The 123,969-nt window shown below is 36.1% G+C and overlaps 3 protein-coding genes across 5 annotated transcripts; 1 reads left to right on the top strand and 2 right to left on the bottom strand.

Moving 5' to 3' along the window:
* Positions 1 to 14,042: 14,042 nt before the first annotated feature.
* Positions 14,043 to 19,179, top strand: LOC137402545 (cysteinyl leukotriene receptor 1-like). Its single transcript, XM_068089046.1, has 3 exons — positions 14,043 to 14,255; positions 18,442 to 18,648; positions 19,039 to 19,179. The coding sequence occupies exons 1-3, from the start codon at positions 14,043 to 14,045 to the stop codon at positions 19,177 to 19,179; spliced, it is 561 nt and encodes a 186-aa protein (XP_067945147.1).
* A 10,285-nt stretch (positions 19,180 to 29,464) lies between these two features.
* Positions 29,465 to 40,545, bottom strand: LOC137402122 (RUN and FYVE domain-containing protein 2-like). 3 transcript variants are annotated; one of them, XM_068088588.1, is made up of 5 exons: positions 40,387 to 40,545; positions 39,874 to 40,200; positions 35,013 to 35,096; positions 34,809 to 34,871; positions 29,465 to 29,860 (listed from the first exon to the last, which is right to left on the bottom strand). In XM_068088588.1, the coding sequence occupies exons 1-5, from the start codon at positions 40,502 to 40,504 to the stop codon at positions 29,598 to 29,600; spliced, it is 855 nt and encodes a 284-aa protein (XP_067944689.1). In that variant the 5' UTR covers positions 40,505 to 40,545; the 3' UTR covers positions 29,465 to 29,597. The 3 variants fall into 3 exon arrangements, with proteins under 3 accessions (XP_067944689.1, XP_067944688.1, XP_067944690.1); XM_068088587.1 differs by having other exon boundaries at positions 39,874 to 40,545; XM_068088589.1 differs by lacking the exon at positions 29,465 to 29,860 and having other exon boundaries at positions 34,838 to 34,871; positions 34,953 to 35,096; positions 39,874 to 40,545.
* Positions 40,546 to 44,995: 4,450 nt separating this feature from the next.
* Positions 44,996 to 105,886, bottom strand: LOC137402121 (uncharacterized). Its single transcript, XM_068088586.1, has 31 exons — positions 105,807 to 105,886; positions 104,634 to 104,747; positions 102,277 to 102,415; positions 98,554 to 98,734; positions 97,777 to 97,942; positions 91,532 to 91,746; positions 90,139 to 90,292; positions 89,307 to 89,406; positions 88,955 to 89,102; positions 86,741 to 86,835; positions 85,939 to 86,083; positions 84,084 to 84,207; positions 82,644 to 82,765; positions 82,290 to 82,401; positions 80,299 to 80,463; positions 78,799 to 78,920; positions 78,520 to 78,631; positions 72,386 to 72,495; positions 71,336 to 71,431; positions 70,417 to 70,567; positions 69,079 to 69,163; positions 67,964 to 68,148; positions 67,242 to 67,442; positions 66,054 to 66,177; positions 65,421 to 65,686; positions 63,097 to 63,299; positions 61,207 to 61,354; positions 54,715 to 54,840; positions 49,187 to 49,335; positions 46,292 to 46,489; positions 44,996 to 45,510 (listed from the first exon to the last, which is right to left on the bottom strand). Exons 2-31 carry the CDS (start codon positions 104,695 to 104,697, stop codon positions 45,391 to 45,393), a joined length of 4,326 nt encoding a protein of 1,441 aa, XP_067944687.1. The 5' UTR covers positions 104,698 to 104,747; positions 105,807 to 105,886; the 3' UTR covers positions 44,996 to 45,390.
* Between the last annotated feature and the right edge of the window lie 18,083 nt (positions 105,887 to 123,969).

Here is a 123,969-nt window from a genome sequence, read left to right on the forward strand (position 1 = left end):
CAGAAGCCCACCACTTACGTACCAGCAGATAATTTGACTCCTCCTGGCTGCAACTTTGACCACAGTCTCTGCGGCTGGATGCAAGTTCATCAGGGAGACATTTTTGACTGGACATTTAGTCAATATTCCACTCCGACAACTAATACTGGTAAGTCTGCTCTTGTTTACGATGAGCAGACAACTCTTAACTCACGAGCTACACGCATTTGCTTATTGCTACTATTATTTATTACAGAACATTAATAAAAAGTATTATCCCACGACCAAACAAGTGGAGCGTATATTTGAGAGTTTTAGGATAAATGCATGTGCACACAACTCATGAAAATTATTCATCAACAACGTCGCAAACCCTTGTACCGAAATCTCATCAACAAATTTAACCATTTTTGTGTAGAGTGGTTTAAGTATAATAACGATACAAAACACATAAAAACGTATTTAAGTATGTTAACAAGTCTTTGAAAATTGTCGACATATTCCTAAACCTTACCCATCTGATCAGATTATACACAAATAGACAGATTAATTTGGCCGAAAATCGTTATTAAAACTTGCCAAACCTTGCTTTTATCAAAATTAAGACCGGCAAACGAACCGGCGAGCGACAGAGAATAGAACCATTAAGTCGTGCGCATTTCACAAAAGAATAACGTGCGCATTACACCAGTCTATAGCATTGGCGAATTGCCGAAGGTTTCTGTAATTAACGTGGAAGTACAGAAATCGTTTCTTTTTTGCCGATTTCAACGTAATTGACATTTTGGAAACTTTTGAGTACTTTGGTATTCTAACTGATGTCCAAAGCAGTGTAAGTAAAAGAAATGACGATGATATTTTTTTCTAACAATTCTTATGAGATTATTACAATATTTAATTATAAGTTTGGATGACTATTGAAGTGTTATAGTCACACTAACAACATCGATGAGGGCAATATGTTACTATTATTATTTTTTCTAAATAGTTTTGTTAAATAGATTTTCTAAAATTCTATATAAATATCACAACTTCTTGATATTGTTAGCTATGACGTTTTGAAATGTAAACAAAATTGTGCATTGGTTTTCTATTATTACTGTATTACTATATTAATAATATTGGTTATTCTAATAATATCAGTGCATTTTACTTCTAATATTGCATTTCTCCTATTGCAGGGGGAGAAATATAAACATATAATATTTTCCTTTCATTATTGCTGTTTGTCATGACCAAACACTTTTTAAATAGATTTTCTAAAAATCTATATAAGTATCACTTCTTGATATTGTTAGCTATGATGTCTTGAAATGTAAACAAAATAGTGCATTGGTTTTATATTATTACTGTATTAATAATATTGGTTATTCTAATAATATCAGTGCATTTTACTTCTAATATTGGCCAATATTGCATTTCTCCTATTGCAGGGGGAGAGATATAAACATATAATAATCTTTTCCTTTCATTATAGCAGATTGTTGTATAAAATAACACCCACACCCAGTACATTACAGCTATCATTGCAGTTATCCTATTGCACTGCAGTGCCGTTTGACTGCTAATATTGCATTTCTCAGCCATTAGTACCCTTTATTTTTTCCAATATCACTTTGGTCGTGGGCTGTATGACAGGGGAATTTTTAGTTTAATAAAAAAAGTTAATCTAAATATACCAAGTTTTTATTTGCATATTGTTTTATTTCATAAAATTTGAAAATGTGTAATCATTATTATTTTTACAGGTTATACGATCGGAAATAATGCATATAATCTATTTTTGTTTTATTTAAAGCATTGCGTAAACTGTAGAAATGCTGAGAGATTGTGGACATATTTGAGGTGATTATATTGGATTCAACTTTTGCTTTATCAGCCAGACTTCCAAACAAATTGTATCATGTTCATTTAGGTCCTCAGCAAGACCATACGTCTGGATACGGTCAGTACCTGTTCATAGAAGCCAGTACACCAAGAAAACCTAACGACTTGGCCACGTTAAGATACCAATTTCCCAGACCTATAATTCAAGGATGCCTGTCTTTATTTTATCATATGATGGGTCAGGACATCGGCGCTCTGGCGGTAATCGGTAAAGATCTATACCAGATTCCTACCAAGCTATGGTCTGTCAATGGAGCGCAAGGAGGTGGTTGGAAAAATGTCTCCATTAACATCAGCCAGATGATTAGTGTGGTGAGTCGGGTTGATACATTTCTGGTCTCACTGTTAAGCTAGGGCATATCACATCATATTATGTCATACCATATTGTACCATAACATGCCATATCATAATTTAATTTAATGTAATGTAATGCCATTTGAGAACATAGCATATCAAGTCATATCATAACATATCATACCATATCTTAATATCATACTATATCGTATCACATCACAACATTCCCTGCTGCCAGCACAAGTCCAACCACACTAATCACACTTTATCTTCCACTAAACTCAAACAGGAAAAATTTAAAGATAAAACTTTTAGAAACTACATTAGAAATTCCAAATATATTTTACTCGGTTTTCTTGATTACTCAGCTTTTGTAAAGTTTTTGAACTTGGGTTTTGAAAGATATTATTCTGTCACAATTACATCAAGACCCAGAATGTTGTATGTATTATATATTTATAGTTGGAAATAACTGGAGTGAGAGGAAACGGTATCGAAGGTGACATCGCGATAGATGACATACATTTTGATTTACAGCCATGTTCAGGAGCATCAGCTAAACAAGGTAATTTCTAAATGACATACTAAAAGAAACTTGTGATTAGCTACGTAGCTCAGCAGTAGATATCTGATTTCAAGTTCTACCATCTTTGGTAGCGCATAAACATCAAATTGTATTTCAATGAAAGCGAGAAATTAAGATGGACTTGTGTAATGTTTTAGAAAGTATCGAAAGTATCAGTATATATCAGGATAAATATCGAATGTACCAGTATATATCAGGATAAATATTAGAAAGTAGGGGTACTTCTCTATCAGTTGCGACCGGTTTTTATGTTTGAGATCATTTGACTGCCAGGATGTTTCAAGATTAAAATTAACAAAACCTGCTCGCAGTTAAAATGCTCAGATCCAAGCGAATGTGTGATTATTACGTCTATAGTTGCGCTTTGAGAAAGAGACTGACAGAAAGAAGATGAGCGATGTGGCAATCTTAGTGCACTAAACGGTATCAACAACGAGAGAGACGGGCAGCCACACAACTAGTGACATCATTTCGGCAGGTATTCTCTTCTGAGCTTACAACAAATAATTGTTAAATAAAGCTGCTATCAGCTAATCAGCTGAAGGATGGCAGCTGTGAGGGAGCAACTCCTCGAGGACTGCGTGTGATGTCTGCTTATCTTACTACTAGCAGAGACTGCGCGTGTTACACAAACAATGGCTCTGTTATCTCGGCTGCACATGACTGAGTCTAGTAAAACCTTTTCATTTAGAAACATGTCCAGTTGAGGAGAGCGATGGAAGGTTGGATGTCATTCCTGTCACCACTAGTATAGCCTTCTCTAAAGTGAATCCCGACCTGTTGTTGGCGGTCAGTCATTCTAGATCACCAGCCCACGACTGCCACTCAGCCATAACGTAGTAACTAAGGCTAGGTGCTAAGGCTAAGTGCTAATGCTAGGTAGTAGCTCAGTGTAGCTCAGATCCACCACTGGGCCACTACTGGCTTCACTGCGTTGACTAACTCACTGCTGGCCCCTAGCAAAGTATTAAATGATAAAACAATGTATGTATCATTGCTAGAGTTTAAAAAGTTGGGCTGCTCAAATGTTCTAACTACCAAGTCTGAGTATCACAGTATTTTAAATACTTATGTTTAAAAATTGTACTCATTTTAAACGGTTTGACTTTTAAAAAGGAGACATAATCAGAAGTCTGGTGCCGAAAAAAAGATGGTTATAAGACAAAATGCTGTGATAGATTGTTTTTGGTTATACATATGCTGTGATAGATTGTTTTTGGTTATACATGCAGTAAGATTGTTAGAACAGTAAACGATGGTAGAAGTGGCTTCATCCTGCACCTACTTACCAACTCATTTTGTTAGCAATTTTAATCTGTTTGAAAAATGTTTCAATATTTTTGTCATAGCTATGTTTATCTCATTTCAGACACGTTTTTAGCATAAGTGCATAAAAATTGGCTTCTTAAAAATAATTATTTTTGGGTTATTTTAAATTTTAACTCAAAAAGGTCTTCTGGTAGTTGGTTATGTAACTCTGCTTTGTTTATGTGACAAAGCCTTATTTTCATGCAAGACCTCCCTCATCGTTATTTTTAACATGTGTCTTTAGAAAATCAATGCTTTGGCAATAAATGATTGTTCATGACAAAATTTTATTCTGTAGCTCCTTCAATTTTCCATTTTTCAATTTAACACCTTTCCATTTTGTATTTCATGTGTTCACTTCATTCATTGCATTCACTACTACGGTGAACTCCTATACTATTTGTAACAATAAATAATAGTAAGTGCGCCCTTGGGTTACGATGTCCCTGTAGTACAATTTTTTGCTTTATGAAGTGAAACACAATGGTTGTTGGTCCTCGCTAAACAAAACCAATTTTGTCATGCGAATTCAACAAAAAACTCACTCAAAATTGAAATTTGGCAGTCGGTTTGTCGACTTACATCGAATAATTACATTAGAATAACAAAAGAGGCAATGTGCTGTTTGTTTAATAATTTCTCAAGCCTGAAAGAGACACAATGACTGTTTTCTCTCAGTTCAGCATTCTCCGTGTGAAAAGTGGTAGTATTTTTCCTTTTAAACCAGATGCAAAGTTGGAGTTGCGATCCCTTTGAGCAGAGAGTCACGAATCAGACAGCTTTCTTCAGTCTACTAATAAAAATCCTCTTTATTACATATTAAATTTATTTTCAAGTGTACAGTAACATAATTAGAATTCATACGTTTTTTCGTTTTCTCTGTTTTACCAACTGCATGCACCAGCTTAAGTCTCATCTCTCCAAAGGTACAGTGAATAAAATTTTAATTTTCTTTTGATGGCCATTAAGTGGTCAATTATGCAATAAGCCGCTTTCAAGAACATCATCACTTGGGCTGTCTTGTTAAATTAGGTTTAAAGGGTTTAAATGAGGTCGGCTAAAAGTTATCGTAAAGACGATGCCGAAAACCGATAAGTAATATAATTTTAGTGATGAAAAAGTTGAAGGTCAGCAAAATAGTTGAAAATACGTACAGACATGTACTAAAACTTAGCTTCAAGTGGGTGTTTAGTAAGCTATATTCTCTTAAGTTAAATTCAAAGTTTGTATTATACGTCTACTTCGAAGATAAGAACTCCCCACTGTACGTATTGCTCACAATACATTGTAATGTTACATTTTCTTGCAGATCATAACCACTAAATACACTAAAGCTACTGTAGGTAACTATAGTTACTAAAGTTAACATACTATTTTGTCACTAATTTTAAATATTTACAGTGCTTATATAAATTTTCATTATTTTTAAGAGGAGATGTTTGCATTATATAATAGCTAGGGGTTTCTATATCCCTCTATACGAAACTTTCACTATACGATGTCAACCCTGGAAGAGATTAAAAATGCATGGCTAGGGTACACTGTAACATTGAGCGTAGACAGTGGTATTGAGTGTAGACTGTGGTATTGAGTGTAGACTGTGGTATTGAGTGTAGACTGTGGTATTGAGTGTAGACTGTGGTATTGAGTGTAGACTGTGGTATTGAGTGTAGACTGTGGTATTGAGTGTAGACAGTGGTATTGAGTGTAGACTGTGGTATTGAGTGTAGACTGTGGTATTGAGTGTAGACTGTGGAATTGAGTGTAGACTGTGGTTTTCATTCACTATATTTCTTCTCTAGATCTGAAGCTGGTGAAGAGGCTAAAATTTGAGGCGGTTTATCACACAGACTGCAGCGTTCTTAATGCTGGTCTGCCCAGAGATATGCTTCTCACTTCAGCTAGAAGTCACACTGAAACCATCAGAGAGATATGTGCTGGAGGTAGGTTTTACTAATAGTAGTAGTAAGGCAGCGCCTCTATCTCTCCAATATATAAATTTATCAAAACAACTTTTTGAAAACCGATATATATTTTAATGCCTGTCAATTGGCTTGCTAGTTGCTATAGTAACATTACCTACATATTGTGCAACATCGGTAACCCTGGCAATCCCTGCGACATAAGATAGCTCTGTCTAACCAATACAATTTCTCTGAAATGCAGCAAGGTGGTTGAGGTTGTGCCTCTGGCTGCAGGTGGATCTGAGTTGGAAACCCGTGGGATCTAATCTTTTTTAATCATTAAACTGCTTCGAGTGAAAGGACAGAAACACATGGTTTTTTTGTAGCAAAGAAGACCCTTATAACATAATACAAATGTATTTTACTGTTTCTAAGTTACGCAACACTAATATTTTATACTCTTTCTATGTTACATACATAGACTTATTAATTATACTAACTATATAAGTATAGTTAATAAATCTATGGCTACATATGACAATCATAAATTTCATCAACGCTTCAGGTTTCCGCTAAACCACGAATGCTTCAGCTACTGTCAACCGGGTGATCACAAAAGCATCGGTTTAAAACTACGTGCGGGTTAAACTTCTTTATGTTTTTGAGGCAATTGTTATAATAAAATAGTAACCCAGACAGTCCAGTGTGTTGAGAAAGGTCATCAAGTGTGCCGAAAAAGCACAGTGAATGCAATATATAAGTATTACATTTCATAATAAGCGCAAGTATTCTGAAAAGCTGAAAGGTGGTCAATTGGTACAGATGTTACAGTATCGGCCTAGCATCTTGAATTTTAAGAGTTCAAATAATATATGGTGCAATTGTAACCTTGACCTCTAGCCATGGTACCGGACAAACCTACGGACAGACCAACAGGCATACACAACTATTCTTGTAGTAAATATTGTCGTATTGTATTGCCTTATAGCGTTCTATATTGTGTTGGATTATGTTGTATAATATTATATAATACTAGTACACTGGCAATCCCTATAAGAGATCATCATGTGTAATAACTATGCACACAATTATTCTATTATACTGCAAGGTGGTCTACTAGTGGCGCATTACGCTTGGAATGCAAGTACCCGAGTTCGATTTCTTTTTGGTTACAATCTAGTGGTTATTCTGGACAGACAGACAAATGGATGGACGGTCGGACAGACAATGCTCTTATTGTAGTGAAAATTATATTATGTCATATAATGTTATATAATGTAGTATGTTGTATTATATTGTATTATTTCTAGTCCTGTGCAATACAATCTTTCTTTGTAACCTTGAACTGGTGGCTTCAGACAGACAGATAAATATGGCTATTATTATTATTATTATTTGTAGTAAAGATTATCATCAAGATGGTTAAATATTGTTTTATTGTGTTTTAATGCATCGTGTTGCATGATATTATAAACTGTATTTTATGATATTAAAAGCCTTATAAATTACATATTGCAAAAATAGCTTATTTTAACAAGGCCGTTTTTATGCGCTGCCTCTAACTTTATATTATCGTGTAATGATATTAGTATAGGGTGTCATTATTGAAATATAATTTGTACAAAATCTTTCACAAATTTAAATGGTTATGTTGTTTTGCGTTATTCACAGCTCGGAGAAATCCAAAAATATTGAATTAATAAAAAAGCACGGCTTGCATTAAATATGTCAAAGGTAAGGCTTATCTAATTGTTTATAGACTGGGTTTTTTAGATTGTTCCTTGCCTACTCCACTCTCTCCTGAGCTCTCTTGTGAAAAAGGAACTGTAGTTGTGAGATGGCCAACCAGTAACATTTATGAAGCATCAACATTTCTGCTCCCCAACCAGCTAAAACAAAATGTCTACGGAAGAATTCTCAGTCGCAAAAAAAATGAGTTCAGCATCATCATTTCCACAAGGATGCCTCCGTGAGTCAAATTTAACATCTGGCAGCTTTTCTCAAAGTGGGTATTTTTTTAAAGAAATCGATTTGAAGATTAATACAATTGTGTTGATTTGTGTAAAAACCTTTTAAAAACCTTTTAGCATTGTCTACAAGACAACTGAAAAAAAAATTATTTTTGCTAGTTTATACATTTTAACAGCACTTGTTTAGTCTGTTTAGAAAGAAATAGCTTGAACCTTGAATGGATATAAGAATGGGTTTGTAAAAAAATAAAGAGATTTTCAGGTGTTTGTTTTACTATAATAAGGAAACTTACATGTAAGGGCTAGTGAAACCAGATATTCAACTAACCAGTTGTTAACTACATGTACATATATACAGATACTTAAAGTTTCAGCTGATGAGAAGTTAGTTTCTTGCATGTTTTACTTCCTGTATTTTATCTTAGAAATGTTTGCTAAAGGTTGAGCTGTTACCCTTCACTTTAGTTGACTCTGTTATTACTATTTCTCAAGTGTTCACTTTTCTATTTATCTAGTTCAAACGATTTTAGATATTTTAAAAACCTTTAAAAAATTGTAACTACGCATCGATAAGTACTCACTTACACCCTGATGTGTAATGCATCAAAGTTTTGTCGGGATATCTACGTACGTACATTTAGTTGCATTAGCAGTGGAACAGTGGTACTACTACGCGTGTTACAGCCATGCCTTGTGCATTATAATTACATTGCGTGCTTTTGCTACCGTGCAGTAAACAGTATTGGTGCAGTGGCAGTATTACCAACTGTACAGTAAGTAGTACGTAGCATCTGACAATGTTGTACAATGTAGTACAGGCATGTGAAAGGTCAGCAGCGTTAGATTGATTTGCATGTGGTATCAACTTCACACAATTTAAGTACACATGCCGGTCCTAGTTTTGAAGTAGGGACACAGTACGCAGTACGCAGTACGCAGTACGCAGTACACATAAATTGCTAAGTTTCATGTAATGCACTCTAAAAGTGAATGTGCAGTAGCTTCCCGGAAGCAATTTGTTGTAAGAACACAGTTGCAGTAGCAGTAATTGTCTACTGCACATTAGAAAGTCGTGTTTCACTGCAAAAATGCTGCGCACTTCGCTGCAATGACGCAAGATACTAATTGCGCTGTGATGAGTATCCGCGCTAAAATTGCAGTCTCGTGCGCCGCGAGAGATTGTCAGATGTAGTAAGTATGTGCACAGTTATTCTTAGATGTAAAAAGGTGGTCGAGTGGCTATTTAGTAGTGTGCTTGGCTAGGAAACCAAATATCAGGGTTTGATCCTAGTGCGGTGTAATTTGCTTCCTCTTCGTGTGGCTTCGAATAAATAAGCAGATAAACATGGCCATTTGTATAGTAAAGATCGACAAATTTCTGTGCTATTTTGTTTACAATCGATAATTTGAATGAACGATCAGCTATAAATTAAATACTATAATCGGTAACACATAAACACTAGTATGGAACTTATTTGATAGCCTACCGTATGAACTGACTTAACATTCATTTTTAGATTTGTCTACCCAACCATGAGCCAGTACGGAGAGCCTATCATAGCTGTTCTACAGACTGAGTGTATCGATGGAAGCAGCTACAATGAAGCTATGCATAGATGTGGCAACTAGAGCGTGTCTACTCTTACGAAATAATTCCAGTTATATGACTCATAACTCTAAACTCAGACGGAAAGCTATAATCACAATCACCGAGTCTTATTGGAGCGTTATTAGGTGTAAGAATAGGTCAAGAGATGATAACTCATCCTATTCATAAAATTTGCAAACACAAATTGCGATTGACCCAAGGCTGATACCAAGTAACAATGTGGCTGTTGATAGTGTGAGCTGTAAAAGGGTTTGCTGACACTAAAGTTGTATTGGCATGGTTGGTATAGTGTCAGGCCTATTCTCTGAATAAAAATCTTTAATTATATTATTTTTATTCTTCAACTGAGACTTGCTTTTATTCCTCTCATTAGTAAGAGTTTATCAAATATGTTGGGCGATAGAAACACATCGCAGGGTGCATCATACCCAGTTTTATGAGAGGCATCAATATATGACAGGATGATTCCCTGCCATTGATGTTCACATTGCAACATGTTAAATATTACAATTGGTTCTTGAACACTTGGTGCTTGCCTTTTGCACACAGCAGCCAAAGAGTTCGATATTTTTTTCTGTACAGAGTTGATATACAACTAATTAGTAAAGTTGGTGTAAAATTAGTTGTAAAAAAGCAAGGTCAATAACGACACAGATATGACCTATATACAAGTTATTAGAGCACATTTGAACTTAAGATAAGATAAGAGTAATTAATAACAATAATAGTCTTGAGGATAAGAATAAGGATAAACACTCTATTCTAGAAATTCTCAATGAATCAACACTGTAGACAATGCAGTGTACTGTCTCAACACTAAATTATCTGCCTGGCAGATGGAAAAAAATAGCTGAAAAAATGGCTTTGTGTATCATCTACCAGTAATATATGACCTTGTACATGGCCTTGTATGTGACTTTGTATATGACCTTGTACATGACCTAGTATATGATGGAGTATATGAGCTTGTACATGCCTAGTATATGATCTAGTATATGACCTCGTACATGACCTAGTATATGATCTAGTATATGACCTCGTACATGACCTAGTATATGATGTAGTATATGACCTTTTACATGCTTAGTATATGATCTAGTATATGACCTTGTACATTACCTAGTATATAATCTAGTATATGACATTGTATAACACATTGTATGTGACCTTGTATATGACCTTGTATAACACATTGTATGTGACCTTGTATATGACCTTGTATAACACATTGTATGTGACCTTGTATATGACCTTATATAACCCATTGTATGTGACCTTGTATATGTCCTTGTAAAACACATTGTATGTGACCTTGTATATGACTTTGTAAAACACATTGTATGTAACCTTGTATATGACCTTGTAAAACACATTGTATGTGACCTTGTATATGACCTTGTATAACCCATTGTATGTGACCTTGTATATGACCTTGTAAAACACATTGTATGTGACCTTGTATATGACCTTGTAAAACACATTGTATGTAACCTTGTATATGATCTTGTATAACACATTGTATGTGACCTTGTATATGACCTTGTAAAACACATTGTATGTGACCTTGTATATGACCTTGTATAACACATTGTATGTGACCTTGTATATGACCTTGTATAACACATTGTATGTAACCTTGTATATGACCTTGTATAACACATTGTATGTGACCTTGTATATGACCTTGTTAATGAACTTGTTTATTACTTGTGCAAACCTCAAAACTAACAAGGAAAAAATCAATGTTGCCGAAAGTCTGCTTTAATGTTTTTCAGTCAATACTTTGTGACCAAGTAATTTGTTTCATGGGAGCACTTTGGTGATCAATTCAAAATTTTCAAAGAACGTTATGTAGGTGTAAGCCCAAAGATCTAATACAACGCTTAAACAGTGTTTTAGGTAATTTCACATAACTATTTTCAAACACGCAAAGGCAAATTTGATGAAGTTACTAATTACCAATAAAAAGTGATTTTAGTTTTACCTGCGAGAAGTTTTAACACAGAAAGGTCTCAGCTTAATATTCACAATGAGATAAATGATGTAACTTATTTTAACCAAAGTTAATTGCTCTAACTTCTCTTATTTATTGTTTACGCTTTTGTTTTATTTTGGTAGCCTCTTCCTTTTCATTTTATTTATTGCCACATTTGCTTGTCATGTCAATCACGAGTTGGCGTTTGACTGTAACGACATGGAGCTAGTTACTTAACATCTATTATATAGTAGTAGTGGCAGCCAGTCAGGCACTAGCACTGAGTGTTTCCATCAAAGAGTCACTAAATAGTGACATGCACTATAATAAGCCTGAGCAATTGCGTAATAGCCGGCTCAGGCGAGCAGGCTCCAGTAGCATGGCTGTGAGGTGATGTTATGATGGTGATGTCATGTTAGAGATGTCATGTTAGTGATGTCATGTTAGTGATGTCATGTTAGTGATGTCATGTTAGTGATGTCATGTTAGTGATGTCATGTTGACGATGTCATGATGATGATTTTATGATTATGATGTAACGATGGTGATGTCATGATGATTATGTCAATATGGTGATGTCATGATAGTGATGTCATGATGGTGATGTCATGATGGTGATGTCATGATGGTGATGTCATGATGGTGATGTCATGTTGGTGATGTCACGATGGTAATGTCACGATGGTAATGTCAGGCTGGTGATGTCATGATAGTGATGTCATGATAGTGATGTCATGTTGATGATGTCATGATGATGATTTCATGATTATGATGACACGATGGTGATGTCATGAAGATGAAGTCGTGATGGTGTTGTCGTGATGATGTCATGATGATGATTTCATGATTATGATGTCATGATGGTGATTTCATGATGATGTCATGATGATGATTTCATGATTATGATGTCGCGATGGTGATGTCATGATGATGAAGTCATGATGGTGTTGTCATGATGATGTCATGATGATGATGCCATGATTATTATGTCATGATGGTGATGTCATGATGGTGATGTCACGATGGTAGTGTCATGTTGGTGATGTCATGCTGGTGATATCATGATGGAGATGTCATGATGGTGATGTCATGTTGGTGATGTCACGGTGGTAGTGTCATGTTGGTGATGTCATGCTGGTGATGTCATGCTTGTGACGTCATGATGGTGGTATCATGTTAGTGATGTCATGTTGATGATGTCATGATCATGATTTCATGATTATGATGTCACGATGGTGATGCCATGATGATGTCAAAAAGGTAATGTTACGGTCGTAAAGGTTATAAATATACTCTGTTGTATTCTCTACATACAGCAACAGATTAAGTTTAGTTGTCGGCTACTACAACTTCTAAAGACCTATATATGGACTACTACTACTGTTGGATACCATATATGGACTACTACTGTTAAAGACCATATATGGACTACTACTGTTAAAGACCATATATAGACTACTAATACTGTTAAAGACCATATATAGACTACTACTACTGTTAGACACCATATATAGACTGCTACCGTTAAAGACCCTATATGGACTACTACTGTTAAAAAACATATCTAGACAACTTTTACTGTTAAAGACCATATATAGACTACTACTACTGTTAAAACTTTATATAAACTGTTGCTGTTTCAAAAATCAGAGGTCCTTAACAAAATCTGTTGAATTTTCATCTTATCATCAGATGTCAGTTAATTTTTTTATCTCTTCATGAATCAAACTTTCTTGTCCAATATAAATGGCTTTCAGCTTTTACGATGATTTAGTTTGGAGTTTACTTAAAGAGATGTACCTAAAAGATGCCTACCTACTAAAGTCATTCACTTATTCATTCAGTTTATGAAATTTTAGCCTATTATTAGCTAGTTATTGTGAAAGCAAATGAAGCTTTCTGTATCAACACTGGCACTGAGAGTTATTATTGGCTGAAACTACTTTGTCTGTTTTGTAACATATGCACAGGCAAAGGTATTATTTTGTTGTGAGGTATTGAGCAAGACTAGAGATGGAAATTAAAGCTGAAAATGAATCGATGTTTTTATCTGACTCTGAATACACTGGAAATACTTCAACAGACAACGGAACAACATTAAAGTCTGACTTTGAATTTTCTGATAACAATCAACGTCTTATCGTGGGATTTTTAGGTGGCGCATCTGTCTTAGGGCTAACTTTTAACATTCTCACAATCCTCGCTGTCTCTTTCGGTCAACAGACTGGTCAGAAGATAAAGATTCAGTTAGTTAATCTGTCTGTTGCTGACTGTTTCTTGTCTGTTTTCATCTTACCTAATTATTTATACAATACCGAGTACTTCCTGTCTACAAACTATGAATGTAAGATATATTTTTTCTTATCTCTTATCTCTTTACATGCCAGTCCACTCTGCAGTGCGGCTATAAGCGTTGAAAGGGCTATGATAGTAATTTATCCTTTCCAAGCAGGACGGTATCGAAACCGCCACAAACTATTAGTAGTTGTTATAATTTGGCTATGCGCTTGCATACCTGAGATACCAATGATGGTGAGAGACCAGATTAAGGAACAAGACGGAATATTATACTGCGATGTAGTGGTGGATCCCCTAGTCTACTACTGGATACAACTTGTCAAGTTTCTTATACCTACTGTTACCATTATACTCTCCTACTCAGCTATCTTCATCACACTCTGCTTAAGGATTGGCAATACAGCTCGACAAAACGCATCACAGCAAAGTAGAACCACTGACAAGGTTAGTTACTAGCAGCTGTTTGTTGGTGAAAATGACTCGTGTCTACTCGTCAGGTGTGTTGATGCACTGCTCAACTCTCTACTGAATCTTTGTACTTTTCTGAACAGTCTCCAAATTGTAAAAATTTAGTGATCTTCAGATAAAGTACTGTGATTTTTGTGAAAAAGGCTTCAAAAGATTTCTGGCTATTTACCTAACTAATGAACCAAGCTAAAAACACTTAAAAAACTTCCAGACTACAGACAATAAAAGATAATTTATATGTAATAGTGAGACGAGGTCATAATTATTTTGCGATTAATTAAGCTTGTAACCATTTAGCAATCTATAGACAGAGTATTACCAAGTTTATAAAAACATAATTTAACGAGATTTGGGTTACTACCACTTCAAATAATGAACCAAGTGAAGCTATTTATAAATCTCCTAATAGTCTGCTATTATTTTTCAGCCAATATTTTGTGACCAACAAGTTGGTTTCATGAATGCGCTTTGATTAATTTATACTACTTTATACTTAATACATTCATACTTTTGATTAATTTACAGGCCTACTACTTTATACTTAATACATTCATACTTTTGATTGATTTATACTGCCAATGAACATTCCAGATGCAAGGGCATTTATTATTTTATTGGTGATTACTAATAGATAAATACAAGAAAAGGTTGCTACCGGTTTAAAGCTGTCAAGTACCAATCTATATTCCAAAATTAGCAAAAAACCTATTCATTAATACTCCTAGTTTGCGTAACTCATTTATTATCTAAAACTATCAAATTTAATCTGTAATGATTAAAAACAATAGTAGTGGTTTGTTTTATTTAATTAGTGCAAAGTTTGCCACAAAAGAAAATCATGATGTTGAGTTAAGATATTTGTCGGATTTGAGTGTTTCTCATAGTTTTTTATTACCCTCATATATATGTGAATGATGTTTTATTTTTCCTTCCGCTGTTCATTTAATTAGAGAATTAAGAAAAGGCGGAAAGTCTTACAAATTATGTAAGTTGACAGGGAATTCAATATGGCAGTCAAATAAAGTGAGCCAACCAACATATATTTTAAACTAGCAGCAAACAATGTCATTTTATAGAGCTGTGTTTTATTGTGGCTACACGCAACACACAGACAGAGAAGATTGCATACAATCAATTTCCATCACTTAGTGACAACAGTGACAATAGTCATACGGTCTCAGCAGAAGCGCATTTAGTTCACACAATGAGTAATAATCGGGTCAATATTGTTTAGTTGTAAACTTATGTAGTTGTTTCTCAGTAAAGTATGATAAAGACATCTACACGTTTAGGCTGTTTAGTTTTGATAATTTAGGAGTTATTATTTAAATTATAAGGATGCCAAAGTAAAGTTGGGTAAGGTAACTGCTACTGTATCTGTCTGTAGTCACACTTACAAGGCGAGTGATTGAAGAGCTGACAGGAACTGGTTCTCTCTAAGATTATGATATCAAGCGTTATAGAGCTCAGAGATTGATGCTGCAGTAAAAGATGCTATTAGATGTCAAAATTTTGATATTCTCATTAAATTCGGCTCAAAGGTGCAACCTTCAAAGCATGGAATACCGGCATTGATGAAATTTATAACATAGTATTATATGTAGAAGTGATTATCAGCTCACTTCCTGTTTTCTAACTGATTCTGTCATTTCATTATCATCAACCTGAGAATTCCATAAAGTAAGGTGATTGTTGTATTTTTGTTGCTTTCAAGCAGCTTCAAAGGTTTGCGTATGTTTTCACAGAGAAAGTGATTTAACACATTAGTTCTTATTTATCAAAATAAACAGATTTTCTTTAAGTTGGATAAAATCAGAATTGGCCGAAAGCGAGCAATTCTATTCGACTTGAATGCAAAATGAAAAAGTTAAATGAATTTTTGTTTCTTAAAACTAAGTTCAGTAACTCAAATATTTTAGTTTTAAACCTTGTGAACACAACCTCTATCCATGCGAGTCGTGCTCTTGCCACGACCTCAATTGAAATTGAATTTTTATGATTTCATGAACCAAACCTACTGGCAGCAGAGTTATTACAAGCGGGTTGATCACCTTCTCTATTTTGTTGTGAAATACACTCTATTGATTCAAGTCACTTGAGCTTACTCCGCGTAACCTCCTTACATCATAATCATCATTGAAATTCTAAAGACTAAATCAGATAAGCTCCTAGTGCGGATTAGGAAACTTGCTGCTATGTAAACACTGAGTGGGTTGTCCTCGACACTCGTAGGAATATTCTTTGTGATGGCAATAAGTGATACGCAGCCATCTGTATAGGCTTAATTGCGTGTTATCATTGTTTGACTGGGTGAGAGCTCGCTCTGGTCGAACAGCCAAATAGATCATTGTTGTACTTATATGTATAAACTTTTATTGCCATCGTTAAACATCAACAAAATGATGTTTGTCCTTACATACCAAAGAAAGAGAGAAACAAATGAAAAGATAGAAATCAGCAATTAGTGAGTTGAAGAGAAGCATTTTAAAAGTTGGTAATCTAATCTAACAGTATTGTGGAGTCAGGATGGTCAGTTGTAGGTTGAAGTAACAGGAAGTTCATGAATTGAAAAATGAAAAGGTGAATGTAGTATTTCAGTGTCATGGAATAAAAACAATGTTTGTCATATGTGTGGAAGGATAACTATGAATATTATGAGCATAGTTTAAACAGGATATTGAAACCTGTAATACAAATGCAGAAGCAAACGATATACTGAGATGGGGAAATATATATCAATGCCATTGTTTATTAATTATCGGTTACTATTGATAATCTACAGTATAAGTTAAACCTGAGACAAAAATCTTTGAACAGAAATCTCTAAATTCTGCTTCATTTTCAAATATAAGTTATTTGAACATGGCTTGTTATCTACCGATTAATAATACAATAATAATATTGTATTATTACAATATTAACTAGAATAATAACTTTATCAATAAGTTAGCTGCAGTAACAAGCACATCGCAAAAACTCGACTATTTATTATAAGCCATAAACGTTTTGGAAAGACATTTAGACTCACATATTAAATGTATAATATTATAATATTCTGTTTACCTTAGGTATGAACCTGCCAAGTTTATGCTGTCTGCTAGACAATAAAATTCCAGCAAAACCAAACATTACTTTCATTGTTCCACTTATAAAAAAGGTTTTATTGCTATTTTTATACGAAATAATCAGGTTCCTGCCAGTGAGTACACTATTTAAGAAGTAATTTTTTCTGCAACACCCTTTGCGAGCGTCTGTAGCCCACCAGACCACAACACCTTTTGCGAGCGTCTGTAGACCACCCGACCACAACAACCTTTGCGGAACGTCTGTAGCCCACCAGACCACAACACCCTTTGCGAGCGTCTGTAGACCACCCAATCACAACAACCTTTGCGGAGCGTCTGTAGCCCACCAGACCACAACACCCTTTGCAAGCGTCTGTAGACCACCCGACCACAACAACCTTTGCGGAACATCTGTAGCCCACCAGACCACAACACCCGTTGTGGAGCGTCTGTAGCCCACCAGACCACTAGAAATCCAGTCACTGTAATAAAAAAGTGATAACTACCATTGCTTTGTAAGCTATAAAGGAGCTTTTTGATGACAATGAGCTATTTTATAATCCTTAACATCTAGGCAGTCCAGGGTGACGTGAGAGATTGTGAGGTGGAATAGCTACATGCACAAGCATTCTAAAATGCAGGAAGGTGGTCGAGGGGTACAGATAATACTGTGCCTGCTAAGACTAATCCAATTGCTGCTTCAGACCATAGATATATAAACCTTATATATTTATGCTTCAGCCGGACAGACAAACAAAACTCTATTGTAACAAAGATTGTCGTGACTGAAAAAATAGGTTACGAATCCAAATTAAGTTTTATAAAACCAGTTCTATGTTAGAATGAAAGACAAACTTGAGGGTGGGGACTCGCATCACCGACTTTTCAGATAGACTCTCAGTCACACGGTTTGAAGTTAACTCTTCACTGCGTAAAATTGTTAGCAATTAGTGGTTCAACTAGTAATCTGATAGGTTGTTGGCACATCTCTTCAGTGCCCCCAAGTCTTTCTTGCAATAACTGCAAGTGATAGGCTATAGAAGCTATTTATTATAACTTATGAAACTCTGCTGACATACACCCTGACATATTTTCAGGTGCTGGTCATGCTAGCAGTTGATGCAGCCCTTACAGTTTCCACTTGGCTACCTCTCAATATATTCTACACTCTGACAGCAACCAAAAGTGAGATTGATCTCTACTCAGAGCAAGGGAGTATCACGGATGCAGTCCTCGTGTCACTCATGAGCACCAACGCCTTTTCTACACCAGTCATTTATTTCATCTTCAGCAAAAATTTTCGAGTATGTATACCATAGACCTATTAACTATACTATAATAAATATATATACTATATATAGATATCAACTATATTAAGTATAGTTGATAGGTCTACGGTATATACTGATAACATGGCAATAGGGTTTGTTAGTGAATAATGTCAGATTAGCTATAGGTAAATAAATTTAGTCCGTCTGACCAGACATCTTCTACTTGTTTAGTAATTATTTAAGATAGCATTGCCTCCAATTGTTATAGGAGATATCGGGCCAATATACCGACATTACACATACGTACTTTATTGCCTTTACAGATAAACATTTTTAATTTGTTGATTGAACAATGGTAATATATTAAACATAACAATACAAATATTCAAGTGATACCTAAATATTATTTTTTTATAATTGCAGAAAGATGTGAAGTTCCTATTTGCTAGAATTTCAGCAAAGCATTTTTCGTGCCCAAGTAGGAAGATGGACAAGCCAAAAAAACCAAAGGATCATAAAATGGGAAGCAGCCAGTCGACAGAACAAACCTCTGAAGCAGCTTGACAGAATGTTTAAGTTCCGCCTCGACTCCTCGTAGATATATCTACACAGGAAATGACTATTATATTCATAGACTTGAGCAAACAGTTTAATTCCCTTGACAGAGTTTTAGAATATACAGCTGAACTGTAATGCTTATATAATTTTTTTGTTTACTTTCTACATTATTATAGTAAATGCTATCATTATAAGAGATGTGTGATTTACTCTCATGTCAATTTCATCCTTATTTAAACCTAAAACAGAGTTGCCTTCCCTTAGTACATCTTTTCTAAAATGTTACAACACAATTGAAAGGGAATTACCTTATATCTAAGCATATCAAATAAGAACGGGTAACAAATGTCAAGCATGGCTTCATTTTCCCTGATACGTTAAACAATAGTTCCTCATTGTGTGTAGCTCATTTAATCTTTAGGAATAAACTAGAAGAATGCCTGGAGTTGCTCATATTGATACACAGCAGGTAATAGACTTCTTTATTAACAACATACATGAAGAATTCAGTAGAATGACATAATACTAGAAATTCCACTGTCATACAGCCCACGACCAAAGTAATAATGGAAAAAGAAAGGGTACTGTTGGTTGTTGAAAAAGTAGTTCTCAGCAGGAATTGACAGAGTATAATGTAAATGAGACTTGTTTGAGATGATATAAAATAAATTTGAGGGAGCACGACTCTAAAAAGGCGCAACAGTAATAACAGAAATGTAACAGAAATAAATATTAATAAAATAAATAATTAACTATCTCAAACTTATGTTTTACAATAATACAATAAATATTAATTCAAGCTGTAGACCTAAACTACTGTACGTAACTTAAATAACAAAAGCAATAATGAAATATGTTTATTATATCTCTTATTATATTGAAATGCAATATTAAAAGTAAATGGCAAGCTGCCGTGTAATATAAAATTTGAAATTTGGTTGTTGGTTAAAATAAATATTAATTCAAGCTGTAGACCTAAACTATTGTACGTAATTTAAATAACAACAGCAATAATGAAATATGTTTATTATATCTCTGAAATGCAATATTCAAAGTAAAATATATTGTAATATACAGTTTGAAAGTTGGTTGTGTTGATATTTAACGGTTTTGACAGCGATATGTAACAGAAATAAATACTAATAAAATAAATATTTAACTATCTCAAACATATGTTTTACAATAATAAAATAAATATTAATTCAAGCTGTAGACCTAACCTACTGTACGTAATTTAACTAACAACTGCAATAATGAAATATGTTTATTAAATCTCTTATTATATTGAAATGCAATATTAAAATTAAAATGGCAAGCTGCCGTGTAATACACAATTTGAAAGTTGGTTGTTGGTTAAAATAAATATTAATTCAAGCTGTAGACCTAAACTACTGTACGTAATTGAACTAACAACAGCAATAATGAAATATGTTTATTATAGCTCTGAAATGCAATATTACAAGTAAAATATATTGTAATATACAGTTTGAAAGTTGGTTGTGTTGTGTGAATTGGAATACCTATCATATGCGTAGTAGGACTAGGTCTGTCATTTATAATTGTTTTAGCGCTGACTCACACTCCATCATCTATTAAAGTAATCACGTTATGTTTTCGTCATTAGTCAGTCTTGCCTAAGGTATGTTATGGTATGTTATTATAAAGCAATTATGCTGTGGTTGTCATAGCTGTTTTTGCTGTTGATGAGTTATGCTAGGAGCATTGTGTTGCTGGAGTTAGTAAGCTACATATGCTTGGTGAATAAAGAAGAGTATCACAACAGAGCGGATGTTGAGAGGCATTTAGTAAGATTAGTAGACCAAGATTCAGAACTTACAAGCTATTTCGGCTCAACAATGGCATCAGTAAAGCTGTCTGATATAATCACTAAGTATGAGGACAGCTCCAGTAGAGAATTCAGTGAGTGGTTAGATAAGCTAGAACTGGTTGGAAAATTACAAAAGATTGCAGATCTTCAAACATTTCTGCCCTTGTTTCTTGCTGGACCAGCCTTCGCAGTGTATAAACAACTGCCGGACAGTGAAAAAGAGGATTATGATAAGCTAAAATCTGCATTGCTGATGGCTTTTGGAGTTAATTGTTATCCAGCTTATGAGCAACTGCAAAAAAGAGTGCTGCAAGAGGGTGAGCCAGTTGATGTTTATCTGGCTGACATCAGAAGGTTAGTAGCATTAGTGGGACAAAATGATGCGGAACCAATCATGAAATGTGCTTTTATGGCAGGGCTGCCAATAGATATTTCTATTCAGCTAAAATCCATGGCATCAGTAGAAAAATTTGGCTTGAGTGAACTTGTAGCTCGAGCAAGAATGATGCTGAGCACCAAAGCATCTGAGATGGCATGTGCAGCAGGTGCGACGATGAAGCACAAACGAGGTTGTTTTACTTGGGGAGGCTCAAATCATTTTGCTCGTGATTGTCCTGGTAATACTACTCCTAGGCAACAGATAAGAAAGCCCCGGGTATGTTACACATGTGGTGAGCCAGGACATCTGGCAAAGCACTGTGCAGTTGGCAAGGAGACTGCACAACAGGGAAATGGTCAGGGGGAAGCGTCAGCACCGGATGTTCCTCCACAACGTCAGTAATCAGTCAGGTGCTGCCATTTATCACCATCAAAATACAAAATTGCATGATAAAAACTCTAGTGGACACTGGATGTCAACAGTCCGTGCTTATAAGTCAGCTTTGTCAAGAGTTGGGCTTGTCAAAACGTGGACCACAAAAGGTAGTAAAAATGCTAAATAGACAAAGTACAAGATGTTGTGGTGAAGTATTAGTTCATTTGTTGGTGAATAATACGAATGTAACAGCTAGATGCCTGGTTGCCCCACAGATTGTGTGTGATGCCCAGATGATTATTGGAAGGGACATTATAACCATGCTGGGAGGAGTGTATGTTGGAAGTAATAATGATGTGCGGTTTGGAGGACAGTACTGTGCAACAGGTGCAGTGACAGAAAATGATCCAGAGTAATTGAAGATTGATGAAAGTGACTTTACAGCTGTGTTTGATGGTGTAAAGTGGACGATGGAGTGGAAATGGGAAAATGGTGAACCTACAATGGCAAACCAGTGCAGTGAATATGCAGTGCCCAACAATTGTAGAGAGATCTTTGATGATGAAGTAAGTCAATGGATAAGCAATGGATGGCTTGAAAAGTTTAACCTCCATGTTCATGGCAAAACAGATGGTGTTATACCGTTAATGGCTGCGCGGCAGCCAAACAAGTCAAAAAAGGTCAGACCGGTCATGGATTATCGACAGCTCAACACTTTTATAAAGAGTAACCCTGGAATTGATGTGGCAGTGTGCCAAGAAAAATTACGGGGATGGCGTAAAAGAGACAATCAGGCTTCAATTTTGGACTTGAGGAAAGCATACCTACAAATACACGTGTCAGTACAATTGCAAAGATTTCAACTTGTGAAGTTCAAAGAACAACTATATGTGATGAAAAGAATGGGTTTTGGCTTGAGTGTTGCCCCTAAAGTAATGTCAAAGATAATTGCGAAGGTTCTTGCCCAAGACAGTCGCATATCAGAGGGAACTGATCACTATATAGATGACATTTGGATAGATGAAAGTATCGTTACAGCTGAAGAAGTCAGGCGGCTCTTGTCAAAGTATGGCTTGGAGACAAAAGAGCCTGTGCCATTGACCAACTGCTAGGTGCTAGTGCTAGTGCTAGTGCTAGTGCTAGTGCTAGTGCTAGTGCTAATGCTAGTGCTAGTGCTAGTGCTAGTGCTAGTGCTAGTGCTAGTGCTAGTGCTAGTGCTAGTGCTAGTGCTAGTGCTAGTGCTAGTGCTAGTGCTAGTGCTAGTGCTAGTGCTAGTGCTAGTGCTAGTGCTAGTGCTTGTGCTAGTGCTAGTGCTAGTGCTTGTGCTAGTGCTAGTGCTAGTGCTAGTGTGCTAGGTCTGAGAGTAATCAAAGACCCAGATAACCAGTACAAATGGTACAGAGATGGTGTAGTGCCCATTTTAGAGGAGATTCCAACAAAACGTGAGTTATTCTCTGTGTTTGGGAAGTTGATTGCTCATTACCCAGTGGCAGGATGGCTGAGACTTGCCTGCAGTTACCTGAAACGACAAACTAATGAGATAGGATGGGATGAAGAGATTCCAGTTCTTGTCAGAGCGTTTGCCAAGGAAGACATGAACAGAATCTCGCAGCATGATCCAGTCACTGGGCGTTGAGTGTGAGCAATGTTTTAGAAGGTGTTGTGTGGTGTGATGCAAGCAGTTTGGCAGCTGGTTGTTGTTTGGAGATAGATGGAAGTATTGTAGAAGACGCTACATGGCTCAGGAAAGTTGATGGGTCCCATATCAATGTCGCTGAGTTGGAAGCAGTGATAAAAGGGCTGAATATTGCCCTGCGCTGGGGGATTGCTAAACTGAAAATTGTAACTGATTCTGCTAGTGTATACGGCTGGGTGCGGTCAATATTAGTGGATAGTAAAAGACCTAAGGTCGGTGGCCTGAGTGAGATGGTGATCAAGAGAAGACTTGGGATCATTTCCCAATTGGTAATAGAGTATCACATCAAGATGACTATTCAGTTGGTGCCTTCAACATCTAACAAGGCAGATGTGCTAACCAGAGTACCACAGAAGTGGCTGAACATCCCATGCCTAGCTGTAGTGACATTAGATGATAAAACCAAGGAAATAACAAAGCTTCATGGTAAGCATCATTTGGGAGTCAAGAAGACCCGGTATTTAGCCAAGAGGATGTGTGGACAAGATGTGGATGAGAAGGTCATAAAGCAGGTGGTAGATTCTTGCAATCAGTGTCGGCGAGTGGATCCCGTCTCAATTAAATGGAATCATGGACGGCTGTCGGTTGACAAAGTATGGCAGAGGGTGGCAATGGGCATTGCGTATGTTAATAAAAGAGCTTTCCTGACTCTGATTGACTGCGGACCAAGTCGCTTTACTATGTGGAGAAGACTGCCAAATGAAACTGCTTCCACAGTAGCCAAGGAGTTGCATAGAATATTCTTAGAACGAGGAGCTCCAGACGAGGTGCTATGTGACAATGGGCCATGCTTCAGAAGCTCTGAAATGACTCAATTTTTCAAAGAGTGGGGGATAATGCAGGTGTTCTGTTGTGCATATAAACATTCAGGAAATGGCATAATAGAGCGCAACCACCGTACAATTAAAAGAATGGTTGCCCGAACTGGTGGTCGGGTGGAAGACATGGTCTACTGGTACAACAACTCACCCAACTTTGACAATATAGTTCCTGCAGCTAATGTGTATCAGTATGAGGCCAGGCTATTAGGAGCACCCAAGGCTATTGGGTTACCAGGAGAATTGTGGGATACAAAAGCCAATCCCTATCAGGCGGGCGATGTGGTTTATGTGAAGCCGAGGAACATTCGAACTGATATGACATGGAAGCAAGCTAAAATGAAAGCTTGTTGAAACATGTTGAAAGCAGAACAGTTTTGACAACTATATGTAACAGAAATAAATATTAATAAAATAAATATTTAACTATCTCAAACTTATGTTTTACAATAATAAATAAATATTAATTCAAGCTGTAGACCTAACCTACTGTACGTAATTTAACTAACAACAACAATGCCAACAATGAAGAAATAAGTTTATTATATCTCTGAAATGCAATATTAAAAGTTAAACAGCAAACTGATGTGTAATATACAGTTTAAAAGTTGGTTGTGTTGTGATGAATGTAGAATGGTTTTGACAGCGATATGTAACAGAGAGTAAGCGTTGGCATTTACGCGTCTAGAAGTTTTATGCAAACTGGAGTGAAATAAAGAAATATTCTTGTCAGAAAAGGGCGTTGTAGTAACGCCCTACCTTGTAGATAAGATGTAAAGAAATCTGGCTGATGTTCTAGATAATTTGAAAACACTTAGGTAATTGGACAAAAACGTAGGCTGATAAACTGTGTACCACATTTTCGTACCTGTAAATCGGTCTACGCCTCAAACAGTACACAAACAGTACACAGTAAACAGTTCTACTATCTGTCGCACGGCTTTATTGGCGATTCATAGGTCGGTCGAAACTATTAATAAACCAAGCTGTTCAAGCGTTTTGTGGCGATTTGTGGCAAGACTTTATCGTTCTATTCTCTGTCGTTCGGCGTTTCAATTTCCGGTTTTAACTTTTATTAAACGAAGCTTTTCAAGCGTTTTATGACGATTTTCGTCCTAATAAATCTGTCTATTTATGTATAACTCGATCAGATGGGTTAGTTTTAGGAATTCGCGGTAACCTTTCAAAGGCTTGGTAACATATTTAAATAGGTTTATATGCGTTTTTTATCATTATTATACTTAAACGACTTTACTGAAAAATAGTTAAATTTGTTGATAGGATTTCGTTGCAACGGTTTGGTGACGGCCGTTAAAGGATAATTTTTCGGGAGTTATGTGCACATGTGCATTTATCATAATACTCACAATCAATCGTTTCACTCTTGTTTGGTCGTGGGACTATAGCAAGTTAATGTTCCAGAGTCTGAATTATATGCTCTTGAAAAGTGCTTTGAATTTTTAATTATTAGATAAGCCAATGAATGGTCTTCAATAAATTGTAAATAGTTCTAGCAGGAGTTTTGGAACATAAGCATAGCATCAAATGCAAAGATAAATAATTAGACAGCTTTTTTGAAAAGCATTTTGTATATTTGAAAAGTATTTTGAAAAGCATATGTCTCCAATATATTTAATATATTGGAGATATTATACTCTTAGCAAATCAACCACAGCCCAATCTGCTGTTTTCTCAAAGTTTTGTCGTAATTCACTTGTTTTATATTTTGTATTTCTTTTATTATACACTTTTTATAGAGTCTTAAAAGACGATTGTTGAAGCCACTGAATCACACTGTCTTTAGTCAAGTCTTTAATCAAGTCAAATCAATATTATTCTCTTTATAATATAATCTATATATAATAATCTATATATAATCTATATAATCTTCATTTTTTATTGAGATACAAAAGTGCTGGCTTATTTGTATTGAATCACAAAATTAGAGCAAACAATATCAACTGCACTTTATGTATCTGTTCAACAGGTATTTGGAAACCAGTAATTTATTTCTATAACTTATTTCCCAAAGTTGGTCGTTCGTGTATTTTTTAGCTATAGCTATTGAAATCTTGGAATAATTAATCCGTATCGCAAAAGATTGGATCTCGGAGGCTCCCGTTCACCAGTCCGACACCTTTCTAACTAAGCCACAGAGCTTGCTCGATTAGTCCGTTGAAATATGTCAGTACAGTGGAACAACAGTTCTCGACCACAATCCATTCCAGAAAGTTGTTCGAAAACTGAGTTGTTCGAGATCAGAAACAATTATTTCGATTAGAATTAATGTATGTAAATTTTAATCCGTTCCGAGCTGAGATAACAACTTTGGTAAAGTATTTTTAAACATTTTACACCAAACACTGTACTATATACTACATACAATAAATAAAAACGGGTAGATATAGATCACGTTTATTTTTAATAAACCATTTTTCATATATGATGATGAAACAGAAAACAAAAGTAAAAATTTCAAATGTTCTGCTCTTGAAACATCGCAAACATTCTAAGTTAAGATACAATACCAAAAATTGCAGAAATTGATAATGAAACAGCAAAAAATACAACATACCAGTTACATAAAAACTTGTGTGAAAAAGAAAATATAAACGGCAATGGTACATTTACTTCACATCTTTGAAGGAGAATTCTACACCAAAACAATTTAGGGTAACTGGACTGGAAGAGTTGTTTCCCTAGCACATATTTTTGGTAGAGGGATGTTGTCCCAGATGGTTTTTTCCTTTTTTTAAGAAATTTATTAAGCGTAACATGCTTCTCCTTTTGTTAACGAATGTTTCATTTTAATGCGCATGCTCCGGTTTGGTCAAAAACCGAATTTATGTTCGAGATCTGAAGTGAACTAATTTCAATTTTTTTGGTCAAAAACCGAATTGGTCGGGAACCGAAGCATTCAAGAACCGAAGTTTCACTGTACCTATATCAAAGCGAATAGGAAATCATGACGTAGTTCCATAGAAGCTGGTAGATCTAATTAGCACACTTACTCAAATTTTCCATTGGCAATGTGCCAGGCTAATAGCAGAGTGGCAGGCAACTCTCATTACCTCTCATTGTTTATAAGCTGATTTGTAATACCCGTGTTATGCCGGGTAGTACAGCTAGTATTCCATAAATCTGAGACAGATGGAAGAAGCGTGTTGACTGACATTTAAAGTGCAAAGCCTAATATTGCCTAGATGGCCTGTCTTTGCATCTTACCATTTACAGAAGGAATATTTACAGCTGCACATCAGACTGCATTAAACAGCAGTTCTTGTGGCTGCTAAAGTGCAAAGTTGCCTGTCGAGGCAAAGGTGACCTCCAGTAAAAATTTATGTTAGTTCACTGAACAGAATTACTCCTTGTCAGTTCAAAGTAACGTTTATATCATTTATTTCTGTTCTAGCTTTTTGTATTCCTTCAGTGTTGTTACTACAGTCTGTATCATTATATCTATAGCTATTTTAAATATTTATAGGAGCTGTTAGTCCTAACTTGTGTCTGCATCAGCACTAAACCAAATGTAATATCATGATAATAGGATAAAAATCATATAATATTCATCTCAAAAACTAACTGGTTTCTTTTAAACTGATCGACTCTATTTGAGTGAAAGTTATACATGTACTTGTATATGAAAATCCAAAGTTTGCTAAAGATAAAGTTATTATCACAGTAAACAATATTCATGGTTAAAACTGATCTGCATCATAACTGAAGCATTTTGGCAGATCAGAACATGATTTCATCTGTACATATGTGAGTTCTTAGTAACCAGTAACGATACTGCTATGTATTCAGCAACTATAGGGATATGCATTGAGCAACTGTAGTGCTACTCATTGAGTAACTGGTTTGCCACCCATTGAGTTACTGTAGTGCCACCCATTGAGTAACTGTGGAGCCACCCATTGAGTAACTGGAGCACTACCAATTGAGTAACTGTAGTGCTACCTTTGGAGAAACTGGAGCGCTATCCATTCAGTAACTGGAGTGCTATTCATTGAGTAACTAGAGTGTTACCCATTGAGTAACTAGAGTGCTACCCATTGAGTAACTAGAGTGCTACCCATTGAGTAACTAGAGTGCTACCCATTGAGTAAGTGGAATACTTCACAACTTATAATGAGTGTGGTGTTCTTTTTCTTACTATATTATCAATAACTTCATGTCAAACAAATGTCTTGTATAAATTACGAATTATGCCCTGTAAGAATTAAGAGGGTAACAGTTGGTCAATCAAATCAATTCAAGTCAAATTTGCTACACAGCAAATAACTAAAGTGCTGTGCAACTAGGAACTGGAGTGCCAGATACCCGGTAACTAGAATACCGCACATGTTTCTATAAGGGGTTGGAAATAGTTGCTAGAAAGTAAACCGGCTTATATTGTGACTCTAACAAGGACATACAATTAAACTGCTGTTCTAAGTCAAGGTGTCTATTTTACAGTTTTCTAAAGTGACTCGCGGTAGTTTGAAAATCAATTATGACGACGAGATGCAATAACTTGTGATAGGATTACTTCAATCTTATAATTACGAAATTAGAATTTGGCCCATAGTTATAGTTCAATTATACAATTGTGCTGCAGATTTCTGTCAACATTGCAAGGTGAGGTCAAGTATATCTACTTTAGTGCCGAAATCAGCTACACGTAGAGACTAAAAGAATTAATTTCAAAATTTAAAACGTTAGTTAGTAGTTTGCTCCTAGTAACTTGCAGTGCTAACATGTGTAAACTGCTAACCTTCATTCAAACTGGTAATATATTTATATTAGCAGTGTTAATAGCTGTTCGAATTGTTGACAGCATTGTGTTGGCAGCAGTAATAGACATTCATATTGATAACATTTTATATAATGGCCGTATTAACAGGTGTTAACATCTTAGTCAATGTTTAATGAATAGTGTAACGCCACTGGCCCCGGTTACAGCAGAGCACTGTGACCAGGGCCGGCGTGGCCAACCTTACGAATACTGGCATAGCCGAGTCCCCTGTCTTGGCAGGAGAGTCGACTGCCGGTGAGCCGACTCGGTAGGCTGAGAGGACAAAGTAAGAGATTGCGGAGAAAATAGTAAAGGGACGGAACCTATCACAAGAAGATCAGTATTGAAGGACTAACATAGTTTGGACAGAGTAGTATGCGCACACTCTCTGCATGATTGTTCAAGGATTTACTGCATGTAACTTTATGTATTTATATATTTTTATAGCAAAATATATATAATCTGATGATTAGACAATTGGCGTGTTTATTTGCTTGTTTTGTGGAGAGTAGAGGACTGGGATGAGTTCCCTACACAGTGTTAATAAGTGTTCACATTGATAACACCTTTGTATCACCAATGCTGATAGAAGTCTTTGTATCACCAATGCTGATAGAAGTCTTTGTATCACCAATGCTGATAGAAGTCTTTGTATCACCAGTGCTGATAGAACTCTTTGTTATTTCACTCAAGAATTCACTCTCATGCTCTTGGTCTCCCGTGTCATCTGTAGTGAAACATCTCCTGTTAAACTCATCCATCTCTTTTAGCATTTCCAGCACTCTTATACTGGCAGCAGATAGGCTTCGAAGCTCTGCAGTTTCAAATAGAGCACTTGTTAGCTGCACAGGCACATGGAAGAGTGTGGGTACAAATAGCTGCACAGGCACATGGAAGAGTGTGGGTACAAATTGCTGAACAGGCACAAGTGTACAAGTGTACAAGAAGTGGGTACAAATTGAAATCTCATCAAAATTTCGGGAAGACAAACTTTTATGGGCGAAGCAATGCTAATATCGTCTATATTTTGCACTTTTTTTGGGCAAAGCATCATTAACGTCGTCAGGATCAGTATTTTTGCTAAACCATTTTTCATATACATCAAAGCATTAGACTGAGTTAAACAAGGAACTTTTGTGCCTCTGTGCCGATACAGTTGCTAACTATTTCAATGATGTCTTTATCATAGTTTCATGTAAAAACCATAAAGCACTAAAATTAAAAAATGGACAGAATGCTCTTAAGTTTTAAAGACGCTTTTAATGGTCCAAAGTTACAATATGCCATAAAATGGCTGCTATTACGGTATACGGTGTTCCTGAAGAGTGTTCTCATTGTTCATCAAAACACTGTAAGGTCTTCAGGTCAGATTGTAAATGACATTATGAATGAAACTAGAGATAATGAATCAGATTAAGACCTTGGTTACCGTAAAACCTTTAACTGAACGCCATCTCTATTTGAACGTCACCTCTATTTGAACGCCACCTTTATTTGACCGCCACTATGAGAGAAGGGTTGAAAATTAAAGCCCCACCCTGTATTTGAACACCACCTCCAATTGAACGTCACTTTGACAATCTTTGATCTTTATTCTTTATGAGCCCATAACATCAAGTGATCAGTAGAAAAGTGTCCACAAAATCATAATAATAATGAATCGTTTATATCAATAACAATCAATTATCTCATTGTCCAACTCCAAAACTTTCAGTTTGTTTCGTTAAAATTTTGAAAGCAACACCATAGAAATAATTAATAACTGTCTCAGGATAATAGTATAGTTTCTTGCTTAACACCGTCTTGATACTTCAAAGTACATGTCTATAAAACGGTTTACATTTATGATGGTACAAAAATTACGTTTAGCGAGCAAAGCTTTTAAGAGTTGCCTTTGTGCTAAAGGAAAACTTTTTGATAGAGCAAAACTTTTACGTACTGCATTTATACAGCGCGTAAAAGTTTTGCTCTGCCTAAAAATTGTTTGGACGCTAATATGCACTAACTATGCAATGCAGAAAAAAATTTGAGGTCAGAAGATACTGTGAAAGGTATTGGAAAACCAAAATATGTTTGCTCCATCGAAAGCAACAATCAGAACACAGCTATCCCAGCAAACGATGGAAATACTTTTGTTTTAAAAATGTTAATTTTTGTTTCTGTATGTAATATAAGTATGGTTCATTTATGTAACTTGTTCATGAATATATCTCTGTAGCATTTGATAGATTATCATTATATAACTTATAAGCTTGCACATTTATAGCATATTATTTAATACCATTCTTGCTGTTATCTTGACACGGCTTACAATGGATCGACGCTCATAACTCCTCTTCTATTGCACATAAAAAGCTAGTTTTGGCTGCAAACTCTAGCAAACATCTCAATGAGTGCAATGAGCTTTTATCTAAAATTGGTAAGTATAAATATAAAATAAAAATAAGTTTTCAAATTTAGAATGAAATACAAATTAACGCTCAAACAAATTGCAAAGCAAGACACAGGCTATAATATCATCGCAGGTTAATTGCAAGCAATAGATATCAACTGGTAGAGATATTTCTCTGTATCTCAATGCATACTTATTAAGAGATCTTTGACAAGTTGGAAGTAAGTTAATAGATTTATTGCCTCTTAAAGGTTTAATATTGCTCCACCGAAAAAAAGAGAGCAAAATATAGGAGACATTTGCCATGCCCGTAAAAAAGCTAAATTTAACTTCCCAAAATTCTGACGAGCTGTTTGAAAAATACAACACCAACCCCTATTTGAACGTCACCCTCAATTGGCCGCCATTATAAAGGAAGGGCTGGAAAAAAGAGCGTCATGGCATTCAATAAGAGGTTTTACGGTACTTTGAAGCATAATGTAGTTCTGGTGATTGTGACAATTAATCTTCTCAGGTACACTGTCACTAAAACTGTGGAAACATCGAAAAAATTAATTGTGATTCATGTAACCGAATCATTATTAGTACCTTTTTAGGGACATTTTCCTACTGATCGTTTTCTATTATGAGTTTGTAAAGATCAAACAAAATGAATGTAAAATTGGCGGTCAATTAAAGGGTGGCGGTCAATTAAAGGGTCGCACTGTATTGTTCAACCCTGCTCATATAGTGGCATTCTACTAGTTATGGGTGTTCAAATAAAGGCCTTATGGTATGGTAAACTATCAGACATAACTTTTAATTAGTTTTTGTCTATCAGCAAGTCGTGTTGAGTTATAGTCGAGGTAACAGCTTGTTGACCTTTAAGACTCTATTTTTAATAGAACTATGAATAGTAAAATCGTACAAGTGTAATTATACAAGTTTTGATATTTATTTCCACCTCAGTAAGTTGATTGTTGATTAATTAGGCCTACATGTAATTGTGCTAAAAAAGGAAGCTGAAACATTTTCATTATATACTTGCCATTCCTCATCAGTAAGCTGTGATGAGATCGTATCAACACTATTATCTATTGATTCAGTTTTTGTTTATCATTACTGATTATTATTACTATCATTACTGATTATTATTATTACTATCATTACTAACAATAAGCAAAAGGTTTAGGATGTTATTTAGATTTACTCCTAACTTTCAACATCACAAAAATTGTGATTATTAGCAGAAAAAGTGTAGAAGTTTAGCAAATATACATGTACAATAACAAATTATTAATCTAAAATACAGTTACAATTGCCAAAGTTATAAAAAAGTTTAATAATTCATTAACTAGAAAGTAAAACAATTTTCACAAGATATCATTTAAAGACTTTCTGTACAATTATATCTCTACGTCTCATCAAGAGTAAATGACAAATTTTTAATTAAATTCCTATTATGTAGTGCTAATATATGTTGTATTAATATGTAGGGTTTTATAAAAATTTTCTACACTAAAAATACTTTCTACAAGATCCAAAACCTTTTCCCGCAATAATAATAGTAATAATAATAATCCAACGACCAAACACGAGCAAATTGATTGTTTGGGAGCTTTATGATAAATGCATATGCGCACACAACTCTCGAAAAATTATCCGTCAACCGCCGTAACCAAACCCTTGTACTAAAATCCCATCAAAAAATTTAACCACTTTTGTGTAGAGTCATTTAAAAATAATAATTATACAAAACATATAAACATGTTTAAATATGTTACCAAGTCTTTGACAAGTTGAAACAATATCCTAAAACCTACCCATCTGATCAGATAATACATAACTAGACAGATTATTTTGGCCTAAATTCGCCATTAAAACCTGACAAGCTTTTTTTAATCAAAATTAAGACCGGCAAACAAAACACCAATAAAGCAGTGCAACAGATAGTAGAACTATTAAGCCGTGCATATTTTACAAGAAAATTGTGCACATTTCACCAGTCTATGGCATTGTCCAATTGCCGAAAGTTTCTGTAATAAATGTACAAGTACTGAAAAGTAATCGTTTCTTTTTTGCTGATTATCAGACTGACATTTTGGATACTTATTATGAATACTTTGGTATTCCAACTGATGTCCAAAGCAGTGAAAGTAAAGAAAATGATGATGATATTTTTTTAACGATTTTTATAAGATTAGGCTATTACAATATTAAATTGTAAGAATAATTATTCGATTTTATAAGATTATTATAAGATTTAGTCATAAGAATAATCACTCAAATTTACAAGATCAAAGTATATAGTGACCGATGGTGTGCAATATATTACTGTTATTATTTTTTTAAAGATTTTGTTGATGATACTACGGCTGTGCCCAACATCGCGGTGCTGCCAGGCCATTTTTAATATCTGCAAAAATTAAGTAATAGGCCTACATTTTCTTATAGACATACAGCTATTTCTATGACAACCAGCTAACATCTGGTTAGATTTCTACATTCAGCATAATTCTTTATATATAAATACAGAAATCTAGATAAATATCACAATTTCTTGATATTGGTTGCTATGACCAATGATATACAGCCCCCTCCCCCCCCCCCGCCTGTGTATATTACACAGCAGCTTGCCATTTTACTTCTAATATTGCATTTCTCCTATTGCAGGGGAGAGATATAAACATATAATCTTGTTCTTTCATTATTGTTGTTTGTTGTATATAATAACACCCACACCTAGTACATTACAGCTGCCATTGCAGCTACCATTGCAGTTCTCCTATTGCACTGCAGTGCCATTTGACTGCTAATATTGCATTTCTCAACCAACAGTGCCCTTTATTTTTTCATTATCACTTGGGTCGTGAGCTGTATGACAAGGGAATTTCTAGAAATAATAGTAATAATAATGCTGCCTTTTGTACAGTGTTACTAATTCCTATAACAAATAATTAAATGTTCTCATCAAACCTCAGTTAGGCAATTTCCTGTCAGAGAGCAAGCTATCTACATTGTTGATTCGGTAGGGAGACAAAGTTAAGGTGGAATCTCTTTCCCATCACGACTAGGGGCTCTTATGGAAAGTGAAGAGTACTTTGTTGTTCACCCTTGAGCCCTCTAGTTCACTAGACAAATGCTACCTTAGGACAGGATTAATACTTTATTTTCTATGAAGTTTTAAAATTTATAGCAATGTTTTTTGGAAAATTCAAATGTTTTTAACTATATAGGAGTAAAATGTTTGAGATAGAGTAATAGCTGGATAACTTTTTACAATCGTTGCAAGAAGACAAACATACTTGAAGGGTTAAAGTAACTCAGATCATCGAATCATGGCGATTAAAGGGTAATGTTGAAGATTAGAGATTGGAGATTGACAGCTCACCTTTCTCTTGCTGTTCCACTTGTTTTTGTAAGTTGTCTGATTTCTGTTGGCAACTTTCAAGTTCTACATGAAAATACGGTATGACGGTAAGCCAAAATAATCATCCATCTATGAACAAAATAAAAAATAGTAAGATTGACTTACAAGGTTACAAGGTCAGCCGTTTTCTTTTTTATTGAGCTAGCACTATAACTCTCTTTATACCTGCCACCCGCTTGCTGTCATTTATCTCTAGCTGTTTTACACGACCTTCGAGTTCCATTATTCTTTGTTTGGCATCTTTGAGTTCTGTAAAATAGAGCCCCTGTAATATGCGTGTATTGTTTTATTAAACTAGAATTCCTTTGACACGTAAAGACAAGATGCTTACCCTACTTTTGCTGCTAGCTAGCAAGCCCAGCACACTTGCAAGCATTTGTCGTGGCTAGTCTCATTGGCATTACGATGTTTACATTTCCTTGTTTCACATGAAATAACTAATTTATGTGAAACTGACAGACCGTCAATGAATGGTTTATATAAATGGCTGTTTATAAAGGCTTATAAGGTTTTCCTGGAAACAAAGTACATGTAAGTTATTTTACCTATTACACAGATGTATATTGTGTACTAGCCATAGACATGTATATAATACTAGTATATTGTGTAACTAATCCAAGAATAGTGGTAGTAAGACCAAAGTATGGCCAACCTTTCATTACAAGTCAGCCTCATTCTATGGGCAGTAATGGTGGAAGTTACAAACAAGAATGTGTTCTGTCTGCAGTTCAAATACAGTTCAACTGTCAATTTCAACCCATTCAAGAAAACTGTACATAGAAGTTGTTCAAATGTTGAAGCAATTTTTCCATTACAAAGAAATTTAATAATTTCAATCCATTTCTAGATCAGAGAAATACCCTCTTAAGCGTGGTGACACTATTTTCCACCATCACAAGAGTTGCTGTATCTGTAGCAGCTGCATTGCAGCCTTGCTAGCTCAGGCTTGTTCTTTTTGTGACAAATAAAATGGTGCATTATTCAAACTCCGATGTACAGCCAGTATTTTGTAAACTTCAAGGAGCACATCTCCGTATACAATAATTGAATATGACAGAAGAACTAAATGAGAGAGAGAAAGGGAGATAAGAGGAGTGATAAGAGAGAGAGAGAGAGAGGGAGAGAGAGAGAGAGAGAGAGAGAGAGAGAGAGAGAGAGAGAGAGAGAGAGAGAGAGAGAGAGAGAGAGAGTGATGGAGAGTGGAGAGGTAGAAAGAGTGGGATTGGATGAGTGATAAGAGAGAGTGATGGAAAGTGGAGAGGTAGAAAGATTGGGATTGGAGGAGTGATAAGAGAGAGAGAGATGGAGAGTGGAGAGGTAGAAAGATTGGGATTGGAGGAGTGATAAGAGAAAGTGATGGAGAGTGGAGAGGTAGAAAGAATGGGATTGGAGGAGTGATAAGAGAGAGTGATGGAGGGTGGAGAAGTAGAAAGATTGAGATTGGAGGAGTGATAAGAGAGAGAGATGGAGAGTGGAAAGGTAGAAAGAGTGGGATTGGAGGAGTGATAAGAGAGAGAGATGGAGAGTGGAGAGGTAGAAAGATTGGGATTGGAGGAGTGATGAAAGAGAGAGAGTGATGGAGAGTGGAGAGGTAGAAAGAGAGGGATTGGATGAGTGATGAGAGAGAGAGAGATGGAGAGTGGAGAGGTAGAAAGAGAGGGATTGGAGGAGTGATAAGAGAGAGTGATGGAGAGTGGAGAGGTAGAAAGAGTGGGATTGGAGGAGTGATAGGAGAGAATGATGGAGAGTGGAGAGGTAGAAAAAGTGGGATTGGAGAAGTGATAAGAGAGAGAGATGGAGAGTGGAGAGGTAGAAAGATTGGGATTGGAGGAGTGATAAGAGAGAGTGATGGAGAGTGGAGAGGTAGAAAGAATGGGATTGGATGAGTGATAAGAGAGAGTGATGGAGAGTGGAGAGGTAGAAAGAGTGGGATTGGAGGAGTGATAAGAGAGAGTGATGGAGAGTAAAGAGGTAGAAAGAATGGGATTGGAGGAGTGATAAGAGAGAGTGATGAAGAGTGGAGAGGTAGAAAGAGTGGGATTGGAAGAGTGATGAGAGAGAGTGATGGAGAGTAGGGTGGTAGAAAGACAAAATAAGAGTCAGTAGGCAACCGAAGCACGTTTTCCAGTTTTCTCAGCTCAGAAAGCTTAAGTTCCGAATTTTTGTTTAGGATCCGAAACAAAAATAAAACCAATTGTTTATTCAAACATTGACTCTTAAGCAAAATAACTACTAGACCTGTTTTGTCAGATATGTATAGATTACTACCTGATATATAAAGCCTCATCTAATGAGCTAGAGATCTTTACTGAATTACTAGTAAACAGTAGAAGAAGATTTGGCGATATTTACATCACAAAAAGGAACACATTGTATCGTAAAAGGCCTTATCCAATTAGCTGACACCATCTGTATCAGCAACCTCTTTAAGGGTTACTATCATAAACCTTTGTATAACAGTGCGACACGAGACTTACTGTAGGGGCTTACTCATCTATCACCCATACTAGACTTACTGTAGGGGCCTACTCATCTATCGCCCATACTAGACTTACTGTAGGGGCCTGCTCATCTATCACCCATACTAGACTTACTGTAGGGGCCTGCTCATCTATCACCCATACTAGACTTACTGTAGGGGCCTACTCATCTATCACCCATACTAGACTTACTGTAGGGGCCTACTCATCTATCACCCATACTAGACTTACTGTAGGGGCCTGCTCATCTATCACCCATACTAGACTTACTGTAGAGGCCTACTCATCTATTACCCATACTAGACTTACTGTAAGGGCCTACTCATCTATCACCCATACTAGACTTACTGTAAGGGCCTACTCATCTATCACCCATACTAGACTTACTGTAGAGGCCCACGCATCTATCACCCATACTAGACTTACTGTAGGGGCCTGCTCATCTATCACCCATACTAGACTTACTGTAGAGGCCTACTCATCTATTACCCATACTAGACTTACTGTAAGGGCCTACTCATCTATCACCCATACTAGACTTACTGTAGGGGCCTACTCATTTATCACCCATACTAGACTTACTGTAGAGGCCCACGCATCTATCACCCATACTAGACTTACTGTAGGGGCCTACTCATCTATCACCCATACTAGACTTACTGTAAGGGCCTACTCATCTATTACCCATACTAGACTTACTGTAAGGGCCTACTCATCTATCACCTATACTAGACTTACTGTAAGGGCCTACTCATCTATCACCCATACTAGACTTACTGTAGGGGCCTACTCATCTATCACCCATACTAGACTTACTGTAGGGGCCTACTCATCTATCACCCATACTAGACTCACTGTAGGGGCCTACTCATCTATCACCCATACTAGACTTACTGTAGGGGCCTACTCATCTATCACCCATACTAGACTCACTGTAGGGGCTTTTTCATCTATCACCCATACTAGACTTACTGTAGGGGTTTTCTCATCTATCACCTATACTAGACTTACTGTAGGGACTTTCTCATCTATCACCCATACTAGACTCACTGTAGGGGCCTGCTCATCTATCACCCATACTGGACTCACTGTAGGGGCCTGCTCATCTATCACCCATACTAGACTTACTGTAGAGGCCCACGCATCTATCACCCATACTAGACTTACTGTAGGGGCCTGCTCATCTATCACCCATACTGGACTCACTGTAGGGGCCTGCTCATCTATCACCCATACTAGACTTACTGTAGGGGCTTTCTCATCTATCACCCATACTATTTATTATAAATATAAATATTATATTATTTTAACTGATTATCAGTTTTTAAACTTTAAATATTAAAGAGAGTTTAAAAAGTTCCAACTATCACGTCACTTGAAGCTGTTTTAAAACCTTCTATTGGCCAAGTTTAGGAATACAAACTTTTTATTGGTCAAGTTTAGAAATAAAGACCTTCTATTGGTCAAGATTGGAAATACAAACCTTCTATTGGTCAAGTTTAATACTACAAACCTTCTACTGGTCAAGCTTGGAAATACAAACGTTCTATTGCTCAAGCATAGAAATACAAACTTTCAGTTGGTCAAGCTTGGAAATACAAACATTCTATTGGTCAAGCTAAGGAATACAAACCTTCTATCGGTTGAGTTTGGAAATAAGAACTTTCTATTGGTTAAGCTTGAAAATAAAAAAATTCTACTGGTCAAGCTTAGAAGTACAAACTTTCTATTGGTCAAGCTTGTAAATACAAACTTTCTATTGGTCAAGCTTGTAAATACAAACCTTTTATTGGTCAAGCTTGTAAATACAAACCTTTCTATTGGTCAAGCTTGTAAATACAAACTTTCTATTGGTCAAGCTTGTAAATACAAACCTTTTGTTGGTCATGCTTGTAAATACAAACTTTCTATTGGTCAAGCTTGTAAATACAAACTTTCTATTGGTCAAGCTTGTAAATACAAACCTTTTATTGGTCAAGCTTGTAAATACAAACCTTTCTATTGGTCAAGCTTGTAAATACAAACTTTCTATTGGTCAAGCTTGTAAATACAAACCTTTTGTTGGTCATGCTTGTAAATACAAACTTTCTATTGGTCAAGCTTGTAAATACAAACCTTTTATTGGTCAAGCTTGTAAATACAAACCTTTTATTGGTCATGCTTGTAAATACAAACTTTCTAGTGGTCAAGCTCGTAAATACAAACTTTCTATTGGTCAAGCTTGTAAATACAAACTTTCTATTGGTCAAGCTTGTAAATACAAACTTTCTATTGGTCAAGCTTGTAAATACAAACTTTCTAGTGGTCATGCTTGCAAGTACAAACCAATGAGTAAAATTAAATTAAAGTCCACCAGAAGCTTTTTGTTTAATCATAACTATTCGTGTCATGATTAATACTATGTAGCTTTATAGATATGTTCAGAGATGAGAATTATAAGACACTTTGTGGACGGACAAATCGTTATTTCATATTAGAACATTGAGACAATAACAGCACTTATGAAATCTTTGCTAGAGACATCTAGCCTACCCGCTTGCACCTACCTAGAGAGTTCCACCGAGCATATCCAGATGAGAGCTGGGGTAAGTCTTTTATCATCTCTACGGTTTTATCATATTTGTTTTTAATGCTCAGCAACTGAGCCATTTCATCTGGTGAAACAGCAGTTAACAGCAAAGACAAAGCTTTGAGGTGGCTTTTATTAGCGGCATCATGCAGAGCTGTATTGCCAACGTTGTCTTGTAATTTGAGTATTTGACCTCTTTGTTCTTGAGAAAGATCTTTTAACAAGTACACCATTATATCAGTCTGATTATTCCTAGCAGCCCAGTGTATAGCGGTGATGCCTGTTATGCCTGTCAGTGTTCCAGCTAAAAGAGAGTCCATTTTTCTTGTGAGCTGAGTTTGAATTTTGAGAAGTATGTATTGCTGATCGGAATCAAAGCCAGCGATCATGCACTTGATTGTCTCCAAATCGTTCTTAACAACCGCTACTTGAAGGACTGTACTCTTCGTAGTCTGACTTCTCAAGAGCATTATAGTGCTATATCTCATACCTACAGTTGAGTTCCTCAACTCGCTTCGTAGCTCTTCTGAATTTTCCCCTGAGCTCATGTACTTCATGAGTAGCTGGTGGAGCTCACTGCTTCTCGAGGACATCGAAAACTTACTCATATGTGAATGTGAACTTGAAGCGGTGATGTGCGTAGTTGTAAACTGCCTGCAACCAACTACTTATCTGCACAAGTCTGTTTTTGTGAGATATTCTAGTGTTGCCATGGTGAATGATGACATCTGAAGCTAATAGCTTATGCATTCTTTCTGTTAAAGTGTTTATCATTTAACAGAGCACCGGGAAAACTCATTATCTTGCAGTTTTAGAGGTTCTGAATGAGTGATTGTACGCCACTATTATTCACGACACAAAAATCTATTGCTCAGTCTACTGGTTCTCAGTTACAAATCTGTGTCTATTATTCATGTACTTCAGCGTTATATCTAAATGTAGTGAATTTACAAGACACTGTTTATTTCAGTTCCTCCACATAGTATTATCAAAAATACCCGTCACCCAAGAAAGTTGAAATTACATGAAAACTGTTATAACCTTTTTTTGAAACAAGCGCTTAACTGATCCATCAGAAATTCAAAATGAAACCACCTTCCTTGATGGTTTGCTACAACTACCTTATATTCAGCAGCTCGTAATGTAAATGTGGAATAACAACCTCTTGCTATAAAAACAACCCCTTGCTCAATTCTCCATGGTTGTTAAAGTTCACATTCATGAAACATGTTCACCTTCAGGAAGGTATAACGAGTGCGAGAGTGCTACCGAATTGTCTAACAAATATATTTAAATATAAAATGTATTTACTGCAGCATTTATGTATGCGAAATATTAAAGTAAGGTTATTATTCTTGATTGTCTATTGATGGTTGGTGCAAAGACAAGCTGTTCGCAGGTCATTACACTTACCTATTTTTATTAACTCTGATAACAAGAGCAAAGAGTTAGCTCTGATAACAAGGGCAAGGAGTTAACTCTCATAACAAGGGCAAGGAGTTAACTCTCATAACAAGGGCAAGGTGTTAACTCTGATAACAAGGGCAAAGTGCTAACTCTGATAACAAAGGCAAGGAATTAATTCTCATAACAAGGGCAAGGTGTTAACTCTGATTACAAGGGCAAAGTGTTAGCTCTGATAACAAGGGCAAGGAGTTGGACTCTAATAACAAGGGCAAGGAGTTAATTCTCATAACAAGGGCAAGGTGTTAACTCTGATTACAAGGGCAAAGTGGTAACTCTGATAACAATGGCATGGCTTTAACTCTGATAACAAAGGCGAGGAGTTAACTCTTATAACAAGGGCAAGAGGTTAACTCTGATAACAAGGGCTAGGAGTTAACCTTGATAACAAGGGCAAGGAGTTAACTTTGATAACAAGGGCAAAGCAAAGAGTTAGTTCTGATAACATAGGCAAGGAGTTAACTACGATAAGATGGGCAATGAGTTAACTATGATAACATGGGCAAGGAGTTACCTCTGATAACAAATGCAATGAGTTAACATGTTAAAGGCAGACTTAGCGCATGAATCACAAGTCACATCTTACAGAAGTCCTTCTATCTTAATCCTCAGAGCATGTATTTAAGGCAGCATGTTGTTTTTAACACCATCTGTGTATTAGCAGCTAGAACAACTGACATCTGTCATATCTGTGTGTGTGTATTAGCAGCTAGTACAACTGACATCTGTCATATCTGTGTGTGTATTAGCAGCTAGGACAACTAACATCTGTCATTTCTGTGTGTACGAGGTCTGATCCAAAAATTCCCGGAATGGAGTTGCATACACTTGCCTATTTGCACGATGGAAAAACCCATTGCAGCGTTTGCTGGGAAGCACCTCCGGAGTGTTGTCACCAAATTTCAGGTTGCTATGACTACGCGTTCTCATGTGAGATGATGATATGTCAAGGTCTGTCAGGTGCATCCGTCGCTTTTTAAAATTTTTTTAACGTCATGTCTAATAATATCCTTGTTTCCTCTACTTTCACACAAAATTTAATGCAAATATGTCGTTCCGGTTTATTAGACATGACGATAATTTTTTTTTAAAGTGAAGAATGCACCTGACAGACCTTGACATATCGTTGGCTTACATGAGAACGCGCTGTCATAGCAACCTGAAAGTTTGTGACAACACTCCGGAGATGTTTCCCAGCAAACGCTGCAGCGGGTTTTTCCATCGTGCGGATATGCAAGTGTATACAACTCCATTCCGGGAACTTTTGGATCAGATTTCGCATATCAGCAGCTAGAACAACTAACATCTGTTATTTCTGTGTGTATATTAGCAGCTAGAACAACTAGTTTGTAATTATGCCATAATTTGTAATTTTTGCAAATTTAATTTTTTGTCAAACATTTTTGCCATGACACTGCATTAATAACGTAAGGTTGGTATTACCTGCATGAAAACCCATCAGAATATGTAGATTCTAGAATTCAAATGAAAATGGAGTCAGAACAACTGATTTAATGAATGGTCAAAGAAAATGATTTCTTATAGAAACCTTTTGAACACCTGATAGTGCGCTAGTCTACAATAACAAATAAAATTTATAGCAGTTATTTTACCTTTTCATAATTTCACTATATTGTTAAGTTATAAAGTTTGTTTTTTATTGTTATTTAATAAACGCGTCGCAATGTACCCTTGAACTAAAACCAACTGTCTCCTACCTTAATAAATAATAATTTAATATCTTTATTGAACATTTAAAAAATGTAGTGTGCTGTTGATCTCTCCCACCACGAATGTACATTCTTGCGAATGTAAAAAATCAGATTGTACTGTCTGCTGATAGTTTCCTGAAAGTTTTCTGATACGTAGTTTCCTGCCTCCAAAAGTGAGCGACAGTCTTAAAAAACCTTGATCAAAAGTTTGGCTGTAAATGTGAGAGCTAGAAAGAGTTGCAGAAATGTTGAGCAGGAACATTTATGTCAGACCGCATGAGTCAATTTAGTTCATGTTAATGTTTGTCTAATCTTCTTTGCTTGAAAGACATTTAGAAATTTATAGAAAACTAGAAGGTGTGGGTAAGTTGATTGAGAATCAGTTTATTGAAAGATATATTTTCTACCAACTTTCGTCTCCGCTGAAGTGACGTTGACTTTCTCTATTTTTAAATACTTGACAGACTTCTTATAAACAGTATTATAGCAAAATTATTCAAGGTCCGTGAGCCTTTTCACACGACGGCCATTCAGTAAATACGGTGGGTTTTTTAAGTTTCTATAATTGCTATTGATTATTCACTTAACTTCTCTTGGAGATTACATGGCCATGTGATCTTTTTTGATGTTTCCCAAAATGGCTGACCCAAACACAAGCTTCAGAATTGAACAGAAATCAGTTGTCAATCAACTTGTTGGTAGTCGAAGGATGTAAACCCGGTGAGATTTACAGGATAAATGGAGGTTTATGAAAAAAACAGTTTTAGCCAGAAACAAATGCCTACAAATGGCCAAAATTGTTTAGAGAAGGCAAAACAAACTTTGATGACGAAGGGAGATCAGGTGGAACTGTTGGTGTGAGAACCTCCAACACGATTGAATCAGTTAATGAACTTGTTCAGTCTTAGAAAAGGGTAATGGTGGAAGATGTTGGAAGACATATTCCGAGTACATGCAGACTATCAGACAGTAGACATATATTAGGTGCAATGAACTATCAGCTCAGACAGAATCAACTTCAATGCCATATAAGACTTTAAATGACTACATCTACTCCTCTGCATTGAGCCAATGAAAATATATAATCTATTTAAAGAATGCACTACCCTGTTTTGTAACTGACATAATTTGCAAACTGTTTTCTTGATATTCATACATGCTACATGAGCAAGGAACTGTTCGACACAGCCACAAATAGCTTGTAATTCAGACATTTCTAAAATTTATCCTTACTGGCTGAAAAGCTAACTTATGAAGTCCCATTGTGGTTGTTACAAAGAAATGAGCAAATGGTTTGTTAACCGATACCGGTTAACAAACAATACTATGTTCAGTTACTTACCAAGATAGTCCCTCAAAAACTTGATTTATCTATTCTAGCACTTGTAATCATCATTCTATTTGTTTAGTTAACTTAAAACAGGTATCTAGCATCAGTAGCACCTATAATAGTCATTATATTGGTTTAGCTCATCTAAAACACACTCAACTACTCTGGCCTTCAGTTTCCATAAATACTTCCCAGTAAGTATACAACACATCGAGATAGAAGATAAATTGCCTGACATCGCACATTGAAGCAACATTACGAAATAACAACTGATACTTGCGGAGTGGCTCTAATTTGTGAATTATGCGGGTCATGGAAACGCAGTGGAAATTATTAATATCAAAGATTGTCTCTGAGCTGCTGCTATCACTTGACTATTGCTGGTTATCATACCGTTATACTAAATCGTGAGGTGTTTATGTTACATTAAGACCAGTGGTTGTTTGATTTAAACAGTCTGTGTAGGAATGCTAAACTGCATGAAATAGAAAGAAAACGGCAAAACAAATAATATCGTGCATGAGACTGCTCTGCTATCATCTTTCCTTGTTGCTGACTGACCTAATAGTCAAAGAAACACAAGAAATATGCAATTGAGAAGCAGACTTGTATTGCGAAGGATGACAAGTACTGACAGATACTGAGTAGCAGACAGTCCATGTTAAGCTTAGATATAAAGCACAAAAGATAATATTTTTTAATATGCAATAAATACTTCAAGAGTAGAAATTGATAGAAAGCATGTGTGCAAATGAATAAACCAAACAAATACAAACAACCTGTAGATCTACATAACAATTATGGTAAAGGATAATATGGATATACTGATGGCATGAGAATGGCATTTTAGGATATAAAAGAACAAAGCATCAATAGAAGCAGACTTAAGCATTCCCTACAACCCTGTGCATAAGTAAGTACTTCCTTGCATGATTACCAAAACATGTAACTTTCAACTAAATTGAACGAGCTGAGTCAAAGTTCCCACCTACTGCATGCCTAATGGTACAGCTATGCTCTCTCTATCAGCGATTGCCCAAAGCCTAGCGTCAAATAGCTCTCCGTTGTCGCTTGTCAGGGAGTAGCTCACACCCACTTTCTTTGCAATCTGCAACAGTTTGGTTCAACTATAAGTCCAAAACCGAAGTCATACGGTGTCAGAAACTGATTTTCAAAGCCCTATAGTCTGAAGTCTCAAAAACAGGATTACTTTACCATTTTGCAGAAATGATCTTACACAATTTTAGAAATGCGCAAAGTTAGAAAAAATTGCCCAAAGACAAGTTTAGTTACATCTATGTTAAGAGTTTGCTCTAATTAAGAATAACACACGATTGTTGACAGTGAAAAAAACTGTATAATAGTATTACATGATCACTTATATCCATAATTAGTATTACAAGATCACTTACATCCATAATTAGTATTACATGATCACTTATATCCATAATTAGTATTACATGATCATTTACATCCATAAATAGTACTACAAGATCACTTATATCCATAATTAGTATTACATGATCACTTATATCCATAATTAGTATTACATGACAACTTATCTCCATAATTAGTGTTACATGATCACTTATATCCATAATTAATACTACATTATCACTTATATCTATAATTAGTATTACATGATCACTTACATCCATAATTAGTACTACATGATCCCTTATATCCATAATTAGTATTACATGACCACTTATATCCATAAATAGTATTACATGATCACTTATATCCATACTTAGTATAACATGACCACTTATATCCATAAATAGTATTACATGATCACCTCCACCCATAACAGTTTGATAAAAACAAGAGCTTGCAAAGACATAACTCGCTGTAAGAGCTGATAACAAGCCATGGCACTCCCTACTTACCTCTACTCTCGTCACTGAGTATGTACCATCCACAGACTCCCAGCCAGATAATGTCACCCCATCAAGTCTGATTGCGCCAACTTGTGATGACCGAGCAACAATTACAAGACTAGCCTTGTAGTCATCAACCTGCCCATTGCTCAACTTCCTCCACGGTTTAGCGGGCACTGAGAACTTGACACTCGAAATGTATTGCGCCTAAAATATAACAATTTAGATGAAAATTACTAAATTAAATGGGAAATGGTTGAACACATTTGTAGAGATCAGCTCTTGGTGCTAATATAGGCCTATTACCTGGTAGTGTCATAAGGCTTGATCAAAATTAAGTATTTTGTTTATCCTTCTGTCCTACTTGAGTAATCATATAATATTATGCGTGTACCAAAATGTTTAAACAGAGAAACATTTTGATACATGTGGCAACTCTAGCTACTAGTTACTAGCAACTCAAGCTACTAGTTACTAGCAACTCAAGCTACTAGTTACTAGCAACTCTAGCTACTAGTTACTAGCAACTCTAGCTACTAGTTACTAGCAACTCAAGCTACTAGTTACTAGCAACTCTAGCTACTAGTTACTAGCAACTCAAGCTACTAGTTACTAGCAACTCAAGCTACTAGTTACTAGCAACTCTAGCTACTAGTAAAAATAACATTCACCACTACACAAACACGCTTCACATGTTTCAGGTTGAAGCAAGCATCCGATGTGGCCAACAATGTGACCAATGCAAGAGCAGTAACAGGAGGAATGATCAATTCAAGTGCCTTCCATTCGCAACCAATAATGGTCTTTTCAGTAATCTAACACCAGCAGGTGACGCCAGCGGGTCAAATGCCTTAGACCATAAGATCTGACAATCGTGGCGCAACAAAAAACATGCATTGTATGCTTGTATTTGGGTATCACCACGGCTCGACATTTTGTAACTAATAATTATCAAAGGATACTCTTTTTAGCAATTTCAGTACAACTAGTAACAGTACAGCTAGTAACAGTACAGATAGTAACAGTACAGATAGTAGCGGTACAACTAGTAACAATACAACTAGTAACAGTACAACTAGTAACAGTACAACTAGTAACAGTACAGCTAGTAACAGTACAGCTAGTAACAGTACAGCTAGTAACAGTACAGCTAGTAACAGTACAACTAGTAACCGTACAGCTAGTAACAGTACAACTAGTAACAGTACAACTAATAACAGTACAACTAGTAACAGTACAACTAGTAACAGTACAGCTAGTAACAGTACAGCTACTAATAGTACAGCTAGTACCAGTACAGCTTGTAACAGTACAACTAGTAACAGTACAACTAGTAACAGTACAACTAGTAACAGTACAGCTAGTAACAGTACAACTAGTAACAGTACAGCTAGTAACAGTACAACTAGTAACAGTACAACTAGTAACAGTACAGCTAGTAACAGTACGGCTACTAATAGTACAGCTAGTAACAGTACAGCTACAATCAGTAAAACTAGTAACAGTAGAGCTAGTAACAGTACAGATAGTAACAGTACAGATAGAAACAGTACATCTAGTAAGTGCATGGTTTGTATGATGCACGAATAGTCATTGCTTGTGTTACAGGAACACTCTTTCATGGCCGACTTGTAAACCAGTCATATCAAATAAGTAGAAAGCTTGAAGGCTTGCCCTGTCTCTTTCATGCTAATATACAAGTTGTCAATCACTATGTTTCCATGATGCGCAGTACTCCGATGCAGCCCCCTCCGAAGTCGAGGGGATTGTACATTTACATGCTGCGCAGTGGTTTTTAGCAAATTAGCCAGAGAAGAGAAATTGTATAAATCGAATCGCCTGATGGAGAAATAGAATCGATCACGGATACCGAACGTCAGAAACGGTCTTTTTATGATTCTGTCGTCATTATACTTTTATTTACAATACACATTCACAAGGTTTTACAAACCTTAACACAATTTTTACAAACTAATATATTTTTAATAAATATTTATTTAAGTAATATATTAATTAAATGTTATATTAGGACTTGTTACCTATTTTTCAAAAGGTGTTGGTATCGATAACAAAGTCCAGGAAAGTAATCACCTCATCATCCTCGTAGGAGCAGACCATAATTAAATTTAAGTGAAAGAAGATCGGAAGAATAGCAAAAACAAGATAAGCAGGATAACTTTTGTACTAGTTTATGGCGCTCGAAGAATCTGTCTCCACAGCATGAGAGCTATGCGCAGCCACTGCACAATTGCTGTTTCCTTGCTGCGAATTTGCACTGGCTTCGCACTGATCAGTGCGCAGTGATTTCAGTGCGAAGACGCCGTTTCCATGATTCGGAGAGAGCGCAGGGAGTTGGGAGTATTGTCGAAATTTATCTTTTATTCTAGCCTTGACCCTTGGATACAGATAGATGACGAACGGGTAGAGCTGCTTTTTATAGTAAAAATATTTTGCTGTTTTGCCTTATTGTAGACGTACAAAATATTTGTTATTAGTTTCACTTTGCAGAATAGACTTTGGTGTTTAGAACAAATGAGCAAATCGTTGCAAATGAACGCTGAAAATGTGCAGCCCTCATCAACTTGTTGTAAAATCACCGCAATCACGGTCTATAAAACCGGTGAGATTGATAATAAAAAGGTGAAAAGTTGTCGATGCAAACCAATAATGCTGAAGTTGCGGTACAGCCCACAAATTAAATGGGTTATGTCAAGTTTTTCCTTTTTGCATGGCCAAAGGGGTGAATTTGGAAAGATCTTGAAACGGATTAGGCCATTTACATGTATTTTACTGTTCATATAACGTAAAATCTCTATAATGTAAACATTCCTGTTCCTGGAATGGATTATTTATGTTGTAGGAGCCCCTACTGTATAACAGTTTGAACTGGTGGAATGAGCTTACAGTTGGTACGATAAGACTCATGGATGGGTCCCCTTGCAGAGGAGCATTCTTAGATGACTGGCTGATGGTGATGAGGAACAACTGACAGTTTCCATTTGCCGTTACTCTTTGTGAGTAGAATCGAGAAATCTCTACCTGAGCTACCTCACCTGGAGAGCACAAAGGATTCGTAACTCATGGTTTATGGTACATGAACTGTGGCAGAACAAACTAGACAACTAACAAACCATGTGGAGCCTCCTACTTTGGATGATGCGACGCTGATGCTGAGATGATGATACATCTTATATAGAAGTTTGTTTTAAGGCATTAAAACATTGAAGAAAGTGATCACTGACACAGTAATGTGCCAGTGATCTTTGACAGCACCAAACATTTTGATTCAAATCCCGGCAATCCTGAAGACTCTTCATGGTTTCAAAACAAGGGTAAAAATGCTTTCAAGGTAGATGAAGCTTGAAAGGCCTACTGCTTTCAAGCAGCAGGCCTTTACTGCCATACTATAAACTACCAGTAATTATTATTATTAGTATTTTACTTCGTGTTAATATTATTTCATGACCTCCTTATTCACATGGTCACATGTGACATACATTCATCCGATGTGAGTTTAGCTTGTCACAGGAATATTGCTAGCAACTACTCCTAGCTTGTTATCTCTAATGCAAGCGTGACACTCTATCAGAACATAACAACTACTCTGAGAAGCTGGTGCCCGACACCTCAACCATGCAACATGTCTAGATGAGCATCATAACTACAATAAAATATTTGAATAGTTTAGCGTACTTAAATAAAAACCATTTAATGTAAGTGGAATTTTGATGCGAGTTAAAGGAAACACATAGGCACTGTAGTCAATGGCTCTCATGACAGATAGGTGCTTTTGCAAGGCCACCATCTTAGCCAAAAGAAACTGAAAATAAACTATCGTCGAACAACAAAATAACCTTCTGATGAATATAGAAGGCGAACAAAGCCTATCAAGTGGTGAAACCAGTGAAATGAATGATGAAGCAACTCTAAACTCATCAGCACCATGATGAACAGTATTATATGCTTTGGCAATAACTGGTGTCCTATAACATACAGACTACAAGGTAACACCTGGTGTCCTATAACATACAGACTACAAGGCAACACCTGGTGTCCTATAACATACAAACTACAAGGCAACACCTGGTGTCCTATAACATACAGACTACAAGGCAACACCTGGTGTCCTATAACATACAGACTACAAGGTAACACCTGGTGTCCTATAACATACGGACTACAAGGCAACACCTGGTGTCCTATAACATACAGACTACAAGGTAACACCTGGTGTCCTATAACATACAGACTACAAGGCAACACATGGTGTCCTATAACATACAGACTACAAGGTAACACCTGGTGTCCTATAACATACAGACTAAAGGCAACACCTGGCGTCCTATAACATACAGACTACAAGGTAACACCTGGTGTCCTATAACATACGGACTACAAGGTAACACCTGGTGTCCTATAACATACAGACTACAAGGCAACACCTGGTGTCCTATAACATACACACTACAAGGCAACACTTGGTGTCCTAAAACATACAGACTACAGGCAACACCTGGTGTCCTATAACATACAGACTACAAGGTAACACCTGGTGTCCTATAACATACAGACTACAGGCAACACCTGGCGTCCTATAACATACAGACTACAAGGCTAGAGCAGACCTCAGCTGTCGACGTACATCAACAAGCGAACGCATTAACATGTAATTACCGGCAACATAATGATTTCTCTCCCACCAATATAGATGTCGTCTCCAACCTGCATGATGGAAAACCTTGCCTAACCATTTTGTTTTTGAGGAGTTTTGACCAGCATTTAAACGTAGTGTGGATAGGAATAGGCACGAGTAGAATGAATAGGCCTAGGGATGAAGCCAAAATTACTAACAGCCCACTGCACTATTTCGATCACAGTATTTACCTATTGTATAGCATGCTTACCACCTTTCATGTCTGCTTAAACAAGCATGTATGTTCTAAAACCTTTCAAAAAACATTTTATATCAATGTAATATAGATAAGCGCTTTGAACATTCTTAGCTTCATCATTTTTAGCTTCATCATTTTCAGCTTCATCGTTTTAGCTTCATCATAGCAATTTGAAACTCAAGCGCTAGTTTGAAAACTGACATTTGAAAATGCTTTTATATGGTGCCTCATGGTTTATATGCTGTCTTATGGTTTATATGCTGCCTCATGGTTTATATGATGTCTTATGGTTTATATGCTGCCTCATGGTTTATACGCTGTCTCATGGTTTATATGCTGCCTTATGGTTTATATGCTACCTTATGGTTTATATGCTGTCTTATGGTTTATATGCTGTCTTATGGTTTATATGCTGTCTTATGGTTTATATGCTGTATTATGGTTTATATGCTGTCTTATGGTTTATATGCTGCCTTATGGTTTATATGCTGCCTTATGGTTTATATGCTACCTTATGGTTTATATGCTACATTACGGTTTATATGCCACCTTACGGTTTATATGCTACCTTATGGTTTATATGCTGCCTTACGGTTTATATGCTACATTATGGTTTATATGCTGCCTTATGGTTTATATGCTGCCTTACGGTTTATATGCTGTCTTACGGTTTATATTCTGCTTTACGGTTTATATGCTACCTTATGGTTTATATGCTGCCTTATGGTGTATATGCTGCCTTACGGTTTATATGCTACCTTATGGTTTATATGCTGCCTTACGGTTTATATGCTACATTATGGTTTATATGCTGCCTTATGGTTTATATGCTGCCTTACGGTTTATATGCTGTCTTACGGTTTATATTCTGCTTTACGGTTTATATGCTACCTTATGGTTTATATGCTGCCTTATGGTGTATATGCTGCCTTACGGTTTATATGCTACCTTATGGTTTATATGCTGCCTTATGGTTTATATGCTGCCTTATGGTTTATATGCTGTCTTACGGTTTATATTCTGCCTTACGGTTTATATGCTACCTTATGGTTTATATGCTGCCTTATGGTGTATATGCTGCCCTATGGTTTGTATGCTACCTTACGGTTCATACGCTGCCTTATGGTTTATATGCTGCCTTACGGTTTATATGCTGTCTTACGGTTTATATTCTGCTTTACGGTTTATATGCTACCTTATGGTTTATATGCTGCCTTATGGTGTATATGCTGCCTTACGGTTTATATGCTACCTTATGGTTTATATGCTGCCTTATGGTTTATATGCTGCCTTATGGTTTATATGCTGTCTTACGGTTTATATTCTGCCTTACGGTTTATATGCTACCTTATGGTTTATATGCTGCCTTATGATGTATATGCTGCCCTATGGTTTGTATGCTACCTTACGGTTCATACGCTGCCTCATGGTTTATATGCTGCCTTACGGTTTATATGCTGCCTTATTGTTTATATGCTACCTTATGGTTTATATGCTGCCTCATGGTGTATATGCTGCCCTATGGTTTGTATGCTACCTTACGGTTCATACGCTGCCTTATGGTTTATATGCTGCCTTACGGTTTATATGCTACCTTATGGTTTATATGCTGCCTTATGGTGTATATGCTGCCCTATGGTTTGTACGCTACCTTACGGTTCATACGCTGCCTCATGGTTTATATGCTGCCTTACGGTTTATATTCTGCCTTACGGTTTATATGCTGTCTTACGGTTTATATTCTGCTTTACGGTTTATATGCTACCTTATGGTTTATATGCTGCCTTATGGTTTATATGCTGCCTTATGGTTTATATGCTGTCTTACGGTTTATATTCTGCCTTACAGTTTATATGCTACCTTATGGTTTATATGCTGCTATATGGTTAAGCTCATATCTCAGACATATTCATGCTTGAGAAAGGGAATAATTTAAACACTTACATTCTGTTATACCATCTCAGTAGCAGCCAACTAGAAAGAAAACCTTTCAGAAGGAATTGCTGATTTTATTTCACATTACCGATTCAATTTTACTCCAGTTTTGTTCTGAAAAAACTTCAACTAAGAAACTCTTGCTCCTATTTGGGGCCTCCGGCATTTTCATCTGACTAAAATTAATTTACTATTAAATATTGCATCTTGTGAGAAAGCAATAATCATGTGCAGTGCACCCTCACCGTACGATTGCAATTCGTTCCAGGGTTGGCATCATATAGCGAAAAGGTCGTATAGAGAGGTATAAAAACCATAGTATTTAAGTAATGCAAACACCCTCGTAAAAAATAATCAAAATTTTATATACCGCATTAAACGTTATTTATGTACGTATTAAAAATTAATAACAAAATAGTATGTAACCTTAGTTACTATAGCTACCTACGGTAGCTTTAGTGTGTATTTAGTGCTTATGATCTGCAATAAAATGTAACAATATAATGTATGTGTATGTGCAGTAGTAGCAGTACATGCCATAAGAAGTACTTACCTTCAAAACAGACATATAACATAAACTTTGAATTTAACTTAAATAAATTTAACTTACTAAACACACACTTAAAGCTAAGGTTTAGTTTGTATTTTCAACTATTTTACTGAACTTCAACTTTTTCGCCGCTAAAATTATGTTACCTAACGGTTTCCGGTTTCATATTCACTATAAATCTTAGCTGACCTCATTAAAGCCTTTGCAATGTTGTTCTCGATAGCAGCCTCTCGCGTACTTGACCATTTCATGGCCATTAAAAGAAAAAATGAAATTTTATTGCTGTACCTTTGGAGTGACGTGACTCTAGCTGGTATATGTGGTGGGTAAAGCAGAAAGAAGATAAAAACTTTCAATGTTAATTATGTTACTGTACACTTAAAAATAAATTTAATACGTAATGAACTCGATTTTTGTTAGCAGGCTAAAGGAAGTCGTTATCTTTGCCCTTTGATCGAAGGAATCACAACTCCAACTTTGCTACTAATTTTAAAGGGAAAATATTACATACTTTTACACGAGAAATGCTGAACTGATCATACTTCTTTCAGGCGTTGTGATAAATTTTGTGGCAAACAGCATCTTTGTTATTTTCATGTAACATTGGCAGCACATTGGCTGCCAAATTTGAATTTCGAGCGGAGTTTTCAAGTTGAATTCGTATAGCGAAATACGATTCGTATGGTGAGAACGAAAAACCATCGTTTTCTACTTCGCAAGGTGATAAAATCGAATAACAGAGGCCACACTGTATAAAGTTGGTAGAAGGCAGATATAGCTCAAATCTGACATTCAACTTAACATAGGTGTAAAAACACATCAAATTCTTAAATATTTTGGACACCAAGAAACAATATAGGCCAGTTTTAATTTGAAGCTTACTTTGGATAGATATTATATTGAGGATTTAAAATTGGTTCAAAAAAAGATTATGACATGAGAGTTTATGTTTTACAAGGGTGCTTATTCTTTATTATGCCATCATAAACCAACCTTATTCTTTATTATGCTATCATAAACCAACCTTATTCTTTATTATGCTATCATAAACCAACCTGTTGCTGAGAATGTGAAAACTGGATTTGATGTTCCAGGGAAGGATATCGTCACTCCGGGGTCGCATGTAAACTTGACAATTTCTGTGTCGGTCATCCCATTGGCTACCACCACCCAATCATTAGCTGAAACATGAATTAAGTTGATTTTAAATTACCCCAAGGCCACTAGAGCGTTAACATTCTAGAGTTGCTATTTATTGCAGTCTGTTTGTAGTACCCAACTTTGGACTACCGTAAAAACTCTGGTATCCCAATGTCTTTCAAATTAGTGCTGTCTGTAGTATTGAAAAATGGTTGCTGAATATATTTATGGCCCCCTGAAGACCAAGATAGTGATACGTAGTGAATCAGTTCACAATATGCAACTCCTACTACTGAAAATCGGTGAACAGCTAGTTTTTCATTCATACTATTTGTTATATGCATGTTTTAAACAAAACAGTTGTTTCCACAAAGGTTTAAATAAATTATATACAGTCAAACATAGATAACTCGTCCACGGATAGCTCGAACACATGGTTAATTCGAACATTTCCTTTGGTCCGTTCCCACGTAATGATAAATTGCTATAGATAACTCGAACTCAACACTGTTAATTCGAACTGTTTTTTTGCCCAACAGCTACCGAAACGGTTGTTTTCGCTTTAGAAAATCACTTTATTCAAAGCCATAGAGGTAAACTTCATCTTTTCGTAATTCATAAGCGTCGTTATTACCACCATCGGCAAAATATTTTTGTCAACGACTTTTCTAAAAGTTTGGTGAAATTTGATTTATACTGCGATACGATGAATAGCACGGGCTAGCCAGGTCACGCGCGCAAGAATTTTCGCCACGCACATACAAAACAAAAATCGCATGTTGTTTTGTATGTGCGTGGCGAAAATCCTTGAGTGCGTGACTCGGCTAGCCCGTGATGAATAGTTTTCCGACGTTGATTCCGTGTTGAATCAACGTCGGAATGTTGAATGTTTAAAACGTCTTAAAAAATGTTGTAATTAAACGTATACGTTGTCTGAGCTACAAAAAACTATTCATCGTTTGACCTAAACACAGAATACGTGTGTACATTCAATAAGTATCTATTAAAAAAGCGTGAGTGATATAGAATGTACCGTAAAACCTCGTAAAACTTCTAATTGAACTGCCTCGGAGTGTTGCTTTTAACGAATCCCAGGTAAAGTAAGGTAATCTGCATAAACTTCAAGAAAAACGGCAAAATTGATCGTGGGTAAAACCCCAAAAGAAAAAAATGTCTTTTCTTTTGAGCATTTCAACAACGATCAAGTTTTGCCAATGTCAATCTGAAAAACGTCCTGGCAATAACATCACCTCAAACAACAAACCAATCTCAAGTGATAGAAAAATCTCTATACTTTTTCATGAAAACGTTTTAAACTTTACATTAGAAGCATTTAATTTGAAACAAGCCATTTGTGCTTTTGATTTATATTATAGTTTGTATATGTACATGTATCTAATAATAAATAAGTAAATATATGGACTTGTGACAGTGCTCTGATAACTTGAATGCTCTGATAATTCGAACACTTTTGCTCGGTCCCTTGAAGTTCGAGTTATCCATGTTTGACTGTATATATGTATTATTTCAGCTTGTATAACCTGTAAAAACAACAATGACAACACATTTGCAATTTTTATGAAATAAAAAATTATGTAAATAAAACTTGGTATAATTAGTTTGAAATTTTTTATTAAATAATTATACCTTTTAGTAATGCTCTGTTATCGTAAAACCTCTAATTGAACGCCACCTCTATTTGAACGCCACTATAGGAGAAGGGTTGAAAAATAAAAAGCCACCCTTTAAAGATGTGGTTGCGTCAAAAAATTCGATTTTATGAAATTAAGACCCATAAAAGGCTAAAACATCAGCTACAATTTGATGCCATTTTTGTCTTTGTAGACCAACCCTGTCCAGAGATATATGCGTTTGAATGAGGCCCTCTTTTAAAAAGCTCACGTTCCAGCGGATGCTTCTTTTGTGACGTCACAAGCAATACATCTGAAAAGAAACCACGAGCGATAAATATGAGGTCGCTTACTTAGCCAATCATCAGCGCGAAATTTTTATATAGGCCGTAATAAATGTTATCACTCGTAAATCGTGTTGTCTGTGATCTCAACTTTAGGGATTTTACTCTATTATTAAATCGCATGGATATCGATATTTACTAAATTAATTAACATCGTTACTTTAATGAATTACTTGATCGACACGTTTTATTGGCGAACAACATACACTAATTTTAAAAATTGCTGCGAAGGTGACTCCGAGTTTTCTTGGCATCAGGTAGTTAAAGTTCTACGGAGGAAGCTCGGAGAAGGGAGGTAAATTTATCTTTTACTTTGAGTCTCCTATAGAGTTCCCTGTTGAGTTTACATTCAGATTATATTTCCCTGTTTGAGGCTAAAATGTAATTTCCTGCGCGTGCGAGATACATATGTAAAGTGAGTTCTTGACGGCTTCTTTTTAATCTTTAGCATCTAGCAATACAATGGCTTAGATTGATGAATATACTAAAGGTAATATTTTAGTACTCATTAATACATGTACTAATTAATAAAATTATAACTTTTTGCTATCACTAATCATCGTTTTATATTTTTTTATCGGTTCACCTAGCTACATCTGCTTCAAATTTTCTGTGGCAGTTTTATTTAGTTAATTAGATTTATGATTTGGCTTTAGATGTTCACTTTTCACTTGTAGAAAGTGAAGAAAATCGATTGATCAATGCAAATCTTTAACTTCCAGAACCAAAGCTTTGAATCGTTGGCTTGGCGTACTTGTGCTTTTGTTAAACATTTATTCGTTTTTAAAATTACACTCGCAATCTATCAAACTCCCAATTTGAAAGCTTTCAGTAGATACGCTTTAGAATGACATATCTATGAATGACATATATGTATTGCATTTGTTTTACTGATTACAGGATGTTTATGTAGTCCCACCAGCCGAAGCAGCTTTGTCAGTGTGGAAACTGCCATAAAGGGGAAAGAAAGACTTGAATGTGTGCTGCATAAACCATGATGTTTTGTTTGAGTTTGTTGCAGTAGATGAATTTGTTTTATTGTATCAGCTAAAACTATGTGAGTGGCCACGACTTGATGAATATTTTTAATAAAAGCTTTATGCCGAGATGAAAATCTTTTTGCTTGTAAAAATTATGTAATAAAATTATATTGTTGAAGATAATGCAAAACATGATTTGCAGAATATTGTAGTGAATTGGATACGGTATATGGATGTCCGCAGAACTGGAGAATGTGAGTTCAAATCCAGTTTGCAGCAGACTTCTCATCCTTAAAACTCTATGCCCATGTATATTCTTTTCAAAGACGCAACTTGCTTATTTTACTTACGGTAGTAAAAAACTAGTTTTCGATGTGGGCAATGATATACAGCCCCGCCCCAAGGATAGGAGACAGACATAATGTGGGCGGGGCTTTTGGGAGGCTGTATATCGTTAGTGTGGGTAGCAGCGGAACTGTGCTGATACAAAGACCTTATTCTACATAGTTTGCTTGACAGAATTACCGTAGACCGTTAGAATTGGTAGTCGGTACTCAAATGTTTACACAGCATTTGGAGAAAGTGAGTAAGACAAATTTTCAATTTTCGTTATTTGAGGCCTTTGAAACATTCATAAGAATGTATCTGTAGCGGGGTTTAAAATTTTATTCTAACCAACATGAGAAAATACAAAATAAAATATATGCTAATAGAGCCGCGTAGGACTAGACTTTTATCGCAAATAGCCGATGTGAATACAAGATATATTGACAGATAAATGACGCGTGACATCATTTTGGGCAAGTCTGGGCATGTTTTTTTGGCCTGAGCGTTTTTACCGCGATCAGATTTTTTCGATTTTAATCTTCAAATATCTTGGCAATGAGATCGCCTAACACAACAAACAACATATCAACGGATAGAGAAAAAAAATGTTTTCTTTTAAAATCAACTCAAATTTGACGCAACCACATCTTTAATTGAGCGTTCACCTCCATTTAACCGCCACTTTGAAATTCTTTGATTTTTACGAACTCATAATAGCAAATGATCAGTAAAAAAGTGTCCACACAATTGTACTAATAATGAATTGTTTACATCAATAACAATTAATTCGTTCGTTGTTTCTGTTTGTATCAAAGTCCATTTTCTAACCACAAAGATTTTCAGTTTTCCCGTTAAAACTTTCAAAGCAACACCATAGAAATAATTATTAACTGTATCAGGCATATAGTAGGTTCTTGTTTAAAGCAGTCGTGATACATTGACGTATGTGAAAACGGTTTATAATTACGATGGAACCTGCACTACTATTTTCAGACTATATGCGGCTGGAAGTTTATCATTATTTGTAACTTATTTATTAACATTATACCACAATTATTATTAGTTACATTATTTGTGAAATGCTAGGCATAAACGTTTTGCTTTGCGAAAAAAATTGTTTTAACGCTAATATCGAACAGTTCAGCAGTGCGGAGGAAAATTTGAGGTCAGAAGACATTGTGGAAGGTATTGAACAGCCAGAAGATGAAATGGTTCAATATGAAAGCAAAAATCAGAATGTAATTGGTTGAGCAGACGATACAAATATTTTTGTTTCAAAAATGTTAGTCTTTGTTTCTGCATATATTATAAGTATTGTTTGTTTATGTCACTTGTTCTTGAATATACATTTGTAGCATTTGATGGATTATCATTATAAAACTTATAAATATGCAGATTTATAACATATTATTTAATAGCATCTGTGCGGTTATCTAACTCGGCTTACAATAGATGGATGCTCATTAACTCTCCTTCTATTGATCATAGAAAGTCAGTTTAAGCTGCAAGCTGTAGCAAACATATCAACGCGTGCAATGAGCTTTTATGCAAAATAATATAGTTATTATTGTTAAATATAGTTGTAAAGTAGAAAGATGAGTTTAAATTTAGAATGAAATAAAAGATTGAAAGCTCCAACAACTTGCAAATCAGGGCACAAGCTATACTATCATCGCAGGTTAATTGCGAGCAATAGCTAACAACCTTTATTTGGAGATCTACGACAAGATGGAGGTAAGTTAGCAGATTTCTTGTATCTGAAGGGGTTAATGTCACTCAGCCCGAAGGAGAGTGCACAATATAGGCAACATTTGCTTCACCAGTAAAAGGTTCAAACTTATCTTCCCAAAATTCTGACGAGCTATTTAAAAAAAAGGCTGGCAGAATTTGGTCAAATTCTGCCAGCCTCAATTTGACTATAAAGGAAATGTTGAAAAATAGAGTGCCGTGGCATTCAAATAAAGATTTACCACTTTTAATTGCTTGGTCTCTAAAACCCGCTTCAGCCTAACATACAACTTCAAATTTAAAACTGCATTCAAACCAGCCCATTTGCAACCAGTTTACATGGCCGATCTCTGAATGATTTTATGAAAGTTATCATCCCGATTTTTTCCATTCACCCCATGACGAGTTTAGACTGAGTTTGCCATTTTTTATTTGCAGGATCAGATAACTTTAGCTGATATATTTTTAGTGAGTCAATACTGACATTTTGTTGACTGTTTCCGACAAAGTTTCTCATGGATATTCTTAGCAAGATTACCAATTATTGTGCATTACCCAATTCATCACTAATAATCGATAATAATAATCGATAACTATAGAGAGGACGATCTTTGCCCAATTCATCACTAATAATCGATAACTATAGAGAGGACGATCTTTTGCTAACATCATCTGCTTCAATTATCATAGCAAAGGCATATTAATTGAAGCAGATGCTAATTGCTGTTGCTATAATAATTGAACGCAAGCAATAATTCTGTCGATAGAAACCCTTCAGTGGTGCTCTTAACGGAATTATTACTCGCGTTTGAAGCTATGATAAAAACATGCACAAACGTGAAAACAAATCTGATGGTTCACCTTAAATGACTTCAGTGTGACTAGCTGTGAAAGTGATTTTATTAGCTACTCAAATTGAAAATTGGTCTAGAACCGTCCACCAATCCGGCACAGGCCGCTAAAACATTTTTCTGAACAAAGTTGGACTCGGTTGCTCTTTTTACTTGAGGCAATTCTCGACCAGTGATCCAAACCGTCAAGACAACCAGCATGAAATCGGCTGGTGTGAACGCAGCTTTACACTAAAGGCCAACCGAAGCTCACCTTACATAATAATTAGCCTGAGCATCATAAAATTGACATTTTATGTGCACAACGATAGAGCAAGGATCTCAATATTGAAATGACCTTCAAACAACATATTCAGTCAAAAATAACCCCGATGTTGTATAAACATACATGTATATAAAATTATATTCTAATGAATACTGGGATTCAAAAGGTATTCAAAATTTCTTATTTGTATAAATAAAAAATATTTAATTTGTAATGACAACTGTGCCATGGAAAAACATAAAGTTGATTTAGTCTCTAGCACTCTGATCTACTTGACTTACAGGCTTTGCTCCATGGAGGAAGCTGCTCAACAATGTGGTCTCGTGAGCTAGAGTCAATTCCAACTCGAATATTTCCTGAGAAAACTGCTACGTTGTTACCAGAGGACCGGATGACAGTTCCCGAGAGGTCTCCTTCATCAGCCACCAACTTAAATAAAATTTTTGAGATGGATGTATAAACACCACCTGTTATGCATGTGAACAGACAAATCCAATTAATCACTGAATGACTCATCAGAGAAGTTAGAAGAGTTTATTACAGCTAATAGAGTTCAACCATATTAACTTATCTTCACAACAATCTTTAATTATCAAATATCGTAACTTACAAAAACTAACAGTTAGAAATAGCTGAAACGACCTTCTTTAGGTCAGCACTGAAAGAAACCAGTCTATTACTAGTTATTTAAACCTGACACAAAGTACTTCAAATATGCTACTTTAGACACGACCATCTTACATGTATGTACAGTAGTGATGTGTGACTTGTTTTCATTGAGTATTAGCAAATATAATTGGATAGGAAACAACCAATACCCTAGGACACTTATATTTCGCTAGTATTTAGTTTCGTGAGTAGCATACAGAGTTAAATTTCTCTGCAACTTAATTTCGCAGCTCTGATGAGTGCGAAAATATAGTGATGTGAAAATAAATGCAGTGGAACAAACATAATTAGATTCCTCAGGTTCGGTTCACCAGTAAGAAAGAATTGTTTAATTAGGCACTAGTTTGTAATTGTGAACCGCAGGTAGAATTGTGTGGCCAAGATCGATAATGCAATTTGATAGCTTGCTGCCATTTGTTTCTTGGACTATCAATAAACAAAGCTATTTAAATCCGCGATTTCGCTTGTTCGTTATAACAGTTTCGCTCATGAAATTTTCGTGAGAGGATGACTCCGCGAAAACGCGAAAGTTAGATCAGGCGAATACATAAGTGTCCTAGGGTAGTAGTGATCAACACGTACACAAATATCTTCCAAAACAACAAACCATATCTAAGGAGAAATACGGGTATGCAGAAACGACTACAAGATAAAACTAACGGATAAGAACTGTGCCAACATACAACAGTAATGGCAAGCTATAAGGGACCATTGACTGCACTGAAACTGTTCACCTCGACACAGAATGCTGGGGCTGACCTTTCGCATTTACACAGAAAGTTTCAGATCCTATTGCAATCGTTCACAAGTGGAACTTAATTTTGATGGGAAACGAAAAGATCTGATGACAAAGGATATCAAAGGATGACTAAGGAGAAAAACTAGTTCATACGGCGGATTACAGATAATGCTCTAGTAAGGCAAAGAAATGTATGAAAATCATTTCATTTTCCTTTACAATGAAATGACCAGTAATGGTAATGCTTGAAGAGCTAGAGACTGACTGCTGAAATATTAATACGCTGATTATTTGGTAACCGAGCATAAAGCTTTGCGCTTCATCGACTATGTACACTTAGTCTCTTAAAAATCATATAACTAGTTTTTTAAATTGAACAGGCCAACTTTAGATATCAACAATGGTATAAAAAATATTGTTGCACGATTTAAGACAAGCTAAAGCATAGTCCAGTTACTGACTGCTTGTTGCCTAAGAGGTCATACCTGGTCAAAACCAGTAAGCCTGCTATCTCAGTGATTCCTGCAGATGCCAACAATATTCTTGCATGTTACCATTTAATTAGACCATCTTTCAACATTTGTAGAAGTGCTCTTATTTCGCCTAACATTGCAAAAAATCTCAGACATACAGATACACATGTACCTTCATAGTGCAGGGAACAAGACGATGATGAACAGTCACTACCATTTTATTGTCTAAGGGAAATGGGAGACATGTAAAGCATAACTACTCCCATATATTGTTTTGCATTTCAAATCACCTGCATAGCCTGAAATTGGGCAAGAGCAACCGTGAATGACTGCCCTCCTGAGTATGACACATTCGTCATTGGATGCCGTACTCTTGGGCTGTTTCCAATGTGATTAGGTATCGTGACCTGAACTGTAGCACTCTCTGCAGCAACTACCGACAGCATTGAGCCCAGCGTGACAGGGTAAAAAGACATAGTTCTGTACTCATCACCTGCAAGTCAATAATAAAGCAATGTAACTCCCATTGAATCGGATGGTTGCTAGCCAGGAGTCTCTAGAGGTCATAAGGTCATAAAGCAAAGTCAAAGCAAAGTCCGACGTGGCTGACTACAGATTTATTATACTTTGAAATTCGCAAAACCTTAACATCCTGAGTTTAACATTGGAACGAGACTTCTCTCACTGCTGTATAATACTATAGTTCCTTGTGATTTTGTCTTAACAGGGACTTCTTTCACTGCTCTATAACACTATTGTTTCTTGTGATTTTGAACTGATAATAACTGCAAGAATTGCATCAACGGTAAAACAGCAGGTTACGTTATGACTTCCAGGTTAATCAGCACATGAATCACGACAGTTTCAAAACCTTTGTAGAGTTTCTACGCCAACAAAACTTTTTCGATACTAGTATTTTAAGTGAATGTAGTCGTACTATAACAGAACATTGTATCGCTAAAATACATGTGAATACTGTAGGAGTATTCATGAGGGATATACGAGTAGATGATGAACTCAGGAGCAATGTAAGCATTACCTGGTATGTAGCAGTCGATGAGTTGGTATGTAGCAGTCGATGAGTTGGTATGTAGCAGTCGATGAGTTGGTATGTAGCAGTCGATGAGTTGGTATGTAGCAGTCGACGAGTTGGTATGTAGCAGTCGACGAGTTGGTATGTAGCAGTCGACGAGTTGGTATGTAGCAGTCGACGAGTTGGTATGTAGCAGTCGACGAGTTGGTATGTAGCAGTCGACGAGTTGGTATGTAGCAGTCGATGAGTTGGTATGTAGCAGTCGATGAGTTGGTTTGTAGCAGTCGATGAGTTGGTATGTAGCAGTCGATGAGTTGGTATGCAGCAGTCGATGAGTTGGTATGTAGCAGTCGATGAGTTGGTATGTAGCAGTCGATGAGTTGGTATGTAGCAGTCGATGAGTTGGTATGCAGCAGTTGATGAGTTGGTATGTAGCAGTCGATGAGTTGGTATGTAGCAGTCGATGAGTTGGTATGTAGCAGATTCTACAGACCAACTCATTGACAAAGTGGAAATAAATCTATCAAGTTAAAATTTTGCTTCGCTCATTTGAAACTATACTACTGTCATAGTCGAATCAGTATAATCTATATACACATGTATATCAATCTCAGTGTCCATCTGTGTGTAGAGTTATAGCAATTAAAACCTAACAATAAAACATCCACTTCACAGAGGATTTCATCTCACCGCCTTTGGAATTGAGGCCCGCGATCTAAAGCACGACACTAGGATCATTCAACCAACCATAGCAATGAATGATTGCGATTACACTAACTACTTCAGTTAAAATACTCATGCTTGAAGCGCTTGGGGCTATTAACTAGCATATTTGATCGTTACATGTGACGATTATTAAGCTAGCTTCAAACACGGCTATTATTTTAGTAAAGACTAGCTGTGCCTCTCGTCGTTGCCCGAGTATTAAAAATCAGCTTATAAACAATGAGAAGTGATGAGAGTTGCCTACCACTTACTATTACCCTGGCATATTGCCAATGGGAAACGGTATTAAAAATCAACTTATAAACAATGAGAAGTAACGAGAGTTGCCTGCCACTTGATGGCAGGCAACTCTCCAGCAAGTGCTAGGCCATTGCCAAATGGCCTAGCACAATGCCAAAGAAAAATTTCCGTAAGCTAGGCTTCTAATGATGGTACGACATGGCATTACACCAGCGTTGTCCAGCTACAGCTATTCTAATAATAACTATAGCCGGAATGCAGAAACACGGACTTCGAGAAATATATATATAGATTTAGACTACTAGCTTATGAAGTACGCTACTCAAATTCATCGGGTAATTATATTATTACCGGGTGCAACGGTAGGCATTCACCTAGTTTTCAATAAAGCTAAAACCTAGAAAATTTTTCTGATGATCTCTGTTCACCTAAAAATACCCCATGAATTCATTCTGCTTACTTAACATGTCCATTGAACACACTATAGTCACCTAACATGTCCATTGAACACACTCTGTTCATCTAACATGTCCATTGAACACACTATGGTCACCTAACATGTCCCTTGATTGCCCTCTGCTCACCTAACATGTCCCTTGAATACCCTCTGCTCACCTAACATGTCCCTTGGAAGCACCATAAAGGCATCTGCAGAGAACTTGTCCATATTGTATGCAACAACACTGACTGGGCAGGTGCTCTCCACTAAAACGCTCATGTCAGACATGCTTGTACCAATTGGTTTGAACCAGTCCTGCAAGGTGAACCTTTGAAAGCTATCTGGAGTGAGCACGGTGTTGCTGTCACAAGCTATCTCTGCTCGAGCATTGGGTGTTCTCAGTCGGATTCCTGTTGATCCCGAGCATGTTGGGGTGACCATTCTAAAGTAAACAAAGTAATACATGGAAAATTTCTTTGTATAATATTACAAATAAATAATTTCAATAGACATAAATGAATCTAAAATAGGCTTTGCTCACAAAATATTTGGACAACTAAGCACTGATGTAAACCACTTCTTTTATGTATAACATGGAGTTGTTAATATTTACTAAATTAGTGTTAGGAAAAATGCCCGAGTGCCCTAATATAAGACTCAACAAGTTTTTATCACGCCGATTGATGTTTTTCTCTAAACTATTTATTCAGCTTGTACCGACACAAAAGTTTTCAAAACCACCTAAAGCGTAATATCGGGTAACCGTAGCAATATCTATCACCAACCGTCTACTTCTACTCTCAACTTACACAGTAAGTGGGTTGACGATTGGATACTCGACCGTGTTTTCCATGAATATGAACAAGTAGCTTCCCTGACTACCGTCAGGTGGGCTGGCACAGTCTTCATCAACCAAGCCATCATCATCATCGTCTACAAATAGCAATTATAAAAACTTGTAGAGAGACACGAGATTTCTTAAAGAATATTAACATTGTCTCTGAATGGTGACAGGATTTCAATTCCAGTGCAGGTACAGAGATTCACGAATTCAGACACGGTATGTTAACAGCTTTGCCCCGCAGCACATCTTCGACAGGCTGTCTAAAAGTCAGCATTCACTTGGCAAGCATTTGCATCGCCTACTTCTATTAATGCTGGATTAGCTCTGAACTATTATACTGCTCACAGTTCTCAAAGGTTACCGAATAACTTCTTTGCCTGATGAGGATTAAAATGATAACTAAAAATGACTTTTATTACAGAAAACATTAGATATATATTAGGTAGTATTCATAATACAAACATTTCGGAATGCATACCAAAAGGAGGGAGTGTAATCGTGAATCATTGTTATCACTAGCCATTCAAGGTAAGTTTAGTGCTCCAATAAGAGTATATATGTACTACCACAATAAAACATGGCACTGCATAGCAACACACGTACTACCACAATAAAACATGGCACTGCATAGCAACACACATGCTACCACAATAAAACATGGCACTGCATAGCAACACACGTTCTACCATGATAAAACATGGCACTGCATAGCAACACATGTACTACCACAATAAAACATGGCACTGCATAGCAACACACATACTACCACAATAAAACATGGCACTGCATAGCAACACACATACTACCACAATGAAACATGGCACTGCATAGCAACACACATACTACCATGATAAAAAATGGCACTGCATAACAACACACGTACATGTACTACCATAATAAAACATGGCACTGTATAGCAACACACGTACTACCATGATAAAACACGGCACTGCATAGCAACGCACGTACTACCATAATAAAACATGGCACTGCATAGCAACAAACGTACTACCATGATAAAACATGGCACTGCATAGCGAAACACATACTACCACGATAAAAAATGTCACTTTGTAACAACATATGCAGTACCATCAAATCCACTATCAGCATACAAGAGAAACATTGCAAGGTGGGAGTAGAGATGACCTACCGTATCCATTACAGTACTCCTCATCAATCGCGCTATCACAGTCATTATCAATGAGGTCATTCAGGGACTGAGAAGTCAGGCTACACAAAGTCTGAGAAAGCTGAAGAGAAACTGGATTAGCGTAAAACTCGCGGTCAGCGGCTCCATAGACAACGGCGGAGAATCTAATGTCATTGTTAATGCTGGTTACATAATTCATGCCTATAATTGTAAACAATATCAATAGTTGTCAATGAAGAAGCGAAGAGGAACGCAGTGAGTGGATACTATCATGTTGGTTGTGTATTGCTTGCGAGAGCACATAATATAAGATATCAAATCAGACCATGAGGATAGTATGAATCAGTGCTTAATATTAGTATTGAAACAACATAGAAAGCAAAGAGCCGAGTACACATGTACTGATTTATAAAAGTACTTTAGAAACTGTTGACCATACATATTGGAAATTACTGAATATAAATGCGTATATGCTCATGTTTTAGGTAAAAAATCTGTTTGTTAGAGTGACGGCGAGTCAAAGTTTGGTGATGCGTGGAAACAAAAAGCCTGAAAACTGATGGCAGAAATAGTGGAAGATGTTGCAAAATCCTCCAAAAAAAGTGAAACTGTGGCACAATATCATAATCTCAGGTTTTCCTGATATGCCCTTATACAGAATAAAACAAATAGCGCTGACAAGAGAAAAGATCCTTTAAGTAAGAGCCATTGCAGATACTCACCGAACTCAACGCGGACAGTTGTGGCTGAAACTGATGGAGCGCTACCATCTACTTCCACCCACTGAGCTGATGGAAATGCATCGCTAAATGGAATCCCGGAATCCCCGTACCTCAGATTTGATATATAATCCGTTTCAATAGCAATGTTCAGCTTGCTTACGTATGGTACATACTCTCCATTATCCCTGTAAGTACATTCATTATCAAATGAATCTAACATGAACTTTAGGGTACAAGGTTATGCTACAACTATGATATTATCTCATACAAGCGTTTTGCTTCAATCTTTTATGAATAGCTGACAAACATAGTGTATGCAAAGTTACTGTGACAAATACGCCTTTTAAAATATTGTACTTAGTCTTCAAAGTAAGATAAAAGATTGTATGTGTGCAGTAGCTAAGCATTGTCATAAAAATACCAGATTGCTACACCAATACTAGATTTATATGAAACTACAAGGAAAATATGCTAGAAACATGTTAGTAATGTCTCTATCAGAAGGGGTGGTAATATGGCACAAATGATAGACTAGTAATTGAGCTTTGTTTGCATCTGTAAGTATACAACATTTGGTGAGTATATAATGAGTAAGTATACAATGGTGTGTATATAATGGAGTATAAAATGGATTTTAGTAAAGATCGAGCTTTCAAGGTGAGCTACTTAAATTCATCAAGTAATTATTCTATTACCCGTACAATGCGGGCATTCAACAATTATAATTAATATAATAGTAGCCTAAATTTTAAAAACTTTGGATTTAACCAACAGCAAACTTGAAAGCGTAAACTTGGTAACCAGGAGTCATCTTACTACCATTCGATGGTACTTTCTCTTTCTAATATTACTACTCCTACAAAATTTATTCAATTATTTTTTTAAATCTTGGGTTGTTATTTCTTCGTTAAAAAACCTTCACTACTAACAAACCCTCACTACTACCGTATACTACTAACAAACCCTCATTACTATACCACAGTCTATGCGGCTGCTAAAGAGACTAAATGGTGTTAACCAAAGACTGAAGTCTTGACCTCCACATGGACTGATGAATGGTGGACTGAAGAAAATGCTATTTTGTAACAAGTGGATGTACATTATATGAACCATACCCAAGCTGACCACTTCTTGGTGTAACAAATCTATAGTCATTGGCCCAACTTTCCTTCGCTATAACCAAGGTCATAGAGGGGTCACCTGCAATACAACAGGCAGAACATGTATTGCGGGCACATGATCTTATGACACGATAAGTATGCCTAAGTAAATATCAATTTCAGATTAACTGTGGCACTTGTACGTGTAGCAGTTGTAAGACATCTTATGAATGAATGGCTGATGATTGGTACATGTGCAACCACAACAGGGTGTAACCACAACAGTGTGTAACCACAACAGTGTGTAACCACAACAGGGTGTAACCACAACAGTGTGTAACCACAACGGTGTGTAACCACAACGGTGTGTAACCACAAGTGTGTAACCACAACAGTGTGTAACCACAACGGTGTGTAACCACAACGGTGTGTAACCACAACAGTGTAACCACAACAGTGTGTAACCACAACAGTGTGTAACCACAACAGTGTGTAACCACAACAGTGTGTAACCACACCAGTGTGTAACTGGTTATGGTTAGTGAGGAAAGATAAAACAGTTGTTAATAGCTACGCATATCTATTAATGTTGAAAATGTGTTGTATTTCAATAACTTTTAGAAAAGGTAAAATTGAGCAGCCGTGAGGCTCATATGACACAACTAAAAGCTTCAGTCTAACATAAAAGCACTCGCACCTCCATTATCTCATTAAGCGAGAGTCTTTATCTATCATTCGCAATAGTAACTGACACTTGTAGACAAAATAAACATGGCTGCCTCTGAAATTTATGTTATGCTTTAAGTACATACATGTACCTCCTCTTTATTAACATATATTTATCATTTAATTGTTATGCTTGAACACGCCAGTAATTCATGTACAGAACTCACTATTAATCACAAAAATAAAAAATATAGGACATGAAAAATAGGGAGCAAAATTAATGAAATTCTCAGTAGGGTCACAAAAATTTGGTCAAATCAACAAGCAGTAAAAACCAAGAGACTGCAAAAATCTCTCTACAGTCTAACAGTTTACAAGATTTTTTGAATTATGACATATCTAGGGATGTCTGAAAAGTTTGGGTCTATAAAAGATATCACCGTAATAATACACATGTCTAAATTAGCTGAATAACTTAGTGACCAAGCAATATGACCTTGGTGAACGATCTCGGGTCAGAATTTCCACTGTTCACTTCACAAATCTATGTAGAAGCCAAGGTGCAAATGTGTTGAGAAGATTTTTCACCTTCTGAATGAAAATGAGCAACAAAATTCACATTTACTACATACCTTTGTCTATATCTTGATTGCTATTCAGCTGTGTCTTAGAGCATTTACTACATACCTTTGTCTATATCTTGATTGCTATTCAGCTGTGTCTTGGAGTATTGCACAACGAGTACGGGCTTGTCAGCTTCGATGTGAATATACTCAGTGCTGCCAACTTCTAGCTCTCGATACTGTCCTTTCAGAGCTACGACTGGTTCGTCTAAACTCTGCAAGTTTCAGAATTTCTTACTCAAAATTGGTCAATAATAATGGGTTAGTCTTTAGTATAAAGGGGTTAGTCTTTACTATAATGGGTTAGTCTTTACTATAATGGGTTAATCTTTACTATAATGGGTTAGTCTTTAGTATAATGGGTTAGCCTGTACTATAATGGGTTAGTCTATACTACAATGTATTTTTCATTTTCAAAGTCAATTATGCCTGTTTACATTATTTTATGCCTTGAAAGAATAAACTCAAATACCTTAGCATTACACTGCAAAAATTGAATAAACCTAACACTCTAAGAAACCTCGTCTACTGTATATCCTATTCACAATATATCTAACAAACACTCTAAGAAACCTCGTCTACTGTATATCTTATTCACAATATATCTAACAAACACTCTAAGAAACCTCGTCTACTGTATATCTTATTCACAATATATCTAACTAACACTCTAAGAAACCTCATCTACTGTATATCTTATTCACAATATATCCAACTAACACTCTAAGAAACCTCATCTACTGTATATCTTATTCACAATATATCCAACTAACACTCTAAGAAACCTCATCTACTGTATATCTTATTCACAATATATCTAACTAACACTCAAGAAACCTAGTCTACTGTATATCTTATTCACAATATATCTAACTAACACTCTAAGAAACCTCGTCTATTGTATATCTTATTCACAATATATCTAACTAACACTCCATATTATTTACCCATGGGAATTCATGGCTGATGTGTGACAAACTTACTGCAACTCCAGGAGGTGTAAGAGTAAGAGTTGTGTCATCTTGTGATGTAATAATCCTGAATATATCTCCTCTTGTGTTTCCAGAAGATCCATCTCTCTGTAGACAGTAAAATTAGCAGAAATCAAACTGGACAATTAAATTTAATTTCAAGCACTCAGAAAGCTATTAACAAATATTTTAAACGCCAGAAAAAGATCTTTTTGGATTACTCGACAGCTATATGTATTTTGTTGTAGTTATATAATGTTTGTATATACACGTAGTTACAGGGCTAATCATTCTGCTAATAAAGCAACTCATCAAAAAAACCTTAGAGATTCCAATAGACGAAAGACGAAGACAATAGGAGTGATATTAGTTAGTAGGAGTGATATTAGCTAGTAGGAATGACATTATTTATGAGCAAAAGGAAACCTCTTCCATATCAGTTGAATCATAATGTAACAGTAGCTTTGTAGGAGGCAGAAAACTCTAACTTAAAATATTCAAACATATTTGAATAGTTCTCTTAACCTGCTGTAAATAATTATTTTACAGCTTCAAGTTTGATTCAGCGAGGCAACTTAGATTATGATTATTAAATACTTGTCTGGCAAGGAAATTTGAATACTGATTGAATCAAAGGTAGTCTATTTTCAGGTTTGTAAAGGTATGGTCGCATGTTGTTAATGGATTTATATCTAAAGATCCTATAAACACTCATTACAAACAAATGTTTTCAAATAATGAGAAACAGAAAATGTAGAAGATGCAATATATACCTAAACTAGTTATACAAATTCGATCTTCATTTTAACCCTGTGCTATAGAAATGATAATGGACAGAGTAAAAAAAATGCAATTGGCACGTTTAGAAGACATGGCAGATCGAAAAGAAAATAAAGCAAAATTAGCTTTAGTATTGAATACTTCAATTTTGTGGGTTTTCAAAGTTGCCTATCCAGATCACTTTTGAAAGCAATGACCGATCAGGCTGAATTCACTTTTCGTTTGTCATTTTGCCAACTTGATACCTTTCAACAATTTCACTTTTATTTATTGAATGCACACCTGAATTGGTATAGTGTAGAAGTTGCGTCCCCATGATGGAACAGCAATCATCTGTTCAACGATATGATCTCTTGCATTTCCTTCATTTCCAACAACTGGTCGTCTGTTGCCTACAACGCAGAATGAATAAATAATGAGCATGAAGAGTAACGGGCCTTTCTTTGAAGAGCTATTTTAAGTAAACGATTTCATGAAGCATTATTGAGGTCTTCTGGAATACGGTCAGACCTCAATATCTAATCACTGATATATGGCATTCTCGAGAAAAAATGCAAAAGCCAACTAAATACCTGCCTCGGCACCTGAAGCAATTTTAATTGTAAGAGGTCTGACATTCCTCGAAACATTACAGTCTCACAAATGAATTTAAGAAAACCGGTGAAAACTAAAATTAAAATGCAAAATTAGAAAGTAACAAAAATGAACAAGATAAAATAATTTGAACTTGCGTATTTTGCCTAGTCTATGGCCTAGTAGGTTATGCCTCCATATCTAGTACGGGGGGTATGAGGTTACGCCTCCATATCTAGTACAAGGGGCCTAGTAAGTTATGCCTCCATATCTAGTACAGTGGCCTAGTAAGTTATGCCTTCGTATCTAGTACAAGGGGTATGAAGCTATGCCTCCATATCTAGTACAAGGGGTATAGTAGGTTATGCCTCCATATCTAGTACAAGGGGTATGAAGTTATGCCTCCATATCTAGTATGGGGGGTATGAGGTTATGCCTCCATATCTAGTACAAGGGGTATGAAGTAATACATCCATATCTAGTACAAGGGGGATGAAGTTATGCCTCCATATCTAGTACAAGGGGTATGAGGTTATGCCTCCATATCTAGTACAAGGGGGATGAGGTTATGCCTCCATATCTAGTACAAGGGGTATGAGGTTATGCCTCCATATCTAGTACAAGGGGTATGAAGTAATACATCCATATCTAGTACAAGGGGGATGAAGTTATGCCTCCATATCTAGTACAAGGGGTATGAAGTTATGCCTCCATATCTAGTACAAGGGGTATGAAGTTATGCACCCATATCTAGTACAAGGGGGATGAAGTTATGCCTCCATATCTAGTACAAGGGATATAGTAAGTTATGCCTCCATATCTAGTACAGTGGCCTAGTAAGTTATGCCTTCGTATCTAGTACAAGGGGTATGAAGCTATGCCTCCATATCCAGTACAAGGGATATAGTAAGTTATGCCTCCATATCTAGTACAAGAGCCTAGTAAGTTATGCCTCCGTATCTAGTACAAGGAGGATGAAGTTATGCCTCCATATCTAGTACAAGGGGTATGAAGTTATGCCTCCATATCTATTACAAGGGGTATGAAGTTATGCCTCCATATCTAGTATAAGGGGCATAATAAGTTATGCCTCCATATCTAGTACAAGGGGTATGAGGTTATGCCTCCATATTTAGCACAAGGGGGATGAAGTTATGCCTCCATATCTAGTACAAGGGATATAGTAAGTTATGTCTCCATATCTAGTACAAGGGGTATGAAGTTATGCCTCCATATCTAGTACAAGGGGTATGAAGTAATACATCCATATCTAGTAAAAGGGGGATGAAGTTATGCCTCCATATCTAGTACAAGGGGTATGAAGTTATGCCTCCATATCTAGTACAAGGGGTATGAAGTTATGCTTCCATATCTAGTATAAGGGGCATAGTAAGTTATGCCTCCATATCTAGTACAAGGGGTATGAGGTTATGCACCCATATCTAGTACAAGGGGGATCATGTTATGCCTCCATATCTAGTACAAGGGATATAGTAAGTTATGCCTCCATATCTAGTACAGTGGCCTAGTAAGTTATGCCTTCGTATCTAGTACAAGGGGTATGAAGCTATGCCTCCATATCTAGTACAAGGGATATAGTAAGTTATGCCTCCATATCTAGTACAAGAGCCTAGTAAGTTATGCCTCCGTATCTAGTACAAGGAGGATGAAGTTATGCCTCCATATCTAGTACAAGGGGTATGAAGTTATGCCTCCATATCTATTACAAGGGGTATGAAGTTATGCCTCCATATCTGGTACAAGGGATATAGTAAGTTATGCCTCCATATCTAGTACAAGGGATATAGTAAGTTATGCCTCCATATCTAGTACAGGGGCCTGGTAAGTTATGCCTTCGTATCTAGTACAAGGGGTATGAAGTTATGCCTCCATATCTAGTACAAGGGGCATAGTAAGTTATGCCTCCATATCTAGTACAGGGGCCTGGTAAGTTATGCCTTCGTATCTATTACAAGGGGTATGAAGTTATGCCTCCATATCTAGTACAAGGGGCATAGTAAGTTGTGCCTCCATATCTAGTACAGGGGCCTAGTAAGTTGTGCCTTCGTATCTAGTACAAGGGGTATGAAGTTATGCCTCCATATCTAGTACAGGGGCCTAGTAAGTTATGCCTCCATATCTAGTACAAGGGGTATGAAGTTATGCCTCCATATCTAGTACAAGGGGTATGAAGTTATGCCTCCATATCTAGTACAAGGGGCATAGTAAGTTGTGCCTCCATATCTAGTACAGGGGCCTGGTAAGTTATGCCTTCGTATCTAGTACAAGGGGGATGAAGTTATGCCTCCATATCTAGTACAAGGGGTATGAGGTTATGCCTCCATATCTAGTACAAGGGGGATGAGGTTATGCCTCCATATCTAGTACAAGGGGTATGAGGTTATGCCTCCATATCTAGTACAAGGGGTATGAAGTAATACATCCATATCTAGTACAAGGGGGATGAAGTTATGCCTCCATATCTAGTACAAGGGGTATGAAGTTATGCCTCCATATCTAGTACAAGGGGTATGAAGTTATGCTTCCATATCTAGTATAAGGGGCATAGTAAGTTATGCCTCCATATCTAGTACAAGGGGTATGAGGTTATGCACCCATATCTAGTACAAGGGGGATGAAGTTATGCCTCCATATCTAGTACAAGGGATATAGTAAGTTATGCCTCCATATCTAGTACAGTGGCCTAGTAAGTTATGCCTTCGTATCTAGTACAAGGGGTATGAAGCTATGCCTCCATATCCAGTACAAGGGATATAGTAAGTTATGCCTCCATATCTAGTACAAGAGCCTAGTAAGTTATGCCTCCGTATCTAGTACAAGGAGGATGAAGTTATGCCTCCATATCTAGTACAAGGGGTATGAAGTTATGCCTCCATATCTATTACAAGGGGTATGAAGTTATGCCTCCATATCTAGTATAAGGGGCATAATAAGTTATGCCTCCATATCTAGTACAAGGGGTATGAGGTTATGCCTCCATATTTAGCACAAGGGGGATGAAGTTATGCCTCCATATCTAGTACAAGGGATATAGTAAGTTATGTCTCCATATCTAGTACAAGGGGTATGAAGTTATGCCTCCATATCTAGTACAAGGGGTATGAAGTAATACATCCATATCTAGTAAAAGGGGGATGAAGTTATGCCTCCATATCTAGTACAAGGGGTATGAAGTTATGCCTCCATATCTAGTACAAGGGGTATGAAGTTATGCTTCCATATCTAGTATAAGGGGCATAGTAAGTTATGCCTCCATATCTAGTACAAGGGGTATGAGGTTATGCACCCATATCTAGTACAAGGGGGATCATGTTATGCCTCCATATCTAGTACAAGGGATATAGTAAGTTATGCCTCCATATCTAGTACAGTGGCCTAGTAAGTTATGCCTTCGTATCTAGTACAAGGGGTATGAAGCTATGCCTCCATATCTAGTACAAGGGATATAGTAAGTTATGCCTCCATATCTAGTACAAGAGCCTAGTAAGTTATGCCTCCGTATCTAGTACAAGGAGGATGAAGTTATGCCTCCATATCTAGTACAAGGGGTATGAAGTTATGCCTCCATATCTATTACAAGGGGTATGAAGTTATGCCTCCATATCTGGTACAAGGGATATAGTAAGTTATGCCTCCATATCTAGTACAAGGGATATAGTAAGTTATGCCTCCATATCTAGTACAGGGGCCTGGTAAGTTATGCCTTCGTATCTATTACAAGGGGTATGAAGTTATGCCTCCATATCTAGTACAAGGGGCATAGTAAGTTGTGCCTCCATATCTAGTACAGGGGCCTAGTAAGTTGTGCCTTCGTATCTAGTACAAGGGGTATGAAGTTATGCCTCCATATCTAGTACAGGGGCCTAGTAAGTTATGCCTCCATATCTAGTACAAGGGGTATGAAGTTATGCCTCCATATCTAGTACAAGGGGTATGAAGTTATGCCTCCATATCTAGTACAAGGGGCATAGTAAGTTGTGCCTCCATATCTAGTACAGGGGCCTGGTAAGTTATGCCTTCGTATCTAGTACAAGGGGTATGAAGTTATGCCTCCATATCTAGTACAGGGGCCTAGTAAGTTATGCCTTCGTATCTAGTACAAGGGGTATGAGGTTATGCCTCCATATCTAGTACAGGGGCCTAGTAAGTTATGTCTTCGTATCTAGTACAAGGGTATGAAGTTATGCCTCCATATCTAGTACAAGGGGTATGAAGTTATGCCTCCATATCTAGTACAAGGGGCCTAGTAAGTTATGCCTTCGTATCTAGTACAAGGGGCATAGTAAGTTATGCCTCCATATCTAGTACAAGGGGCATAGTAAGTTGTGCCTCCATATCTAGTACAAGGGGCCTAGTAAGTTATGCCTTCGTATCTAGTACAAGGGGTATGAAGTTACGCCTCCATATCTAGTACAAGGGGCATAGTAAGTTGTGCCTCCATATCTAGTACAGGAGCCTAGTAAGTTATGCACCCATATCTAGTACAAGGGGTATGAAGTTATGCCTCCATATCTAGTACGGGGGGTATGAAGTTATGCCTCCATATCTGGTATAAATATAAATAAAATGCATTTGATAGCATACTTTATATATTTTATTATTTTTCTTTCATTACTATTCACATTTATTGTATAAATTCTCAATCATAATAAATAAATTAATAATAATTTATTGATAAAATAAATTATTATTAATTTATTTTATCTATAAACTTTGAGCAACTGATATCTCAAAACCTACCAAATAAACTTGTTTAATTTTTTTAACTTTAGCTCGAAGGAGTGCATATCATCCTCTAATAAACATGATGAGCCTTTTGGTCAGCTGTGATAGTCAAAAAATGTTGCAGAAATTGTTTGCGCTATTTGGCAGGAAGTATGGGTCACATGATCAGATTATGACTAGATGATTAGACCAAGCTGAAACAAAACTGTAAAGTAGCGAGCATCTATATTTGATACCGGCTTTTCGGTAAAACCCAAAGTGTTTGTCATGTTAACACCCTGACAATGGTATACATGCAAATGTTTTTACTCATGCATGTACTAGTACATAGTAGCACATACTAGTAGACAAAACCAGCTGTCTACTGATATAAGGTAAACACTAGTAGACACCGCTAAATGTATATTGATACAAGGTAAACACTAGCAGACATCGCTAAATGTATATTGATACAAGGTAAACACTAGTAGACATCGCTAAATGTATATTGATACAAGGTACACACTAGTAGACAATACTAGCTGTCTATTGATACAAGGTACACACTAGTAGACATCGCTAAATGTATATTGATACAAGGTACACACTAGTAGACAATACTAGCTGTCTATTGATACAAGGTACACACTAGTAGACATCGCTAAATGTATATTGATACAAGGTACACACTAGTAGACAATACTAGCTGTCTATTGATACAAGGTACACACTAGTAGACATCGCTAAATGTATATTGATACAAGGTACACACTAGTAGACAATACTAGCTGTCTATTGATACAAGGTACACACTAGTAGACATCGCTAAATGTATATTGATACAAGGTACACACTAGTAGACAATACTAGCTGTCTATTGATATAAGGTATATAGTATCTAGTAGACAATACTAGCTGTCTATTGATATAAGGTATATAGTATCTAGTAGACAATACTAGCTGTCTATTGATATAAGGTATATAGTATCTAGTAGACAATACAGATGTCTATTGATATAAGGTATACACTAGTAGACAATACAGATGTCTATTGATATAGGGTATATAGTATCTAGTTGGCAACTCTTAAATCATAATCTAAAGCTCTTGATACTTACCAGAAAATACTGCAATCCGCTTGCCATTAGTACTTTGGACACGAGAACCTGTGAGATCGGTTGGGCTCTGCATTTGCAAGCACTGATATTGCAGAAGTGATGGGCGGATGGTCTGCAACCAAAAAGAGTCAAGCAAACACGGTTGTATCAAATATACAATAACAAATATGTAAAAATATAACAAGTATGAAATATAAAAAGAGATTGCTATCAAGTATAAAATGGGTCAGAAAAACAAACCAACAGCAAGATATAATACATTTCAGAAAAGAAACTTACATCTCCATTTCGATAGTTGGTCCCTTCAAATGCAACATTCACTCCAGCGACATCAGCTAGTGTAATCTCGAGAGTAGTTGTACCAGGGTCAGCAGCGCACACAGCAAATGTAGCCACATCATCTACAAACCGTGCATCACTCTAGATAAATATATTAAAGCTGTTGTTGCAACAAAATTCACATTACAGTTATTTGATATTAAAAGATTCACCATGTCTTACTCTGTTGTGTTGTAGGTGCCAGATATGTGGAAATGTGATTACAAGCTCTCAAAAGCTCAAAAACGAACAGTTAATCGCAGCCATCCCGAAAACGCCATAGATTAGAATCCCTTTCCAAAATGGCTCAAATGGGACGTACTTGAACAAGATGGCTTCTGTTTACACTTTCATGCAATCTTATTCGTCGAAATTTTTTCACAAATTTACTTCACGCATTCAATACAACCATGTTTATTGTCTTTTCGCATCTGTTTCATTATCATTGTAATGCTGTCACTTTGAGCAACTGATATCTCAAAACAGAAAAACTCGTTTAATTTTTTAACCTTAGCTCGAAGGAGTGCATATCATCCTTTGATAAACATGACGAGCCTTTTGGTCAGCTGTGATAGTCGAAAAATGTTGCAGAAATTCTTTGCGCTATTTGGCAGGAAGTATGGGTCACATGATCAGATTATGACTAGATGATTAGACCAAGCTGAAACAAAACTGTAAAGTAGCGAGCTTCTACGTATAGGTATTTGATACGGGCTTTTCGGTAAAACCCAAAGTGTTTGTCATAAACTAGTGCTACGAGAACTTTTATATTGAGCCTTTTATTGGCCTTGCAATTCACGTGATAACATCAGGTGTCAAAACAATTACCAAATTTCGTGAGTACGTTAGAGAAATAAATCGATCCCAACCTACGACGTTTTCGTGACGGCTGCGATTAACTGTTCGTTTTTGAGCTTTTAAGAGCTCGTAATCACATTTCCACATATTTTGCACCTACATCACAACAGAGTAAGACATGGTAGATCTTTTGATACCAAATAACTGTAAAGCAAATTTTGTTGCAAGTCAACCTTTAAAGCTATTGTTGACATCAGTACAGCGAAATTCAACTTGACATTGAAATCATTGATCACACCATGATATTTTGGTTTACTATCTTCCAAATATAACATAATCAAATCAAGAGAAAGCTTTTGGCCAGCATAATACTTTTGTTAGAATATTTGGGTCTCTATCAGTATACATGTATGTTATCTAAAAACACTCATTAAATAATGGGAGCATTTAAACCTGATTTGGAAATAACATTTGGTAAGAAGGACATGAAATTTACAATATTGCGAGCTGTCTCACTAAAACTGTGTGACCAGACTCATCATTAGAATGTACACATCCCTTTCGTCATTGTCATGCCATGATATTTGAGTATTCAAAGACAGGCACCATAGTGAGGAAACCGTCCTAAACTTGTCATAACAAACATGGCTTATTGTCACTTACTGGCGTCTTTGACAGTTATGGTAGCAACGTAGTAATCGTATCCGATACCATCTACTGGAAGAGCAAGAAAAGATTCAGACGAGAATTTGATCTTGTTTATGGCGTAGACGACGACATCGTCTGTTGCTTCCAAAAGAATTGAACGGTCAAATACTCCGGATTCTTCTACAAAATGGATAACTTTATGAATAAAGAGAACAAATATATAGCAGGCATAAGTAGTATTTGTACACTCTACAAAATGGATAACTTTATGAATGAAGAGGACAAATATATAGCAGGCATAAGTAGTATTTGTACACTTTTCAATGTTGGTTCGCTTGTTTTAGCAACAAAGATTTATTATAGAGATCTATATATTTTTTTACTAATATAAGACATAATTATGATGTAACGCAACACATTACAACAAACTATAAAAATAATTAGTATGGTGTAATATAATATAGATATAGGGCTAATAGAATGTTATTCTCAATATAACATGACACAATATAGACAAAGTGCTAATATAATTTTATTCTCAATGTAACTTTCACAAAATACTTGTTTTAACCAGTCTACAAAAATATTGATCTTTTTCTGATAATCATTGTTTTTCCCTAAGAAAACAGCTAATAAGGTATGGAACATTTTATAACAAGTCAGATCCGTGACTATTTCCCATAACCGGCGATTAGTTTATGACTATGATTAGGTATTTTGGCTACATTCAGAACTTTGAAAATTTGAAAACAGCAAATATATTTGTTACTAACATCTTCAGCAAGATACTGTATCTTCAGAATTAATAACCTTTTCTCCAGTACGAACAGATATATGACTACCACTATATAGATATATGACTACCACTATATAGATATATGAATACCACTATATAGATATATGACTACCCTATATAGATATATGACGACCACTATATAGATATATGACGACCACTATATAAATATATGACGACCACTATATAGATATATGACTAACACTATATAGATATATGACGACCACTATATAGATATATGACTACCACTATATAGATATATGACTACCACTATATAGATATATGACTACCACTATATAGATATATGATTAGATAGACGATTAAATATACGACTACCACTCATGTGACATAGCACTAAACTAGTCTTCTAATACCTATACTGCGATATTTTACAGAAAGTTTATAACATTAAATCCGACAAAAAAGTGACAACGGAAAATAAATTGTGTTGTTACTATGGAAACTGCATAAACAATTTTACGTAATTTTCACGTAATCCACGAATTGTTTGTAACTTAATGGCGCATTTACAAGCAGGAACAGGTTTACCTGCTGCGCCGCAGGGCTAGAATCTCTAAACACCATTCTTACCAGATTACATAGATCTTCTATTTAGTGAATAAATGAACAGAGCGTGTGTTTAATTGTATCACCATCTACATTGACTTAAGCAACTCGATTTATTGTTCATGAGAAAAAGGGATTTTATGTTTTTCGAGAAGCAGTTCAGAGTTATCCCATCAGTATTTAGTTAGATGGCTGAAAAGATAAAAATGAAATCTAAAAAAGGGACTGTAAAACCCGGGAAGCCAAACATCCAGTTTGATTTCTAGCGCTGCTAGAGAAAAGGTGCTAAGATGCGTCAGAGGAGAGTTCTTATTAATCAGCTGTACCAAACAATATGAGTTAGCCATTGTGTTTGGTACAGCAACACTTCACACAGCACTGCAACTACGTAGTTGCGAATATGAACTACATAAAAACGCAAGGTTAAAGATGTTGAGTATTAGTTAATTCAAAAACTTGCTAGATTTCTATGATAGCGTTAAAATCCTTTTAAATTCAAACACACTCATAGGACCACAGGCTAAATAAAACTTTTATACTGCGCATACATGAAGTTTTGTCACACAGGCTTTTTCCTATTTGTAGAAATCTGTTCATGATAAACTAGCATTAATAATCATCACATAAGTGCTGTTAGTAGACTTACGTGGCAATCTCTGGTCTGTCGGAATTTCAACCACTGTTGTGTTGAAACGCTGCAATGTTGTGGTCATCTCAAAAGAACCCCGAGGGTTAGAAACCTTTACCGTAGCATCGGTCTAGAAAGTTTTTTCAAAGTAGCTATAGAGATTAATATTCTAACTCACATTTGCATTGAAACATCATTTTATTTGAGGAAGGATTCAAGCAGTTTAGTCTTTAGCATTACCTAGTTACTATTAATGACGTGAAACATTAACAAATTCACATTTTATTACAATGCAATACAATCTAGCCCAAATGTGTTTAGCCCACAACAATTCAGGCTACATAAAAATAATCCAGTTTAATCTAGACTCACAATAGTGCTTTGCGGAGAAATATATATCTGAAGCTGGTCTAGGTCAGACGCCGAGCCATCCGATTTGGAGTTGTCAAGAAACGTGATGAGATAAGTCTTGCCTCTGGCTCTTCCGCTGCTACCTGTTTAAAGGAAAACTGTGAGCAGAACACACAAAACAGGTTTAAAAATGCAAGTAAATTCAAATACTATTGTAGTTCGTTGTTTTGAATGATTAGAATAAAGATTTTTCCAGAATGTTCTCCAAATTAACTTGGACTCTACCTCTTCCTATATTTATCCGCTCATCTATCATCTACCCTCTATCATCTACTCTCTATCATCTACTCTCTATCATCTACTCTCTATCATCTACCCTCTATCATCTACTCTCTATCATCTACTCTCTATCATCTACCCTCTATCATCTACTCTCTATCATCTACTCTCTATCATCTACCCTCTATCATCTACTCTCTATCATCTACTCTCTATCATCTACTCTCTATCATCTACTCTCTATCATCTACCCTCTATCATCTACTCTCTATCATCTACTCTCTATCATCTACTCTCTATCATCTACCCTCTATCATCTACCCTCTATCATCTACTCTCTATCATCTATCATCTACCCTCTATCATCTACCCTCTATCATCTACCCTCTATCATCTACTCTCTATCATCTATCATCTACCCTCTATCATCTACCCTCTATCATCTACCCTCTATCATCTACCCTCTATCATCTACTCTCTATCATCTATCATCTACCCTCTATCATCTACTCTCTATCATCTATCATCTACCCTCTATCATCTTCCCTCTATCATCTTCCCTCTATCATCTACCCTCTATCATCTACCCTCTATCATCTACCCTCTATCATCTACCCTCTATCATCTACCCTCTATCATCTATCATCTACCCTCTATCATCTACCCTCTATCATCTTCCCTCTATCATCTACCCTCTATCATCTACCCTCTATCATCTACCCTCTATCATCTACCCTCTATCATCTACCTTCTATCATCTACTCTCTATCATCTACTCTCTATCATTTACCCTCTATCATCTACCTTCTATCATCTACTCTCTATCATCTACTCTCTATCATCTACCCTCTGTCATCTACTCTCCATCATGTACTCTCTATCATCTACCCTCTATCATCTATCTTCCATCATCTACCCTCTAATCTTCAACCCTTATCTACCCTCTATCATCTGCACTCTATCGTCGATCCTCCATCATGCACCCTCTATCGCCTATCCTACATAAATCAATATTTTAGACAACAAAAAACAAAAACTCTGGCTTCTCCAAAGTCTATTTTTTAATTCTTTATCAGTTGATTATTCTTTTCCTTGTTCACAGTAGACAAGCGATAAAATAATTGAACATCTCTCTCTCTCTCACGTAGCTTTCACTCTTGCTGGTGAGGGCAGACAACTCACTTGCACAATCCTCATCAATCGCTCCATCAGAGTCATTGTCTATTCCATCACATGGCTCTTCATCAAAATTCCCGTCACAATCATTATCGACAGCATCTCCACGTATCATCACCGTTTCTTCACACTACAGTAAACAGGAACTTTATTTTACATTACAGGGATTAACCTTCAGGCGCCTTTAAATGTTACCTCATCACTCAATTCTGCAGAAGATACCTTTAAAAATAGCTACTGACAACAAAGATATGCTTTCATCTACAATTAAGAAATATGGCAACACGTGTCTATGCCCTACTGTTATTTGTACCTACTCTTTGCACATGAATGACCATACTGTGTTAACATACCAATACTGTTTTCCATTAAATTTAAACACTATGTTCAAGGTTAATTAGCTGGTTGGCTTTAACAGCGTGAATGAACACAGACAGAATCTATCAGTGGTGCAAAATTAAATCTACATGGGTAAAAAAGCTACTTCAGCAAATTTTATATGAAGTATAACTATACCCAGGTTATACACTACGTGTAGATCATCTTACCTAGTGTATAACCTTCACACAAGGTAGGGTGAAACGAAGTCTATTACATCCATTTGCTGCTTTCTGAGCGGTAGCGCAAAACCCCCATATTTAAAAAATCATACCGACAGAAACTCTATTTTAAAACTGTGTTATATATTCACTAATCATCATTGTTCTAATTTAGGTAGGAGGTACGAGCCTGTAATTATATCTGAGAACTTTGAACAATTTATAATAGCTTTGTCATATTTGTCTATCGACAGAGTGTATGGGTAGCTTTATATCCAGTTCCGCTTGCTTTTCTCCATAAATGAGCATTTACATTTTTTTCCAGTTTAAAAATTATTTTCATGTTGCTTCATCAGTTAAAATAGAGAGCGCAAGATAGGACAACTCAAAGTTTGAAAATAGATCACGGTAAGATAGGACAACTCAAAGTTTGGAATAGATCAGGGTAAGATAGGACAACTCCAAGTTTGGAATAGATCACGGCAAGATAGGACAACTCAAAGTTTGGAACAGATCACGGCAAGATAGGACAACTCCAAGTTTGGAATAGATCACGATAAGTGAATTGAATTCTTTCTTCTTATTATGGAAACAAATCAAAAAAGTTTCTGTCAATGAACAATCTATTATAAATATGAAACTGGCTTTGAATCAAGAATTTCGCGGGTTAAATTTTGTATACTTACTATTTGGCACATCACGCATAACATGATGATTTAGGAGTCGCTTTTCTTTACATAAATTGAAAATGTTTTGGTTGCGAGTATACGCACCATCAACCAAAACTACTTTTGCAATATCTTACATTCTAGTTTTTATACCGTGAGAACAGTTTTAAAAGCACCGATAAAGAAAGATGAGAAATGTTTGCTCAAATTATTTACAGGTTATTACACAAATCATGAAACCGTCACAATGCATTAATTTCCCAGTTTTTAATGTAGTAAATTTTGGGTTCAACATAATTATATACTACACGGACTCGTGTAGACCACATAGTATCTAGACTACACGACTATGTGTAGTCTATCGATGGTGAACAACTACAAACTAACTTCCTAAAAAAATCAAATACAATATAATAATTGCAATATCTCAACTAGATGCAGACCTGAAGGTTTATGTAAGGAAGTACTTGACACACTGAATATGATTTATGCAAATTTTTTTAATTTCAGTGATAATGGTGTTGTTACAGAAATTGCAAGAATTTTTCCAAAACTGGAAAAGAAATCAAAAATGACATGTGCGAATGATCTTTTATAGTATTGAAGCAATGCTCAGTTAAATGTGTTAGCATAGAGTGTAATGGTATGTCGCACCTCGGAGGACCCGGTTAAACCAAGAGTTGTACTGAGAGACTCCCTGTCATCAGATGAAAACATGAATGCGCCGAATGAATCACCACTTGCATGAGTCAAGATATGAGACACTGATCCATCCACATCCAGCTGACAGGCTAGCCCACTAAATTGTCACATATCAACAGGTGTTAACAATTGCTCAATATGCATTTCAGTTTATACAATAATTTTGAAGGAACTCATGTGGTTGTGTTTTATGAAAGACATTGAATTTTTAAATTTTTAGAACTCGGAAGGCCAAATCGCATGTAGCAAATAAGCTGATAGGGCAAGTAGGAAATCATAGCCGAAGGAAAATCTCAGTAGGTCAAGGAGTTGCGTACACATTAAGGTGACACAAATATCTATTGAATTAACAACTACCTAGAGAAAGCTTTACAGCATCAGACAAAATAACATTTGGAGTTGTGTTATCATACAGTATTAATAATTTTAAAGTCTGTAGTAACATAAAACCTTAGGGAAAGATTCTCCACAGACTAATTTGACAAAAGGAAATAGAAGAGGAACTTGCATTGTTGAATTGGCAGTTTCTCAATTGTGTAATTACATGACATTCTCTTCTTGCTACCAATATTGTTAATCAGTGCTAAGACTAAAAACAAATGTGTAAAAGCATATCATGTAAAAGTATCGCTAATATGATGAAGGAACTGTATATTACAGAGGAGATGAGGGAGATGAACTGTTTGTAAAGTTGGCATATGATTTTTCTTGACTGGCTTTTTGAAGATTATGCCATGAATCAGATGACTCGTACCTGTTTGGAACATTGCGGCACGCGTTACGAACACTGCTAGGAAGTGCAGCTCCATCAATTCTCAGTCCATTTACCGAAGAGCTGGCAGTCAGCACCTAAGATTAAAAGCGCAAGACTTATTGATCATTTGGGAAAATGCCCACAAAATATAACAATCAAGTTTATTAGAAGAAAACCTTTTCACTGAATAGGAAATATAATAGTGAACATAGAACACGGTGGTCATACAATAAGGTGGTCATGGAATACAAAGTCATGGTAAAAACCGACCAGGATACAAAAGCAGTATGTTTCCATGGAAATAGAAAAGGTTGTCAACTCCTGAACAGAAATTCGCTCCAATATAATAATTAATTTTTAAAATAGGGCATGAACAATAAAGCAAACTTTGATTTGCTATAATGTCCTGCTGTATATATATATATATGAAGACATCAATGGAAGAACGATCAATGTCACATTTTCTCAAACTACCAAGTTCAATTTCCATTACATGGTTGTGGCCACAAAGTTTAGTCTCTGTGACCAACTTTCAGTAAAAATGATTTAGGTCAAGGGATATCCCTACTCAAAATAAACTAACTCTTTGCAAAACTGATCAAGGTCCAAGTTTTTAAACTTTAAAAGGGCTATATCTCATGTTTGAGCAAATGTGACATTGATCATTCTTCCATTGAGGTCTTCATATATATACAAATAACCAGTTGTCATAAGACCAACTTTTCACCAGTATATGTATAGATAACTAGTTGATATAAGACCCACTTTTCACCAGTATATAGATAACCAGTGGCTATAAGACCCACTTTTCACCAGTATATAAATAACCAGTTGTCCTAAGATCCACTTTTCACCAGTATATATGTAGATAACCAGTTGATATAAGACCCACTTTTCACCAGTATATAGATAGCCAGTTGATATAAGACCCACTTTTCACCAGTATATAGATAACCAGTTGATATAAGACCCAATTTTCACCAGTATATAGATAACCAGTTGATATAAGACCCACTTTTCACCAGTATATATGTAGATAGCCATTTGATATAAGACCCACTTTACACCAGTATATAGATAGCCATTTGATATAAGACCCACTTTACACCAGTATATAGATAGCCATTTGATATAAGACCCACTTTACACCAGTATATAGATAGCCAGTTGATATAAGACCCACTTTACACCAGTATATAGATAGCCAGTTGATATAAGACCCACTTTACACCAGTATATAGATAGCCAGTTGATATAAGACCCACTTTACACCAGTATATAGATAGCCAGTTGATATAAGACCCACTTTACACCAGTATATAGATAGCCAGTTGCTATAAGACCCACTTTACACCAGTATATAGATAGCCAGTTGATATAAGACCCACTTTACAATGTATATATGCATAACCAGCTGTTATAATGCTGACTTTTTAATTGTATCCATATCCTCAACATTATACATTTCCTCAACATATCATCAAGCCATCACGCTAGTTTAATATGGTTACATGTCTGAATGCAAAACCATTTTGTTCCGAAATTTTGTAAGCAAAATTATTGTATGTTAGAGCAAGTATTTGTCACAAACTGCTGTAATTCATTCAACAGACTGCAAACCAGCTGTAAGTCCTTAATACATACTGTAGGTACAAAAAGTATTCAAACAAAACCATATATACAACAATGTAAAAGCTAAAATATATATAAAAATAGCCTTAACATAGTAACGGGCAACAAAAAGAAATATATATAAAACTGTATTAAAAACTAAAAGCTAGAAAGCTAAAATTATATATAATAAAAATTAGATTATAATGTAATAACCAGTGAAAGGGTCGTTATTGTTGAGTTATCATAGCGACGCAGTAAGAGAAGTGTAAAGTCAGCAGAGTGTACGCGTGTGAGGTAGTGATACTCTGACTTGGACTAGGTCATGTTTAAACTAAATTATCTTATAAGCTTTATTAAATTGTACTTTTAAATTTTCTTTATGGTATTCACCAGCCTATTCATTGTCACCTATAGACGCTTTAGGAATCGTTGAGAGTCATCTGTAGGAAATGACTTCAGGCATGGCATGACATGTTTATTAGGCCAATACGTTGTTCGAAGGGAAGAATGTGTTTTTAAGTACAGGTTTAACTGTACAGATGTACAAGACATTCGGTTTATACGATGCACTATATTATCAGTTACATAAGTAGGGATTACCATGAGAAAGTTGTGAGAATATGGGGCTTGTGCGCCTCCGTCTAGAGTGCTCTGAGCGGTATAGAGAGGAGGCAGTGTGTAGCTTCCTACCCACTGATTCAAACCTTGTAGGTTCAGCATCACAGGATCTCTCTCTATTCCGGACTCACTGCAAGAGTAAAGAACAGCATGGCAATTTTATTTTTGAGATCAGTTGTATGAGTCAATACTACTGTTAGGTACTCACCTAGTAACTAAACTTGAGTCAATACTACTGTTAGGTACTCACCTAGTAACTAAACTTGAGTCAATACTACTGTTATATACTCACCGAGTAACTAAACTTGAGTCAATACTACTGTTATATACTCACCCAATAACTGAATTTGAGTACATTACAGCTGAAAACCTTCTTCCTGATGTAGATACAAAATGGGTGATTTTACCAAATGGATTGAAGTCCATAAATTCTCCTAAAAATAAAATAATAAATTGGGTAGGTGAGCAAATGAGTAGAATGATAATACCAGACATAATAGTGACACACTGTGTAAATGTTTAACCACAAATCCCGACATAAAACTCACTTTTAATATGAAAATCAATTTTGCTACATCAATTGTAGAATATATTTAAGATTTAAAATTAATATATAATACAATAATATAATACACAATAAGCATTATAAAAGTCATATCTTGGCTACATTATTAATTCTATCCAATACAAATATATGTGTGGCAAAGACTCTGGTCAGTATCTTCTGACACTATCTATTGTAATTGAAATTCTAGTCTGGTTCAACTAGGAGAGTAAATATATTTGTGGCCTGATAGCGAGTAGTGCATTTGATATAACATTTCTGTTATGACTTTGTGACCAAGTTAACCACTCGTACAGCTGATACTCAATACACTAGCATACGCTAGACAATACACTAAAACTTGTACATGCACATCTACCATAACGAGTGAAACATGACAGATTGGTCAACCCTAACTATACAGATGTTACACATGTTATTAGCTATTTATAGTCACCCAGGTATACAGTCTAACTGTGAAAATCCCAGTTGCAAAGTAATTTTTGAGGTATTGTGTAGTTTCACTGTTCTATTCACGCCCAGTTAGGTAACTCTATGGAACCCTTACAGGCGTCATCATTGCTACAGACTGTCTTTTCATGAAACAAATAATTAAATTGACCTTTGGGGACAGTGAAGCTGCCGGATGAAAAGTCATCAGCAGACCAATTGATTTCAACATCATAGATGGCAGCGGTGAGGCGAATGAAGTCATCGCTTGCTGAGTCAATAGGGACATAGACATATTCATTGTCCCACCTGCCTGCTGAGATTGCCTGAAAAACAGAGAAAAACCTCCTTTGCAGTAATTAGTGCTGTATTATTTTAAGGAGCCAGCTTGATTTGGTTGCAAATTCTTTCTACTTTTAAATATCATTGTTTAGACACAAAATAATGAGGTAACAAAGCCAAACACAACGCCGTGGGATGAACAAGTTCAAAGACACATTTTAGTGAAGTAACTCTATAGAATACTAGGTATGATGTATAGCTGTAGATGCATACCCAGCGCTTGAGTGTACTCGGTAAAGCAAGCAACGCTCCAGCAGGAGTAACATTATATATAAAACTAGCATATTGCAAGCTGATAGTGAACATCATCAAGTAAAAAATAAATGACTAACTTAGTATCAGGCCTACGTAATGAAAGACTATCATTCAAACATTGTGTAGGCCTTGCTTTGTTGTAATCAGAGCCGTATAGTTTCAGAGTCCCGCGACATAAACCGGAAACAAAAACGCTTGATTCCAAAGAAACCCGATTGACATACTGATCTCTAATGGAATATTCTTACCTCGCTCTCAACATCTCACTTTTTTGCATTTAATTTACTTTTTTGAATTGACCTTATTACAAAAAATCATTTGTAGTTTCTTGTCAAGAATTTTGTCCTTTTTCAAATGGTGTATAATGCAACAATCAATTTCAGAGCGGCTGCCAATAGGAGTAATTTTTGTTGGTTAGTGTTACGGCCTCTCCATTATAACTTATATAAAACAATAATGGACATGGCTTGCTAGTTTGGAGCCGTGCGAGCTCCGATATACGCTTCCGTTGGTCGCGAAACTCTGTGAAGTTATACAGCTCTGTACTGTCAAAGTCGTGTAGCTCTACCAAGTCTTACAACCAAAAATGGATACAAAAACCCATGTTTCCAAACAAACCCGATCGACATACTGATCTCTAATGGAATATTCATACCTCGCTCTCAAACCGCTCCTGTTTGCATTTACTTTACGTTTTTACAAAAATGTTATTAGCAGCTTTCTGTAGGACATTTTGTCTTCTTTCAAATGGTGTATGATACAACAATCAATTTTAAAGTGACTGCTAATGGGAGTAGTTTTTGTTGATCAATTTTGCGCTTCTCCGTTATAAATTATATAAAAATAGTAGATGTGGCCTGTTTGTTTAGAATCGAGCGAGCTTGCGTATATGCTTCTGTTGGTCGCCGGACTATGTGAAACTATATGACACTGGTTGTGATAACAAAGGGGGCGGGTGAAGACCTTACCTGTTCACATATATGGTCTCGGCTCTCATCTGAATTTGGAAGATGTGCACGTACATTTCCACTAAATACAGCAGCAGGCTTTGAAGTCACAACCTTAGTGCCTGATATGTCAGCCAAATCCATTATGTAGAATACTTCATTGTTAGCAAGATTAATGGTGAAGGTTGAACCACCCTCATATACCATACATCTGTGTACGAATGACACTTGTGGCCCTGTGAATAGAAGACCAGATAAACACTCCAGAACATATCACAGCGCTCAAGCACGAAATCTTGCATTGTCTATCAGTGCTTTTGGTGTTTCAACAAGCCAGCAAGCTATTGACCCACCCACTGCATCATTTGTTAACAGTGTAAGCATTTGTTTTAGGAGTTCATAGCCAAATGAGTGGACATCAATTATTTTAAGCAAAATCACACCGAATCCGTATCAATTAGTCTTACTGATCTATTTTTAGCTTTTACATTGTAAACAAACTTCAGCCTTAAAAAAAGATTTTATCGATAACAAACAACACAAACTCCTTTTTGCCTTGATAAGAATAGAAGCTCAACTAGATACAAATATGACAATCTTTGATAAAGGAAAGATATAACGAACTCAAATATGTGGCATTTGGGAGCTCGCTATAGACAACCCTAACATTATATAATACAAATATACAAAGCTGAAGTAGTAAATAAAACACAATCTATATTTGAATACAAACGCGATATCTCTTGGAGCAATTAAATTCTTGAAATATTTCTTTTGGGATTCGTGAAAGGATTCTCGCAAAAGACATTATTTGAAAAAATTAATAACAAAGCAAAGACTCCCTTCCTGGTTTCATACATTTTCATGAGAGGAAGTTAAGAATCTTAATTATTAAAACTTGTTAGCTTACCAAACTGTAAATCAATGTTTGATTTACAGTTTGGTTTACAGTGATTTACGTAGCCAACAGTGATTTACGTAACCAACAGTGATTTACGTAACCAACAGTGATTTACGTAACCAACAGTGATTTACGTAGCCAACAGTGATTTACGTAGCCAACAGTGATTTACGTAGCCAACAGTGATTTACGTAACCAACAGTGATTTACGTAGCCAACAGTGATTTACGTAGCCAACAGTGATTTACGTAGCCAACAGTGATTTACGTAGCCAACAGTGATTTACGTAGCCAACAGTGATTTACGTAACCAACAGTGATTTACGTAGCCAACAGTGATTTACGTAGCCAACAGTGATTTACGTAGCCAACAGTGATTTACGTAGCCAACAGTGATTTACGTAACCAACAGTGATTTACGTAGCCAACAGTGATTTCCGTAACCAACAGTGATTTACGTAACCAACAGTGATTTACGTAGCCAACAGTGATTTACGTAACCAACAGTGATTTACGTAACCAACAGTGATTTCCGTAACCAACAGTGATTTACGTAACCAACAGTGATTTACGTAGCCAACGGTGATTTACAGTAAATCACTGTTGATGATCATACAAGTCTAGTTACCAAAGGCTACATACCTTTGTCTAAGATTTTTCATTGTTCTCATTAAAGCCTCATTAGAGCCTCAAAGTGTAATATATATTCCTTTGTGCAAACACACTTTTCAAACATTATACCGAAGCAAATTTATCTAGTAAAGGTATATTATTAGTATAAATTTAGAAATACAACACAAAGCGGACTAAAGCTGTCTCATTCGCAATAGAGTCTTACGCTAGTGAACGAGCAGAGATTTTGTCTAATTGATGCTTTTGCAGGAAATGGAAAGACAAATTGATAGCGGCTAAGTTGTGTTTTGGAATCAAATTCGTAAGTTATTAGAGAAGTTTCAATTATATTGCTCGTCCCAAGAAGCCGATAAAAATGAATACATATATTATCTTCTTACAAGAGATTAATAGCAATTATTAGCCAGTTGTTAAGAACACAAAATATAAAACCAGTGCCTTTTCGTGGATTAATTTGTCGCATAAACTCAATTTAAAAAGTGGAATCAATGAGATTTTTTGTTATTGACTGTAGTCTAAATAATTAAAACCCCAAAATACAAGTCTGACACATGATTGGTTGATAAGCATTTTGTGAAGTCATTCATGGTGACCTACATAGCCCTATATGCCCTCAGCCTAGTCATCCGTCATACACGGGTAACAAATGATCCATTACGCTTCTGAAATTCCTGTGTTATTTTGTTTGTTCTGCATATTTTCTATTGTCTTCAGAGACACATAGAATTTAATGAAAATGCACTTGACTGAAAAGATGGTTGAAAAAGACTTGCAGTTGAGTGAACAACTAAACCGCTCTTGACTGATTTCATAATTTACTTGTTTACAAAAGAAGCCATTCACCAGCCTTCAGTAAAGCATTGTAAGAAGATATCATAGATCAGAATATGTGGAGAGAGTGAATGAAAACTTGTATCGCCTTTGAAACCTGAAGCTCAACACTTTTTGTTCACCGTGAGTCAGTGGGAGTGGCTCGAACACGCCGGGCGGCGAAAAACAATTAGTGCGGTTTGCAAGTACCACATTGCATAAAAAGATAAAGTTACCTACGCAATATGTTAAGATAAAGTTACCTACGCAATATTTTAAGCCCTCCGACATAATAGTGTATATCTAGGAATTCATTTATGATTTATCATTTATGATGGTAACATACTTTCTTATGATTTTTCTAGCCACTCAGATTTGGTAAAACAGCAATGGACGACTTCATCCTTGTAAAGATTTTCAGGTAAAACAAGATTTAAAACTTTTTTTATAGATAAGCTTTATCAGTTAAAAATGCTACATTAAGACAATACCGGATGAAGATGGGTGTTTGTTTAGCTACATAACACAAAGCTGATAACTGTCAAATCAGAATTCCTAATCTTACTGTTTCTTATAGTTCTATATTCTCTCTGATTATCTAGTAATGTTTTTCTACTATATCAGCAATGGCTAAAAACATGACAACACTGCTCATAGTGTAGCTCATAGTGTAGCTCATAGTGTAGCTCACAGTGTAGCTCATAGTGTAGCTCATAGTGTAGCTCATAGTGTAGCTCATAGTGTAGCTAACAATGTAGCTCATAGTGTAGCTCACAGTGTAGCTCAGTGTAACCTGCAGATAATAAAACTATCAGTCTGCCTATTCTTATACAGGAGCCACAGCCCACCAGTTAGTTTTTTAATTGCAGTATATATTGCATTTATTGCAACATTTCTCATTTTCTATCTGAGGAAACTCTCAAAATTCTGCCATCATCACTCAGTTGAAAAAAACATTTTTCTTGTTGTTGTAAATAAACTTATAAAACAACTGCGTTAAATGCGTATTAAAAACAACCGGACAAATTTAAAAACTAATTTTATATAATGGGCAATAGAATACAATAGCATAATAGAAATTTGGTCGAGAAGCTAATGGAGGCAGTCATCTAAGTTCACTGAGCGTGGCAGGTTAGACTTATCCTTAATCGGTCACTAATAAGTGTTAGATATCTTGTTTGAGTGGCTGAGAGCTAGAGACTGAGAACTAAGGAAGGCTGCCAGATCAAGCACGGATCTATTGATTTGCAGTCTATCGGTACTATCCATCGATAACTAATAACAATAGCTCTTATTCTAATGAGCGTTTAGGCTAGGGCGAATGTAAATGATCAAGTATGCATAATTACTGGTAGGTAGGTGATAATAAAGATTGTCGAGTCACTGACGAAGCACTTGAAAATCTTAAGATTGTCCGATGCTGGATAAGTATATGCACTCGAGTTACCAAAAAGAATTCCATATATCGCCTGATAGGAATATTTGACATGGTACGATAATAACTTGTCCTAATAGTTGACCTAGTTAAAAATTGTGTCTAGGCTTCATGTGCTGACGGGTTTAAGTCAAGCGAGCTGGTTTAAGTCTTGTGGGCTGGTTTAAGTCATGCGGGCTGGTTCAAGTCATGCAAGAATACTAATCAAAGTTGAGGCAGAAACTCCATCAGATGTTTTTTTCAAGACTGTTGTTAAGCTCAACCATTTATCCTAGTATTTTGACCCAACAAACCACTCATGTGCGCCATTAAAAAGCACCCAGCTTGTTGTTAAAAACTAAAAAGGTTACACTTGAATGATGAGTGAAGCTTTGTCGACTGACATTAGAGAATCCTCTAGAATTATTTAAAGATTCTACGATAACCTTTGCAACGGTAAAGAAAAATTGGATAAAGATATATTATATCTTTGTCCAATATATATTATATACATGTATATTATATATACATATATATAATATATGTATATTATATATACATATATATAATATATGTATATTATATATACATATATATAATATATGTATATTATATATACATATATATAATATATGTATAAATATAGCATAAATAACATATCTACAAATGTAGCATCTATACATCTATATAAATGTACAAATATTGCATATATTTGGCTTGTGTACAAATATAGCATATCTATATAAATATTTCTCAGTTTGTCTGTCCTTCGGTATGTCCAATTACAGCTATTAAAATTTTGGAATTAAAAACTCGAATTCTGCTGGAACTAACGAAGATGGCAACCGCAGGTTTGCAATCCAATTCTCTAAACACAAGACTATGACAGCTTTCAATGATTCATTGCTCTTACTATATACTCGAAACACCCTTTTTTCAATTGCACGCTCTAATTGATGTATTAATTGAAATTATATAACTCTATGATATGCAATGCTTTTCGTGTTTTCGTGAACTTGTATTTCCGGTTTTTCGCAAGGTTCAATTGCTATATCGCGGTGAAAGCTTTTCAAGCGGACAATTGTATTATCTCGAGTAGGAATAGCCTCCGAATTCTCTCTCCATTCAGTTAGACAAAGACAGTCCAATATCTCATCTTTACAATTGTACCAGTATCGAGAGGTACCAGTATGGTCGCATTCAAAGTTTTCAAGGTTTCTGCTGGAACAGTAACCTTTTTTATATACACAGTTCTATGCACGAAATTAATTCAACATATTCAGGATTTTTATTTTGTTTTCTAAGTTCGTATTAGTTGTATCATTACCGAATATATTTTATTGTAATCATAGCAAAACAGAATTAATTTAGCGATTACTTGCTAATTACTTCACATTTAAACATTTCTATAATTGCTTTATTTTGTTTCTTCATTTATTTGACCACAAAGCATTTTTCTCATGATTTGAAGTTCAAAAGTTACAGTTGTTTGAAAAAGTTTGAAAAACTTTACAGTTGTTTTATTTTTCTCTTAATTTATTTAAACTGCACAAGATCCTTTTCTCATGATATGGGAGAAAAATGTTTTGTTAGAAGAAACAGAAAAGAAACAGTTACCATTCCATTTGAACGTTGGAATGGTAAATGTTGTTATATGTTAAATAAAAAAATAAATTTTCAGTGCGATAATAATAATATATTATTATTATCTATATTTATAAGACCAGGTGATAACCCAGCCAATTAAGCTGAGTGAGATGCAATGAATTCATTAGGTGATATGAGTCATTATTTCAGTTAAAATACGCATAGCACTCTGCCTTACTGTCACTAAAACTTTAGAAGCGTTACATAGCGCTCTGCATTATGCAACGTCTCTAAAGCTTGTTCTCATGGCTCTTATTAGTAAGTTTAGCAATACCGATAGTAACTTACACAAATTAGTCCTTGGAAATGTGCCAGGCTAATGGCAAGTGGCAGGCAACTACACTACCTGCTATTGTTTATAAGCTGTTTTTGATACCTGTGCAACGCAGGACATTCGACAAGTATAAAATGTGTACAAACACAGCCTATATTTTGTATATGTACAAATATAGCATATATATAATATGTTTACAAATGTAGCCTATATTGGGTATATGTACAAATATAGCATATATATGATATATTTACAAATAAGGCATATCTATACATATGTATATATATATATGTGGAAATATAGCATAAATAGTTTATGTACGCTAAAGCACATATACCATACTGTATACACACGTGTGTACTGTCGTACTTTATATACATGTTTAGCACATATATAAATTTACGTTGTATGAAGTATACAAACATATTGAAGCAATTTTGATCATTGATGACCTTTGACCCAAAGACGTTCTAAACTATTCACCCTAATATCTTCTAAAATCATTACACCAGTTAAAAAAAGATTGAAGGAGTTAAAGGAAAGATTATCAGAACAATTTACTCATCAAGCCATCCTGGTCAGACATACCGGTTGCATGGAGAGGAAGAGAGACAGTTACAGACGTCTCATCTTGGGTCGAGACAACTGCTAACATATTGGCTTTATCACTGCTGTCCGATGCCACAGTTGGGTAGTAGGCTGTACCAAGAGAAGATATTGGCAAAATCTGGTAAGAATCTCCAGAGAAGGCTTCCTACAAATGACCCCAAAAGGAGCAGATAACTTCTATCTTTAATTACAAACAACTTTGTTCTATTAAATGAGTGCGACTACTAAAATATATGCTATCTATAAGCATTTGAAAAGATCGATTAGGTTACACACACTGCCTGTCCAGGCATCGACGAGTAAACAGTGATGGCACTCTTTGATACATAGCATCATGAGGGCATGGTGACATGAAGGCATAGGATCATGAAGGCATGGAATCATGAGGCCATGGTATCGTGAGACATGGTGACACGAAGGCTCGGGAACTTGGCCTTTGAAAAAAGTCTTTTTTTATAGTTTCAATGCAAAATGATCACTCAAAGTTTCGCACAGCCGCTAGTGATATCTGATTAGCATACATAATCAGTTGTGCCAGCTACTGGGGACAATTCCCATCGGTTTTATGTAGCAACATTAGCAAACAGAAAAGCTAATTTTTAATGAAGTGAAATAAATGCGTTTCACCAAAGGAGTCATCATTTGATATAAGCAGCAAATTTTAAGCTGCCAAATATACAACAGCATACACGATGCTGATTCACTGCTCTCTCAGGGATAAGAGATTCTTGGAGAGACTAATGACTAAATACAGACCTTGTTTACTGCCATCACGGAGACATCCTGGTCGGAGTCAACTCGGATAACTTTGTTGTTGATGCTGCTGTCAGAAGAGAATATCTTTGCATACCAACACACTCCAAACATATGCTGATCTCCAGGGGAGATTGTCACAGTTTTGTCTCCGGTACATTCCATCCGAAGCAAGTTAGGATTTCTAAAATAGAAGGTAAGACGACGACCTTGAATTACAAACACAGTTGAAAGTATCTGTTTGATAACAAACCTAAAGAGTTATAAGGAGCAGTTACTCTGCACTTGCATCATGGAAAGTGGCTAGGTTCACTTCTGCACACAAACTTCTCAGGGTTTGAAGTACAATATGAATAAATATTTAATCCTGCTACCGAGGTAATTTTCCATTCAGAACATTGTAAGTTTTTCAAAACAGGTGATGTGAAAAAAATAAGGTTATGTGAAGAGATTGGGGAGAATTAAAAATTATGTAAAAACAAACAAGGAAGTCCAACAAACAAGCGAAGGTCAAACTAACTTACATATAAAGTAAGTTTGTTTGACCTTCACCTCAACTAAGAAACAGTATATCTGTATTTCTCTCACTGCCTCAAACTCCACACCGACACAGTGTCAAATATAACCAGCCATTTGCTTGTTGCTAAAGAAAAGCAGCAATTAGAACAACGTTTGTTGATTACTACTGTGTTTATTTAATTTGACTTTTTACGTATAGTTTATTTTTTTAAATTCAGTTTTGTACATAGTTTCATATAGTACATTTTAACTGTGCGCGTAATTACCTGTAGAATTTATTAAAGAGTTATTGTAGACATCTAGGCAGCAGAATGAAACAAACACTGTAAAGCATATTCTTATTGAAATATTTGCTCCAGGACATGACAGCTTTTAATATCTGACACTACTTTTGGAACAAATTAAATTCACATAGGTTATATTAGATCACATAGGTTATATTAGATCACATAGGTTATATTAGATCACATAGGTTACATTAGACACATAGGTTATATTAGATCACATAGGTTACATTAGACACATAGGTTACATTAGATCACATGGGATACATTAGATTATATAGAATACATTAGATCACATAGGTTATATTAGATCACATAGGTTATATTAGATCACATAGGTTACATTAGACACATAGGTTATATTAGATCACATAGGTTACATTAGACACATAGGTTACATTAGATCACATGGGATACATTAGATTATATAGAATACATTAGATCACATAGGTTATATTAGATCACATAGGTTATATTAGATTACGTAGGTTATAATAGATCTCATAGGTTATATTAGATCACATAGGTTATATTAGATCACATAGGTTACATTAGACACATAGGTTATATTAGATCACATAGGTTACATTAGACACATAGGTTACATTAGATCACATGGGATACATTAGATTATATTGAATACATTAGATCACATAGGTTATATTAGATCACAGAGGTTATATTAGATTACATAGGTTATAATAGATCTCATAGGTTATATTAGATCACATAGGTTATATTAGATCACATAGGTTACATTAGACACATAGGTTATATTAGATCACATAAGTTACATTAGACACATAGGTTACATTAGATCACATGGAATACATTAGATTATATAGAATACATTAGATCACATAGGTTATATTAGATCACATAGGTTATATTAGATCACATAGGTTACATTAGACACATAGGTTATATTAGATCACATAGTTTACATTAGACACATAGGTTACATTAGATCACATGGGATACATTAGATTATATAGAATACATTAGATCACATAGGTTATATTATATCACCTAGGTTATATTAGATTACGTAGGTTATAATAGATCTCATAGGTTATATTAGATCACATAGGTTATATTAGATCACATAGGTTACATTAGACACATAGGTTATATTAGATCACATAGGTTACATTAGACACATAGGTTACATTAGATCACATAGGTTACATTAGATTATATAGAATACATTAGATCACATAGGTTATATTAGATCACAGAGGTTATATTAGATTACATAGGTTATAATAAATCTCATAGGTTATATTAGATCACATAGGTTATATTAGATCACATAGGTTACATTAGACACATAGGTTATATTAGATCACATAGGTTACATTAGACACATAGGTTACATTAGATCACATGGAATACATTAGATTATATAGAATACATTAGATCACATAGGTTATATTAGATCACATAGGTTATATTAGATCACATAGGTTATATTAGATTACATAGGTTACATTAGACACATAGGTTATATTAGATCGCATAGGTTATATTAGATTACGTAGGTTATATTAGATTACGTAGGTTATAATAGATCTCATAGGTTATATTAGATCACATAGGTTATATTAGATCCCATAGGTTACATTAGACACATAGGTTATATTAGATCACATAGATTACATTAGACACATAGGTTATATTAGATCACATAGGTTATATTAGATTACATAGGTTACATTAGACACATAGGTTACATTAGACACATAGGTTACATCCAGATCACATGGGATACATTAGATTATATAGAATACATTAGATTATATAGGTTATATTCCCATAGGTTTCACTGTACTTTAACTTTAATTATTAATAAGAGTCACGTAAGAGTGAGGTATGTCTCTGAAGCAGTCATAGAGTTTAAAGGGTTAAACTGTTCATTTAGTGAATACTTTAGTATAGGTTTTAGAACAGTATTCAATGACTGAGGAAAAAGCTTAAAGGTTGACTTGCAACAAAATTCACATTACAGTTATTTAGTATCAAAAGATTCACCATGTCTTACTCTGTTGTGTTGTAGGTGCAAAATATGTGGAAAGGTGGAATAACCATCAACAAGCTCTTAAAGGCTAAAAAACGAACAAAAAATCGCAGCCCTGTTGGTCACCTGTGATAATTGAAAAGTGCTGCAAAAATTATTTGCGAAGTATTGGGTCACATGATCAGATTACGACTTGCCAATTAGACAAGGCCAAAACAAAACTGTAAAGTAGCGAGCATCTATATTTGATACGGGGTCTTCGGTAAAACCCGAAGTGTTTGTCGCAAACTAGCACTACGATAAGTTTTACATTGAGCTTTGTATTGGCCTTTCAATTCACGTGAGAACATATGTGACAAGACGATAACCAAATTTCGTGGTTACGTCATCGAAATAAAGAGATTCTAATCTATGGCGGCTTTTCGTTTTTGAGCTTTTAAGAGCTTGTAATCACATTTCCACATATTTGGCACTTACAACACAACAGAGTAAGACATGGTGAATCTTTTGATACCAAATAACTGTAATGTGAATTTTGTTGCAAGTCAACCTTTAAGTATATTCTAAGGTCTCGTCAAAACGCGGATCTTGAGGTAAAATATCTGTAAGGCAGAGGATTTAACAGTAAAAAATCAGTTATTCTGTAAAATAAGAGTATTTCAGGGACACCCATTATGCATAAGGTTACAATATGAAGAACAATAGAAATGCACCAACTATTGCTTATGTATGGATTGCATTTAAAATAGTCTAAATATGCTCCGCTCTAGGACCGCAAATAAATACAGTTTAAATTTTGACTCTTTAAAGTTTAAAAATGAATGCCAATGATCAGTGCCCAACAATTTAAACAGTAGTAGGTGAAAATATGCAGCTGAAATCGCAAAGACAGACTTTTGGTTTCACCTTGGTGCGGATATGGTGACTGTTGCTGATGAACTTCCACTGTTAATTACCCATACTTCCAATGGGATATCTTGCCACCTCTCCACCTCGCTATCCAAAAAAGCAAGCGCAAAGGACCTGCCTTGAGTATTCAAGCCATCTAAAAATAATGTGTTGAAGGGTTTATAAGCCACTAGTAATAGTAATTTTGTAGCTCAGATGTCGTGCTTTGCGTAAAAGACCTCCTTACTCCTGCATTGAGATCATGAATTTTTGCATTTGGTCTGCAACCCGATTCCTAGCAAAATTGTTGCTAAAAAGAGAATGATTGCGGTTGCATTGTTATATGTAGATAATTGTTAACAAGTGTCAGTTATAGATGGTGAGGCACAACTGTTAACAGGTGTCAGTTATAGATGGTTAGGCACAATTGTTAACTGGTGTCAGTTATAGATGGTTAGGCACAATTGTTAAAAGGTGTCAGTTATAGATGGTTAGGCACAATTGTTAACAGGTGTCAGTTATAGATGGTTAGGCACAATTGTTAACTGGTGTCAGTTATAGATGGTGAGGCACAATTGTTAACAGGTGTCAGCTATAGATGGTTAGGCACAATTGTTAACAGGTGTCAGTTATAGATGGTTAGGCACAATTGTTAACAGGTGTCAGTTATAGATGGTTAGACACAATTGTTAACAGGTGTCAGTTATAGATGGTTAGGCACAATTGTTAACTGGTGTCAGTTATAGATGGTTAGGCACAAATGTTAACTGGTGTCAGTTATAGATGGTTAGGCACAATTGTTAACTGGTGTCAGTTATAGATGGTTAGGCACAATTGTTAACATGTGTCAGTTATAGATGGTTAGGCACAATTGTTAACTGGTGTCAGTTATAGATGGTTAGGCACAATTGTTAACTGGTGTCAGTTATAGATGGTTAGGCACAATTGTTAACAGGTGTCAGTTATACACCTGTTAACGTGTATTTTGGTTAGGCAGATGGTGAACAGATGGTTAGGCACAATCTCGAAAGTGCTCATTGCAATATATGACAAAGTATTTCCATAGAAGAAACTTAAAAAGAAGCGCTGTCATGAAGCAAATTACAGCATATTAGGAAGGCAACTCAATATCTCACATAGAAACCCCCTGGGCTGACTAAATCACCCACATATTCCAAGTATTTCAGTGATGCATGATAATAAACCGAACGTCTTCTCTTACCCCCTTTCATTTATTGTAACATATCAGTGAATGGGTGAGTACGTCTTAGGTTCTTTTATATCCCCGCTATTCATAAAAGAATAGCACAACTCGTGGGAAGAACAAGACAATGAACAGCAAACAAGTTCACAAAGGAGTTGAAGGGTGATGAAAGCGACAGATAGAATCATAAAGGTCAAGACACGAAGTCAAAACTGATTGCGAAGAACTTGGAGTTTGACGATGATGATAATTGCACAACTCGATGCACAATATCAAGTATCTCCATCCTTTGATCTTCTTTCATAAGTTGACTTTGAAAGTAGAAGATATTTTTTTCAGAGATGATGAGATTTGATTTGAGTAGAAAACAAAGATAGGTATTGAACATCAGCAAAGATGAAGTGAGTAACTGAATACATCCGTTATCTCCAACAAATAAGTTTTGTCAAAGCTGTTGCCTTGATGAGAGACAAGTACTGGCTAAACATTGACTGACACTGTCTTCCAAAAAAAGGTTATCACCTGTTCAGAATGATCGGACCTCCCCAAAAATATGGTAACTGAGTCGATGATACCAAATAGTTCTCATTCCAAATGTCTGAAGCAAACATGAACAAAACCAGCCATGAGGCTGAATAACTGCACGCAGCATCCCCCAATCAATGCTCTACTAGATTAGCTATTAAAATCCCTCAGCGTGATTCTTGGTGGCAGCACAAATGTCACAAAAGTATGCCTGCTGCAACCATAATGGTGTTGCATGAACAATAATACAAACTGTACACTTGTTTTTAATATAGAAGAGGCTGCAGACACCAGACTTCGTGTCAATGGCACTCCTAATACCAGTTAAACCTAATCATAAAGCATGTAGAATGATGAATTTCAATATAAACTGCAACAAAATATTGAACATACTTGATGATCTTATCGCAATCAATCAAAAATTTGCTTTTAGTAACTTAAAAAAAGAAAAATTTTGAACTAAAGACGCGGTATATACGCTGAGAAATTTTAGCCAAAAGGTGAAAATATAGATAGTTGCCTTTTTCAATTCTCAATTAGCGGAAAAATAATAAGCAATAAATAAAATATATTAATTAGACAAGTCTCCACATCCTACATAAAGTTCTTAATGTCAGAGATGGTCAAAAAAAATTTAAACACTTACGGCAGGAGTAGAGCAGCGATATGCTGACACAAATAAATAGAACATGGGTGCCTTTCCCCTCCATCTTTATTTGTCTCCAAACCTCTTCTCCCAATTAACTTCTGCTCACCTTAGCTGTCAAAGTTTTTAGATGTAAACACATAAAATGAAAGTCAAGGTGTGGCTAGCTGTTAACTAGGTTGATAAAGCAAACGGAAGAAAATGAATTAACACTCCAGACATGCCAACAGAAAAAATTGATGAATGCCACCTCGTCTACCTGTGCTATATGCACACCTATGACACGCGTATGCACATGTAGGCAGGTTTTTTGTTAGTTAACAAAAGTGACTGGAATTTTTGTAAGCAAACAAAAGACTGCATATATGTCTTTTGCGCTTTGAAAGGAACAAACAATAATCTTTTCATGACTAATTTAGCTCTTTTGTGCCGGCAAAACCTGAATTCTCCTATTACAAGACTTGTTAGGCGCAATTACTCACCTCATCTAATCAGAACGAGTTAAGAAGCTGAAACAATATTTGATCATTGCATTTAGGTGCAATAACAGTGACTTTTAATTTGGCTGCAGTTCTATGACTATTGTATGTCATATTCAGTACATGTTCGGCGCTTTCGCAGTAAGGGATTGAACCAGACCTTAGTCAGCAGTTCTATATATAGCGACTCTAAAGTAATCACACCAAACCTTAGTCAGCAGTTCTATATATAGCCACTCTAAAGTAATCATACCTTTCTTAGTCAGCAGTTCTATATATAGCCACTCTAAAGTAATCACACCTTCCTTAGTCAGCGAATTCTATATATAGCCACTCTCAAGTAATCACACCGTCCTTAGTCAGCAGTTCTATATATAGCCACACTAAAGTAATCACACCAAACCTTAGTAAGGCCGAACACAAAATCTTTTCCTCACACACCCAACACATTTGACGCACACCTATCTAAAATACAGAAGACGTAGGTAAGTAGGTAACATATGTTACACCGTAGGTTAAGCCTATAACAGTACTAACTTGACACGATTGGTTCTGCAAAGAGTAGCAAGCAGAAGGCAAGTGAATTTTGAGGTTAAAATTACCGTTTGAATTTTTCAATCAGCAATTATCTAGTGTGACAGCCGTGACTATTCAAAGGCAAGGTTACTTAGTAGATGCAATCTATTACTCTCACCTGGGTAAGACTATGCCATCAAGCTTGACTGCTTTAAACTGGGCCATCTACGTAATACACCAAGGCAGACACCAGGGCCATCCACCCCTAATTTCCTTGACTTTTTTCTTGCATTACAGTAACTGTCACTAAAATTGTAATATGACTAAAATAGCCAAATGTGTAAAATAGCAACCATCAATTTTAGCTATATTCAAATGCCAAGTAAAGGGGCCATTTAAGTTTTTTATTATAAATAACTTGACATCAATAAAAGTACTTATAAGACAAGATTGCAGCCCTTCAGTTATTTGGTGCTGTCTAAAAGCTAAATGATACACTCAATTTTGCATGTATGTGTTTATTACAGCGAGTCAGGCTTAAAATCAAGTGAAAGAATTATTTGTTATGGAAACTCTTTGGAGAAGGATGTTTCTAGAATTAAACATTGAGATATAAGTATTCCGATAATAGCAAGAAGTCACCAAAGCATCAGCATGGTGTTTTACTAGTACGCTGTATCAGACATAATTCATACGGCAATAATTGGTTCCCTTAACAAGATTTTTACATACATTGTGTTGTATCTGAAAAATCCGGCAAAACAAACAAAGGTTGTGTGTTGTATCTAAACATCCAGCAATACCAGGTATTGCAAGCAAGGTTCATGTTTCTAAAATCTCATGCAAAACTAGGTAAGATAGTGTGTTTGTCAAAGAAGCCAGTGGCTGCTTGTGTAAAGTTTAAATACAACAAAGGATGAAACATATATAGAAATAACAAAGAGCACTATTATAATGCTCAATCACAACCAATCATACCAAAATAAGTTTGTCAAGGGCAGCCCATTTAGCCACTCGGCTGCACTATCCAACTTGAACTTTACCCATACAATATAAAAAACCTCACTGTGTACTCGATGAGACCTTTGGACGACTCTCTACATCAAGTAATAGTATCACTGATTGCGACAAGCTGGTGGCTTCCATTCTCTGAGCAAAACCGCACCAAAGGTTCTCTACCTGAACAACATATACTAGATCAGCATCTGTCATGTACGGTTACTTATTACTATTTATGAGGTTAAGAGAAGCTGGATAGGTACAATACTGGTTTTGGTGAAGTTTGCACAGCGTGAAAAAGGAAGCACGATAAATATAGTATAAATAGATAGCATAATAAATAGTCACCTCAATTATACAATTCAGAAATCGTAACAAAATGACAAAAATTATGTAAAGATGATTCAAACTTGATGTCAATCAGAAACATGAAACATTTAACTGGCTCAAGATTAAGACTGTCATTTGACAAGTTATTTTGACATGTGTGAGAAACTGGCTTGGCTGAGATTTTATATGTTGTATCAATTCATGTAATTTTTAGCTTTCCTTGCCCTTCATTTGAATAAAACACCATTCTTCAGCAAACTGAAGACGCTACTTGTCTAAATCTAAAGTATGCTTTCTTTGGATATTTGTTTGTATCAATAATTTATTCCAAAAACCTTATCTACTCATATAAGAATTTTGCTAACAGCTCATTTTGTGCCGGAAAAGATTTGGTTATAAAAACAAGGGAACACAGTCTTTAGTTTGTTCAATTCTGACAAATTATTTGGTAATGCTACATTTTAGTGCTCAACAGTTTCAAGATATCAAACACAAACAAAATGAGTATTCTATGTCCATGTGTAGAACAGACAACTCCATTTTAATGACATTAGTACAGGTATAAAACAGAAGACTAGAAACTGTGTACTAGCCGAATTACTGCAACCAAATGTGATACTCGCAATGGATGGATATACAGTGCACCCGAGTTACAATGTCCCTGTTTTACGTTTTTCTCGTCTTACGATGTTTTCGTATCCTACATCCGGCATTTTTTTCATCAGCCGATATCAACGAAAATTTCTGGTCTGGTGGTCAATGTGCTGAATATGTTGGAATAACAAAGATGCCGATATGCTATTCGATGAAATCCCTCTCACAACGCTCAAAGGAGATACGATGCTCGCTCTCTCAGTTCAGCATTATTCGTTATAAGCTATAGTTAAAACAAAACTAGAAACAGGTGATAAAGATTACGACGATAACAAAATTAAAGCTTTGTAAAAAATACATAATAAAACTTTTGGTAAAATACATACTAAAACTTAGTTATAAGTGTGTGTTTAGTGTTTAATTCATTTAAGTTAAATTCAAAGTTTATGTTATACTTCTGCCTCGAAGGTAAAAGCTCTGTACGGTACGTACTGTACATTGTAATGTTACATTTTATTGCAAAGCATAACCACTAAATACACTAAAGTTACTGTAGGTAACAGTAATTATTAAAGTTAGAATGCTATTTTGTCATTAATATTTGCTATGCGCGTATATAAAATTTTTGATGTGTTTTTCTAGGGGGGTTTGCAGTGGATAATTACTACGGGTTTCTATACCCCTCTATACCGCATTTTCGCTTTACAATACTAACAGCAAAACGAACTAATGGCATATGACGGGGTCCACTGTAAAACATGCAATGGTTTTGTGAGATCTTGTGAGAATAAGAGGAAGCAAGGTAGTATCCACATATAAAATACTACGCATATGACCCCCAGCAAAGCTCTGAACAACTCTCATCCATGATATAAGTACCAGGGTCAAGGTTATGAAGTTTCCATTGCTTACCTCTAGACATATCACCTCTATTTAAGAACGCTATATTAGCAGGTGTTCTATTGCTTACCTCTAGACATATCACTTCTATTTAAGAACGCTATACTAGCAGGTGTTCCATTGCTTACCTCTAGACATACCACCTCTATTTAAGAACGCTATATTAGCAGGTGTACTATACATAATTTAAGACGAGTCCAATATTTTTTGCTCATTTCCAGTTGAGTCCATTGGAGAGGTGCATGGCCCTTGAAGAGGTCTATCATTTGGCCTATCAAAGCAAATAAATCAGATTGTTTTGGGTAGTGCATTCAGCATTATAAGCCTATGCATTGTGTGTGATCTTAAAACATGTTACATTGCATACTATAAATTGTAAAAAGCCCTTGAAAGCCTAATCACCTAATGCATGGTTCACATTGTTAATCACACAAAGAACTGGCAGGAAACTGATGGGATGTGTGCGAATGTTCGCAGAAAAGACTCGACAGGTAGATGGTAAACGTTTGACTTGGTAAAACCTTTTCCATTCCATTTGACTAATGGGAACCATGAGGACGTCAAACAGTATCTTCATGGCTTAAGTTTTGATGTACGTATTTGCTATAATAAAATCAATGCCAAAAATTTTTAATTTTAAATTATGTTTATAAACGATTCAATTTTTTTCCTATCTCATAGCCTTCCAACACTCAGTATATCATGTGAGCAGTTTAAAGGCAGAATAGTATCAGTAAATTGCATATAAAAAATGAACATGCATGTGGATTTCATAAATCTACCAGGAAAAGTCTCTCCGTTGTTAGTCTCACAGTTATTTACAGTGGACACCCGCTGTGTGACATTAATTCATTCTGGTGTTGGGATCGTAAGGTAGAAATGTTGTATGGAGGGGTATATGAACCTATAGTAATTATTTAATGCAATCCTCCGGTAGAAACATTCAGATTTTATATACATATTGTACATATTAAAAATTAGTAATGAATTAGTAACCTTAGTTGCTATAATTACCTATTCAGTGGTTATGATCTGCAATAAAATGCAACATTGCTATGTGCATTACTGTATGGAATTCTCACCTTCGAGACAGACGTTGTGGCTAACTGCCGTGTGAGCGAGAGACTTGGATGTAGTAACATGTTCAGTTCTAATCAACGGTGTTTTCGTGATGGCCGCGGTGAACTGTTCATTTTTGAGCTTTGAAGAGCTTGCAATAACATTTCCACATATTTTGCACCTACAACACAGCACAGTAAGACATGCTGAATCTTTTGATATAAAATAACTGTAATGTGAATTTTGTTGCAAGTCAACCTTTAAATATTTAGTCCTCAGCTATCTCGTAGATAAAAGGGAAGAAAGTAAAACATTTTTAGAATTTTCAGTTCAACCTATTCATTCGTTCAACCTAAGCATTTGTAAGTGTAAGCATTTGTAAACCTTTACATATCAATAAGCTTAACTTCAATTGTACTTAAATCTAAATAGCTATAGCTGGAGGGACACACATGCATAATCACAAACATAGAGAAATATATATATATATATATATACTAGCTGCATTACCCGTCAACGGGATCAGATTCTTGTACAGCAAGAGGTTTATTGAGAGTTGTCTTTCATACTGTAAAACAACGCCAACTATGCAGTTACATCTCCCTCTTTCCGTCTCTCCCCTCTCTCCCCTCTCCCTCTCTCCCTCCTCTCCCTCTTTCTCTCCCTCTCTCTCTCCCCCCCCCCCCCCCCCCCCTCTCCTCCTCGCTCTCCCTCTCTCTCTCCTTCTCTCCCTCTTTCCCCTCTCTCCGTCTCTCCCCTCTCTCTCCCTCTCTCTCCCTCCCTCTTCCCCCTCTCCCTCTTCCCCCCCCCCTCTCCTCCTCGCTCTCCCTCTCTCTCCCCTTCTCTTTCTCCCCCCCCCCTCTCCTCCTCGCTCTTCCTCTCTCTCTCTCCCTTTCTCTCTCCCTCTGTTCAACGCAACACATGCGGATAGACAACATTTTTGGTTTTTCTGTCGGGCGTATGAAGAAACAGTTTTCGGCGTGTGCCTACTTTTGAGCAGGCGACGTATAGCTGGTCATGGCTGATGCAGGGTGACAGTAAGTCGATAGCAGCTGCTCTCTTTCTTTTCACAATAGCGTATCGCAACTTTCGGAGTACTCGTGAAAGTTCTGTAATAGTAAGTTACAGTAGGCCTACTCGTAGCTGGAAAAAAATTAGTAACTCGGCTGCCGAAGGAAATGAACATGACCCACTATCACGAACAGCGGCAAATCCAACGTTATTAAGTAGTGGAGATGTGGCAATTCATAGACAATACAACATCGTATAAGAAACACTTACCTTTTTGATGTGGAAATTTAGTAGGTGAGAAATGCGTTTTTCCAGTGGCTCCAAGAAACAAACGTTTACGTGACCTTCTCGGTACACGTTGGCAGTAAATATTAATTGCATGTAAATAACTACTCTCACACACCTGACCATTTAATGGCTACCAAAAAAAAATGAAATTTTATTTACTATTATACAGGACGTACATACCTTTGGAGTAACGTGACTTTAGCTGGTAGATGTAGCGAATAAAGCAGAGAGGAGGTAAAAAACATATCAATGTTAATTATGTTGCTGTACACTTGAAGGTTAATTTAATACGTAATGAAATGGAATTTTTAGCAGGTGAATGAAAGTTGTCTAGTCCTGTCCAATTTTTCTTCTGATTTAAAAGAAAAAATGCTGGTGCAATGCAGAAAACTGCTAGCTAGCTAACGCTTGTAGAAGGATCCAGAGAAGGTGCTACAGTAGTTTTTCTTGTATGAAATGTGCACAAGAATCAATGTAACCACACGTACAAAGTTTGTATGTATTTATATACTAAAGGACAAGGCTTTAATAAGTTTCAGAAAGTAATGTGAATGCATCAACTATCTTGAGTAGCTAGTTATATGAGTTACATACATACGATGAACTGTATTCACATAGGAGATAACAAGCCCATCTGCAAAGACATGGTTAAACAAGCAAATAAAACATAAAATCAAAAGGAAACAAATAAAATGAATAAAATAAGAAAAACGTGCCACACAAAAGATAAATAATACATATTATACATGTATTGTTTTAATGTACCATTCCACGTCAGTAAATTAAACACTTGAAATATTTCTGCCAATGTGGGGGTTTTCTGTATCCTCTACCTCCTCGCCCTTACTAATTGGTTGCTCCTTTTGAATGCTGATCGCGTGCATGGCCTTCTAACTCCTTCAAATCTTCAGTCGTAAGATTCTTCTTGTGCTTGCTTTAATGGAGTTCTTGTTTTAATAATAATTGCGAATGCTGATTGGTTGCGATCATATTCCTTGACAATGTTAATAATACGGGTGCATTCTTCTTATTTACGACATCCAACTTTGTTGACATAGAAATCATTTTTTCTTCGTTTTGTATCAGTCTCAGATTCCATAGCTAACGAATTAAATGTATATACTTGTAGTTATATACGTGTGCTGACTAAAAGTTGATAGTAAAAGATATTATAACGCTACAAATGAATATTTCCTCTGCCTTGAGTATTTTACACAAAATTTTCCACGCGGAATTCTGACATGAGAAAAGTCGATCATCGTGTCTCTTCTAAACGTTCTGAAAATGTTTTCAGCACACTATGTTTCGGTGTCTTTTTTTGTTTCGACGGGCGTTATGAGCACACCGACCGCCAAATTTTAACTCGGGCGAAACTTTTCTCACAATCGTATGGTGAAGTAAAATTCGTATAGCGAGGTGAAGATTTCACAATGTTTCACTTCGTAAGGTGAAAAAATCGTATTTCAGGGTAATCGTATCTCGAGGGTACACTGTAATGTGAATTTTGTTGCAAGTCAAACTTTAAGCTTCAGCATGTCATAATGAACTCGATTACCTTCACCTTGCAACAAATATTCCTTAATAACCCATGTCTACAAAAAGAAATTACTCTATATCATTGACTTCGTCATGCGGTAGAGTATGGCTACCACTAGCCTGTCTTGACAAGCTGTTGTTTTTGCGTAGTTGTCCCCCCGTCGAGCGGCGAGCAACAACAGCTTGTCACAAGACATACTGCACCTGATGCATCAGCTGCACTTATAAGGAGTTGTTCTCTTCCGTCTACCCGGCTCGGCTGCGATGTTATTCCGGTCGCTCCATTGGTAATCATAACGGACTTCACGCAAAAATTTATGTAGAAAAATTTAGATAAGAACGTTTAACTGGCGACCCCTCTTTGCAGTAAACTTTATTAGAATTTGAGAACTTAGGCAACAACAGCGACTAAACATGTCGTTATTTGTGCGCTCAGTCAGTTTTATCTCTATTTTTGTATCAGTCAGTTTTATTTGTTCTTATGGATTTTATTTTGAGTTTATTTTATTCTTAAGTTCTACTAAATTTTATCACAGAAACTGGTCTTTGGTTAAACGCTGTTATTTTGTTTTTTTTCAACATAAATTTTTGCGTGAAATCCGTTATGATTACCAATGGAGCGACCGACATAACATCGCGGCCAAGCCGCGTAGACAGAAGAGAACAACTCTCTATAAGTGCAGCTGATGCATCATGTGCAGTACGTCTTGTGACAAGCTGTTGTTGCTCGCCGCTCGACGGGGGGACAACTACGCAAAAACAACAGCTTGTCAAGACAGGCTAGTCTACCACCTGTCGCAGTGCTTACGAATCCATATGAATTGAAGTTAACCCACTATCTCAAGACAATCGCAATCAAATTACATTGCAACACTTGAGCTGGTTTTATAGCAAGAGGAGGTCGAAGAGGCCTTCACTATTGCCAGTAAAATGATTGCCAAAGCATATGAGGCAGCTATAGCAATGAGCACAAAACATTCTAGTTGGAAGCGTGGTGAACAATTTTTCAACCAGTTTTTTCATGCAAGTTTCAAAGCTGACGAGCAGGCGATAAATTGAAATTTTTGTTAAGAGTAAGCAGTAAAGTCAGTTCGAATAACTGTCTGAAGAGCTAGATTGTATGCGTTATGTACGTAAAACGGCAAAGGTGTTGTTATGCAGCACCAAACTGCAACGATGGCACTCCCTTTTTCCACAAGCCTTCACCACCATGGCAATACACACCCATAGTAGAATGTTGTGACCAATCTCACAGCAGTTCCGGTATGTATTGCCAACATGTACGCCTAATAAATCGGCAGCCTCACTGCTACACAATAGTTTCTCATGCCCAGACTACCACACACAGATTCCCTGTCAGCAAGGGCACAGCAACTCAGTAACTCACTGAGGCTTCTCTCACTAGCCACTGACTCACACTTGTCTACATAGCCAAACCTGTTACAGAGTTTTCTGGCTTTCCATGAAAGACTAACTCAAAAACTTTGACTTTCCATTAGCAAGCTCTTGCATCACTGGCTAATCACAGAAAAGCGTCAGATATTCACATAATATCCCACACGTTACACAAGCAAAATGATGCCTTGCAATATCTAGATTTATAATTATTATAGGAAAATCGTAAGCAGCTATAGTAGTACATCAAGGCCAAGAAAGAGATCATCAAGAAAGCGCAACTGAACGGACGGGAAATCAACGAGTGTTTATTCTAGACTGCTCAACAACTCACAACTAAAGGTAAGAGTTGTTCATACATTACTGCATAGTATTTGTAGTGAATTTTTGTGCTTGCCTCGCTAATATAGTGACTTACGGCACTTGCAATCACTACTAAGTGGGTTCTGGTTACAAGTTGTCTTATACTGAATGAGTATTAGCTCTCATGCACAACTATAATTGTTGCAAGCAAGTTGACCGATGAATGAGCAAGGCTCTTTATTACTAAAGCTAAAGCTTCACAGAGATGAGTTAATATTCAAACAATCCACAAATGTACACGTATAGTTTCGTCGCTTGTAGACAGTATCTCGTGCTCTTTGTTCTTCTGTCTCACTAGTGTATCTTTCTTCGTTACTTATTCTCACTCATCCTGTGCTACACTGGCTTACATATCCTTATATACAGTGTTCCATTGGCTTTCCATGAAAGTTGGCTTGCATATTACTACACTAATCCCAGGATAGCTTGATGCATGTGGCTATTAGAAATAGCCGAGTTTAGCAAATCCATAACAGTATCACAGTAGCTAAGCTAATTAGTAATCATGAGTGTATCCAAAAATCGGCTATTAACCACCATTAGATGGTTTATAGTCCGAACCTCGACTGGTTTGAAACTCGACAAGTTTGTATATCGACAACGGTTGGTCCAATCTCGACAGCAGTTTTACTATTTTACCATCTACTATTTTCATAATAAATGAGCGATTTATATGTAAAAGATTTATTTGCGCAAAAATATCTTGTGATCCATTTGATGCAGCACTCCCCAGCTTATGTAGGCCTAACAATATTTTGCCCAACCTAAATATAGAACGAATGCTAAAACAAGTAACAATCATAAATATGGTTGACTGTTAAGCTAGCAAAATGTTTTATGTGAAATCTAAACTTCAGTGAGTAGCTTCGATTTTTATTTTTTGAAGTGAGGATAGAACTGCAAAAAGACGTTTATTATTTGTTGAAGATTAAATTATTGTAAAACTGCATCAGCCTTTGTCGATGTTCGGACCAACCTTTGTCTAGATTCGGACCAACCTCTGTCGAGATTGGGACTTGTCTAGGTTCGGACTTGTCTTTGTTGGGACTGTTTTCCCATTAGATTGGTAGATGGCGGCCCATAGGTAGACTTATGTTAGTTTATTACTGTTGTTGATGGGATTGTTAAGAAAATAAAATGCTCTTTGATAAAGCAATAAACTACCTTGATGAAAAATGCATTTTCTATAACTTTTGGCTGCATATTAAGTATGACATACCTCAATGGTGTTGTCGCACGCCACATTATGACGGTGTATATTCGAACGCTATGACTGCAATGAACGTCTTTTTAATTTTACTCTTTCCTAAATTTGTAGATTGGCAACAAAAGCACTCAACTCAAACCACACCAAAGGCATTATTAATTAGTAAAACAATTCCAATTTTAGTTTCAATATAATTGAAAAACTGAAAGATTGATGTTATAGGGCTTCCGGTTATAGCTAGCGCGCGGACGTGTTTTTGTGATCGCTCTTACTTACAGCCATTTCCATACCTATTTATTATTCTCATTCTTTACTAACTCTTTATATACTTGTTACTTTACTACTACTAACCAACTATATGCATATTAAAAATTTATAAAAGGAAAAAAAAACAAAAACCTACTAGTTGAGGTCTCAGAATTAGTTCTGTCTGCCTGGAAGGCCGTGTTTTTTTTTTGTGTGTGTGTGTGAATATATTTTGTTTTTGTCCTTTTTGTTGTGGAGCACTTCAGTCTTTGTTGCACACTATAATATAGTGTTGAAGTGCTGTCTGTGTAACTGGTATTTTCCTATAATTTACTTTTTGATTACTTTGGGTTTTGTGTGTGGGACTGGAAATTTTCTATGTAATATAATCTTCAGTTTTTGGTTTTCGTTTTGTGTGCTTGTACTCAGAGCCACTTTGTTTGTACTTCCGGTCTTCACAATTGTGATCTTGTTTGTTCGTTTTGTTGTTTGCTTCTGTTTTTGATTTTGATATTTAATTTCATAATGAGTGGCCAGTGTGGAAGTTGTAAAAAGACTGTAAAGGAAACTCAGTCTGGTATTCAATGCAGCTTGTGTAAATTTTGGTATCATGCTAAATCTCCTTGTGCAGAGGCTAGTGAAGCATTGGTTAAGTTTTTAGAATCTGAGGATGGTCAGAAATCAGGGGTTCATTGGTATTGTCGAGTATGTGAAATAGGGTCTAAAAAACTCTTCGATCAGATGGTTATTGTTGAAAATAGGTTGACTTCTGTTGAAAAGCAGCTTGGATAAATTAAGAAGAGTATTGAAAACTTGTCAAAAAAGCATGACAACATGCCTGTATTTTCTCCTCCAGCACCAGCAGTAGTTGATATTGATCTCATTGCTCAAGAGATTAGTGAGCGAGAAAAGAGAAAGTGCAATATAGTGATTTCTGGGGTAAAAGATGGAGATGAAAGCCTGGTTGAAAGGTTGATCCATAAGATTGATAGATCTATAAACATAGGAGAGACTATTAGGTTAGGAAGCGGGTCTGATAGACCACTGCTTGTTAAACTTGGGTCTGAGAGAGAAAAGTGGAAGACTGTTGGTAAGGCTAGAGCTGCACTGCAGAATGACGGCATGTTTGCCGCTATATTTGTAAATCCTGATCTCACCAAACGAGAAAGGGAGAAACAGTATTTTTTAAGACAAGAGTTAAAAGAAAGGAGAGAAAATGGTGAAGATGTGATGATAAAGAGGGGAGCAGTTGTCAGTAGATCTACACAAAAAAACTAGGAAACAAAAGTAAAATACTTTTGAGCGCTAATATCAATATATCATACACAAACATACGATCCTTGAGAAACAAAGTGAATTTGCTTGAATGGGAGGTTAAAACATCTGGGGCACAAGTGTTATGCTTCTCAGAAACTATGTTAGATTGTAGTATTGCTTCTGGAGAAATTACACCAAGTGGTTTTCAAATCTTTAGGAAAGATCGAAATTGTCACGGAGGAGGAGTTGCAATTGCTGTAAACAAAAATATTGAAGCAACTGAGATTCCAATGCAGCTTCCAGAAACAGAAGCACTTTTAGTTGAACTAAAGATAGTAAATAGCAAATTGCTAATTCTTGTGTTCTATAGACCTCCTTCGAGTAATGATCCACACCTGATTCCGGACCTTTTAGAATCGGTGACTGGTATAGCTAATTCTAGAAAAACCCGCCTCATTGTTTGTGGAGATTTAAACATGCCATCTATTAACTGGGCAGAGTATACTGTACCAACTGGGGATATACCACAAGCATTACTAGACAGTGTTGCAGACCTAAACTTAACCCAGCATATACATGAAGCTACCCATGTAAAAGGAAATATCCTTGATGTAGTATTCAGTAATGTACATTGCATTAAATCTATCATTGTTCATAAACCATTACTAAGTGACCATTCCATCATTGACATAGAGACACACTTAAATGTAAATGATGATGAGAGGACTGAGAGAAAGATATATTTCTATAAAAAAGCCGACCTGACAAAGGCAGAAGTTATCTTGTCTGCTTTAAGTGAGGACATTGATAAGAAAATAGCTCAAAATGATAACATTGAGGTCCTCTGGTCACTTTTTGAACATGCTATGGAAAATGTTATCACTGAATGTGTGCCTTCTAAGATACAAAAACAATCCTCTCAACCACCATGGATGGATAGGCAAACTGAAAGACTATTAAAAAAACAACGTAATACATACAACAAAATGAAGCAGACCGGGTTGCAAACATACATCAGTGAATATGAAAAACTTAGAAAACAAAATAAAAAAATTATACAAAAAAGAGAAAGGCTCAGTATCTCTCTGACAAGTTATTTGTTCCCTTGCAGGAGGGTGAAACCAAACCTTTTTTTAGATATTTGCGAGACAGTCGCTCAAATGATGGTGGAATCATTCCTGAACTGAGAGGGGGTGATATGGTGGCTAAAACACTAATTGAAAAAGCTAATGCACTAAACCAACAATTTCAATCTGTTTTTACTTTGGATAAAAATGATTACTTACCTGCAACAGCTTCACCTCGTTTTAAAGACACTAATCCCATAGAAATAACTGAAATTGGTGTACTTAAACTTTTGAATGGTGTAAAAGTTGGCAAGGCTGGAGGTCCTGACAACATAAAAGGAATTACATTAAAAACTTTTTCGCATTTTCTTGCTCGGCCACTCACAAATATTTTTCAATATTCAATAAACACAGCGAAATTACCTTCAGTGTGGATACATGCAAAAGTAGTGCCTATTTATAAGAAAGGTTCAAGGCATGATCCAGCCAACTATAGGCCAGTATCATTAACTAGCGTATGTTGTAAGTTATTGGAACATATTATCCATTCCCACATAAGTGCCCACCTAGATAAATATGATATCCTTACAGATGTGCAGCACGGATTTCGTGCTAAACGATCCTGTGAAACACAGCATATTTGCACAATAGATGATCTAGCTAAGAACTCTGATAGAAATTTGATTACAGATATAATAATACTTGAATTTTCTAAAGCATTTGATTGTGTGAATCATCGAAAACTGGTTTATAAAATTCGAAATTATGGAATACACGATCAAGTCTTAAACTGGATAACATCATTTTTAGAGAATAGAACTCAAGTAGTCGAGGTAGAAAATGAACTGTCAAATATTGTGTCTGTAACTTCTGGTGTGCCGCAGGGTTCGGTGCTCGGACCATTGTTGTTTTTACTTTTTATTAATGACCTTCCTGATAAGGTAAATTCTCAGTGTAGACTTTTTGCAGATGATGCCCTGGTATATGCCACAAGAGATCAAGCCAATACATTGCAACAAGATATGCATTCACTTGAGGCTTGGGCGAATCTCTGGCAGATGAGTTTTAATCCAAAGAAATGTTACCACCTTTCAGTGGGAAAATCCCATCTCATGTCAAATAAAGAGACTTCTTTTTTCTTATGTGCCCAAAAACTAGAAAGCGTCTTATCTAATCCGTATCTCGGAGTAGAGCTCCAGAGTGACTTAAAATGGAATAAACACATTTGCAAAATTGAACCTAAAGGGAAGCGATTAATTGGGATGCTTAGAAGGGTACTCTGAGATGCGGATGCTCGAACTAGAAAGGCTGCATATACATCCTTGGTAAGACCAGGCCTTGAATATGGGTGCGTGGTTTGGGATCCACATCTTAAAAAAGATATTTTATCATTAGAGCAGACACAAAACCTAGCACTGAGATTTATTTTCAAGAAAAAAGGAATTACTAGTTTCACTAATTTAAGAGAGAATACTTCTTTTGAATCGCTGGAGGAGAGACGATCCAGACTGCGTAAAAATATTTTTGGTAGAATCGTCGGAGGCGATATTGATATAAATGTGGGAGTTAAAGTCAGGGAAAATGGTTCTGATAAAGAGGAAAGGCCTCCTGCATTGTCTACTCGATTTGGGAAGTATTACTTGCCCCACATTAATACCGATCAGTTAAGATATTCTTTTTGGCCTCGGACGGTGAGGGAAGTTCGTGCCGAGGTTGAATAGCTAGCTTGCTCTTTTAAGCTGAGTTCCGCTATTTTGTTTTTTACCTCCATTGGAGGGTCTTTTGCGGAAAATTTTTATCTGATCTGATCTGAAAAACGCAATTTACAGTAACTAATTATGCAAATATTAGCTCATGCGAGAGAACAACATTTTTTACGTCAGCCTTGACATGGTCCTTAGCGTTTATTAGGCGTAATGTATATGCAGTTGGATGCCTAAGACGATCGACATCTACCCTACCTACACGTATTTGGTTTTATGCAAGGCTAATCCTAGAAACAGAGCTAGATAAACTTTAGCGTAGGTTTCGTATAAAAAGCCGGGGTGCCATTCATTGAACTTTTGTTTCTGTTATCGCTAATTCAATTTGGGTGAAGGTCAAGTCAAAGTCTGGTTTCTAGGTCTAGGTCTAGGTGTTTTAAGAACCTGTAAATCCCGAAATCGGGCAAAAGAAGGCCGTTGAGAACTTTATTTAAAAATAGTCAATAAAACATAAAATTATGGTAAGCCGCGCAAGTTGCGCGATGTTCTAGGTAAAAAACTATTCATATAAAACCCGGTGTTTGCACATACAGCTGAAGGAGCACCCCCCCGTAACCAATCTTGTTTCATGACTGTGAAGAACATTTTGTATTTGGTTAAAACTTTCGATAAGAGATTCATGGCAGTCGTCAGATAAAATCTTTAGCATGAGAGACATTCTTGCATGTTTGCGTCTTAGTTCTAAAAGTTCTAGATCTATAAAAATTCTTGCCTCTGTAACACTCTGCCTACCTTTCAAACCAGATATAAACCTAACCGCCCTTCTCTGAACTGCCTCCAATGATGCTACCTGTCGCATCAAATGAGGGTCCCATACTTCACTCGCATATTCCAATATTGGTCTACACAGAGTGAGATATGCAACCCTTCTAACCCTCATCGGCGCATTAAACAAAACATGTTTCATCATTCCCAATCGCTGACTTGCCTTAGATATGATTGAGTCTATATGTAAATCCCAATTAAAATCATTTGATATAAAAACTCCGAGGTATTTAAAACTGTCTACTAAAGATAAAGGTCTGCCACTTAGGTAATACACCACATCTGGGTTTCCGCTACTCTGCCTTGCAAAACGAACGATTTGGCATTTATCAGTGTTAAAATTCATTTTCCAGTTATAGGCCCACTGGTCTAATATGTTTAAATCCTCCTGGAAATTCACTGAATCCTGAAGGGTGTTTACCTGAGAAAAAAGTAAAGCGTCGTCTGCAAAAAGCTTGATAGCAGAAAACTTTAGATTATCGGAGATATCATTTATGTACACCAAAAATAGGGTGGGCCCGAGGACAGACCCTTGTGGAACGCCCGATGAAACCAGCAGGTCAGAAGATGCAGCACCCTCTATCACTACTCTTTGGAGTCTGTCTGACAGAAAGTCCCTAATCCAATTTACCATGTACGGGTTTATGTTTGATTTTATCAATTTGTCGATCAACAAGCCGTGAGACACCTTGTCAAATGCCTTAGAAAAATCCAGTACCGCTGCATGTACTATATTATTGTTATCTACTAATTTCATTATTTCATTCACAGTAGAGACTAGCTGGGTGGAGCAAGATAGGCCTTTTCTGAAACCGTGTTGGTTAGAATATATGACATTTTCCAGATCTTTATTGATGTTACTAAGCACAATATGTTCTAACAATTTGCAAGCAATGCATGTCAGAGATATGGGCCTAAAATTTCCCGGATCTTCCCGACTGCCTTTTTTATGTACCGGAACTACATTGGCCACTTTCCAGATATCTGGAAGTTTTCCAATGTTCAACGAGTACTGGAATATGCTCGCCAATATCTTACTAATAATTTCAGGTTCTAGGCAAAGATCTTCTTTTCTAAACTTATCTGGGCCCGGGGCTTTCCCGCGCTTAAGAGTATTTAGAAGTTTGAGAACTCCATCACTTGTTACTTGTATAGGGCATTTATCTGCAGAAAGTTCAGTTTGAGTTGTGGAAAAACAGTCACTATTTGAAAAAACACCCTGAAAAAATTCGTTAAAAATCTCAGATGATTCTAAGGCTGATTTATTTTTGAAAACCGCAGTGCCTTGTGAGTTTTTTCCAGTTTTCCGCCTATAAAAAGAGTAAAATGGTTTGCTATCACCCCTTTCCAAGGGTTCAAACAGCACTCGGTGGTAATATTCCTGCTCCATTTTACGAAAACTCTTTCTGTTGGTACGCCTAGTTTGTTTATACTTGGAGAAATCTACTTCTAACCCAGTGTGCTTACTTCTGTCATAAAGTTTTCGCTGTTGTTTCACTGCACGCCTGGCTGAGTTATTAAACCATATTGGCTCCCTGTTATCATTTTTCTTAGGGATACATTTAGGAACAAATCTATTGACAGCTCGATTCATGGACGTCTCAAAAATCTGCCAGACGGAGTTGATACTCGCTTTACTTTCAATTGCCTGTACTATCTCTGTCAGAGAATCAGTCAAAAGTTCCTTAATAGCAGTAGAATCAGCCTTGTGGTATAATTTGATAAAAGAAGGCTGTTCATGAGATGTCTTAAAATTTGCTGCTACCCAGAGTTCAACTAAAAAATGATCGCTGATACCGGGGTTGATTATCCTGTAGTCATAAATAAAACTAGACTTATTTGTCATAACTAGATCTAAAGTGTTTCCTAGCTGATGTGTTTGTTCCATTATAATCTGACGCATATCATGAGACAAGATGCAGTTCAAAAAAGATCTATGCAATTGTTTTTGATTTGAGTTTGATCGAATTTGTAGGTTGCACCAATCTATATCTGGAAAATTAAAATCCCCCACAACTAGTACATTAGACCCTGGAAAATCAGAGGTCATAAAATCCAGCAATTCCTCAAGTGGTGCAACTGCCTCTCCTGTCAGCCCAGGCGGAACATAACAACAAAGAACAAAAAATTCATTTTCATCTCTAGGACATCCAACTTTCACACAAACAGCCTCAACGGGTAAGAAAGATCTTTTGAAAAAGACTTGTTCTTGAGGCAAACTGGCTGTCAAAGCTAACAAAACACCACCACCATGACAATCTCGATCATGTCTGTATATAATTTTTTGAGAAGAGCTCAGAATCATTTCATTATTAAATGATGGATCAAGATGGGTTTCGGTTATGCACAATATATCATATTCCGAAGACAGAACTTGGATATCATTCAGTTTGCCTCTGACAGATCTAGCATTGAGCAGCAAGATTTTAATCGATGTTATTACTTGTTCACTTTTATTATTTTCCCTTTTTTGATTTTGTACGCAGAATCTGGGTCTGCCTCCCTCGTTTCTTTCAACTCCTTTCGAAGCCGAAAATCCTCTTCTTGTTCTTTTTTAGAAAGATCTTTTCTAGCAAAAATTTGGGCGCTGGTTGATTTTGCGTTGAAGTAAACTATACAATGTAGTTACCGTAACGCAAATTTAATTTTTTCTTGCTGTTTCTGTTGTTGACTTGCGACACTAAACTATGATTTCTAACTATTCGCGTATGTGTAGACGAATAATTTTTAGGTTTGATGCAATGACTAATCTACAAATTACCGGTGACTGGTTCGATTGATGAGATTAACTCAAGGAGTTGTGGTTTCCAAGGAATTCCCTCACTCGAATTCCACAATAATATTAAAGATTAATAACTCGTGCTTTACACAGACTATGCTAAGTATCTATTATTGTTGACTGAAGGCAATTGTCTCTACTATGACAGTTGTGAGTGGATGGTTATGCTTGTAGTGTTTGACCTAGTTCTTTTGACAAAGTTTCAACTGCGTTAGTTATCATGTATTTTAATGTAGCAATAGAAATCTTTTTTATTCTCATAAATCAACACTTAATGCATAAGTAGGAAAATCTTAGGATAAAGTAGATAACAAGAAGTAAAAGCTAAGTGGCATAAAATATAGGATACCTTTTCGCCGAACAGATGCATCTGCTTTCAAGCTCAGTCTTGTACGTCTACAAGGCTTCAATGTCAAAACAGGATGAGCTATTAAAATCGTTCGCTTTTCTAGGTATTTTGGATAGCCTGAGGGCATAAGTGTTCAGGAATATATCTTTAGCTCATGTAGGGTTTCAGATGTAGTAAATTGGCAAGAAAATTACGAACAAGACTTTCCGCCACTAAAGCGAAAGAACAACTCGTTATCAGATAGTGGTGGCCCTGAAAAGGGCCAGAGGGGTGTGAGCGCAGGTTATAGTTCTATGTGCACTGTCGAGTCCAGCAGCCCTAGAGGATCCGTGTCACTGAAGCACGGGGAAACCGCTGGAGGTGGCATTTTGGGGCGAGTCACAACGGACTCTACAGATCGGCGAGGTGTAGGAGCCTGGTCCTGTGACGGTCG

Source organism: Watersipora subatra, chromosome 8, assembly GCF_963576615.1.
Source record: "Watersipora subatra chromosome 8, tzWatSuba1.1, whole genome shotgun sequence".
Taxonomy (NCBI): Eukaryota; Metazoa; Bryozoa; class Gymnolaemata; order Cheilostomatida; family Watersiporidae; genus Watersipora; species Watersipora subatra.

Excerpts from the sequence above, each read along its gene's own strand:
- LOC137402545 (XM_068089046.1), top strand. The coding sequence starts at position 14,043 with ATGGTGAGAGACCAGATTAAGGAACAAGACGGAATATTATACTGCGAT. Across the intron at positions 14,256-18,441 it reads AAAGTAGAACCACTGACAAG|GTGCTGGTCATGCTAGCAGT; the intron begins GTTAGTTACTAG and ends ACATATTTTCAG. Across the intron at positions 18,649-19,038 it reads TCTTCAGCAAAAATTTTCGA|AAAGATGTGAAGTTCCTATT; the intron begins GTATGTATACCA and ends TTATAATTGCAG.
- LOC137402121 (XM_068088586.1), bottom strand. The coding sequence starts at position 104,697 with ATGGAGGGGAAAGGCACCCATGTTCTATTTATTTGTGTCAGCATATCG. Across the intron at positions 67,443-67,963 it reads AACTGTCCGCGTTGAGTTCG|GCATGAATTATGTAACCAGC; the intron begins GTGAGTATCTGC and ends TTACAATTATAG. Across the intron at positions 61,355-63,096 it reads CCCAATTTCAGGCTATGCAG|TTGGTGGCTGATGAAGGAGA; the intron begins GTGATTTGAAAT and ends ATTTTATTTAAG.
- LOC137402122 (XM_068088587.1), bottom strand. The coding sequence starts at position 40,504 with ATGAGTAAGTTTTCGATGTCCTCGAGAAGCAGTGAGCTCCACCAGCTA. Across the intron at positions 34,872-35,012 it reads TGACAGCAAGCGGGTGGCAG|AACTTGAAAGTTGCCAACAG; the intron begins GTATAAAGAGAG and ends ATTTTCATGTAG. Across the intron at positions 29,861-34,808 it reads AGTGGAACAGCAAGAGAAAG|AGCTTCGAAGCCTATCTGCT; the intron begins GTGAGCTGTCAA and ends TTGAAACTGCAG.